General features: G+C 43.7%; 5 protein-coding genes across 6 annotated transcripts; 2 read left to right on the top strand and 3 right to left on the bottom strand.

Annotated features, from left to right (window-relative positions):
* Positions 1-32698: 32698 nt before the first annotated feature.
* On the bottom strand, positions 32699-47372 carry gpat3 (glycerol-3-phosphate acyltransferase 3). Of its 2 annotated transcripts, none has more exons than XM_075455956.1 (13): positions 47276-47372; positions 44357-44528; positions 44187-44253; positions 40865-41153; positions 40451-40525; positions 40277-40366; positions 38790-38883; positions 38604-38719; positions 36707-36762; positions 36523-36608; positions 36277-36405; positions 33820-33899; positions 32699-33157 (listed from the first exon to the last, which is right to left on the bottom strand). In XM_075455956.1, exons 2-13 carry the CDS (start codon positions 44498-44500, stop codon positions 33022-33024), a joined length of 1362 nt encoding a protein of 453 aa, XP_075312071.1. In that variant the 5' UTR covers positions 44501-44528; positions 47276-47372; the 3' UTR covers positions 32699-33021. The 2 variants fall into 2 exon arrangements, with proteins under 2 accessions (XP_075312071.1, XP_075312070.1); XM_075455955.1 differs by having other exon boundaries at positions 47141-47369.
* A 4297-nt stretch (positions 47373-51669) lies between these two features.
* On the top strand, positions 51670-59456 carry abraxas1 (abraxas 1, BRCA1 A complex subunit). Its single transcript, XM_075455456.1, has 9 exons — positions 51670-51794; positions 52360-52450; positions 52645-52681; positions 52761-52827; positions 55918-56114; positions 56195-56314; positions 56392-56476; positions 58791-58899; positions 58978-59456. The coding sequence occupies exons 1-9, from the start codon at positions 51714-51716 to the stop codon at positions 59232-59234; spliced, it is 1044 nt and encodes a 347-aa protein (XP_075311571.1). The 5' UTR covers positions 51670-51713; the 3' UTR covers positions 59235-59456.
* Positions 59457-61881: 2425 nt separating this feature from the next.
* mfhas1 (multifunctional ROCO family signaling regulator 1) lies at positions 61882-94550 on the bottom strand. The gene is made up of 3 exons (XM_075455381.1): positions 91184-94550; positions 64473-64727; positions 61882-63560 (listed from the first exon to the last, which is right to left on the bottom strand). The coding sequence occupies exons 1-2, from the start codon at positions 94131-94133 to the stop codon at positions 64603-64605; spliced, it is 3075 nt and encodes a 1024-aa protein (XP_075311496.1). The 5' UTR covers positions 94134-94550; the 3' UTR covers positions 61882-63560; positions 64473-64602.
* A 3348-nt stretch (positions 94551-97898) lies between these two features.
* LOC142373089 (uncharacterized) lies at positions 97899-106182 on the top strand. The gene is made up of 3 exons (XM_075456156.1): positions 97899-97998; positions 102371-102411; positions 103865-106182. Exons 2-3 carry the CDS (start codon positions 102404-102406, stop codon positions 105435-105437), a joined length of 1581 nt encoding a protein of 526 aa, XP_075312271.1. The 5' UTR covers positions 97899-97998; positions 102371-102403; the 3' UTR covers positions 105438-106182.
* A 909-nt stretch (positions 106183-107091) lies between these two features.
* On the bottom strand, positions 107092-121676 carry lmbrd2b (LMBR1 domain containing 2b). The gene is made up of 18 exons (XM_075455711.1): positions 121493-121676; positions 117121-117327; positions 116891-116985; positions 115781-115879; positions 115538-115705; positions 114850-115060; positions 114696-114770; positions 114499-114612; positions 113317-113500; positions 112998-113179; positions 112659-112792; positions 112443-112548; positions 112265-112362; positions 109880-109983; positions 109754-109800; positions 109493-109598; positions 109280-109406; positions 107092-108371 (listed from the first exon to the last, which is right to left on the bottom strand). The coding sequence occupies exons 2-18, from the start codon at positions 117292-117294 to the stop codon at positions 108308-108310; spliced, it is 2088 nt and encodes a 695-aa protein (XP_075311826.1). The 5' UTR covers positions 117295-117327; positions 121493-121676; the 3' UTR covers positions 107092-108307.
* Positions 121677-121896: the final 220 nt, after the last annotated feature.

Here is a 121896-nt window from a genome sequence, read left to right on the forward strand (position 1 = left end):
GGACACACCAGATCTGTCTCAAATCTCCCGATGAAAGGTTCCCGTGGCCAAAACTCCAAGTGTGGTGAGGACCTGGACGTGTAGTGGAATTGGTTTCTCTTGGGAGTTGTGGCTCTTGCAAGCTGCATATTTGCAGCAGCACAGCCCTCGGCAATCTTAATCACGATGACCGCCATTCGTCTGTCTCCGCAAGGCTATCTACGTGGTCTCGGAGCACACGCTTTCTTCCAAGAGCCTGGCGCGCTAAGGCATCCAAAAGTAGCAAGTCAGTCGCTGGTTACGCCTCCCATTGACCTTGTTATTTACAGAGTCAAATTAACCTTAAATTAGTGAATAATTTAAGTCAAACAAAATAATGTCAGCATCATTATGGGGTATAATATTTAAATTTATTTATGTTTGCTTCAAAGTAATTAAATATACAATCCATTAGTCAAGCAAACTTGATTGAATAACAGCGGACTATTTTACGAAAGTCCTACGACAGGTCTGGATCACTCGTAAATTCTGTTCATACCTGAAAGAAAACGTAAAATACGAAAAAATTGGTGAATGTGCAAATTCTCTTAAATCATTCGTATGCACGACTTAAAGGGATAGTTCGCCTCTTTTGACATGAAGCTGTATGACATCCCATATTAGCAACATCATTTATGAACATTGACTTACCCCCTGCGAGCCGAGTCCCAGCTGAGTTTTGGAGTTGACGAAGGTAGTCCGGCTAGTTGGCTGGGGACACAAAAATAAAGTGTCTTGCTTCTCAAAACAATATGCGTTCAAAAGAGTGATACATTTGCATCATAAAATCGTTGTCCAGGAAAAAATCCGACCTCACATCACTTGGCGCTATTTTTGCCTCCCTTGATATCAATGCATCCAATGTAAACTGTGCAGACCGAAGAGCAGACCGAGCAGTCCCCTGCTTCCGAGCAGTAAACACCGTAACATGTGCGGCTATCGCTAGGTGGCTGGACGCAGTGATATCAAGGGAGGCAAAAATAGCGCCAAGCGATGTGAGGTCAGATTTTTTTGGACAACGATTTTGTGATGCAAATGTATTACTCTTTTGAACGCATATTGTTTTGAGAAGCAAGACGCTTTATTTTTGTGGCCCCAGCCAACTAGCCGGACTACCTTCGTCAACTCCAAAACTCAGCTGGGATGTTGCTAATATGGGATGTCATACAGCTTCATGTCAAAAGAGGCGAACTATCCCTTTAAGAACAAATACGAACTTAAGAGCACATACGAACGGTGGTTGCATGAGGCCCAATGTTCCTCAAAGAAAGATTGGAAGGGATTTGCATATTTCTCCCCCTACAGTGGAAAATATCATGAAAGCATTCAAGGAATCTGGAGGAATTTCAGTGTGTAAAATACAAGGGAGCAAGCTTAACCTGGACACCCATGATCTCTGATCACTCAAACGGTGCTGCATCAAAAACCGTCATTCATTAATAGCTGATAGAACCTCGTAAATTCTGTTCGTACCTGAAAGAAAACTTAAAAAAAAGAAAAAAATGATGAATGCGCAAATTCTCTTATATCATTCGTACGCACCACTTAAAAACGAATCTATTCATACGAACGGTTGTTGCATGAGGCCTATTGTTAGTAAAAGTGTGTTTGTATTAGAGCCGATTTCTCTGAAGTGGTGGGGGGGCGGTCCAACGCACACAAATGATCTATATTTAGCTTCCTGTGAAAACCATCTCCTGCCTTTTTCTGCTCGGACAGAGGAAGGACACATCTGTGGAGACTGACTCACATCTCACACTTTCAAGCTTCCTTCAGGTTATAATGAATAACCACTTACCATAACCACAATAAACCCATTGCTATTGATCATGACATTAGGCTTTAAAGTAATTGAGTAAGTGGCCCTTGGTTGGTAATAATCCACCCAGGCTTCTGTAGCACCGCTGGTACTGGACCAGGATCCATGTGGGAATAACCGACCCATGACAGAAGCCTTCAGGACCAAATGAAGCAAGGGTATAATGTTGCATAGGAACCAGTCACAACCAAATTTGGGAAAGACAAAACTTTACCTACATTGATTTTTGATAATATTCTAATCTAAAAATTTTTTTTTACATAATCCATTAGATATAATATTTTTCACAAACTCATTCGTAGTATTAACACATTGACTCCCAAGTCACGTAAAACTACGTTTTTACTGCCCATGCGTTGGCTCCCACATGGTAAAAATACGTTTTTACGTTTTTTTTTTATGGATTCTGAATCTATACATTCTAATGCACATTCTGTGTGATTTTTGTAATTATGTAATGAACAGAACTGACATAGATGGCAGTCAAAAACTGGTGTCATCATCTGGACATTTTGATCATTACGCCAATGGCTTTGCGTCAACTCAAGAACAATTTTGATAACGCTGCATTGATTGTTGTGCATTTCCGCATTTTGTCCAATCGCACGTGTCGGTTTCCAGAGGGTGACGGTAAAGTAACATAAACAAACAACAAGAAGGAGAAGAAGACACGCGACAAGTCTAAGGAGGCGGTCTTATGAACAGGTTAGCTTTGCAACATGCGACACGACGCAAATCCTCTGACCCGGATATGTAAGTATCTAAAGTGCGACAGGCTGAAAGAGCGCACGTTTCACAAAAGCCCCGATATCTCAGTTTGTTGTTGATTTTGGTGGATACCCGCCTTGGTTTAGCTAAGGATAGCTCGCTAATGGCGGCACCTAGAGACACGCAGTTTTGACCCACAAAGAGTTTAAAGTCTCAGCTTTCAAACGAGCCATAACATGTTTCAGTGACCTTATCACATAACATGCTGTTACTGTACAAAAAACGTCAAAAAAATGGTTTAGAACGCTGGGATTCTACGACATAATTCTGTAAAAACCGCCGGTATTCAATGTGTTAAGCATTTTTAGAGAACTATTTTTCCGACGTATCCTCTCATCGCAATGTTTAGTGTAACCTGCATTGCAACAAGGTTAGATATGCTGCCATTTGATTGGCCGACGGGTCAGCACATGAAGGTATAAAGCCCCTCTCATAACCGCTCCCGATGAGGACACGCACTGTGTCTCCGGGTTAAAACTAGCAGAAGCGTTCTGGATGAGCTGCAGATGTTTAATGCTCTTTTTGGGAAGTCCAGTTCAAAGACCATGAGAGTAATTGAGTCTACTGGAGATGAAGGAGATGAGTTTCTCCTGGTCTTTTTGGGAGAGGAAACCTTTAATTCTGTTGATGTTTCTGAGATGGTAAAAAGCTGCCTTGGTGACAGTTTTGATGTGGCTGCTGAAAGTCAGATCTGAGTCTATCAACACTCCGAGATTACCAACTTGGTCAGTGATTGTAAGGGCCTGAGTCTCAAGATATTTACCAACGCTGACCCTCTTCTCTTTGCTCCCAAACAGAATGATCTCAGTTTTGTCTTTGTCTTTGATTGTAGACAATTTTCTCTCATCCAGGTGTTTACTTCCTCCAGACACTGACACAGTCCGTCTGCTGGGCTGCAGTCGTCTGGTGACAGAGACACATAAAGTTGTGTATCGTCTGCATAACTGTGATAATTGATGTTAAAGTTCTGTAATATCTGACCCAAAGGCAGCATATGCAAGTTAAACAGAAGAGGTACAAGAATTGACCCCTAGGGGACTCCACAAGTCAGGGCCACTCGCTCAGATTCATAGCTGCCAATTGTAAAAAAATAACTCCGGCCTTCTAAGTAGAACCTGAACCAGTTAAGGACCGCTCGAGAAAGTCCAACCCAGTTTTCCAGCCTGTGCAACAGGATTCTGTGATCTACAGTATCAAACGCAGCGCTGAGGTCCAACAGAACCAGGACTGAAACATTACCAGAATCAGTATTCAACCTAATGTCGTTTAACACTTTGACCAGAGCTGTGATGACGTCGGAAGCCTGATTGAAAGTTATCAAGACTTCCACTTTCATTCAGAAAGTCGTTGAGCTGGTTAAATACAACTTTCTCAATAATCTTGGATATAAAAGAGAGATTAGAGACAGGTCTGTAGTTGTTCATCATAGAGGCGTCTAGAGTTCTCTTCTTTAGGAGTGGCTTAATGGCAGCTGTCTTTAGTGACTTGGGAAAAATGCCTGATGCCAGTGAGCTGTTAACTATTTGAAGGAAATCACTTTTTACTGAGGTAAAAACAGTTTTTAAAAAGTCGGATGGTATTAGGTCCAGAGTGCAAGTTGTTGATTTCAGATACCGAACTGTTTCCTCTAAATCAACAATATTAAATTGTGACAAAACGTCAGATTTATTTCTAGGTTTTAGACACAGATTAGTCTTCTTGTTTGTCCGTGTGGCCTGAATGTTTTATCTATCCATCCATCTATTTTCTATACCCGCTGAATCCGTCGGTCGGGTCGCGGGGGGGCTGGAGCCTATCCCAGCGGTCAATGGGCGAGAGGCAGGGTACACCCTGGACAGGCTGCCACTCCATCACAGAGCCACACAGAGACAAACAACTACACACACACAGTCAGGTTTTGTGGGTGGAAGGGTGGATACGGATGCGGACTTCAAAAATAAGGAAGATTTATTAATTCAAAAACAGAAAAGTCAAAACAAAGCGCAGCTGAGCCGGATTACCAAAACTAAACTTTGACAAATCAAAACCTTGACTATGAAAACCAAAAGACTTAGCTTGACATGACATGGAATAAATACTTAGTTTTTCTGGCCTCGTGGAACATGGATGGAACAAACAACAACAAAGATCCGGCAAAACTGACAGGGGAGGCAGGAAACTAAATAGGGAGTGAGAGTGATTGGGGAGTGAGTGCAGCTGAGAGAAAAAACACAGGTGAAGTGAGTGAACTAATAAACAGAGTGCAGGGAAACTAAGGCATGACAAAAAACTAAACATGGGCTGAAACCAAAAGCATAACCTAAACATGAAAACTAAAAACAAGAGTCTCTGGGTGTGACAGAGCCCCCCCCTCAAGGGGTGGATCCCAGACATTCCTTAAAAGGCTGAGGGTAGGAGGGAGGGGCTCGAAGCCGGTCTGGCGGACGACCAGAAACGGGCGTGGTACCGGCTTCGGGCAGCAGGCGGTGGTCTGGCGGGCGCCCAGATCTGAAAGACAGCGCGACAGGCGGTGGTCTGGCGGACGCCTAGACCGTCGGCGTGGCGGCAGGAGACGGTGGTCTGGCGGACGCCCAGACCGCAGACAGCGTGGCAGGCGGTGGTCTGGCGGACGCCCAGACTTCCGTCGGCGTGGCGGCAGGAGACGGTGGTGGTCTGGCGGACGCCCAGACCGCAGACAGCGTGACAGGCGGTGGTCTGGCGGACGCCCAGACTTCCGTCGGCGTGGCGGCAGGAGACGGTGGTGGTCTGGCGGACGCCCAGACCGCAGACAGCGTGACAGGCGGTGGTCTGGCGGACGCCCAGACCGCAGACGGGGTAGCAGGAGCAGGCGATGGTCTGGCGGACGCCCAGACTTCCGTCGATGTGGCGGCAGGAGGTGGCCCGGTGGACGCCCGGACCCCCGATGACGTGGCAGCAGGCGGTGGTCTGGTTGGCGCCCAGACTTCCGTCGGTGTGGCGGGAGGAGGAGCCGGGGACCGTCCCACGGTCGGCCGGAGCTCCGACGGGGGGGGAGCCCCCCCTTCAAGGGATGGATCCCAGACATCCCCAAAGTCTGGGGGTGGGAGGGAGGGGCTCGAACAGATGAGTCCATGGGCTGGGGCCCCATGGGCTCTGAGGCTTTGTCGGGCCCTGCCGCCTCCTGGTCGGGTTCGGGGTCAGGCCCAGCGGCTTCCTGGTCGGGGTCAGGCCCGGAGGCCTCCTGGTCGGGGTCAGGCCCGGAGGCCTCCTGGTCGGGGTCAGGCCCGGAGGCCTCTGGGCCGGGGCCGCCTCTGGGCCGGGGCCAGCTCTGGAACGGCTGGGGCCCTGGACTGGGATGCTGGAGTGGTGAGGGAGGGTGTGTACAGCGCAGCTACCTTCTGTGGCTCCATGCCAAAGATATCCAGCATAGCAGCGCGCTGTACACACCTCACCTCTGCCCAGATGTGCGTCACTCCTGACATGTGCTGGAGGACCTGCTTTTGTACAAAAAAGCCAATTAGGTCATTGGCAGAGTTCAGTTTCTCCCAGGAGGTGCAGCTCGATGAGAGGCAACAGAAGTCCCCAGCCAGCTCCCAGAAGGCTGAGTAGTCCGCCGCGTCCATTTGGTGGCCAAACTCTTTCTGTAAGGTTTTGTGGGTGGAAGGGTGGATACGGATGCGGACTTCAAAAATAAGGAAGATTTATTAATTCAAAAACAGAAAAGTCAAAACAAAGCGCGGCTGAGCCGGATTACTAAAACTAAACTGTGACAAAAAAAAAACTTGACTATGAAAACCAAAACACTTAGCTTGACATGACATGGAATAAATACTTAGTTTTTCTGGCCTCGTGGAACATGGATGGAACAAACAACAACAAAGATCCGGCAAAACTGACAGGGGAGGCAGGAAACTAAATAGGGAGTGAGAGTGATTGGGGAGTGAGTGCAGCTGAGGGAAAAAACACAGGTGAAGTGAGTGAACTAATAAACAGAGTGCAGGGAAACTAAGGCATGACAAAAAACTAAACATGGGCTGAAAACAAAAGCATAACCTAAACATGAAAACTAAAAACAAGAGTCTCTGGGTGTGACACACATGCTCACACTCACTCCCAAGGACAATCTAGAGACACCAATTAACCTAAAATGCATGTTTTTGGACAGTGGGAGGAAGCCGGAGTACCCGGAGAGAACCCACGCATACACGGGGAGAACATGCAAACTCCACACAGAAAGGCCCCAGCTGGGTGTTGAACCTGGAACCTTCTTGCTGTGAGGCGACGGTGCTAACGGTGCTAACGGTGCTAACATGTTTTGTCTAATTATTTATATTTTTTTTGCTAAAAAAGTTGGCAAATGCGTTGCATTTCTCAGTAGAGAGGACGTCTGGGTTTGACAGGATTTGTGAGTTTTTCATCCATAGTGAACAGATTTCGAGAGTTGTTGAAATTCTTATTAATCATTTTAGATAAATGCAGCTGTCTTACCTTGCACAGCTCATTGTTATAACTACGCAGGCTTTCTTTGTACAGCTCAGGGACGTTGCTAGGCATACAGCTGTACTGGGGCACAGGCCCCCAGCCAGAACACCACCACCAACACTGCCTTACCGTATACAGAAAATGAGCCTGTACTGAATGCATGAGAACATTTTTTCAAATTTGCATGAACCTCAACAGGTTTAACAGAGCTATAGGCTATCTAAGCAAATAAAAACAAACTTTGAGTTCAGCCATTTAGTTTTTTAATTCCTCCTTCTCCTCCTCCAACACTCTGCTCCTCATTCTCTGTTACAGCAACATGAAAAAAACTAAACAACAAAAAACACTATTTACTCTCTGCATGCATTCCAGCTTGATTAACCTTTCCAGTCTTTAAAAATATCACAAGGAAGTTTTCCTGTTTCAATTTCCTAATGCCCAAGATAGTTTAGTAAATAGGCAGAATAGGATATTGTCTCGTGTTTTTCACATGCCATGGAACCAGCCACTGTTTAAGCCCAAATGCAAACGTTGTGTATTTGGTGTAAGAAATGACAGTGGCCTATAGGTAGGCGTGGGCGTTGGCGACACAACAGAGAAAACAAATCTCTCACCTCCCTCCACTTCATTCTCAGTTCTCCTTGTTGCTTCTGACTCCTCTGTAAGAATTTCTTTATGTCCATGACCACGACGACGGCAATCCATCAATGTGTAGTGGTTCATATAGCCTACTACGCTTTGATTGGCAAAATGTGTGGGCTATCCGCTGTTAAATATGTGTACTTTGCCTTCCAACTCTGATTTTGCGCGCCACGCGTCACACACGGTCCATTCGCTGAAGATGCACCCAATGCCTGCGAATACAACCTCTTCACTTCACTCTTTGGTAGACCTATGCAGCATTGGCTAAAGTAGGTTACGGGGACTTACCGGTTTTGCTGTAACTGTTTTTTCTTTCAACAAATAGAATTAAGTTAATATAGATAGAAGTTAAATTTAGTCTGAATTGACTGAGTTCACCAAAGATAATTCATGTTACAATTTACTGCTGTTAAAAGAAAAATCCTTTAAATCCTGTACATTTCTAATAAATTCTTTGTTTTATCTGTTTTCTGAGGTTGGACCCCAACAATAGACAAAATATAAGAATCCAGAATTAATCTATATATAAATATTTAGCCACAACTCTTGTTTGGCCAAATAAAGACTCTAGTCACTGTTTTTGCCAGTTTACCATGCAGATGTAAAATGTAAAAAGTGAAATAATTAAAATGACAGCGCGGTGTATATATATACCACAGTGTTGCATCAGTTATGTGAAACAAAGCCTCGCTGTCATTATCACGCTACTGATGTAGCATTATGTGGTGTACAGTAGACAGAGCCTCAGATAATTCAGCCTAATTGAATGAAAGCTCTCAGGCCTGATCTCACTGAGGATATGGAACATTAATTGACATTTGCTGAAGCCGAACAAAGGACAGCAGAGCCGTAACGCTCATTTAAACATATTAATCCCCAGAATAAATTGTCCTCTTCAATCTGTTATTGATTTGAAAACGAGTTAAATCAATCCAGAAAACAGAAAAGCAACTGAGACGAGCGTTCCTCCAGATTTATGTGAATATATTTAAACCGGCAGCATTTGATTAGGGGAGCACATTCATGCCAGAGCAGAATTAAGGGAGCTGCTGTTTTTGCACACACAAACACACACACTTGTGAAAGTGGAGAGGCTCTTTTGTGGCGGTGCCTCTCTGTCCCTCTGTGATAGAAAATAAGAAATCTCTGCAGTCTGCTTTTAGAGGCAGCGTGATGGTGGGGGCTCTGGATGAGGGGTTAAACTGGTGAGAGCATGTTTGCTAAGCTGTTTGAGGAGCATTCTCATATGGCCGGTGGCAGTGATGGGGTGCGGCGAGCGGAGAGGGGGGGGCTGTTTCTTTCCATCTCAGTGCTCCGGAGTGCAATGATGGAATGACCTGGACTTGATCTTTGAGGGCAACATGCCTGATGGCTCCTGCAGATTGATAAATTGATTCAAAACTATTACCATGGTAAAAAAGCAATAAGGTCATAAAAATTGCATCGGTCCGGCCGGCTAAGTAAATCCGAAGCATTTTCAGGAGCGGGGATGGTGGGGCAGGAGGCGCCGAGCATGAGGTGGAATGAGAGAGCAAGAAATGACTTTGAAGAGCTCATCATCTTCAATCTATTTTTCCTGCCGGGGCTCCATGCCGCTGCATAGAGGCACTTCATTACAGGGGAATAACTGTACACAGGCAGAGCCCCGGCCAGCCTTCCCCGATCCCCTCAGGCCCCCGGGGGGCTCCAGCTGGTTAATACCTCATCACCGGCTTCATTGAACGCTTTAATCTGCACTCCTGTGATCAATAGAAGCCCGCTGTAAATTAAAAGGGCCATTTCGTGTAATCAACCCTGTTAATGCTCATTCTGAAAACCATTATTTGTGGAAGGTATTTAGGAGAAAATTGCCACCGTGACAAACCCCCCCCTGCGTCCCCCGCCTCCCTCCTCTGTGTCTGCAGCAGGGCTCTGCAGACCGGCGGTGGTCAGAGGTTTGGACAGGGCAGGAAGATGGATTCATGTGCTTCAGGGCCTCGGAATCAGTGCAACAATGACAAACAGTTAAAGTACTGAATGTAAGACATTAACATCTGGCTGCAGCGCCCCCTGCTGGCTGGATGCAGGAGTTTGTTTACATGTAAACAAGTTGCTGTTTTACCAAAAAAACTGAAGTAAATCACACACACACGGCTCTGAGAAGCGTCCTCTACGTCCTTCAGACATTATACATTCAAACTGTCTTTTTACAACAAGCAACAAAAGGATCAGTTTTCACCGTGATTATGAGACAATGTTTTATTAAATTATAAATTCACTTTTATCCACAGCAAACTGTTTCAACCTGAGTACTGAAGATGCAGCTTTTTTCTAAAAACTAAAACTATTTTAATTATTTTTTCTGGGTTTTTTTTGATAATGTATTTAATGTCCAATATATCTATACAAATTAAGAAAGTAGAGGTAACGACTGCATTTCTTTTGGATTATTAATTTGTAACTGCAGAATTTATTGTTATTCTCATTTGTCTCGTATTTAACGAGACAGATCAGCATGAGACACAACAACAAATGCTTTCACATAACAGTTTAATTTATAAAAGTTCAAATATTGATACAAAATTATTCAGGCGCGCAGTTTGTTCTGCACCTGCGATCAGAATAATTAAACATTTCTGAATCCCTAAACCTCCAGGTGGGTTTTAAATGCAGTCTAAAATAAATCAGCAAAAATGTTTCACAGCCAGAAACAGTAAAACCTGATCAATTAAAAATGATTTTCATCTTTTTAGGTGTAATTTACACATCTGCCTGGAACAAAAAAGGCTCGGTTTCTCAATGCAAATGAGAAGTTTAGTTTCCTTAGAAGTGAAAATGTAACACGGAGCAAAAAATTGCTTCCGGTTTGAGGGGAAAGATTTTTAATTAAAAGAGACCAAACAGATTTAACACATTTAATGGCTGCATCACCGCAGTTTGATGCCAAATCCTGTTAATGTCAGTCTGAATTTTATTTCAGATTCATTTCTATTATGTCACAAAAAGTAGAATACAATACTGAAATCAGATCAACTGAGAAGATTTTTACTTTTAGAAACAGATTTTTATTGCAGCAGAGTAAAAAAAACACCACCTGCCAACGTTGTATTTCACCATTTTCTTTTAATGACTTCTTTCTTTACTGATGCTCCTACTCCTAATTTCATTAGATCCAGCTCAGCTCTCTTTGATGGAGCACAAACGCCACGTCTTCTACAGCCATCACACATTTTGTATTGTTTCTGATCCCCTCCTCATATGAATAATACATGTGGGGAATTTTATTTGTCCTCATTTTAAAGCTCCTGGACACCCGTTAATAACGTAAAGGGGGTTTAGACCCTTTTGATTTGAGTCTTTTAAGAACGGCGAGGGTGATCAGGGTGAGTTTGAGTGGCCTCTGTTTCTCACTGTCGCTCTCGAGTTGGCAGCGCTTCCCTTGTGGTATTAGAGCTTCCCATTACCGCAAATATTCTGTCTGCACACTCAATTACAGCCTCTGTTGGATTGTCTGTCTGATTCGGAGTGAAAACCAGAAGGTCTTACACAGAAAAAGGCAGATTTACACATCAGGCTTTTAGCTGCATCTCAGTTCCCAGTTTTTACACCGCAGCAGATGATCTGTGGATGGTTGAGAGGAAGGACGGTGTGAGATGAAGAGGGACAGTAGAGTCTAAAATGGAGAGAGCATGGAGACTGGGAAATGGAGGAGAGAATAGATCAGTTGGGAAGGAGGAGACACACTCAGACACACACACGCCCGCCGGGAGCGAAAATGAAATTTTCCAGGCCGCTATTTCTGCAGCAAATTCAATTACTGAAGGCACTTGTACAAAGAGCTGTGACTTCCCTGATGGTGAGATTGGAAAAAGCTGATGGCTGCAGACAGTGAATAACAGGACACGGCTGTAGCGGCGGCCGAGGGCAGGTACGAGCACAAAAACAATAAGAGCCATCAGGACAGGTGAGAGCGCTGAGGCCGCAGTGATAAAAGGTTACGAGTTGAGAAAAGTTCTATCGCATTATCTTCCTCTTATATAAAGTGAGAGGAGGGATTATCCTGCGACCCGGCGCTGCGCTGTGATTTACAAATGGCTGTTGTCAGTGCATGTGAGTCATCCTCCATCACACAGTTGGGCACTTAAACACACCTGAGATGAAAAATAGGAGCAGAGACACAGCAGGATATTAACCTGACACAGACACACCTGAGACAAACACAAAGAAAGTAAATTTACTGCTTCACTCTGCGGCTGCACAGATACAGAAATAAAAAGAGTTTTCATCAGAGGTTCTCAACCACCTTTTATTGTTGTCAAAATACAACCTCAATAACATCATATTCACCTGTCAGATACCTGGCTTTTTTCATTTTAAAAGGATGTTGGAATTGAAACATTTTAGACGCGTTATCAGATGATTGATGTTAGTAACCTCATCTGTGAGAGGCTGCAGTGACTTTTAAAGGTGTAGTTTTGTGTTGTAGAAACGTAAAATATAAACCGAATAAACAGAAAAACTTGCAACTGAATCACAGATGCCAATTTAGGAATAAAAGGAATAACCAAAGAATCCCAGCAATTTGAATATTTACTTTGACAGAGAGCATGAACTCAAAATAATTAATCTTTTAACTAATCAACTTAATTTCAGTTGTTAATATGCATCCATTTTTAGAATTGAAGCGGCAACGCATAAAAAAAGTAGGGACAGAAACTATTTAGACCAAATAATGAAATTAAAAAATAGTTATTTCAAACAGGTGATTGATACCATGATTTGGTCCAAAATCAGCGTCCATGACAGGCTGAGTAAAGGAGCAAAGATGTTCTGAGGGTCTCCAGGTTGTCCACAAATGTGTTTAAAAATGATGTTCCTCAAAGAAAGATTGGAAGGTATTTGCATATTTCTGGACACCCGTGATCTCTGATCCTTCAGACGGCGCTGCATCAGCTGATAGGACCACATGGACAAGGGATTACTGTGGGAAACCTTTGTCAAGCACTACAAGACAGAGTTCCATTCACAAACTTTACTGTGCAGAAAAGAAGCCTGATGTTAACCTCGTCCAGAGGCGGCGTCCACTTCTCTGGGCTCTCTGAGGCATCTGGGATGGAACATCACACAGTGTAAACGTGTATTGTGGTCAGACCAATCAGTATTCCAGTTCTTTGTTGGATGAAATGGACGCTCTGTGCTCCGGACCAAAGAGCAAAAGGAGCATCCAGACTGTTATCAGCAACCAGTCCCTGCAGCCAGGCTCTGGGATGGTATGGGGTTGGATCAGTGCCCATGGCAAAGCTCATTTCCACTTCTGTGATGGCAGCATTAATGCAGAAAAGTTGACAAAAACCTAAATGTGCTGGTTGTACTGTATTGTTTCTAATTATAGCGGACATGTTGTGATGTCATATTTTCTCTTTTCAATGTGTGCGAAGGCCTTTAGATCATCACAGACAGGTGGTGGCTCAGGTCCACGAATGATGGAGGTCGATGCTTTTGGGACCGACAGTTTTCTTCACACCTCACCTGTGATCTCATGTTGTGGCTGCTGGAGATGCTCACCTCAACTCTGTGAAACTAATCTGTGCACAAATACATCTTTTACTGCCGGTTCTTCATTTGATTCAAACACATCCTGTTAGTTTCTCCCATCCACACACAGCTGTGACACACTGTTATCATTACTGCGGTGCATCTTTACAGGAAACACGTGAAGTTAAATGTTGAGTTTTTCAGCATTAGCAGATATCAGATTAACTCTTCAGAATGAACTCGATGGTTTCCTGAGGTGAATTTTCAGTGGGTGTATGTTGTCAAATCTACATTTAAAATGTAAATTTACATGAAACATTTCTATTTGACATGAACAGTTGGAGAACAGTTTCATTTCTCACTACATAATATACCAACTTATTTGTTTATCCACATGGATATTTGCACGTCTCCTCATGCTATCTGTCGGAGGGCAAATGTCTTAAAACCACAGCCGTGGTGATGCCCTCAGCCTCGTCTGCCTGGCTGGTCTCTTGGAAAATGTGTCCTGTTGATAATCCTGATCGCCTGCTCCTCATTCTCATTGTGTGCTTTTCCTTTAATTTCTCCTTTCTGTGCCACAAAGCCAGCTGCATTACCTCCGAGGAAGAGGGGATCTAAAGTATTTGATTCCAATTCCAGGCAAACCCTGAGGGGGACTTCATCAGCACGGCAGCTTCTGGCTCCTCACAGCGTGACAGACGGAGAGGGAAGAGAAAAGCTATTAAAGCTGTATCTTAAAAGGTCAATAACATTGGCTGTAATGACTCTGACTGTTTAATCCAAATATATGGATGTGTGGCTGAGCCCTGCTGCTGACATTGATAGACTTGAGTGGCAAGTGAAGGATTCCTTACTGTCAAAAAATCCCAGGCTGAGAGATAATGAGGAATGCCACCTGAGTGTAAACTCTCCCCCAAAAAGCCTGATTTCTTCCTCTAATCATCAGGAACGTGGAGGAGTGGTTTGTACGTGTCTGTGAGAGCAAGACGATCGATACTGGAGCACCTCCAACACCTCTCTGTGCTGGATAGTATCACCACAACAACAGCACAGAGGATATTAACCAGAATATGGATCTAATGTCAACTAAATCTATTCAGGGGGATGAAAATATGGAGTTGTACCAACAGGATTTAACAATATTCACACTGCACGTTTATTTTGAACAACGTCACAAGAACATATCAGAAAATATCAGCATGTCAACAAACAAGCTCCACAGCTTCAGCTAAAATGTTGTTTGAACAACATCCTGTGGAAGCCCCGACAGAAAAAAGAAGAAATTAAATTACTGATCATTTTCTTTCTTTTGTGTGTTTATGACAAAGAACAGATTCTGAAAAAAATGGTTTTGCAGGGATAATCTATCTAAGATCCCGAGTTTCTCTTCTTCTTTTTCATACCGCAAATATTTTCACTTGTTTATTTTAGGTTATCTGTTTCTTTCACGTAATCAGGCTCCAGTACAGCTGACCACACAAAGACATAAGAGTTCATTTAATTAAACATTTAATCCTCATTTTCCTTTTTTTGCTCCTGGCAAAATGGGAAAAAAATAAAAATCCAGCAAGCGAAGAAGAAAATTACTTGGCCATTTTTTCCAACTGGAAAATAAAGGATTCTTAAGAAGATTTAGATAGTTTAGTTTTCAGCCCCGTTTCAAAGGAAAACATGTGGTCGCCACATCTGGTCACATGTCTACAACTGGTTTCACAACTCAGGCTCAGAAATTGTGAGATGGCAACATTTCGAGCGTCCATGTGACAAGACAATAACTGTGATCCATGAATATTTAAACTTATAAGCCCTAACCATGTATATTGTTCTTTTTCTTTTTGCCTTTATTAGATAGGACAGTGTAGAGAGACAGGAAGCAAGGGGCAGAGAGAGGGGGAACAACACACAGCAAAGGGCCAGCCGATGCGGGACTCAAAGCGGGTCCAGCTGCAGCGAGGACTATAGCCTCTTGTACATGGGGCGCCTGCTGTACCCACTACGCCACAGACCGCCCCATGTATGTTTTTCTAATACTTAACAGGTTTTTTAACTTTTTAAACTAGCCTTTAAATGAAAGTTGTGAAACAGGTCAATGGGCAGAAAGAGAAGCCGGGACTCAAGCCTCACACTTCAGCCTCTCTACTCTGTCGTGGACATGGACCCAAATGCAGACAATGAGGGAGATGACTGAGGCTGGCGGATGATCCAGAAGTTTATTAGTATCCAAAAACAAAGAGAGCAAAGTGAGTGGCAGCCACATGGAAAAGCAGGAGTATTTATATACACAGAGGGAATAATGAGGGGATGGAAAACAAGGCACTCAGCATCTGAAGCTCAGGTGTGAACAAGAAAGGACGTACTCAGTGGAAATCACAAGAGCAAAACTCAACAAAATAAAACAGGAAGTGAGCTAACTTAGAAGCAAGAAGTAGTGAAGACCAAAAGGAAAACCGGAAAAATTCAAAATACAAACACATGGGCGCCACTTAACCATGTTTTGAACTCCTCGGCCATCTGTGGAGTCACGTACAAAAGTGAATCAAGTGCTGAAAAAGTTGTGAACCCGGTCTTAATCCCAACTCATCTGATACTGACACTCGTATGCGGAGGAAACCCCCAAAGCATATTTCAAGCATGATGTTTTCTTAACCTGAACAAGTACTTTCAATGTGGAACAAAGTAGTTCAGTGGCAGAGAGACGGAAGTCAAATTGGAGACAAAAACAGGAAGTTAAATAAAGCTGCACAAAGTTTGAATATGAGTCCCCTCCCCCAGACCTCCTTTGACAATGTTTGTTGCTTTATGTGTCCATAAAGCTGGCCGTACACTACGCCACTTTTCAGATGATTTCAAAGTTGTAGACAGCTTTCCAGAGAGAAAAATCTCACGAGAGTTGTGACGAGCTCCCCTGACCTCATTGTTTGGCGTAAGGTGGTGAAGTGAAGTGAAATTTATTTATATAGCACTTTTCAGCAACAAGGCGATCCAAAACTCATAAAACTCATTCCAGTTTTAAGGCAGTCTTTCTCTCATCAAATATTTTCGATGTCATCGTAAGTCTTTAGTCATATTTTATCCAAATTGTGTTGTTCAGTGACGCATTCTGCATTGCAACCAATAGGTGCGCTATTGTTACTTGGCTGTGACTGAGAGTAACCATGGCGATGAGGCAAAATAACGTACGGTTCGGCTGGATGGTCGTGTACACATTCAACGGTCCCGTTTTTTTCAGCACTTCAAAATGCAGCTGTGGCTGAAAGTTGCTTATTGGTCGAACTCATTGTTGTCAAGAATTCCCAACTGTTGCATGATAGGAAATAATCTTAGAAAAATCTAGTTGAGGTGTTACAAATGGTGACCCCGTAAGTTCTGGAGTCTTTGTAAAATATTTAGTCTGTGTAAGAGGGTGCCAGGAGTTGGTCTGTTAAAGATCTTTTTCAAGTTTTTTCAAAGTTTTCTGGTGTATGAGAGGAATAAGGCGGGATTCACACGTGCACATTTCAGGCGTCAACGATCTGGCTTCTCATTCACTTTGACTGTGGTGATGTTTTGTGTTGCAGCTGAATGTCTTCATGTTTCACAAATCAACCACTTGTCCATAAACATGAGGGAAAGGAGAAGGTTATCTCCCAGGACACAAATCAGAAAGTTACCTTTCTGACAGTTTCACAAAGTTTCATGAGACTCGGCTGATGTTCCAGATATCTGGTGATAAAACCCTGGCTGGGGTCTGTTTGTGAGAGGCGACTAAAACAGTTTTAACTCTTCTTCACAGGAATGTGGCGGCTGGGAGTCAGATGTTACACACCTTCTACACCACCCCACCATCCACTTGCTCCTGCTTGGTGGTCTGTTCTGTGTGTCAGCGATGAGGTGGGAGAGGTTGTTTGGGAGATGGGTTGATATGTGGTTGTGTTTGTCCAGAGCAGAAACACAGTCTGATAACATCTGTGCAGCTCCCAACAGCTAATGTGATATTTGCTGTCGGCCTGGCCCCTGAATCCGGTGTCAAGCAGCAGATCTCATCTGCAATGTAAGACAATTTCCGCACATCTGAAAAGACACCTCCAGTCAATAGACTATAAATTGCTCCTGGAAAATGGTATCATCTTAACTAAAGGTGATCCGCTTTCCTCCCAGGGTCCAGAGGGTGACCCCTCCTTTTTTAATAATTTGTGTGTTTAGATGTTTGGTCAATCTGCCTCACACTTGTGAAGTATCATCAATCAGATTCATCCGGGCGTAAATCTCCTGCTACAAGATTACAGGTTATTAAAAGGACGATCACGAGGCAGCTGGCTGTGTCTTCTCATTTTCTCAGAATAATCGAGCGATTCATCCACCAGCCTCCCTCTGCCTCCTCACCAGGTTTACAACAACCTCCCAACACAAGCAGCCACAGGTGTCGCCTCGAGGTGTCCTCCTGGAAATCACATTTCATCTTCATTCATCTCAACTGTCTGCAAAGGTCAGAAGAAAAAGGTAAAATCTTTATCCTGAAGCGTGGAATGAATGAGCTCCAACAACAAATTAGAAAAAGATGTTGAATCACATCACATGAAAAGAGACAATTACAACTACATTCTTTAAATTGAAACTTAAACTTAAAGGATGTCATCTGTTAGGACATATATTTATATTTTTATACCTGGACCCTGATAAATATTGTTTGGTTTTAGGGATAAACATTAGTCTAAATGAATATAAGTCTTTATTCTTTGTAGTCTGAATCCTTTTTCCGATTGATCGTTGCAGTCCGTATCTTAAACTCAACAGTTTAATAAGAGTAAGAAATAGAGTTAGTCTTAAAATGATCAACATTACTTGTAAAAATAGGATAATATTTTTTTGTCCATCCATCTATCATCGGAAACCTCTCGGTCAGCCCAAACTCACAAGAAAATATTTAAATTCGTACATTTGTCCACTTGTCTGATATGTAAAGTGTCACACACACTTGACAAGGTACACTACAATGACCACAACACTACAGAAGCTGCCCCACACCTGCGGTTTTTCTTTATGTCATGAAGACCCTGAAGTACACCTTCTCCAGGTGAGAACCTTAGATGTGGGAAATATTTTAGCAGTGTAGCTGTAAGTTAGCAGCAGATGCTAGCAAACAATGCTTTCTCATCAACAGTAATGGACCAAGCCGGAGATGTACACAGTGTAACTCGTAGTAATACATGTGTACCGTTAATTACTCCGTTTAAATATTTTGTATATATTAACCTCATTAAACAATTGTACTTGGAGACCTACATCTTTATCAGAAACATGCCGATAATGTAATACTGAGAGGTACACAGCGTTCAATGTAGCAGCAAGAGTGAGGAGAGGACCGGTGTTGTGTTGGAAACACACCTTATCCACACAGCTGCAGGGTGTCTGAATTACAGAACGATGTGTGGAACTGATGACTTGTTGCCACTCGGCTCATCTCGGCCAGATGTGACCTCCCGATTTCCATGCTGGATTTGTTCTCCACCGTGGTTACACCTGGAAATCCTTTTCAAACAGGAGTGGAGAGGCGATGCAGATGCTGGGGGTCTGACGGCCACACTAAACAAGTATGACACTGAACAGCTCTCTCTGAGTGTGCAGGGATCTAACTGCAAACAGAAGCAGCACAGACACTGAACGTACTAACAGAATCCCTCAGGAAACCTGGTCTTAAGAGTTCTTCAGAGCCTCAAAACACAGGTAAGATGTGCTCAGATGGAGACTCCTGGGCCTCTGTGATAATCTGTGAGGTCGGGTGGAAGCCACAGGCTGTGTAAACCAAGAAATAACTAACCCAGACATATTAACATTTTTGTTAATACAACTTGTAGATAGGATATCATATTTTGTTTGTATCATACCTTTAAGTATAGAAAGATGCTTCATGTGATGAATTTAATGGATTAGGATCCATGAACGAAATATCATTTATTGAATAAACTCAATTTAACAAGAGCGATTAAAGGAGGTTAAAGTTAAATTCATGCATTTTCTTTATAGGTTGTTTACACAATGCATGAAGCAAGAAATCCTTATAAAAAATATTATTATGTGCATCCTTTTATGTCTCTAATAAAAATCAGAGCGTCAGACGTGAGAAAAATATCATCCGACAAGTCCAACAAAAACAGAAGGTTGTAAACAATTTCTTTTTTAAGAAGCTTTAGGAGCTGAGAGACAAATTGAATTTAAGTCTGACTCCATATAGGCCGCATGCTTCAAAGACACTGACGGTACTCAGTATATCAGTTCTTTATTCAGCTCCATTTTTCTACTCTGACAACACAAGTAAAGACACATAATACGACTGTAATCAAAGGGGATCCACAACCGGAAATTCCCAGAAAGATTTATGACCGATCTAACAAGCTTCTCAGTTAAACTGTAAAATATCGCTTTGATTGCTCAGCATTAAAGAAATTAATGTCTTTATTTAAATTAAAAGAAAGCCTTATCACTGGGGTATTTAAATAAGACAAATGATGACAGGACTTAAATGATGACTCTGTCTTTATGTTGGCCTTACATTAATATTACCTTTTATCTCCATCCAGGATATTAATAATGGAATACTGTGGGAATTAATACTTTTGATCATTAAGAGTTCAGAGCTGTGTGAGTGGGAGAAGTAAGCGCTCAGGTCGTCATTAATAACCATCATAAAACACAGAAGATGGGCCTCTTCGGGGCCTCATTGCCAGTGATTGATCATGAATATTAACGACCCCAAATGGCAAATAAATGGCACCGTTTAAATCCTCCATATATGTCTAGTCATGGAGGTGCTGTGACAAAAGTGGAAACATATTTCATCCAGAAAAGCTGTCAAATAACCGAGAGCATCATTTACAATGAAGAATGGGGCACACGTCCACCCCACTTTACAAAATCCTGCTTTGTCCTGTTGTTGTTAGCAACGGTAAACGGAAACGCCAATTATACGTCATCAAATTGTTGCTGTTTGGACAAATTGTTTGGAGTTGAGTCACACCCCACCTGAAGAACGTGAGGCCAATATTTTCTCACCGAGAGAAATATCTGGGTCTTCAGAGACTCCTGGGTTGAACAGTTCTTCACTTACAACATCATCTTTGCTGGGACAGAGTAGATGCGTGCATCTCTCTCTGAAAGGATGATTTAACATAAATGTAGATGCTGGTCATGTTCAAGCTAACGTTTAGATGGACCACATCAACCAACCAGCTTCAGTTTTCCTGGAATAGGGTTTGGAAAAGAAACCTTTTGTGGTTCTTTCAATGTGAGAAAAAAAAATAGAGAATGGCGAATTTAAATTCCCTCCATCTTCCTGTGCACTTTGGGTGGCGGTCCACCTGATAATAATTAGAGACATCTTTGGCAAACCTCCCTGTAACACTTTAAAAGGCATTGTGTCCAAAGTCCATCCAAAAACAAAAGCTATTTTCAAAGAAGCAGAAAATCTGATGAAGCTATCCCTGTGTCTCCCCATCTCGACTGCTTCATCAGAGAGAACGTTTTCCTCTCTTCGCCACCTGAAGTCATTGTTACGCTCAACAACGACACAGAAAAGACTCACACACCTTGATATTTTGGACAGTCTGGAATTAAAGGCCCTGATGGACCTTCATCAGCACCATTCCATACTGTGTACAAAAGTTGTGCATCTTTAGCAATGAATCGATGCTGCAGATGCATTCGGCCTCTCTGAGTTGTGGTTGTGGTCTTTAATATCATTGTCTCTATCTTGGAGCAGTAGTTGTTTGTGCTAGCTGTATTAGAGTCTACGGTTTCCACAATTGGTTTTCATCATTCCTCTCAGGTACTGCTGTACTTATTTGACTCTCCCAAATTTTCCCGGCTTCAGATATTTTGATTTATGTTTTGTAAATCGCACCAATGTTACTGAACGTGTTTCACTTGTTACCTTATACTCAGGACCTCTCGACTTGTTCCCACTTCCAGCTCGTCACACTCTAACGCTTGTTTAGGAACCCGCTGCATCAGTTTTGAACACACAAGGTACCCTCGAAATGTCACATTTGGACGCGCAGGATTTCCCAAACTTGTAACGTATCAGTTGTGGGACGGAGCGCTATGACAGAGAGGAAAATGTTGGCCAAGTTTTCCAACATAAAATAATTTTTATACCTTTAGCAAGTACTTTTAAGGAATAACCTTTAAGGAATAACCACTTTTGAAAGTGGTCCACAAACAGTTTCCAGGGAGCCTCAGCGAACAGCGGAAATATTAGATAGTCTTTGTTTGATCATTAATTAGAGCACTTTCTTTAATTCATGCGTTGTTCTGTTTAGTCTGGGAAGGTTGGGGTGATTGTCACTTATCTTGGTTCGAGCTCCAGCTGATGTTGTGTTGTTCTACATACCGAAACAATGACAACCAAAGTTACATCTTATAATGTAATGGCACCATCTACCCATCTTCCTTACTCCTTTAGAAGACTTTATGGGTTCTTAAAGGGATAGTTCGCCTCTTTTGACATGAAGCTGTATGACATCCCATATTAGCAATATCATTTATGAACATTGACTTACCCCCTGCTGCGTCCTTGTTTTGGCATTGACGAAGGTAGTCCGTCTAGTTGGCTGGGGCTAAAGAAATTAAGTGTCTTGCTTCTCAAAACAATATGCGTTCAAAAGAGTAATACATTTGCATCACAAAATCGTTCTCCAGGAAAAAGTCAGACCTCACATCGCTTGGCGCTATTTTTGCCTCCCTTGATATACTTTTTCCTGCACAACGATTTTGTGATGCAAATGTATTACTCTTTTGAAGGCGTATTGTTTTGAGAAGCAAGACGCTTTATTTTTTTAGCCCCAGCCAACTAGCCGGACTACCCTCGGCAACGCCAAAACGAGGCTGGAACTCGGCTCACAGGACGCAGCAGGGGGTAAGTCAATGTTCATAAATGATATTGCTAATATGGGATGTCATTCAGCTTCATGTCAAAAGAGGCGAACTATCCCTTTAAAGGAAACACGTGAGAATGATGTTTTCACCGATATGGAAACATATGAGTCATATATCCCCTCTGCTAGTTTTAAGGATGTGATTATGGGTCATATTTAAGTATATTTTATATGCTATTCTGGCAGTGACTTTTCTGCATGAATCTTATTTCTGGATTCAGGTTTATCGCCACCAGAAAACCTCCCTCAGTGTCTCGTTGATTGTAACTTGAAAAAAAAGGGATTTTATTGTGAAAATGTACAGTTGTGCGGGGCCAGACCGTTGGAGGCGGGGCTACAGTCTCAAGCCTGCAGGAGAGTGACGTCATAACATCATGACGACAAACATGTGTGCCTTTACATGCAGCAACTACTTCAATCAAAGACTTTTTCAGGACACAATGAAAGCTAACTTAACCTTCAAATTCACCTTAAATCTGTCATCTGACCCCCCCCCCTCTTCTGCTCTTTAAACGATAAAATAAGCTAAATGCTGAGGTCCAGTGGGACCTCTGTGATCTAACAGCACAGCAGAGCTCTGCAGCCTCCCACAGATTTATTTCAGGGCGGAGCCGCCGGTGTTACGATGACCCCATACATCACGCCTCGTGTGAGCACATATTAAGTGCTTTCCTCATCGCCCCCGCCCATTAAAAGTAAATAACCCGTTAAGGAGCGGTGCTATTCTTCATACGTGGCAGGTATCTGTTTGTACAGAGCGTGGAGGTGTGTGAGGGAGAGGAGCAGGCCTTACGTGAGAGGACTCTTAGTATCCCACCGCCCTGTGTTTGACCCCTGAGTTTAAACAAAAGCGCTTCTCTGGGCAGAAACTGTGTGAAATGAGTGTTAAATGCACCGCAAACCTTCAGCTTATTTTCAAGCTCTCTGAATTAAAAAGCTAAAGAAAAGGGTAGAGGCACAATGTTCAGTTCATTAACACAGATGTGTTAATGAGCGCAGAGGTGAGAGAGAAACTAATTAAGTCACAGTGGAATAAATTAGAAGCTGCAATGCTTTTTTGTTTTTGCATATTTATGACACCGAATTAATTCCACACCCTCCTTATAAATCATGCAAATTCATGAAGTGAAGGTTTTGTTTTATTACAGCATATTATGTCATGTTCAATGTCTGAGCTGTCGCAGGGAGGAGGTAAAGGCCGAGCTGGGTCTGGATTATTTACGGCCACTTCCTGTCAGCCTGTACACAGCTGTGTGTGTGTCTGTGTGTGTGTTGATGTGTCCACTCCCCAGCCACTGAGGGTTCATACTCCTCCACCCCATCAGAAGCACAAACATCCTGCAGGCAGATTTTATATCAAACAGAACATTTTATCTGGTCAGGTGAGGCGAGACATGTGAGCATGTCATGTTCGATCACTTTTACTTATTTCTGATACATTTTTGACAAAACAATAAATGAAAAACAACATGATTCAGCGATTTTAAAAAAGATAAATAAATAAATGGGGGGGAAAAGAAGCGAGACATCAGGTTTAAAACAATATAACTAACAGATATAACCAGGAAACTTCCCGTTTGACTTACATTCAAAGATGAGGCATTTTCTACTAAAACTTTTTGTCCACTTCTGTGAAACAGATCCAAACTTTGGTTAAAGGCAGGTTTTAAATTCCTTGTTTTCTTCTGGCATGCAAAGCACAGGTGTTTACAGAACGCACTTAAAAAGAAATACTGTTTTGAATCGTGTTTTGGATGTTTGGAAATGATCTGTTACTCAGGCTTTAAATGAGATGAGAACAAACTGCTCTCTAAAAACTTTCTGAAAAGGAAATAAGCAGGCGAGAAATGATTTATTTAGACAATAAAGCAGCAGAAGAATCATTTCAAGCTAATTTTTGTAGACTTTCAAATATGAGCTGATTCTGCCCTATGATTTAAAATGTGAAAATGACGTATAATCTACTGGAATCTGAATTTACATAAATGTCAAATGGACAAAATGCAGTGAAATTCCAGGCTTCTGAGAGAAAACCTGTTCTGGGAACAAAATAATCCAAAATAATTTGAAAAAATGACATGAATAACTTATTCACACTGAGCTGATTTAGCTGAGCTTCAAGTTGAATCCAGTGTTGTGTCCAAAGTTTTCAGTTCATGTGTGTTTAATTCAGTTTTTTTTCTTTTACTGGCTGCTGAGTTTGTCTGTTTTAAATGATCTGATACTCTCCAATAATTCACACAGTAGAGATATTTCTTGATTTTTGTGTCATTTTGTCATTAAAACTTACGTCATATTAATGTCAACAGAAAACCTGCTAAGGGGAAAAAAGTCGGTGGCTTCAGTTGTAGAAAAATAACTTTTTAATGTGGCTGAGGAAAAGGTCAAATTTCACCGACATGACCTCAGATCTTTGGTTCTTCAGCTCCTGGTGCTGGTTGGTTCAGAGAGCCAAGGTGTGATCAGATGAGAGCAAAGCAGTTGACGTGCACCTGTCCTCCAGGTGAGACTCTTGTTCTGTGCTTCAAGTCTCTGAAATAAAACCCTTGATTTAACTCTGCTGTCAGTCTCCATCTTCTTGCTGTCATAGAGCTGCATAAAGTTGTGATGTCACAGTAACACAGTCATACCAAAAAACTAATTTTTTTTTTTTTTTCATTTGTGGGTATTTATGAAATATGAGTGAAATATTAATGTAATGTAAAAAGTTTAAAATGACATAAACCTCTCAAATATCCTGCTGTCACATACTGCAATCCAAAATATGTTGATACACTGTTAAATGTTTCTTGTTGTACAGTGAATATGTTTCCTGAAATGTTTCCGTTGTTCCACAGAAGCACGAGAAGACATCAGTGTTTATTAATGAGCAGCTTCATTACAGTGTGTTATAAAGCGTTTACCACGTGTGTACATATTGATTATAGAGTCAGAGCTAAAGAAGGGTTAAATGTCGCTGTTCCATGAAATGAAAGTGATCTCAGACGGGATTTGCTGTGTAGGCGGCTGCAGAGTTTCCTCTGATTCTTTCCATCACTGAGATGATTCACGTGATAAATAATGGAGGATCTATCGGCTGCTGCATCAGACAGAAAGCAGCCTGGCGGAGTTAAATGATCCAGGCGCACAATGAGCAGGGGGGGGGGGGGGGGGGTTAAACGCTCAGCAAATGAAAACCTCTGAGCTTTCATGTCGCCTCCGTCGGTGTCAGGAACTTTGAAGCACCAAATGGGTCTTCAAAAACTCACCTTAAACTAGTGTTCCCGCCGAGCGCCGGCCCCTGACCCGGCCCCGTGCGCCCAACACGATTGCTTTTGTTCTGTGGAGAATATTCAAATGGAGCCTTATAAAAGCGGGGAGTGTGGGTCGTAACACGGCGATTCTTCCACGCAGCTGCAGATGCTGTGCAGCGTGCAGGGTTAACAAAGCCCTGCATGGCCACAATGATCCACACTGCACACTCACTGCAATTTAGCTTGAGTAATAGATGGGGGTCACGCTGGGTCACTTTCAATTTCCACTTCCAGGGGAGAAAAATGAAAACAACTCATTTGCACATATCTGAATAATTCAGTCACTCAAAAAGGGAGAGATGGAAATATGGGCCTGAAGAGAGAAGAAGAAAGAGGAGGGAGACACTGTTGCACGTGCTCAGTAATGACGGCCGGCCTCTTAGTCGTCTTCCATAAAGGCTAATGATGAATCTGACGGAGGATATGAATCCAGATGTAAGAATAAAGCGTCTCCTCACTCGGGAGGCTCCGCTGCCTCTGGTGAGCTTTTAAACTTATCATAAATGTATTAAGATTGCAGCGGGCCATGAAACAGCTGTAGACAATTAATCTTGTGCAAATCTTATCCGAGGAATTGGTTTCTGCAAAGTAACATCTGCTGCGAGAGGCGATTATTCATGGGCAACGCGCAGCCGCCGCGAGCTTTATGCATGGGGCACAATCATTGCCAATGAAGTAAGAATTTATAGTTTTCCCTGTTCAGTAAAAATAACATTCAGCAGCATTAAAACATCATCCATCAACATTGTCCTGGGGCCCGGGGCCATCCCAGGCAGACAAATTAAAAAGTATTCATTTTGCAGAGAAGTTGCAGCGCGTGCTGCTCTGCTGGACGGATTATTTATTATTTTTTTTACTTTTCTGCATCGCTGCTGAGAGGGAAATTGGAGACGCTGTTGCTTTTTTGCTCTGCTTGAACAGGACGGAGGAAGAGGAGAGATGAACCCGGTCCCCTGGAGACGATGATCAGGAGGTGCGGGCCATGATGGATGACAGTCAATGTGGACTTGGCAAATATGAACCTGGAATCAAATCAAGATGCGTAATTTTCTTTGAAAGTTGTTTCCATGATAAAAACAGCTCACAATTTAGGAGGAAAATGTCTGCTTGGTCTATTTATTTTGGTTTGTTTTGGGTTCTTTTACTTGTGACTTTTATTTGTTTAATAGTTTCTGTTTTCAGTTTTTGTTTGCTTTTATTTAAACTGTGTAAATTCGGACAATCTGCTCGCTAAAGTGCAGTAAAGTTATTCACTCTAAATTCGTTTGTAGCCTATAGAAAGATAATTCACTTGTCACCATCGCCCATCATATTACTACAGGAGCCTAGAGTGGACAAACCACTCTTTATGGGTTTTTTTGTAAATTGCAGTTTATGCCACTAGGTGTCACTTCATCTTTCACACTGGACCTTTAACCTGAGAAAAGGCTATTTTCAGATATGGATATCTTCTCTCCTTTTCATGTGAAAACACAACCATTCATGTAACTGCATACAGTTCTTTAAAATTTTTCCTGTAAAATAGCTGCAGTGATTTATTGAAGTCCAAATATAAATATAAATATACATATAAATACAGAATATGAGGCAGAAACAGAGTTTGTGCAATTCTAAGGAGCTTTAAAGTGAAAATGTGCTCTGAGCTCCTTCATTCTCCAACACAGCCTGAACCCTCTCAGACGAGCTTTCTGTCCTTTCTTTAAGAAGTCTTCAGGAATAGTTCTCCAGGCTTCTGGAAGGACATCCCAAAGCTCTTCTTTGGATGTGGGCTGCCTTTTGTTCCGTTCTCTGTCTAGATGATCCCACACTGCAGACCTGTTGCCACTGATTTTCAGCCCACTTCTTGTGTCCTTTGGCACAGCTCAGCCTTTTCTCCCTGTTTCCCTTCCTTAAGAACAGCTTCTTGACAGCCACCCTTCCATGGAGCCCATTTCTGATGAGGCTTGGGCCAACAGCAGATGGATCAGCTGAAGGTCCAGATGCATCTCTCAGCTCCTGTGTCAGGTCTTTGCTGGATTTCTTCCTCTTTCTTAAGGACATTCAAATCCAGGACACCTTCAGATCCTGTTCATCTGCTGCAGATAGTTCTTTAGGCCTGACACTTCTTCTTTTGTCCTCCACTTGTCCAGTTTCCTCAAATGTTCTAAGGACACACTGCACACCGTGCTGAGATATGAGAAAGTTTTGGAATGCCCTTCAAGAAGCCCGGAGAACTATTTCTGAAGACAACTTAATTACAAGAAATGACAAAAAAGCTTGTCTAAGAGGTCTTCACTTGAGTCAACAGTGCTGTAAATATGAACAGGCTAAATGGAGATTGATGGAGATCCTCGTCTTCATTCCCCAACTGTTGTGATATCACAGATGGTAGCATCATTAACAGACTGTCAGCTGGAGCTGGGCCAGACGCCATCTTTATCGGAGTTTGATCATCTGTAACTTTAGCAAAAGTTAAAAATGAAGAAAAACGACTGTAAGTCAGTCGTAACAGCTGATTATTACAAAAAAAAATCATCAAAGTTTTCTGTCATATTGGGATATGTTGGAGAAAGTGAGGCCACATTAGTTCCCCAATACAGTGCTACCATCAGTTTAAATGAGTCAGAAAAGGACCACAAACGGTATATATATATATCCATCCATTTTCTATATCGCTGAATCCGTTGGTCGGGTCTATATCTATATATATCTATAAATATAGATATATATAGATTATATAGATGAAATATAATATAAAACCTAAAAGATACATAAAAAAGTGTTAAAACAACCTTAAATCGCAGCAAACTGGGCACCAAGAGACCTAAAAATGTATAAAACAACCACAGAGTAAAAAAGAAAATAAACATACCGAAAGATTCCTGGAAACTTAAAAAGAAGAAAACATAACCTCAAAGAGAAGCTAAAAAACCACAAGGAGACACAAAAAAGCCATAAAAATATGCAGTAAAACGTAATGGATGCAAAAGAGCAACACACTACCACAAAGACTCAGAATGTGAAGTTTGTCTCACACAAACGGCCTCAATCGCCTGCAGGGACAAAGAGGAGGAGGCCATGTTTAAAGCTCAACATGTATTGTTGGACGTGACACGCTCAATTTATCATTAGTTGTGAGGGGAGAACGGATGAGTACACTTTCAATTTAGTTCCGCTGCTTTCTCCATTCATCAGGCCGCTCATCATCCATCATGTGTGCAGGCTTCATTCTCAGCCAACACACTCTCATCAGTTTAATGCAATTAATCTTAATGCTGAGATAATTCTGTATTAATGAAGCAGGACTTTTCTTTGTTTGTTGCGTTGATGAAGTCGTTTCGGCGGCGGCGGCGACAGAAAGTGAGGGGGTTTCTGTTTCCTTTGTGTCGTCTCTCTGCTCAGTTTTATGTGCGTTTACCTGAGAGCTTTCTGTCTTCATACAACGAGCCCTGAGAAATTGGAAAAGTTGCAGCAATAGATAGGAGGTGACCTGGAAACAAAAGCAATCAAGGCTGGAGGGGGAGGTGTCAGCAGCAGCGGCGACCGCCATCAGGCTGGAATCCAGCCGCGCTGTCAATAAAAGAAGAAATACCTTCTGAGGCTCGGGCCGAGGGCAAAGAGGAGTCTGCAATTTCACACCTTCATGTACCTCGCCGGAGGACATTTTTCATGCGCCTCCACCTTCTCACTCAGTAACCAGCAGTTTGTGCAGATTGAAGATGATTGGTGGAGGTCAGCGGCCCTCCTCCGCCGTCCAATCACGGCATAATTATTTTTTAAACCAAATAAACTGGAATTTAACCACAAATCAATCAGTTCTCCATTTGAAGAACTTCAGACTCAATTGTAGCTCAATCAAAGCAGGGAAAAAAGTCAATTCTGACCAATTACAGCCCGTTTCATTACAGTATGTAAATCAGAGGCGCCCAGACGACGCCCGGTCTCATGTTTCCCCCTTCTGGTCAGAGAGCCGCTGCACACAAACTTATCTGCGGTCAGTTTGACTTTGTCCTGTTTGCTATGCGCTGTGAACAAACACAGCTCTCTGGGGCTGTTTTGTGGTCCTCTGCAGTCATTTTGGGCCTCTGCATTTGTCTTGTAGCTGTTCTGCATCTTTTTTTGTGGTTGTTTCTTTGTCTTTTTTTGTTAATTTTTGCACATATTTGTGGTTGTTTTTAGTGTGTAGTGTAGACTACACACTAAAAACACTTTAGTGTGTAAAAAACTGAACAAGTATGGCTTGTTTGGAAGGGCTGCAGGAGAAAGCCTCTTCTCTCTAAAAAGAACATGGCAGCACAGCTTAGGTTTGCAAAGCTGCATCTGAACAAACCACAAGACTTCTGGAACAATGTCCTTTGGACAGACCAGACCAAAGTGGAGATGTTTGCTCATAATGCACAGCAGCACGTTTGGAGGAAACCAAACACAGCATATCAGCACAAACACCTCATACCAACTGTCAAGCACGGTGGTGGAGGGCTGATGATCTGGGCTGGTTCTGCAGCCACAGGACCTGGGCACCTTGCAGTCATTGAGTCCACAATGAACTCCTCTGGATACCAAAGTATTCTAGAGTCGAATGTGAGGCCGTCTGTCCGACAGCTAAAGCTGGGCTGAAACTGGCTCATCAACAGGACAAAGATCCCAAACACAGCAGCAGATCTACAACAGAATGTGTGAAGAAGAGAAGAATCAAGGAGTTGCAATGGTCCAGTCAGAGTCCAGACCTCAGCCTGACTGAGATGCTGTGCTGGGACCTTCAGAGAGCTGTGCAGAAACCAATGCTGCAAACCTCAATGAACTGAAGCAACATTGGAAAGAAGAGTGGGCCAAGATTCCTCCACAACCATGTGAGAGACTGATAACGTCCCACAGGAAACCATTACTTCAACTTACTGCTGCTGAAGGTGCTTCTACAAGCTGTTGGATCAGGGGGTTCACTTAGTTTTTCACACACTGCTTCTGTATTTTGTTCTATAAATAATGACACAGTGTAATATGTCATGTGTTGTTGTTGTTATTTTCACAGTCGTGCAGAAATATTCTTGTAATTACACATCTTCCAGTGCAGTCACTCAGTTCCTGTGAGCTCGATGTTAAACAGAAACAGCAGCTCAGTGGTTGTGAGGGCAGATCTCTGTATCGATCCCTCCCTCAGAGCTGCATTGTCCCCCCTCAGCATCACATACATTACAGCAGCAGCACAGAATAAATGGCAGAACAATGTATTTAAAGGCATTACACTCCAACTAATGGCAAGTCTCAGAAGGAGCCTCAGTCATTTACCCTGTGAGTGGTCCGGGCGCTCAGTTCCCAGCACAGCAGGATTTAAAATTATGTCCTCTGCAGACTACACTCACTTGGATTCAATTTGGAAATGTATTCATATTTACTTAGTGTACCTGCATTGCATTTGTATAGATCAGTCGAGGGTAAAAGTAAAATCGAGCAAATTCAATCAACATATCGGGACATACGGGGGTGGCTGTGTGGAGTCCACAGTCGGGGTCACTCCAATGCCTTTTATGATGTCCCTCTGAAATCTATCTGAATCACATTAAATTGGATATAAAGATGTGCAGACACATACATCACAGTAAATGGTGTGGCGGAGCATCGCTCGCCAAGAATCCCACCTCAACAATCGGGTTATAGAATCGGCTTTAGATCCTATTAATAATTCACAATCTTGTTAGGGGAGAACAAACATTTCTGTTCAAGCAATTTGAGTTGTGGGATTGTTATTACAGGCGGGTGAGGAAGAGGAGGAGGAGGAGGAGAGGCTGTGAATTGTAAGCCTGGCTGTGTGTGGAAGAATAACTCCATGCTATTTCACACTCTGTGCTTTCTGTATTAAAGCGCCGTCACAGTAAACATGTCGATCTGCAGCTCTCTTCTGTCTCATCCACTGCCTCCTTCACATGAGGACGTTTTTACTCTGAAGGACGGACCTGCTCCCGTTTACGGGATTCATCCAACAATCATCCCTCATTCAGTCACCCAGAAAACACATACGTTTTTTTTTTTTAAATGTTCAGGCTGCTGATTTTAATTCAGGGCCCAAATATTAGTTTTTTTAGGGCTGCAAGTGCAGAACATTAGTTTATGTTGTTTATGTTTTACATCATTAAATGTATTTGCTCTAGAACGTGTAGAGCTTTTTAAATGATGGAACCGGTTAAATATTTCTGGGTGTTGGACCAGCAGGAACATTTTGATACTGATCATATCACATATAACTGAAAATATCACATGGTTTTAAACTCAGTGTGTAAAAATGTTGTTGCTTTTCAGATGAAAAAAAACAAAAAGCCATTTTATTTATCTGTTACTAATACGAATGTTCATCCTGTGACTCATTAAAGTTACAAAGAAGATCCTTTTAATTCAACCAAAAAAAGCTTTTAAAAAAAGTGTTTGACTCAAAATAAGAATCGAAGCCTCAGATTCCATTGTGTCATGTTTGGAAAAATTTAAAATATTCAATTTCTTTTCTCTTTCATTTTTGATATAGCTTTTCTTTTTAAGTTTGCATTGAAAATGTTATTTTTGTTAAGTTCGTATCCTTATCTTGTATTTTCTTGCTTTCCTTTTCCTTTTATTTGGCTTTAATCTACTCGTTTATCATCTTATTTCACTTTCACTGATGATGGATTGAATATCTTCAGAAGAAACAAACCTCCTCCTGGACGTGCAGATATAAAATGATGTAACAGAATGACAACAAATAAACATCTTAACAGGAAAAAGAAACGATGCAGATGAAATATGTTGAATCTTTTTGAAATAGTTCCATTAATCTGATTGGATGTTTTAATGGGCCGACTCACCTGAACGTGGCAGTATTTTTATTTATCCTCTCAGCCTCATCACTCGTTTTAAACTTTTCTTCCACAGCTTCTTCTTCCCCCTTTCACTCTAACCTCTGAACGCATCACTTCCTGTTATGTTTCCTCGTGACCAACCAACCTGCAGCTTTTTAACACCTAAACCGAGACATTCTGACAGCATTTCCAGATGTTTACAGTTCACTCTTTACGTGCTTTAATAAATCAAATATATCTTCTTTAAAATGAGCAAACTTGCTCCACATTCCTCTGGATGTGTTTGAGGTTTGAAATATCTTCTGTTCAAATTGCACAACTGAAGCAACATGTAGTGTAAATCTCCTTTAAAAAAATCCGCTTTAAACCTGGAAAGAAGCAGAGCTGAGTGACCAACCTGGTTGAACTTTTCAGGGTTTTCTTTATATTTCGTGTGCATGCAGGCTGAATAAATCCTATTTTCCTGTAAAAGAAGACTCTTGAACGAGATTTCAACACAGGTTTGGTTTAAAAAAACATTCTCACAGACGCTGAGACGACACACAGAAATGAAGACAGTAACGAGTCGTGTGGTGCACTGTGGACGCAGCCGCTCTGAGGAAGACCGCTCAGTCCTGACTGATGATGAGGAGGAAGAGGGCAGGATGGTTGTGTTGTCACACACTGCCTCCTGCTGGTGAACGCACACACAGCAAACTACAGATTTGATTTGAGTTTGATTCGATGTAAAAAACAGCAGAATAAGAAGCAAACAGGAAACAGGTCACATGTGGCTCAGAGGGCGATGATGTCAGCAGTTGATTGTGTCAGGATTACTGATCCTGTGGGGCGTCACTGCATGTTTCTGGGGGGTCGATGCCATTCTTTCCCACAATGATGCTGCTGTACATCTTCTGCTGCTCCTCCTTATACGAATCCTTCACCTTCCCTCGCTTCAGTCCTCCGTCCCTACAAAAAAAATAACAAGCTCCTGTTTGAGAACGTTTGCATTGTTTGAGGAACACGGTCGACTCTGCAGGTTAGAATCGCTCCACAGTTCCAGGTGTTAACAATCAGATCTTTTAATGCAACAGAAAAATAACCAGAGTTTTGACATCCCAACAACAGAAAACAGCTGCTACACATCAGGCTGCAGTTGGGAAACCCTCAAACTGGGTGAAACTTGTCATAAAGGCTGCAGAAAGTCTTCCTCTGATCAGGAACATGTTCATTATGTCACTCATACTGCACACGCACATTCTGACCCTTTCAGCATCCTATCATGGAGGTATGGAAGTCATATTCTGAGTTTGTTATCTTCACTGTCGGCCAAGCTGAACTAAATGTACTGGGTTTTAATCCACGTTCTTTCACCCTTTGCAGCTGTTAGAGCCGGACGATCGGACGATGACCGACAGATTTATCAGTTTTATCTCATAAGATGAAGAGGACAGAAACTTGCCAGCAACTTCAGGGGGTGTTACCTGATTAACTGCAGGTTGTGACATAATTTCCCATTTACAGTACAGGTACCTGAGCTTCCACCTGAGCACATGCATTTAGATTCCACCTCGGAGGACGACTGAGGTGTTCTGAAGTTATCAGAGCACTGAGGAGAGGGTTGTCCTCACCATGCCAGGTCCAGCAGTCCTCCCTGATCAGCGATGGCAGATTTCACTCTGTTGGCAAACTGAGCCGCGTCCTCGTCGTCCTGCTCACACAGACACACACACAGACACGCACGCGCACACACACACACACACACACACACACACACACACACACACACACACACACACACACAAACTGTTAAAATCACACACAGCAGCTCTAACATAGAACTGACAGGCAAGGATGGCACGAAGCTGCATCGTACAGTGTTCCTGTGTGGACTGATCATGGACAAAACTAAAGACCTTTGGAGGTCTATCCTTTCCTACAGCTGAACATTTTCCAGGAGAGTTTGAGATCTTTTGTCCTCAGAAGCTGCACATTTTTCCAGAAGAATGCAGTTCTGTGCAAACATGTTCAGTCACCCCTCATTTCTTAAAATATTTCCAGGAAAACAGGAAATAGTTGCAATGTGAGCAAACATAAATGTAAATACAGAATATGAGGCAGAAACAGAGTTTGAAAGTGAATTTCAGGTCTGAGCTCCTTTATTCTCCAGCACAGCCTGAACCCTCTCAGACGAGCTTTCTGTCCTTTCTTTAAGGAGTCTTCAGGAATAGTTCTCCAGGCTTCTTGAAGGACATCCCAAAGCTCTTCTTTGGATGTCGGCTGCCTTTTGTCCCGTTCTCTGCCAACATGATCCCACACTGCTTCAGTAATGTTGAGCTCCGGGCTCTGGGGAGGATTCATCCCTCCATCAGACCTGCTGCCACTGATTTTCAGTCCACTTCTTGTGTCCTTTGGCACAGCTCAGCCTTTTCTCCCTGTTTCCCTTCCTTAAGAACGGCTTCTTGACAGCCACCCTTCCATGGAGCCCATTTCTGATGAGGCTTGGGCCAACAGCAGATGGATCAGCTGAAGGTCCAGATGCATCTCTCAGCTCCTGTGTCAGGTCTTTGCTGGATGTTTTCCTCTTTCTTAAGGACATCACTTTCAGATCCTGCTCATCTGCTGGAGATAGTTCTTTACACTTGACACTTCTTTTGTCCTCCACTTGTCCAGTTTCCTCAAATGTTTTAAGGACACACTGCACACCATGCTGAGATATGCCAAGTTTTCAGCTTGCAGCTCTTTGGGAATCACCTTGTTGCTGCAGAAATCCTGTTTTCTGTCTGTCAGACTGTGTTATCTTTGCTGTTTTTCATAGATGCAACTAAAGAAATGGGAACAAATGATGTGTCTTTGTGACAGGCTGCTGGTAACAAAGTGCCTAAAGATCCAATTTAAAATGGCTACTTTGCTAAGTTGTCTGTTCTGTGTGGACACAACACTGGTTCATCCCTGGAGTTAGGAGCCTTTTTTCTGCTTGAATGATTCAAAGGTCACATTCCTCTGAAAATGTTCAGGTACAAGGACTGGACTGAAAATGAGTGAAAAAGCAGAAAATATCCAGAGAAAAACTTTGACTTTTGCTCAACATTTTTGCACAGTACAGTTCTTGTGTGTTTGTGGCTGCACAGGGAACCACAGGTTTATCTGCAGTTTAAAGTTTAAACTGATAATAAAGCTCTCCTGACAGAGTTGGAATGTAAATCAGCCTCATCTGTATATAAACTGACATCTTCCTTCATTTAATGAACTAAACCAGCTGCAGCTCATTCACGTTACTCTTGACAAAAAGCCAAACTGACACACTGCAGTCTGGGTTCAGACATTTAAATAAGGAGTTAGCACTGCCACCATCAGGTCAAACTCAATATTACATTATCCTGTTTTCACTCTGGTGATGTAGAAGATGATTCCACATTATAAAACTTTAAAACAAGTCAAATTAAGAATATCGGGGAGCTGAAGGCTTCTCTCAGTTTGGTTTCAATTATCAATTATAAGTTATGAAATCTGTTAAAAATGATGTATTGTTTAAAAGAGGTAAGACATGGAGGTGTATTATGTTACACTCAATGATATAAACAAATGTAAAAAGATGAAAAAAACGGTTGAACTTGGTCACAATACACAAGTATTAACAATAATCATGATATTAATGACATACCGATGTCATGTTGATCAAACTCGTGATAATAATGTGACTTGATTTCAGCTGATAACGTTTTGTTTTTTTTAAATATAAGCAGGTTTTTATAAAGTTTTAAAGTTCTTGAGCCCCTATTGAGGGAAACTGATGAAAAATAAGAAATCAAAGAACTCCGAAAAGAAAGATGAATTAGTTGTATTTGATCAAGTTTTCAGTTATTACGTGAAAACTGGATATGATCACATGATCACAGCCCCGGTCAGAGGTCTGATCGACCACAGTACAGATGGTCACATAACATCAGCTGATGATACTCTGCGGCTGTGTTTGTGTCATTTCTGGGGAATCGGTGAGGAAAATGAAACCTTTCACGCAAATGCTCCGAGTTTCCGTTTGAGTTGGTGCTGACAGACTCTGCGGTGTTTGGGAGGGGGAGGTGTACCTGTATGGTCATGGGAGGGAGGTACCACACGTTGACGACGATGGCCCAGCTGGTCATCATGCGCAGCAGGTAGCTCACCATGTTGTATTTGCTGCTGTTCCAGAAAGCGTCTCCGAAGCGAGGGTTGTACTGAGACACATGGAGACAAAACTGAAGGTGAGCGTCTGACAACCTGTCACGCTAAACTTCAGCCGTTCGGTCGTTTGTGGCAGCGTGAAGCAGCGAGGAGGAGTGCAGCTTCTCTACCTTGATGGCGACCGGATAAATCGTCCCACCGATTTCGAAGCTTCCCTTCTTGAACATCATCACTGAGGTGTTGTTGATGCAGGTTCCTGTTAGAAACAGAGACAGAGGTCATCCAGCCATCATCATCATCATCATCATCATCATCATCATCAGTCTCACGTGATGAATGACAGCACACACCGACCTTCTGGAAATATGAGGATGGGAAGTTTGGTCTTTGCAGCGATGTGAGCTCTGAGCCTGCAGAGAGGAACGCAGGAGTCATCATGACGAGGGGAAAAACAGCAGCTTATCTTTAACGGTTCCCTTTAATCATAAATCAATCTAAATGATCAGGAGCTCTTATGCTTAACTTGTTTTGCTGTGTCAGGCTCTGTAAACTCAATTCAGGATATCTGAATCCTCGGTGTCACTGAGGAACTCTCCGTTTAAGTGTGAGCTGTTTGCTTCCTGTAATGAGGTCACGAAGCTTCAATGTGACTCACAAACGCTCACGGTCAAGTTTGAGGTGAACTTTGTAAAATTAAAAGAACAGCTCAGAGTGATTCATCAAATCTGGTCACCTCAGTTCCTCAAAATGTGAGAAATTCTGTTGGATCTGAGAGTATCTGAGACATGGCTGTGAATCTGAGCTGAAATTCGTTGAGAAGGAAGCAGAATAACCAACAACAACCTGACGGCAAAGAGTTCAGCAGTTCTTTTGTCCACTTTCATTCAGACAGAAACTAAAAGGCCCATCACTGTTTCTAAATTAGATATGAATATGTTCATATTTAGCTGTACAGCAACAGAAATTGAAAGATTAGACAAACCAGAACCCACTGATGGGTTACAGTTTGTTCATTTCTTTACTTCTGAGCTCAAACTGCCTGAAAGGGAAACAAAACGATAACAAAAAGGACAAAAGAAGATAGCAGAGAGCTGAAAATAACCCAAAGAGACCAAATACAACAACAAAGAGATGCAGAGTGAACAAAAAGCTGCAGAAAAGAGAAAAATCTAACTTCTGTTTTTTTGTCTAATCATTCAGTGACGTCTGTAATCGCTGAGCCAGAAACCTGCTGGGTTACAGGTAAAAGGTCAATTCCAGAGCAGCTAACAGACCTTGTAGATCAAATTTAAGGCTTTGAATAGCTTCTACCTTCCTAATTCAGGGGATAAAATGAAAACTTATAACTCCTTGAATCGTTGGTGGGCCACCAGCTGTTTTCTACATAACTTTGAGATTCTTGTGATTTGATTGGTCCAAAGCTTTTTACCAAAGAGGTATGATCAACAACAATCAAAGTAACAATTACAACACTGAGACAGCTCATATGTCACTTTTTTTTCATTGACAAGAATCCAACTTTTAGCCCAAAAAATCCTTTCAGTATTTTGTTGCTACATCCAAAGAACCAGCAGCCTCATCTTCCACATATTCTCTCCCGTTAGTCAGTTTGCACATAAACATTGATACGGTGATTTCAACCTTCTTATCTTCTTATCTTCTGATTGACAGCTCTCTGAGCCTATAGGAGCCACAACAACCAGCCACAGTATGTGAGCCTGTTGAGGTCTGACGCGTCAAACAGATGATGAAGCTGTGACAACTTAAGGAGGATCAGCCTGTTTAAAGCAACATGGCTGCAGGCAGATTAACATGTGAAAAAGTACATTTGGACTTGGACATACCTGCAGAAAAAGCTGGAAAATATTGAACGACTGTGGTCTGATTGTGTGAATGACTGGAAAACCTTTTTCTCCTCAGTCCCAGTTACCCCGAGAGGGATTCTGACTGTTTGGGAAAAAGTTTCAGGAGTTTTCAAAAGAGACCAGAATCAAAGATTTACTGCAGACGGTTCTGGAACAGCAGTTTACTTCATTATGACACAGAAAAGTGTTCTGGGACAATTTCATCAGAAGAAGACGGGGTTAACGACCCGCAGACATCATGCTCTGGTATTTCACCTCCCATCAGCCAAGTCTGAATATTTCTCTCTCTGTGTTCACGCTGGACTTTTACATATTTTGGTTTGGAATCAGGAAGCTTCCTCCACCTGCTGAACAGTGTGACGTCAACATGACGCTGTTATCCTCACCTGCTGGTCACGGCGTGCCGGTCTTTCATCTCTGACCTCTCGAACCAAACATGGGGGCAGGACCTCACCATGGACCTCTGCATGACCCCCAACAGACCTCCGTGAACCTGCCCCACCTGTGGACGAGGCTGCGTCAGAACACTTCCCGCCACTGCAGCGCTGGTTGCTGCTGTCGATGATACTCACCATCGCGTAGCAGCCGTCGTTGGCCAGTATCACCACATCGATCGGTGTGGTGTGATTCGCGACACATATTCCTCCTTTCTGAGGTCTGTTCTCTCTGCACAAACACGACGGAGAAGTTTAGAACATCTCAGATTTAAGTTAAAACTTCGGTCCAATGTTCTGTAGGCTTGCATTAAAAATCAGGGAAATAAAAAGTGTTTTCAGATACATATGGACACAATAACGGGTTAAAGTATGTGAATAATATAAGCTTCTGTTAACAAAAGTACACTGAGAACTTTTACACTCAGACTCATGTGGTGAATCTGCAAATATTTAAACAAAAATAACAAAAACATTCAAACGTGGGGATATTCGGGTGTCTGACCTCTCCAGAAACACAACCCTGGTATTTTTTAGTTCCGCTTTGTTTGAAAGTTCCTCATATAACGAGCTGTTCTGATTTTTATTTCAAAAGTCCACACAAAGAGGCATCAGTTCCAACTCTCAGAGCCTGAACTTTAGAGCAGGACGTATGGAAGTATCTGAGAAATAATTCCTCATGGTTTATTGATTTATTTTCTCCTTTAGCAACAGCTAACGCTGACAGCTTAGCTAATGAAGATGACGTACAGCAACTTCTAAGGAGTTATTGCTGTTCCTTTCTGAAAGATGAACATTATTGTTCCCACATTACTTTGTTAGCTGAAGCTTTCTAGCTGAACGGTTAGGTTCAGGAACTCATCAACCTGTAGCTGTGTGGGTAAGGTGTGTTTTCAACACAACACCGGTCCTCTCCTCAATCGTTGCTACATTGAACGCCGTGTACCTCTCGGTGTGTTAACATTACATTGTCGGCATGTTTCTGATAAAGATGTAGGTCTCCAAGTACAATTGTTAAATGAGGTTAATATACACAAAATATTTAAACGCAGTAATTAACGGTACACATGCATTACTACGAGTGACACTGTGTACATCTCCAGCATTGTGTAGGTAGCTGCTGAACTCCCCAAAAAGGCGGAGGTGAGCACTTGCACAGTCTCCACCCCAAAAACAGACTGAAAACAGGGCTGAGACAGAGAGCCACTGTGCTTAAACCAACATGTACTTTGACCAAAGCCTGTCTCATACTTCTCAATAAAACCTCAGAAAATAGTGTCTAATTGTTGAAAACGGCAGAGTTTGTCACCTTTAACATTTCCAGCTTCTCAAACTGTTGTACCTTTCGGTTTTCTTCTAACTAAACCTCTTAATTGTGTTTTTAGTCACCTTTGACTAACATCTTTGGCATTTTATTGTTCTGGAAATCTGTAAATTGTTCCGTAAATCTGTCTACAGCTTCAGTTGAGAAGAGTTTGGATCGGAACCACTGTATTTATCTCCCTGTTTGGGCTTTCTTGACAAATTTGCTGAACAAACAACAAGTAAAACAACATTTGCCTCTTAAATAAACTATAGTAGGAGTTATAAAAACAAGAAATGAATGAAAATGCAAGCTGACTGACTTGTTGTGGTAGTGGATAGTAGCTGAGAGTCCTCTGGCACAGATCCTGTAGCAGGTCAGGTGGACCAGCTCACTCAGCCAGTTCTTGGCACTGACACACACAGAAACAGTAAATGTGAGGTTTCATAAAATCTGAACATTTAAGATGAACTTTTTCTTTTTGGAGGTTGTGTACCTGCTCTCAGGCAGAAACCCAACCACAGTCGTTCCGATCACGAGCCACGAGAGGCCGATGATGGCCAGAGTAATCCTGCGGGGACACAAACACGTCCTCTGAGTTGGATGTTAAAGACTAACTTCTACTTCGTGACACTGTTCGTGGTTTTCTTCATTCAGTCACTAACTTTACAAGCCTGTCAGACGAGCTCCAGCCAATTTAATCACCGCAGCAGAAATGTGTTTATCTGATGTGACGTTAAATGAATGCTGGTTTTTATTTAGTTAAACAATGACCGCATCTGTCTCTCTGTGTGGCCGGTCCCAGCTGATAAGCGGCTCTTCTCAGGGCAGAGGAAGCTGAAAACAGGGCTGCTTCTTGCCACATGTCATCTCCCAGAGGAGGTCAGAGGTTCGGCTGTCTCAGACTGACCTGAGAGGAAGGAGGACGCAGTATCGAACAAAGACTCCGAGGCCCCAGATGATGGTGAGCCGGAGGCTGATGTAGCGGAAGTTCTGGTTGGTGCGGGTCAGGAGGTTCCAGGAGTCCAGCTCCTCGGAGGAGAAGCGCTGCGTTACCTCGTCATCCACGATGCTCTCCAAACCCCTCTTGTAGAAATACATGGCGTCGCTCAGAGCGAACTCCCCCACTGCCAGGGGCTCAGAGCGCGGTAGATGCCCCATCTCCTCCTCCATGGAGCCCCCCGCCCGCTCTATGATCCCTGAAAGACAGTCAGCACATATGGAGCCAGAGCTGCTGTGGTTGATCCTGCATATCAGACGATTATCTATTATTTACAACAGGTTCAAATCATATCCCATATGATGAAAATAACAAAACTGCCAGTTTTCTTTTCAAATAAGGTTTATTATCGAAATAGTAGCTGTCAGTGAAATCTTTGGAAACGGTTGATAAAGGTCATGAGCAAAGAGAAAAACACAGATTACAGCACAGTAAAGAGTTCAGTAAGAAACAGGAAGGGTTCAGTAAAAACAAATCAGACACTGTAAAGGTCAGAAAAGACACAGAAATGAAATAAAAAGACAAAGTTCCATCAAGACACAACTGAGTTCAGTCAAAACAACGTAAAGTTCAGTAAGAACACTGTAGAATCAAATAAAAACACTGTTATGTTCAATGAAGACGCAACAAAGTTCAGACAGAAATAAGAAGAGTTCGGGAAAAACACATTGGACACAAAGTATTCACCAAAAAACACACAAAGTTCAGGAAAGAAAAATGATCTGATAAAAACACAAAGTTATCTTCAATGAAGACACAACAAAGTTCAGACAGAAATAAGAAGAGTTCAGGAAAAACACTGTAGCGTTCCGAAGAGACACAAAGCATTCCCTGAAGCAAACAAAAGTCAGAAAAGACACAGAAATGAAATGAAAACACGCAGTTATGTTCAGTCAAAACAAGGTAAAGAACACTATAGGATTTAACCCCTTAAAATTCCTGCAATCTTCGCCTTAAAAAAGGCATCCGCAAAGTAAATTTAAAGCTGTTCTTGAACCATTTGGAGTAGAGGCACGGTCTGCGTCTGTGTGTCTTCATGAGTGTAAGACTTGTTGTGGACTAACTATTTTACTGGAGGACATTAACTGGACCCTAACTATTTTACTGGAGGACATTAACTGGACCCTAACTATTTTACTGGAGGACATTAACTGGACCCTAACTATTTTACTGGAGGACATTAACTGGACCCTTGCAAACGCATCAGGACCATTTTTGTTGGAGTTGTAGCTGTGCGGCTTCACAGGTGAGCTGCATCATTTTTTTGAATTTGCAACTGGTTTGACATAAGTGTTGACTGTGTCTATGATTGTATCCTGAAATGATGATTTTCCATGTTTGTCATCACTTTGCATCTCTTTGTGTATATCAGATTTTTTTAGTATATTTGTGGCTCTTTTGTTTCTCTGGGGTAGTTATCCTGTTGTTTGTGACCACGTTTTCAGACTCCTTGAAGATTTTTTGAACACTTGGATTTTTTTTGGCCTCATCTGAGTGAGATGGGAGTCTCTTTGGTTTAGTTTTCCACATTGTTTGTGGTCATTTAACATCATCAAACACCTAATAGATGTTTTTTTTCAGTACATTTGTGGCTGTTTTCTTGCCTCTTTGGGATTAGTCAACATTATTTGTCTGTGAACACATGAACAAACAGAGTGAGTCTGCTGTTGTATCTTTTTCAGATTTGGTCTTTCTTCATTACCACTGTGGCCACTGTTGAAATTACGTTCCGCCTTTTCCTGTTGGTTCTAGGTCATTTCTAATGTTTTGGACGTGTTTTATTTGTTTTACTGGTTATTTTGACATAAATATTGTAAAAACTGTGGAAAATCCGCAGTGACTTCAGCTGGCTAACAGTTAAACCTGTAGATTTAACACATGGAAGCACACTGTTTCAGACCGTCACTTTAAATTCCATGTGGACTCCAGTCTGCTGTTTTGCAAACGTTATGCAATCTGCTGTTGCATCATCACCCTGAAACGAGCCATGTGTTTTCCTACAGTGAACGCCACCCCGACATCACATGCAGCAGCTGACCAATGAGGAGCCCCGACCCTCGCTTCCACAGCGTCACATGATGCCTATGTGCAGCTGAAACAAATCCCTCATACAGCGGTACACCGTGTACCGACACACTCGCAGGGAACTGCAGACAGCCGCCTCTCAGACAGTCCAACAGCAGCTTCTCCAGGTGTTGCAACAGGATTTTTAAAGTCCAACTTCATCCCGACGCCATTTCACACAGCACAAAAGGATCACAACACTCCAGAAACCGGAGTTTTTAAACTTTACGAACCTTAATTTACTCCCAAACTTACAGTGATTTTTTTTTTTAAATCATATAAAAATGACTCAAAATGTAAAAAGTGTGATCAACTGTCACTAGGGAGAAGATCTGGATATCTCACGTGTCCAAAACAAAACTCTTTATGACTTATTTTAGGTGCCTGAACTCTGATTTGACGACAGGAATCTTTATATGAAATTCAGGTTTAGAGGTTTAGAATCAATGTATGGCCTTAAATAATTCAAATATAAAACATTTTAGCTTGTAATCTTTGATTGATTCATTATTGATTTATCTGTTGAACATTTTCTCTACAAAATGTTACAGTTTAAACAGTTTTAACAGTTTAAAATAAATAAAAATAAATCACCTTCAATGATTTTCAACACTTTCATTTATCAAAGTACAATAAAATATAAAAATATATAATTTATTTTCATTTGTAAATGTTTGATTGTTTCTTCAGCATATTTTCCATAAATATTCGTCATTTTATTCCTAATTGCTGATTTCCATGATACAGATAATAGAAAATGTGTTTTATAATTTATTTTTTTGTTTAAATATTTTTTTCTAGGTATTTTGTTGTGACTTTCATTGACGTTTTATTATTTTATTCATTCATTTTATCATAAAATCTAAATCAAGGGTCTTATATATTTTTCTTATTCTTATACATTTGACATCTTTTTCAAATCTGAAACATTTTTTCTTCTTCTTTTTTAACTTCATGTTTTTGTTTATATTTCATTTTCGCACTTTTCTTAAACCATTTTCCTTCTTTCTCTCCTTTTATTAATTTTTTCTCGCTGTTCTGGTGTAATTTGCTACTTTGCAGAAGGTGTTTTTCACACCTGTCGGGCTTTGTATGAACCTCACAACGATCGCTACTAAAAGACCTCTATCATTACTGATATACTGATATTTTTCCGGAGCAAACCCACCTGTGGGCAGAGGGACGGGTACGCTGGGCTGGTCCTGCCGTCCTCTCTGGATGCGGATCGTCGCCCACTACAAAGACACACACTTTCAACACGCTGCTGCTCACTTCTTGTCTGAACAAACATGAAGTAAAGAGACACAAGTGAGGACAGAAGTGAACTGAGGACGTCACCTCTAGGATTTTGACCAGGATCTGGATGTAGACCCCTGTGACCCCCAAAGAGAGGCCAAACATGGCGGGCAGCATGATGAAGAAGAGCACCACGAACACCCACGCCTGGAAAACAGCCACAGCCACACACAACAGGTCCTCCATGACGGCAGCTCTGAGGTCACCTCATCATCTGTAGACGGTTCAGATACAACCGTTCAGTTTATGATCAAAGCCAGGCAGAACTTCTGACGCTCGTGAACGGCATTAACTGACAATCAACATCTTTATAATCAACTGACAATAATGCAACCTGTCCTCAAATCCACCCCACCCCACAGGGCGGCCGTGGCTCAGCGGTTAGAGTCGGTCGTCTAATAACTGGAAGGTTGGCAGGTTCGATTCGCACTCTCACCACTCAAAAAATTGGTGGAACTGACAAATGGAAGGGTGTCAGTCCACCTCCTTGTCACGGCCGAGGTGCTCTTGAGCAAGGCACCGTACCCCCATGCTCCCCGGGCGCTGTGAATGGCTGCCCACCGCTCCAGGTTGGCATCTGTCTCTGAGTGTGTGACCCTGTGCATGTGTGTGTCAACAGGTGCCGACCTGGATGGGTTAAAAGTGGAGGACAAATTTCGTGTGTATGCATGACCAATAAATCGGATCTTAAAGCTGCAGTCTGCAAGATTTGTTGTTGTCATACGTAAAGTCCTAATTTTTGGCATTTTAAGAGTTTACATGATCTATCAGAACGCTTGAAGTTGAAAACGGTGACCTCCGTAGTCGCAAAATGCAAGAAATGCTTATTTTTTAACCGAAAAATAAAAAGTTATTCAACTTCCTGTCCCGCCCCTTCAAAACACATGAGAACTCGTGCACGTCTACGTGCACGCCAGATGCGCCTACACGACTCCTCATTCATCACCTCACCTGTCATTTGCGATCATGGAAGACACAGTAAGTAGACTAGCCCGTAATGAAGTTCAATAGTCCAGATAAATAAGCGTGGGGACGAGCCTACCTTGTATCGCGCGTGCACAATCGGTGATTGACAGGCAGCAGAGCCCAGCTCGTAAACCTGATTGGTTACCTTTTACCGGTCCGGTCTGCAATTTTGTAAACAAACCTGCTGGCTTTGGAGGGACCTAGCGGGACATATAGGGGACCTAGAGAACTCTTTCTTTTTTTGTATTGGGGTATTTAATGTACTACTTTCAGAATCCCCGGACAGTTCCAGGCATTATGCTTGAAAAAGAGTTGCAGACTGCAGCTTTAATCTATGACTGGTGTGCAGTTGGTGAGAGGCTGGGGAAGCTTGTGGCTGTGGGAAAAAAAAGATGGTTGTTGTGGTTTGAGGAGCAGTGACGGCTGGCAATAGGGGAGTGACTCTGGGACGCCGGTGATCACTATCTAACCTCCTGGAGGTGTCGTGGACCCAACTAGACGACACATGGGTGAAAGGAGGTTCCCACCTGATGACCCCAATGATATGTTGGTCAGCACTGGTCTATATAGGGATTATAGGGTGTTATTCACCGAGTCTGGTCCTTTTTTTTAGCACAAGTGTGTTTACCTTAAATTGGTGGTTTGTTCATATGACCCAAGGATATTGTACATTTCAGAAAAAAAAACAATGGCAACTGCTACTACAACAACAATGTTGTCACTTCCTGGTTGTATTTAGGCAATGATGCATCTTGTTTTATGTTCAAATAACATGTCAAATAGTAATGATTAGAGTACAGTTAGGGGTATCTCACTACGTACCACCAAAATGACCGTACACACTGTGAAATGGTTGGTGTTAAGGTAAAAGTACTTAATTTGAGTAAACTATATTACTAATATTGAGAGTTGGCGTTACTATCAAAGAAAAAATCAGCAGCAAAAGAGTTGAAACATCCCACTTCCACAATACAGTGACTGCAGGCTCCTCACAGATGGAGGTACTTTGTGAAGTGATTTACATTTTCCTTAAAAATCTCAACATCTGTCTGAATATCACATTTTCAGAAATATGGGAAGAAAACAAAATGCCAGGGTTGAGTTTTTGTCTGAATTTTGGAGTTGGTAGTGGTTTCAGACATCCAAATATTTGTTCTCAAGCACGGAAAAGGAGATTTTTCCATAATATTTCCTCTTTCAGGTGCTTGTACTCAGTGTCTATGTTAGTTCAGTGTATTTACATAGAGTATGTATGTGTATACACACTCTATTGATTGATTATTATGTTCTTTCTTTCGTTTTGAACTTGTTTTGTGGCTTTCAGACCGAAATGACTCACTTATATTAATGTATTAGATAAAAATCAAACCATTTTAACATACTGAAAAGCAGAACTGTGGTGTTGATTTATTGACCAGGAGAAAGGAAAAGCAGTAATAGTTTGGACATTTTTTAGGCCAAATGCCAACAATTTAATTAAATTTAAGTGTACATCTAAAATCTTTTTTACTCTATAGTAGAGAAACTGCTCAATCTGTCGATTTCAGACGATTGAAAATATAACACGCTGAAGTCCGACAATTTCTTCCAATAAAGGAAATTGATTAAATTCAAAGTATGCTATATAAATCAATCAAAAGAAATACATTTCCTTTGTTATCGTAGACCACCTTTTTAGAGTACAACAGAACAGCTTATAAAGTGGTTATAAACTCCATCTGTGCCGGTGTAAACATTAATACAGTTCATGGGGGTTTTGCAACAAAGATAAGCACATATTTCATAATTAGATAAACTGAAGTAAAAGTCTGACAGTTCATTCTCAGAGTAACGGAGTAAAATAATCCACAGTAACGTCACCTCAGTAAACCGTGGCGTCAAAGAGCTTCGTGGCTGTTCCGTTAATCCCAGTTGCAGTCGAAACTAAACCGAACCCCGGTACCGTTAAATCCGGGTCCCGGTGACAGACACTTATGCTGGTGATGAAGCGCGTACTTGACAGCGGTGACACGGTCACAAATGTCCAGCTGAGACAGCTGGTCTGAGTCCGCTGCTCCCGAATTAAAACCCCCTTCTGACGGTCATCTGAAGCCACGCCCCATTGATGACGAACCGCGCAACGGAAATGCAGGAAACCGTTATCTACGGTGGCCCTGAGGTCCAGAGGTCTAGAAAAACACAAGTTTGAAAAAGAAGAAAATCTGAAAACACACCCACAAAAATCTGAACTACAACAACAAAACTCAAACTACTATCAGAAACACAATAAAACTAAAACCAAGACAGTGAGGAACGCAACAAAATTCAAACTACAACTAACATAAATACAACAAAATTCAAACTACAACAATAATCATCAACACAACAAACTCGAACTATGACAGTCAAAAAAAACAACAAAAATAAAACTTGTTTCTTTTATTGTTATTTGCATTATTATTATTACTTGTTTATGTGGCCTGTTTTTCATTTTTCAGCAGTTTTCACACATTTCGTTTTCTAGGCAAGTTCCAGAGGGGCTGCATGTGAGAACACATTCAGTCCAGATTAAGGACTTTAATTTCCAGAACAGTCTTTTTACATCACATCCTGCTACTTCTGCAGTCCACGCAGGCTAGGCAAGGCAAGGCATCTTTATTTATATAGCGCATTTCATACCACAGGCAACCACTCTGTGTGAGAACGGATCTCCAAATAAGAGGTATGAATCCAGTTTGGGTTCAGGAAGGAGACACCCTCTCTACCTTAAAGATTAGACTTAAAACTTTCCTTTTTTATAAAGCTTATAGTTAGGAATGTCTCAGGTCTAGACTGCTGGGGGACCTCCCATGATGCACCTCTTCTCTCTCTGCTCTCTTTACTCTCCATGTACATATGAAATTATTGTTGTCATTAACTTGTGTTTCTCTTTCTCTGCAGGTATCCCTGGCCTGATGTTATGGTGCTTGTTGTCCCCTCTTTTCTGTCCTCTCAACCAATGTTCCCTCTAATTTTTCATGTGTCTGGGCACAAGCTCCCTGAGGACCACTGTGAGCAACATCAGATGTGCACGCTGTGGCCACACACCTGTATCACACCTGTTCAAAACCTTGGATCATAGCAAGTTACATGGCTTATTAAAAGAATCAAATCACAGCAGCAATTTTCATTTGTTTACTTTTAATATAAGCAATTTGGCCCACTTAAAATGAAAAAGACAAAAATCTTGTTGTTCATGAGACGTGTAGTATGTTATATGTTATATGTGAGAGTGATGCTTTGGCAATGGGAAGAGTCATCCTTGCAGCCTGCATGTTTTGTAGAGTAGACCTTTCTCAGTCGAAAAAGGAAAAATCCCACCCAGTTTCACCGCTTGTTCTTCTATTTGCACATACTCAGACAGCCATACCATCCTAAAAGAACCGCATTTCTTTTTTACTTTGGCTTGGGGAGTGGATGTGTCGCTGGCGCTGCCCATTTGTTTCGCCATGATAAGGGGTTGCGACTTAGCTCCTAACTCAGCCGCACTGTTCTCAGCTAACTATAGGTTAAGAAATTAACCCCGGTTCTCTGAAACATGAGTTTCAGAGAAACAATTTAGCCCCCTGCAGAGATTGGGCTAAATTGGTCTAATTAATTAGATTAGATTAGGTCTAGTATTAGATATTAATTAATACATTTATGGTGAATTTTATTTTATGCGCCGCATAGATTTTCTTGTGCGCTGAGAATGTGCGAGCAGTGCACGATTGCGCAGGCGCGCAGCCATTGTTTTTAATGGTATGCATTGCACCACTTTGCGCATGCTTTTATATCCACTAGTGTAATTGCAGACACATGGGTGTGTTAATTGTTTATCAGTATTAATTGTTCATGTATCTCAAATGTGCACATCACTGTCTGAGGACTAATTGTTTTCACATTTATTTATTATAAAAGTTTCCCAACGTCACCTTAGGTGTCGCCAAAGAATAAACAGCTGTAGAAAAGTGCGTACGCCAGCCCTGAAGTTGGCGTGAGGCACCGCACATTTCCACGGTCATTTCACTCTTGATACATCTGATCGTTGACGTGAAAAGGTGCGTACGCCACTATTTTGTGCGTACGCACGCTTTGTACATGAGGCCCCTGGCTGTTTGGTGGAATTGGGTTTGATCGGCGTGTTTCTCTGGAGTTGTGGCTCTAGCAAGTTGCATATTTGCAGCAGCACAGTCCTTGGCAGTCTTAATTGCGATGTCAGCCATTCGTCTGTCTCCGCAAGGATATCTACACATTCTCCTCAAGAGCCTGACGCGCTAAGGCATCCAAAAGTAGCAAGTCAGCCGCTGGTTACACTTCCCATTGAAATATTTTAGCAGTGTAGCTGTAAGTTAGCAGCAGATGCTACAATGCTTTCTCATCAACAGGAATGGACTAAGCCGAGTACACAGCGTTCAATGTAGCAACGAGATTAGAGGAGAGAACCGGTGTTGTGTTGAAAACACACCTTATCCACACAGCTGTGCAAGTGCAGGTGGAATTGTATTGAGAATGAGGAGTCACGTGAGCCGGTCGGCCATGTTGGCAGGAGACGCTATTGGTTGCCAGGGGCAACGCAATCAGAACTTAACGGAGGCGCGCCAATATATTCCAGATATCTTTAAATTTCCCACATTTATCATTTCGGCAGGACAGAGACTAATACAATAAAAAAAAGAAAGAAAGCAAAGCAATGCAGAAAGATAAGGCGAAAGAAAAGGGACCTTACAGGGACAAGCTTATTACAAGCGCAAAGCAGCGGTATTTGGAGAAGCTCTCGAGCATCCAAAATATTGATCCTTACGAGCTCCCTGCAGCAGAATGGCACAGAGACCTGGACCAGTTACCTCCGTGCACATATAGCTATGGACATAGTAAATTATCTTGTCTTTGGTGTAAGTTACTACACTATGCAGAAGTTTAAAAGTCACAAATCTTTGGAATCGTACGAGACTTTCTGCTGTGGCTGGGTGCAGGACTTGGCCATCTACAAGCCAATACTTCACTGTGTTATCATCACCACTCAGAAAGTTCTCATTCATCCGATATTCATCAAGTTCCCTCTTCAGCTCTCTGTTTTCTTCCATAAGACTGTTGATAACATCTCGTCTAGATGTGCAAAGTCCACATCCCATGTCCTGGGCTGGTGATGGCGGCTGCTCCAGATGCTGGGTCCTGCGCTGTACTTGCCGCTGATATCGCGCTACATCTGTCTCTTTAACATCATTGTGGCCTAATCGCAGGGATGGTGTCCAGTCAGGGTGGTTCTCCAACATCTCATATGATGGCTTACCTACAACAGAATAAATAGTTTATGAAAAAATCTATGCAATCACTCCAAACCCATCACAGAACACATGCAAAATGAAGATAAAGCCTGAGAGGGTAACGCTGCTCATGGTATGACGGGCTGAGGGGGTACACATTAACACATTAGCCACATTAGGGGGTAGTTAACATTAATTTTCTTAGAGGCAACAGTTTGCTAGATAGTTAGCTAGGCAGCAACGCCAGGTGCACTTCAGGGTTTGCAACAACATAAGGTAACTTCGTAGCTTTAAGAGACAACAACATAAAGAGGTTTTTAGAGAACGTACCCAGTGAAAATGCAGAGAACACACTCTCATCGACAGAGGGGTGCAATCGAAAGTAAGGTCCTTTCTTCTTATTGCAGCCAACCAAGCAATTCGGCGTCTCCTCGTCAGGTCAGACACCTGCTCTCCCTGATGCTGCATCCATTTAGGAAACCGAAAAAAATGTATTTCGTTGTTCCTATGTTTCCCAAACGCATTGTGTGAGGTACTGGAACAGTTCTTCACACAGTAGTGATTTCCAGGCATGTTCTTGCAATTTTCGCACTGTTTAAACTTACTGATTTAACAACACACGCGTACACTGTAAACCAACGGAGAGAATGACGTTTTCACGCTAGCATCCTGCCAACATGGTGGATAGGGGCGGGGCTCTGTACTATGACGACAACTCCTCATTCTCAAATTAAAAGCACTGGAGAAATTAAAGAACGTGACCCCCACAGTACTGCCTGCTTTGTTTTTTTTTCTTTACTTATTTGAAAAAACAAAAAAAACAAGCATTCCTTAAACCCAACCTCAGAGAACACAGCTACATTTCACTGTAGAAAAAACGCCTCCTAAAAGTTGGATTTTCAGAATAGTTGTATTTAAAGTAGTTTTTCTACCTTCCAACACACATTTATTATCAAATTTTGTTTTTTCCCCTGTTGTATTGTTGGCTTCAATTGGATTGTATCTTTGAAATGCCTTGAGATTACGTTTGTTGTGATTTGACGCTTTATAAATTAAACTGAACTGAAACGAAGAGTTCTCTGTTGTTGTTTTTGTGCAGTGTTTGGAACTTCGGGGCCACCGTAGTCGGCGCCTCTTCTGGGCTCTGTATCCTGATATCAACAAGCATCATGTCGGAACCGACTGTACGTGTGTCTGGGATAGTGATGGCTTCCCTCATGTTCCAGCATTTGAACAATAATTCCGACGTGGTGAGGAGCTCCTGCATACCTCTTTAAATTCTGTGTTTTTTTTCAGTGGAATCCGCCGCTCGGTCAGATTACCGAGTGAACAAGAAAGTTAGCAAACGCTGTTAACGAACTTTGAAGTGGACTCATCCGCATATAATAGTTAAATTATCAAATGTTTATCACGTAGTTGGGTGCAGTGCGGCGTGTGTATCTGATAAGTGAAGTTAAAACCCCTACAGTGATGTTACTGCAACTTTTTAACAAAGCTAACGGCTATCGGTTATGACATACCTAACCAGGCTGCATTCAAATATCCTTTAAATTAAAGTGAAACCAACTAGTAAGAAGATATATACACTTTGTAAAACTGAGTAAATACATTCTATGATATATGAAGGTCTGCTGGTAAATTTGGCATATATCGTATCCACTAAACGAATTTTCTATTCGTCACATAGATTGTTTAATAAGTGGCGCCCAGTTACAATTCATTGTCATGTTGAGTGAGTAGTTAAAACTGAGGTCAAGTGTGGGTGCACACTCTCAAGTGATGTCTCCATCCATGTGATGTCTGGTTTCTGTTTAGGAGGGTCTCTTGCTCGGAGAGAGCAGGTTTGATGAGCAGGTCACCATCAGCGACTCTCAGTCTGATCATATCCACATCGAGGAAGTATACAGTAAGTACTGAGGTACACGTAGTTTACTGGACTGAATACATCCCAAAATTGTGGATTTTTCTTACACAAAGGTGAGAAATCTGGTAGTTTTGGGGTGAATACTTTTGTACTCTTCGCTTCTTGGACTTTTGAAGGTGATAGTTTGTGTACTTGTACAAAGCCTTCATTGTGTGTAATGTGCGTTTCTCTGACAGACGTCCAGAAGTACGTCTTCTGCCGCAGGGTGAACACGTGAGTACTGCAAACACGATGAGGTGTTAGAGTGACATGTTTTACATGACTGTTATGTTTGTGTGATGGTGTGTGTCAGTCTGTACAGCAGCTCTGGGGAGGTGAACATGAAGGCGCTGCAGGAGATGCTGGCAGACAACAAACAGGTGAGCAATGAAGGTGTCAGCGTGGTGTTTGGCATAGTCCATAAAGCAAAGGATGTTTGGCCCGAATGTGGGCCATTACTGATCCAAAAGTGGACCAGATTAGACTCAAATGTGTCCACTATCTGGGGCTCAGGTGGGGAAATTTCTCAATTCAAAGATACGTCTTGGTGTGGACGTGAATGATTATGCATCATTGCAGTGATAGAACATAACTGACTAGTTTAAGCCAACACAGATTAAAGTCAAAGTCAGGTTTATTGTCAATTTCTTCATATATACAAGACATACAGAGAGATCGAAATTGCGTTCCTAACTATCCCACGGTGAAGATAGGACAAGACATTTACCAATGTGGGGCACAAATGATCTTTCCTGCTGTGTTCACTTTGCGCTGCAGGGCTTTCCTGTTGTAGTCAGTGCAGCTCCCGCCTCACACAGTGATGCAGCTGGAGAGGATGCTTTCCATGGTGCCTCTGTAGAATGTGCACATGATGGGTGGTGGTGCACTCGCTCGCTTCAGTTTGCGCAGTAAGTAGAGGCGCCGTTGGGCTGTCTTCGCCAGTGCTGCAGTGTTGGTGTTCCAGGAGAGGTCCTCACTGATGTGCACCCCCAGGAATCTGGTGCTGCTCACTCTCTCCACAGCAGCACCATCGATGGTCAGTGGCAGGTGATGGGTGTGGCCTCTCTGGAAGTTGACAACAATCTCCTTGGTCTTGCTGACATTCAGTAGGAGATTGTTGTTTCTGCACCACGTGGTCAGAAGGTCGACCTCCTTCCTGTAGTGAGTCGTCGCCCTTGGTGATGAGACCCACCAGAGTTGTATCGTCCGCAAACTTCACTATGTGATTGGTGCTGAAGGATGTTGAGCAGTCGTGTGTCAGCAGGGTGAAGAGCAGGGGGCTGAGCACACAGCCTTGGGGGGCCCCTGTGTTCAGTGTGATGCTGCTTGAGATGTTGTTGCCGACACGTACTGCTCGCGGCCTCTGAGTGAGGAAGTCCAGCAGCCAGTTGCATAGTGAGGTGCTGAGCCCCAGATTGTCCAGTTTGTGGATGAGGTGTTGTGGGATTATGGTGTTAAATTCTGAACTAAAGTCTATGAACAGCATTCTCACATACAAGTCTTTTTTGTCCAGGTGGGTGAGGGCTGGGTGGAGGGCAGAGCAGATTGCATCCTCTGTAGATCGTTTGGCTCGGTATGTAAACTGGTAGGGGTCCAGGGTGGGGGGGGGGTGGATGTGATGTGTGACATGACTAGCCGTTCGAAGCACTTCATGATGATGGGAATCAGTGCCACAGGACGGTAGTCGTTGAAACAGGATGGAGCAGATTTCTTCGGCACAGGTATGATGGTGGCGGTCTTGAAGCACGACGGAACAACAGCTTGCCTCAGAGAAGTGTTAAAAATGTCTGTGAAGACATCCTTGAGCTCCTTTGCACAGTCCTTCAGCACACGACCGGGGATGTTGTCTGGACCTGTGGCCTTGCGGGAGTTGATAGAGGTGAGTGTCCTTTTTACGCTGGCAGCAGACAGGCGCAGGGTCTGATGGTGAGGAGGGGGGGTGTCTTCTATGGGCAAGTGTTGTTCTGTTCTTCAAAGCGTGCGAAGAAGCTGTTCAGGTTGTTGAGCAGCTCTGTGTTGCTATGGCAGCTCTGTGGCGCAGGCTTGTAGTCCGTGATGGCCTGAATGCCCTGCCATAGGCTCTGTGCGTCTCTGCTGTCCCTGAAGTGGGAGGTTATTTTTTGTGTGTAATCCTTTTTTGCTTTCCTGATGCCGCTGGACAGGTTGGCTGTTGCTGTTCTCAGGCCAGATTCGTCCCCAGCTCTGAAGGCGTTGCCTCAGCAGCCTGTGAACGTCCCCTGTCAGCCATGGCTTCCGGTTAGCTCGGGTGATGATGTTTTTTATGTGGGTCACATCATCGATGCATTTGCTGATGTAGGAGGTCACGGTGTCTGTGTACTCCTCAATGTCTGTATGGTTGTTGTTGTCGGTGGCTTCCTGCTTAAACATTTCCCAACCAACAGGTACTTTGACCAAAGCCTGTCTCAATAATCTCAGGAACTTCCTTAAACTTAACAGCAACAAAACCGAGGCCCTGCTCATCGGCTCCAAATCCATCCTCACCAAATCACATCACAACCCAGTTCCACCCATCATCATCGACAGATTTCCTGTTCCCTTTTCACCCCAAGTCAAGAGCCTCTGCGTTATTCTGGAGAGCAGCCTTTCATTTGCACCCCACATTCAAAATATCACCCGGACCGCATTCTTCCACCTCCGCAACATCTCCAGACTCCGCCCATCACTGAAATCCTGGTTCATTCATTTGTCACATCCCACATTGACTATTGCAATGCCCTGCTCACCGGACTCCCCACCAAACTCATTAACAGACTGCAAATCATTCAGAATTCAGACGCCCGGATCATCACCGGTACCAAATCTTCAGACCACATCACCCCTGTTCTCATTCAACTTCACTGGCTCCCAGTACAATACCGCATTCACTACAAAAATCTTCTCCTCACCTATAAAGATCTCCACAACCTAGCCCCCACCTACCTCAGCGACCTCCTTCACCAACACACTCCCTCCCGCACCCTCCGCTCAACCTCTGCCGGACTACTAACCATCCCCACGTCACGCCTCAGCACCATGGGTGACCGAGCCTTCAGCTGCTCAGCACCCAGGCTCTGGAACTCCCTCCCCCCACTCACAAGACAGTCAGACTCCATCACATCATTCAAATCCCAACTTAAAACTCACCTATTCAAACTGGCATACTCCCTATAACTGGACTCTGTGCACTTCTGTTTTATGTTGTCTCATGTTTTTATGCTTTTATTATTTTCTATGCTCTTAATTCTAATGTAAGGTGACCTTGGGTGACCTGAAAGGCACCTCCAAATAAAATGTTGTATTATTATTATCTCAGTAAGACCTCAGAAAAAAAGAAAACAGATGCATTGAGTTGTTAATCGTGAGGAAAACTCTGTTGACATGTCCTGGGTTTGGTTTTGTTTATCTGGCCTGTTCGTTGTCCTCGGCACTTGGCGTTGACGTGTTTGACGCGACGTGTTCTGTGTGTGCAGGACAGCGTGATCGGCTGGTACCGGCAGCGCAGGAACTCAGAGCAGCACATGACGTTCAGGGAGAAGCTGGTCCACGATAAGCTGAAGAGCGCCCTGTCCAACCCTCACTTGATCTTCATGCTGCTGACGCCCAGCAGAGTGACGCCGACAGGCTCCACCCACAGGACGGAATACTCCGCCTTCATTTCCCGCAGCAGGTGAGCCTGAACCCGTCTGTCATGTGAGCCGCTGACATGCATGTGACATGCAGATAAAGAGCTGTGTTTCTTCTGTGAAGGCGCTTTGTGAACGTACCCGTGCTGGTCAACAACCTGGGTCTGCTGGAGCAGCAGGCGTACTGGAAGGTGTCGGCCCCGTGCTCGGCAGAAGGTTACAGCCTCACCATGAAGAAACACGGGTACCGTCCCCGCACACGCCAGCACCTTCACGCCACGTCCGTGTTCCAGCTCACGTAGCTGTGATTCTCTGTTTCAGGTCCAAGTTCTTCTCCTCCAACGGGCAGCTGAGGGAGGTGAATGAGATGGATAAGATGAACGAGTCGATGCAGGCGGAGCTTCAGGTGAGAGTATTGATATCGACACACAAATGTTTTTAAATCTTCCAGTCAGGGTTCAGAACCTACTTTGTGCCTGTAGGTAATCACACATCTGATCGAACAAACATGGCATGTGGACTAGAAAGAAACAAGTGGGTGATCCAGCATTTCCTTCAGTTAAACAAAAACAAAGCAGAGCTCATTGTCTTTGGAGCCAAAGAAGAAAAGTGAGGAAAAATCTGAGCTCAGCTTCAGTTTGTAATGTTAAAAACCACGAACCAGGCCAGAAATCTGGGTGTCATTATGGACTCAGACCTGAACTCAGCTGAGTTATGATGTCAGCTGACTATCACCTGGAGAATGAAAGATTATCAGACAGCTGATTCAGTCCTCCCTGAGACCAGAGAAGTGGATCGTATCCCTCCATGCTGAGGTCTCTACACTGCATCCTGTTGGTTTTAAACCCTGCTGTTGGTCTTTAAAGCTTTAAATGGTTTCATCTCAGATCCTCTGCTACGTTCTCAACCTTCAGGAACAGGTTTGCTTTGTGTCCTCAGAGTTGGAACCAAACATGGAGAAGCTGCTTTCAGTTTTTATGTACTCTAAGGCCTTGTCCACACGTAGCCGGGTATTTTTAAAACCGAATGTTCCCCCCCCTCCGTTTATAAAAAAATCTGTATCCACATTACCTTGTTTTCGAAAAAAACACCTTCCACACATAACCGAACATCTGCGTTTTCACCTGTCTTGACAACCCAAATGCATTTGCTGTTTTGCGCAATCTGCCCTCGTCAGCTAAATAATAAAGTGTGCACGCCACTTTTTTGAGCACACGGACAGGTGATCGTATGTATGACAGTGGACTGCCCCTCGATATGAGGACGTAATAATTCCGACAGCGACAGGAGTGAGGAGTACGACTTGGGCGTGTAAAATCAAGGCAATAAACAGCGCCTGCACAATAATAACCACCACAGTTCTCAAGGCATCCATGCTTCTTCAGTAAACAAAGGTCGCACTTTAGACTTTTAAGCAGATTTGTTGTTGTTTTGGCGCATATTGTGACGTTCGAAAACGCAAATCTCCGGTTATCTCTGTCTACACGCAGCTGCATAAACGGAGTTTTCAAAAATCTTCACTTTGCCCGGAGTTTTTAAAAACATTCGTTTACGGTGCGTTTTTATGCGTTTTCATGTGGATGACAGGTCCAAACGTAGAAAAATATATTCGTTTTAGCAGATACCCGGCTACGTGTGGATGGGGCCTAAAGGAATTATGTGGGGGATGCTGAGGGAGTATGGGGTCCCTGAATAACAAATGCCTCGTTTCCACTATGCAGTCCGGTACGGGTCGGTTCGCTTATTTCAGTGTTTCCACTACCACCAAAGCGTACCGGTCCCATGGAACCCGTTACCATTTTCGTAACCCTTCTGCTTGGGGTACCTAGCACACAGGACCGGTTCCAGGCTCTGCTCTCCGGTGTTGGTGAGGAGGCTGTGCAGCGGGAGCTCGATGGCGCTGTGCCAAACCAAAAGGTTTTCCAGCTGATTGCTGCAAAAATGGCAGAGAGTGGTTTCAACCGGACCTGAGCCAGTGTGGCATTAAGCTGAAGAAGCTTGGAGGTGGTTCCACATAATGGATGCTATTTGTTATTTGCTGTTATTTGCTATTTACGCTTCGGCACGCAATCCGCCCACCCCTGAGGGTCCCCTTTGTACAGTGGGAATGCAAGCTGACCCCAAAGCGACCCGACCCGTACTGGACTGCATAGTGGAAACAAGGCTAAAGTAAGAGCTGTGTCCCCATCCTTGGTCCAAAGTGGAGCTGCTTTACGTTGTGTTGGACTCCATCAGGGCTGCCTCTGGTCACAGATCCTGTTTGTGGTTCTCATGGACCGGATCTGGAGGTGTCGCCGGGGAGAGGAGGGCGTCTGGTTTGGGAACCTCAGGGTTACATCTCTGCTTTCTGCAGATGATGTGGTTCTGTTGGCTTCTTCAAGCCATGACCTTCAGTTCACAGCTGAGTGTGAAGCAGCCGGGATGCTCTTCCAGATCTGCGGCCATGGTTCTTAACCGAAAAAAGGTGGAATGCCCTCCAGCTCTTCCTTTCCACCTTCCACTCCACCTTTTTCGGGAGAGGTGGAGGTTCTGGGGAGAGGGATGTCTGGGTTTCCCTCCTGGACCTGTTGGTTCTGAGACCCGACCTCAGATAAGAGGATGATAGATGCGCTGTACCGCTTTCTGATTTACTTTGTTTACTGTAACATTCTCTGTGAAACACTTTGAATCCCCTTGTTGAAATGTGTGTTATAAATCAATTTGTCTTTCCTTTGTAACAGAAAGCATGCAGAGACGTGGAGGAGAGCGAACGTCGGGTTGAGGCGCTACAGACGGAGGTTTCGGCTCTCAGGAGGAGACTAACCCAGAGAGCAGCGGTAGAAGATGGCGGTAAGCTGCAGACTGACCTGCCTGCATCATGTTTTCTCATCAGGCTCCTCCTCACTCTGTTTTTTTTTCTTCCAACAGAAACTGACGTCCCACCAGAGCCGAGGAGCAACCTGCTGCTGCTGGAGGCCGTCAGAGCTGTGCTGGGCTGCTCACCGCTGTTCCTCAGGCAGACCTTAACCCTGCAGGCCTTCCCCGTCCCCGACCGAGACGCTTCCACGGTGACGCAGGAAAACTCAGACACGGCGCCGGAGCAGCCGAACGGCACGAACTGTCGCAAGAGGCAGCGAGAGACGCTGCCAGAGAGGGAGGGGAAACGCAGGAGGAGCAGGTGCTAACGAGAAGAGAAATCCAAAACCGTCTTTCAGATGATGTTATAGTAGAAACGTTCATGTATTAATCTGATACCAACTCATCTGTGTATTTATATTTATTTTCAGGATGTATTTTATCACCATCTTCATTTATTTCATGCAGATGTTTTTGTACTATTAATTATTGCTGTGTCCCTTTAACAGAGTCTGACAGTTTGTTAGAGCTTGTTAAAAACTGATTATTGATAAAGATGTTTGTTTACAAGCTGCTGCAGGGATCCTCGTTATTGGTTCGACTTAAAAAACAGAAATCATCCAGAACCTTCCGGGCAGGTTTTGGTGACTCGGGTTTCTGGTTCGTTCAGACTGAAACATTTCAAATGAAGTGAACACAGGTTTGTGGAATCAGAGTTAGAAACCGACTCGCTGTTGGGACGTAAGGCACCCTGAAGCCCTAAAACACACTTCTACTCATGTTATCTGATGTTGTGAAGACATTAACCTCATATCAAGAAAAATTTTCTGAAATGCAACACAAACTTAAATCTGTCCTTTAATCAGTTAAAGGAGTCCAAAGAAATGATTTTCAGAGTCTCCACTGACCAACTTTGTGCGAAACTCCATCAGAAAATCAGTTCAACAAATATTTCTCAGAGTAAGATTGTAAAGAACTTTGGTCTTTCAGCATCTTCCGAGCAGAATATTGTGAAAAGATTCAGGGAGTCTGGGGAAATCTCAGTGTGAAAAACCCAAGGACAGAAACCCCTGTTGGATGAGCTCGGAGCCTTTAGGCAGCACTGCATGAGAAACCTTCATGCCACCATGATCAATACAGCCACATGGGCTGAGGAGGAGCTTGGAAAACCATTTTCACTCAACACAGTCCACGGCCGCATCCAGAAATGTAACCTGAAACTGTATCACACAAGGAGGAAGCCATATATCAGCTCTGTGCAGAAACACGGCCACTCTGCTCTTCTTTACAGTCATGAATAAACTGTGGAGCTCTGATAAGTTCTTGTTCTCCTAAAATACAACTGGGAACCAAACATGAAGAGAATCCATCCATCCATTTTCTATACCGCTGAATCTGTCAGTCAGGTCATGGGGGGGGCTGGAGCCTATCCCAGCGGTCAATGCTCAAGAGGCGGGGTACACCCTGGACAGGCTGCCAGTCCATCACAGGGCCACACAACCACACATGCTCACACTCACTCCTAAGGACAATTTTAGAGTCACCAATTAACCTAACATGCATGTTTTTTTGACAGTGGGAGGAAGCCAGAGTGAACCCACGCATACACAGGGAGAACATGCAAACTCCACACAGAAAGGCCCCAGCTGGGAGTTGAACCTGGAACCCTCTTGCTGTGAGGTGACAGTGCTAACACCACACCACCGTGCAGCCCACATGAAGAGAATGTTTCATTTAAAGATTTAAAAAACATTTCCATTTGCTCCAAATATTTTCCACATTCACTCGTTCCATTACATTGACATTTCTTCAGCTATTTCAGTCCACTCAGCAGTTGTGAGGCTGTCTGTTCAGCCACTTCCTGGTTCCTGTGTTTGTGTTCCCTGCTTGTAAATCTATCCTGCTTGTTCAGAGCATTTCTTTTACAATGTTTGCCCAGTAGGGGGAGGCATTGAGGCAGTGCCAGAAAATAATCACCACCCAGTCTGAAAATATGCCCATACTCAAGAGTTTCTGTGTTGTTTCTGGTTTATTTTTGGTGTCTTAAGGTATTTTTTCACTAACCTGAACTGGAGGTGGCAGAGTATGTCCTGCATATGTTTGACCAGTCATCCTCCGAGTGTGACGTTTGCTTCTTTTTCCCTCGATGTGAAGAATCCCCTTTCAGACTGTAAGCGTGAATAAATCCTGGAGATCAGTTGTTTGATAGCAGTGCCTTTATAGGCTTCACTAAATATTTTCATGAACTCCCTTTTCTCCAACAGTTTTAGTCATTTTATTATCTAAAAGAAAAGCTTTGACACAGCACGAGGTCTCAGGCAGCTGGTGTGAACTCGGACACATTCCACTCACCAGATATTCACAATTTCTTTCAAATTCTGGATCTTTAAGTTATTTGACCAAAAGTTAATGGGAGCTACAGTCCCAGTAGATCATTAACGATCGGAGTGGTGTGTTTATTGGAGTTCTCCTTCCACTTTGCTTCACAGTGGGGTCTATAGCTGTTTGTTGTGTCATTTTGCCGGTTTTGGGTCTCTTTGCTTCACTCTTCTAGTTTTGGCATCTTTGTGGCCCTTTGATCAGCTTTTGTAATCTTTTCTGCACATAAATGTTAAACTTTATTCATTTGAAAATGAAATAAAATATAGATAAATATACTCATAAGACCCTTCTGGCCTGGGAACACCTCGGGATCCCCCTGGAGAAGCTGCAGAGTGTCGCTGGGGAGAGGGTTGTCCGGGTTTCCCTCCGGAATCTGTTGGTTCTGTGACCTGAGCTCGGATAAGTGGATGAAAATGGATGGATATTTATAATAATATAAAGATAAAAAGTAATGCAATAAGATAGCTAGTATCTAATAATTAATATCTACATGAGCCTGAACATCAGATTTAAAGTGTCAAAAAGAAGGAACCTGAGCACATCTGTCTGTAAATAACATCTGTATTAGTGAGAGAAAGACACTGTGGCAGCAGATTTAAAGCCAGTTATTGGTTTATTTGGTTTTCATGTTGAAGTGTGACATGTTGAAACCAGCTACATATAAAACCCTGTGTGCACTCTCATGCACATCATTGCACATTGTAAATAAGTCAAAGCTCGACGGGTGGTGTCCACATAGAAAAATAAACTTATTATTTACAAAAGAGTTCCAGCTTCAGTGAGCTCCTCCTACACAGCACAGTCTTAGTTGTGGAAGGTTCAGTCGGAGGCGGCAGTGGACAGAAACGCGTGTACTCTGAACTCCTTGGCATTAAAGTCTTCCTTTAATGTTCCAACCATCAGCTCGTGTCGTGCTGAACGAACTGTTCATCACAGAATAAAACAACCGGAGGTCTGACAACTTTGGGGTGAATCAGTGCAGACCACGAGGTTCTGGAGACCCGAGCCATCAGAGCATCTTATTGTTTTCATGCTGTAAAAAGTTTCAGCTGCTGGTTTTATTGCTACGTTTGACCTCATTATCACCTCTGTGCTACACTGATGTGAACCACATGATGGAAAAACAAGTCTGAGATTTTAACGAGCTTCAGGAAGTTTTAAGTTCCGAACTGTCGTGTGATGATGAAAGCTGATGATATGAAACCCAGCGGAGGTCTGGGGGGGGGGACCTCACAGTAAAGGACATCATGAGCACCCCGTGTGTCGTTTCCAGGACCCTCCAATGGAGAGAGGATCAGATGGAAACTGCAAAGCAGAGACTGATCATTCTGTTCTATAAAAACTCAGAGTGAGTATGAATCCAAAGACTCACAGAATATCTTTTAATCTCAAAATTCAAGTTTGTATTTAAAGTGTAAATATAAGAAAAAATTTTGTGTGAGAAGAGATTTATTATATCACATAAACTGTGTTTCTGTTAGTATTTAGTGATTTAGCCAAATTAATTCAGTTTTTATTTCCTTAGGATGAACCATTTATATATTTTTGTCCAGTGGATATTTCTACACTAAAGAATAACCATATTACAGGGGTAAAAAGGGTGGAGAAGAAGAGTGGAGGACTAATGAGGAACAGAGAACTTTCAGAGTGACGCTGACAGGTGATTTAGCTGCAGTTTGTCATCTTAATCTTGGCCACCAGGTGGCAGTAGCTGCTACAAAATGTTACTTCGGCAGCTCTCAGCTTAAATCTGGATCCCAAACATGTCAGTAAACTGCCCCATGGTGGTGATATTGGTGCCATTTCCCCTCAGAAACGATCTGAGCCTCGTCTGATGTGAAAACATGCACTCATTCTATGTGAGACGTGTCATGCCGGCCTCGTGGTCTGCACTGAACATCAACACGTGCACATACACACATACTCAACGCCCGTGTGTGTGCACGTGTTAAATAGCTGCATCACAGAGCTTCACGCTTTCCTGCAGGTGTGTCTTTCCGTGACGGAGTTGTTTAGCACCCTCAGCAGAGTCCTCGCTGTGTGTCCTCAATCAGGACTAGCAAGACTGAAGCTCCGCTCCACAAGTTTGTCAAAAAATATCAAATAATCCGTTTCATTTGGTCTAAAAGGACTCAAACATTTGAGCCTGTACTGCGATTCAGATTCAAAGAAGAGATGAGGTGATCGAGGGGTGAGAGGAGAACTTGTGAAGCTGCCGTGGATCCGTTCGGTCAGCTCAGTGTCGACATGATGAGACATCAAACACCAACAAGCTGCAACACAGTAGGACATCCGCGTTAGAGTCTGACAGCTGGAAGAACACGCGTGTCTCTGCGGTGAAAAAAGCGAGAGCTTAATAACACCCAGCCTTCACACAGTTTCTATTTTTTTTAAGGACTTATTTCAAACTCTTTTTGTCTTTTCAACTAATTCAGTTTTCCTGAATTTAATCATTTTTCTATTCTAGTGTCAGTGCTGAGTTTGAGTTCCAATTTTTGGAATCAAGTTTAAATTTAAGACCATATTTTTCTCTGTTTTTGTCTGACTGATCAAAAATCAAATCAAAATCAAATCAAATTTATTTATATAGCACATTTCATGTACAAACAGTTCAAAGTGCTTTAAATGAAATAAAAGCATTGCAGCAGGGAGTGGAAGAAGCATTAAAAATACATATGGAAAATAAAGAGAAACAAATAAAATAATTTAAATGATTTTAAAAACAAGCAACAGTCTAGATAAGTTAAAAGATATCGTGCAGATTTCATGCATAGACACATGAGAACAGAAATGTTTTTAACCTGGATTTAAAAATGTCTCCATTTGGTGAAAGTTTAATCTCCACTGGCAGTTTGTTCCACTTGTTTGCAGCATAACAGCTAAATGCTGCTTCTCCATGTTTAGTCTGGACTCTGGACTGGACCAGCTGACCTGAGTCCTTGGACCTAAGAGCTCTGCTGGCTTTATATTCTCTGAACATATCACAGATGTATTTTGGGCCTAAACCGTTCTGGGATTTGTAAACCATCAGCAGGCTTTTAAAATCTATTCTGTAACTGACTGGAAGCCTGATGAATCCAAGATGCTGCGAGCAGAAAGGGGTTTAAAAAGAAGGCCGAGGTGAAAGTGGAGCTAAAACATGAGGAGATTTTCTGATTAAAGTCATGTGATGTTGATGCTCAGACCTGTGAAACGGCGCTGCAGCCAGCTGCTGTCAGACCGGGTCAGATGATGTAGGAGTGCAGAGGTGGAGGCTCTGATGATAAGGTGAGACGAGCCGGGACAGGTGGTTGGGAGGGGTCGGGGGCGTCGGGCTCACTTGGGGCTGGTGGCGGTGGGAGTCGGAGGGTAAACCAGAGCCACGTTGACCCGCTCCGAGCCGTTCTTTGGACAGATGATCTCAGTCAGACCGTCGGGTCGCGGCTGGCTCAGCAGCTCACCTGCAACATGACAAAAACACGTTAAAAATCTGGTTCTACTCACGATTGATCCCAAAAAACACACCCTCACACAGCCTGCGTCACCAGGTCCGTTAACAGGCATGATGTCATCCAGCAGCAGCCTCCACACATCAGGACGAAAAGTCATCCACCAGATGGCGGCAACATGACCGACTCCTGACAGCCAGGAGGAGAGCTCAGCCCTGTGTGTGTGTGTGTGTGTGTGTGTGTGTGTGTGTGTGTGTGTGTGTGTGTGTGTGTGTGTGTGTGTGTGTGTGTGAAGGATGCAGGTGTTCAGGTAACAGTGCACAGCTGGCGTGAAATCGGGAGTTTTAGGTGTTACACCCTGAGCATCGTCTCCCAGGATGTATACCAGGTTAGATACGGGTTTGTTTACAAAAGGTATTGTTGTGCAAAGAAGTATTTAACGTGCACACAGAAACAGAAAATAAAATGTCTTCTACCGTACTACAAATAATTTCATTACAAAGCAGCAGAGAAACACTAATAACATGATTCCAGGAACAGAAACACAGGAAATGTAAAAAAAAAAAAAAAAAAAAAAAAAAGAGATCATTTTCTGAGTTCAGAGTGAACCATTGTTCTTTCATAAGAAGGTTTGCGATGAAGTCAGCCTGCCAGCCTGAACTCAGGGAACACAGTTCCAACTTCCTGTGTGCAGCTCCGGCCATTGTTCCTGTGTGCGTCTCTACTTTTATGGGTCCTCGGTTGTTTCAAAGATTGAAATAAGAGAAAGTCTGTCGCTCGCACTCGGACGCAGTGCCTGAGTAAACCAGCCATGTCGCACCTCTCGTCTGAGCAGGAGAACAAAAACAAGCTGCTGTCTGAGGATCGGACATCAGCACTCCTGGTCTGAAGCAGCTTAAGGCTGAACAAAAGAATCTTTTAGAACCCTGCAGAGTTTCTATCTGAGCATCAACGTGACATTTAGTCAGTGAGTGACCTCCAAGCGAGGAACAGTATTCATTTTTCACTGCAGTGGAAAACCTATTCAAATCTATCTAAAGGACAGAGGCAAACAGGTGAAGCATGCAGTAAGAGTGAGCTTTGTGTGTCAACATTTTGGTTCGGTCTTACTGGTCCGAACCAAAGCAGAAATTAGTCCTGGTTCACTTTGCCGATCGAACCAGCTGCACCTGATACGAGACACATGGAGCAGAAGTAGATCTTGTTACCTTCCACACAATGCTGTATGTTGGTGCGGTTGATATGATGAGATTCGGACGATTGTCAGTTTATAAGAACGCAGTAAGCTTTAAATCAAGAATCATGGACGCTTTGTATATTTTCAAGAGGAAGGAACTTTTCCAAGATGACTGAAGCAGAAGAACTGAGAACATCTTAGTCCTCAGATATCAGATGTCAGAGCGGGGAAAGTCCAACCCTGAGCTAACATGTCGGACCACCTCTTGGTTTTGTTTCCAAACGGTAAGAAGTGCGGGTGATAACGTCACACACCTTTTAACCCTTTTTAAACACAGTTAGAAGTTGGACAGTACCATCTGAGTGACAGATCTTGCAGCTTTCTCCTCTTTCTACAGGCAGCCCAACTGGAAATCTGACGTTCATAAATGTGACGGCAGCCAACTCCAGACAGTAGTACAGTTACTTCATTTACCACTAATGATCTACTGCTCCTCTAGGAAAAGCTCCTAAAGTTCCACTTTGTAACCTTCAGGATGATATATTGTGAGATTTTCACTGGTGTAAAATCTCATAAAGATAATAATAGTTGTCATGGTTTTGCTATCTGAGAATGATTAGTTTAAATCCAGGAGCTGCAGTTTGCAGCTTGAGCCACTTGATGTCACTACATCCCACACTGGACTTTGAATAAAACGATAACAAAAGCAGGCAGAAAAGTGCCTGTATTTTTCATTTTCTGAAAGATTGGCTCAAGTTTGAAAAGAGACATCCTGATTTTACAGTCGTTAAACCGTCTCTGCTTCTTGGCTTTGTCCTTCTGAAGTTTAAGCCAAAACACATTTCCTGAATCGGACTCTCCCTCCTTCCTGAACATCTAAGAGTTGTGATTTCATGCTTCAAAGCTCAATCAGACAAGAGGGAGACCAGATCCTGACGCGGTTCGGACAGCCTGAAGCAGCTCTGATGGAGGATGCTGGCAGGAGGACCTCCGTCTTCACCAGGACGGAACAGAGTTCCGTGAACAAGTTCAGGAAGAGTATGAGGAGTCGGAAGGCTCAAATGTGTTGGGTTTAATCTCTTCTCTTCACCTGCAGCTCAGATTCTCCTGCTGGATGTCTGCCTCAGAGCTTCAGAAAAATGAAGTTCCTCAGCCAAAAAACACAGAAACTCCATCACTCAGCCTGACGGAGGAGCCATTAACACCACCTCTGTTGTTCCACACAGCAAATATCTGCATCATGTGCTCATTGTGAAAAACTGTGCATTATGCTCCAGCGTCGGGATTACTCAAACGCTAATGCCTGTTTTCAGGGCATCTGCAGCTCAACAATGATCTGATGATCTGTGTTTATCTGTCACACACTGGCCTGCTTCCACCGTCAAAACACAGCCCGGCGACCTGCGGCGAGATAAGACGCAGCCACAGGACTGCGCTTGTGATGCCTCAGCTGGTGACCTGCCACATGTCAGATGAGCAACGCACAACCTCCAGGACTTTCTGAATAATTCTTCACGGTCTGATCCAGTTTATAATCAGGCTTCAACCCCAGAGTGGCCGCAGACTAATCGCCTGCAAACTCAGTGAGACTTCACAGGCAACAGGACTCTAATTTTAGAACAGTCATGATGCTTAAATCTGGACAAATATGGTCAAAACAAAACGATTGGCAGCTACAACAAAAGAAAGATTTATTTAATGGGGATTGGTGCAGTTACGCGGCTTTTATAGCACATTATTTTATGGGGTGCCATTGGTGTCAGTGATGAAGAATGCAAATATTTCTGTGAAATGAAGGCAATAAATCAAATCTATTCAGATTTGTTGATATAATTCAATTAATAAATGGCACTTATCGCTCACCTTTCTTGTTTTATACTGAACTCATTTCAAAGCATATTCATTTCATATTCAGTTAGAGACCATCTCGTACTTGTTGACCTGTTGAATCTCCAGAAAAACCAACCATATCAGCTCAGTTTTCTTGGAACTTGAAGGCCACCTTGAACTTGACCTCGCCTTTTCAGAGCTCAACAGATAAAATGGAAACAAGTCAGAGGTAGAAGGGCTGCTCCCGCTCCAATGGAAGCTCTCTGGCGTCAGCTGTTATCAGCCACAGAGCTCACAAGAGAAATCAATAAGCTCTCATCACCACGCTGATAGAATGTGCTGCATTTCAAACATTTGGTAGGTTGAACAGCAGATAAGGACTTCACAGTTGAAGTGAGATTTAGAAATGACTGACTAGCCGTTTACTTTGTGTTAAACTGAGAAAAGGAAGCAGAAAGAGACCACGGGGCGTTTTTACCTCTGCATCACACACCCACTCTGACTGCCTGTGTTCAGCTGCCCTGAAACCATTAAACCATTAGGCTCATTGATCCATGCTGTTCTCTAAGTGTTGGAGCTGATAGCACTCAAGTTATGGCCACAGAGACGGAGGCGGGGGAGCAAAGAATTCCTGGAACCAGAAAGATAAATCACTAAAAAATACTGGGATCATAGAGGATGAAAAGGACTGAAATAACAGTTGTACACACATGTGTAAAAGAAAATACACCCTAAATTCTAATTTGTATTGTGTCGTGGGAAAAATGTCCAACTTACTGCTTTCACAGGGAATTAAGAGGGTACGTGGCAGCCAGGTGCTGCTGATCAATATCAGCTTATCAGTAATCATCAGTAAGTGTGAGCACCTCTATAAAAGCAGAAGTTCTGTCAGTTTGCTGCTCTGCAGCATTCAGGTGTGTGTTAATACAATGCCAAGGAGGAAAGACATCAGCAATGATCTTAGAGAAGCAGTTGTTGCTGCCCATCAATCTGGGAAGGGTTATAAGGCCATTTCCAAACTATTTGGAGTCCATCATTCTACAGAGAGAAAGATTATTCACAAGTGGAAAACATTCAGGACAGCTGTCAATCTTCCCTGGAGTGGACGTCTCAGCAAGGTCACCCCAAGGTCAAAACCCCAAGAGCTACATCTCAGACTCTACAGGCCTCAGTTAGCATGTTAAAGGTTAAAGTTCATGACAGCACAGTTAGAAAAAGACTGAACAAGTATGGGTTGTTTGGAAGGGCTGCAGGAGAAAGCCTCTTCTCTCTAAAAAGAACATGGCAGCACAGCTTAGGTTTGCAAAGCCGCATCTGAACAAACCACAAGACTTCTGGAACAATGTCCTTTGGACAGAGCAGACCAAAGTGGAGATGTTTGCTATAATGCACAGCAGCATGTTTGGAAAAAACCAAACACAGCATATCAGCACAAACACCTCATACCAACTGTCAAGCACGGTGGTGGAGGGCTGATGATCTGGGCTGGTTCTGCAGCCACAGGACCTGGGCACCTTGCAACCATTGAGTCCACCATGAACTCCTCTGGATACCAAAGTGTTCCAGAGTCAGATGTGAGGCCGTCTGTCCGACAGCTAAAGCTGGGCTGAAACTGGCTCATCAACAGGACAAAGATCCCAAACACAGCAGCAGATCTACAACAGAATGTGTGAAGAAGAGAAGAATCAAGGTGTTGCAATGGTCCAGTCAGAGTCCAGACCTCAGCCTGACTGAGATGCTGTGCTGGGACCTTCAGAGAGCTGTGCAGAAACCAATGCTGCAAACCTCAATGAGCTGAAGCAGCGCTGGAAAGAAGAGTGGGCCAAGATTCCTCCACAACCATGTGAGAAACCATTACTTCAACTTACTGCTGCTGAAGGTGCTTCCACAAGCTGCTGGATCAGAGGTTCACTTAGTTTTCCCCACACTGCCTCTATATTTTGTCTGTTTTTGTTCCATAAATAATGACACGGTGTAACACGTCGTGTTGTTCGTCTGAGGTTGGAGATACTGAGTTTTAACACCTGCCGAGGAACAGATGACCTACTTTTCCACATGACTAAACATGCTAATGTGACGCTATCAGAGCACTTTATGACCGGACAGTGACTCAGAATTTTGCTTTTGGATCGCAGCCCTTCTGTCTCCAGCAGTATTTCCAAACAGCCACTTTCACTTCAGTAAGAGCTGTGAGTCAGATGTGGATTTCATCACTGGAAGCATCCAGCTGCGTATCCTGAATTAGGTCAAGGCCTAATAACTCCCCCTCCTCCTCCTCACTGACAGCAGGGCCACTGTAACCCTGAGACCTGATTTCAAGAAACAGGAATGTGCACATCTCCCCCTCCTCCGTCCTTAAACACCATCAGTAGGTACGGGAATCATCCCCCCTCCCTCTCTGCTCGGCTCGTTTCCCCCGTCACCTCCTTCCTCCTCCTCCTCCTCCTCCTCACAGCCCTTCAGCTGCAGCCATAAAAGGAAACGGCCTTTTCTCCTTAAGCAGCACAAGTTTTCCCGTCTCAAGGAAACTCCCACTGGGATGTCAGTGGAGTCTCACTGAGCTTTCAGGGTCGGCTTCATTCACAAACTGTTCCCCAACAGCTCAGGCTTCCCATTCCACTTCCCCCTCCATTGTGAGTCTGTGAAGTGAGGAAGAGCTGCAGGACTTTGAGGATTTCATGGCCTCACTCAGTCACGCAAGAAGCAGAAAGTAAAACTGAAACCACTGCAGGTTGGATTTTCTCTGGAGCCGAAGCAGAAGTTAATCTGACAAACAGCCAAATGTTCAAGCATCCGGCTTCCAAATGTCTCAGATGTCAATGTTTATAACAAAGTGAAATGTTGTGTTTTAGACAATTAAAGGTAGGCAAGTTAAAAAAAAAAAAAAAACTCTGCCCGTCAATCAAAACATTAACCAGCATCATTCGTTTGTGGCTCAGAAAACGTGATAGTTGCATTTCTGTTTAAAGAGAAGGAGCGAAGCTGATTATCAGGCAGGTGAACCTTAAATAGTTCAGACACCCATGGAGAAATAAGACCCAAACATAAGTCCAGCTCTGTACCCCTCTGTCACACAGGTAAGTGGCTGTTTAACCACTGAGATGGCTGTCAGTGTTGGGTTGGAAGCACAGGAAGATCCTTGCTCCCAAAAAGAAAAGCAGCAGCTCATCCTCAGGCGGACGCAGTGTTTGTGCTGCTCAGCTTACAAACTCTGAGCTGGACATGCAGATACACCCAAAACAGAAAACAGAACAGAGGTTCAGATTTAAAGACGCACACAGCAAACTAAGACAAATTTTTAGTTTTAGAAGATTAAGATCAGATTTATTTACACACACACACACACACCAGTAAACATGGACAGAAGAAAACCTTTACCTCAGCAGGCTAATGTCAACGAGTGGTTATCATCTAAAATGGTTCAGGCACAGAGACGATGCTGCGTTCAGTGTCATTATTAAGATTAAGATCAGATTTACTGTCATGCATACACACGAAATCTGTCCTCCGCTTTTAACCCATCCAGGTTGCCACACACATGCACAGGGTCCAGGCGCGTCACTTCCGCCGGGGACGGTGGGGACGCGTCCCCGGCACTTTGTCTGACAAGCAGATTTGTCCCCACCACTTTAAAAAAGTAGAGAAAGATGTAACAGACTTGTCTGCTTTCCTTAAAACTATAATTTTATATCATGGTATTCTCCTAACCAAAGACTATTTGATCCGCTCTGCTTTCACTTTCCTTGTATGAATGCGCTTGCGATCAGCCCCCATTGCTGAATAGCAACTATGTTGAATCTGCTCCGCTCCCACACACTGCGCTGGCGGTCTGCAGTCTGTTACAGTGTAACGAGCGATGAAAGACGTCGCTGGTGTTGCAGGTGAAGATTCGTCAGTGTTTATGATGCATATCAGGCGAGATAGACAATGAATGAAAACTTATTTCACAGAGGGTTTGCTGCTCGTTCACTCTTGCCCGTCGTTTCATAGCCTGGCAATGTTTGAAAACTTTGTCAGGGCAAGGGCAAGGGCTGTTTGTAGCCAGGCTACGTCTCCTGATGCGCTCTTGCTTGGTCGAGGTTTGTCTGAGATTTGTTGGTGTGTCAAGGGCTGTGCAATAACCGAAATCGTGTCTTGTACTAAAATGCAGATTTTGAAATACGAATAGGGCCTACACTTAAGTTTGTCCCAACCCAGGATGTTTCCGACGGCCTAAACAAGACCGCGCAGATGGCTTTTAACTTTTAATATGGGGACAATATCGCGTCAATACGCATCATCTAATGCAATGCCTATTATTTATCATGAAACCTCAATTCGGAAGTAATGGGCCTAGCTTGTACCCAGCACTTTTCAAACCTTACTCAGGTTTATGGTAATCGTCCCCAGCACTTCTGAAATCAAACTGATGCCCATGACAGGGTCACACACTCATCAATCAATCTTTATTTATATAGCGCATTTCATACCACAGGCAACTCAATGTGTCTCATAGAGACAAATGCCAACCTGAAGCGGTGGGCAGCCGTTCACAGCCCTTGCTCAAGGGCACCTCGGCCGTGACAAGGAGGTGGACTGACTCCAGCTGTCAGTTCCACCAATCTTTTTTGAGTGGCGAGAGTGGGAATCGAACCGCCAACTTTCCGGTTATTGGACGACGACTTTAAACCACTGAAACAAATTAACTGTTTCCTCACCTGAACGACACGCGCCCCTGAGACGTTTCAGACCGACCTGTGGGTCGGTAAAGTCTCCGGGTCAGACTGGCTACCGGACTCAGAAGTGAGCTGAAAGCAGTTTACCACCGTCACAGCTGAGGGTTCAGAGGAGAATCCTCCTGCTCAGTGGACCTGCTGATCAGCTGATGCTGTGACAGTGAGTTTCAGTCAGCAACAACCACGACCTGCCAGGTAAGAAGCTTGTAACCATGACAACGTGACTGATTTATTATCTCTGACTGCACCAATCACAGAGCACTGAGCTTCCTGACAGACAGTCAAATAAATCAGTGTTTTTGTCCCCAAGTTGTTGCGGTCAGTTTCAGAACCTCCATGTGAGACGTTGTGGTCGGTAAACAAATCTCCGCGGCAAAAAGCTGAGCTACGTTCACTCTGTCAGCCCCGAGCTGCGGCATCCTCAGTAAAATATGATTTCATTTGTTAAACTGGGTGTTTTGTTCCCATCGATGCTGATAAAAACTGCACGAAGCCAGATGTTAGCAGATGTTAGCAGGATTTTGACCTTGTGCAGACATGTTGTATAAATTCCTCCTCTCTCAGGGCAGCTGGAGGAGCTCTGCAGCTGCATTTACTCCAACAGACAATAAAAGTTCAGGGAATCATTTCCAGTTCACTTTGGCTGAAAACTGACAGCATATTTTTTCCCAGTTTCACTTGGTTGTGAAGTTCAGGACAACAGTGTTGTTTGACCTACAGGTTTCAGCCTGTGGCCTCCCATTGGGGTCGTCACAAAACATCCAACAAGCGGCATCTAAAAACGGCAAGCGTGAAACAGGATAAGATGCATCCACATGGGTCTGTTAAAGGGGCGGGTTGGCAGGTTTGACATATCGTGGAATAAGTCGGGTCCTTTGAATTCAGCGTGGACATAAAAAGTCTAAAATTACAGAAATACAGAATATAAACAACTGTAAAACAACAGAATGAAGTGATTCAGAAAACACTTTGGAAACTCGCTGATATCCTCACTAATGTCTTCAGGAAAGAAAAAACTTTTAGTATAAAAAGTAGGGCTGGGCAACGATTAAAATTTTTAATGTAATTAATCACATGATTTCCCTGATTAATCGCGATTAATCGCATTTGTACGCAAAATCCAAAAATGAATCCAAAAGTAGTGTATAGCTTTTAGCATTTAGTTTTATTTTAAATGTGCTGCCATATGAATGAAAGAGCCATAACATTTGTTGTGCAAACACACTTTTAACATCAGCATCTTTCTGTAGTTTTTATGTAGAAGCCTCGCTCCACTGTCTGTTTCCTTGAATGACTTGCTGCTATCAGTTGTGTGCTTTGCCTTTAAGGGATATTTTAGACTGGAACTACTAAGGTGAGAAGACAATTCAACTTGGCAGTGTTTACAGATGACTTTGGTTCTGTCGACTCCGCCGTCTGGAAGAACTTCAAAATAAAAATGGCCGAGTAAAAGTTCCGTACCCTTCTCCATGTTTGGTGGATCCACCGATTACTTTCTTTTCCTGTTCCACAGCAGACAGCAACAGACTTTTACAAAATAAAAGCCTGTGAGCAAAGGACTTTTACAATAATAAAATAAATAATAAAACAGGGGTGGTTTGTGGTGTAGTGGGTTGAGCAGGCGCCCCATGTACAACAGGCTATAGTCCTCGCTGCAGCTGGCCCCGGTTCAAGTCTCGCATCGGACGGCCCTGTGCTGCGTGTTTTTCCCCCTCTCTCTTCCCCCCTGCTTCCTGTCTTTACTATCCATTAAAGGCACAAAAGCCCCAAAAAATTATATAAAAAGAAAACCTGCGTTAAAATATTATCGGCGTTAAATAACTAACGCGATAATAACGAGTTAACTCGCCCAGCCCTAATAAAAAGTTTGCCCGTTTAAACTTACAGCTTCATGTATAGATCAGTGCTTTTTGTTCAAACCTGACAGAATCATTGGTTTAAATCCATCTAAGCATGAATCCAACCCTCTCGGAGCGCATTAAGACATCTTGTTGGAAGTATCTGATTGGTTGGTTTGTATTTTTCCTTTTAAAATGCTGGTTGAAGACATGTTGGACCATGAAGAAACGGCTTTGCAGTGTTTTCACCTCTCTGAGGTCAGCTGACCCTCTAACAGACTGATGCCGCCATCTCCATGCAGACTTGTACTCGTCGCCCGTTTTGTGCATTCGTTCTGTTTTTCTGAAACGTGGTGCAGCTGTGGTTTTAAAGACATTTGTTGTTAGAATCATGATGCTCTGCAGCAGGGACAGGTGGTTCCTCCTGAGCTGAAGCTAGACCGCAGACGGAGACGCTCACAGACCGCTCGTCCGTGAACAGAACCCGACCGCAAGGAATGACGAGGACAGCGGCGAACGACAGAGAGAATGAAGCAGGGACGGCTGCGGGCATGAAGAGGATGAAACTACGGCTCTGAGGGGAACACGATGATGAAGAATAAGCAGCTTGCCACAGAATCTGCGGACCAAGAACGGATCAGTACCAACAGAAACGACTCCAGCTTCATACCTGACCTCCTGAATCATGCTGTTATTCAGTGAGTGTGAAGGAAACGAGCAGATCTCCCTGTGACATCAACCAAACCATGAAATAGATTCCTGATCACAAATCATTTAAAAATGTTCCCTTTAAGGGATTTTCTGCAAAAGAAACAACAAAAACTAAACCTCGATGATGCTGGTAATTCGGGATACTACTTTGGTGGAAACCATCCAGCATCTTTAACTGAGTGAGTGTGTGACTGGGTACCAGGAGCCGATCATCGGAACCAGACTCTGTTCAGGGTCTTCACACCTCCAACAGATGTGACCTTTAAAACAGAAACCAGAGCACCGCCACCTCCGGGCTGGTCTGTAAATAGCGTCAGCTCAGGTTGCAGGTGCGCACGGGCCGACGTGGACCCGAGGAAGCGCTCGGACTTGTAACAAGGTGGACGTGTGCAGAGAGACAGAGAGATGAATGAGTGAGCAGCAGCTTGGAGTCAGACAGAGGCCGGCGGCTCAGACTGAGGATTAACACCACAGAGCGTTAAAACAGAGAGGATCAGCCACACACACACACACACACACACACACACATATTCATTTATTCATCCAACATGGAACAAGTTCAGAAAGTGACTGCAGGGAATCATCTCTGACATGTCTGAAATGAGGACAAACCTCTACGTTTGAATTCTAAGGCATTAAATGTCAGAAAAGCTGCAACCTTTGAGAGGAAGCGACTCGTTTCATCACGACAGGCTGTTTCTGCTGCAGCCTGAACAGTTTCAGCTTTTAACAGCCGCGCAGAGGACGAGTGAGAGCTGCACTGGATGAAACTGGATGAGTGAAATGGAGCAGAAAGAGGCGACAGGATGAGGCCCACAGAACCGGCTCAGACTGTCGCTGTGACACCAGCAGACCCAGATAGCATGCAGCTAATCTCCTGCCATCAGCAGCTGCAGACTCAGACACTCAGAGACTCAGAGACTCAGAGGCCGATCCGCAGGAATGTGGCCTACTTCCACCGCACAGAAACCCAGAGTGGCTGGCTGCTGGTCCAAGACCAGGTCTGAGCAGGTCTGCTGGTCCCAGAGCAGGTCTGAGCAGGTCTGCTGGTCCCAGAGCAGGTCTGAGCAGGTCTGCTTGTCCCAGAGTGGGTCTGAGCAGGTCTGAGCGGGTCTGCTGGTCCCAGAGCAGGTCTGAGCAGGGCTGCTGGTCCCAGAGCAGGTCTGCTGGTCCCAGAGCAGGTCTGAGCAGGTCTGCTTGTCCCAGAGTGGGTCTGAGCAGGTCTGAGCGGGTCTGCTGGTCCCAGAGCAGGTCTGAGCAGGGCTGCTGGTCCCAGAGCAGGTCTGAGCAGGTCTGCTGGTCCCAGAGCAGGTCTGAGCAGGTCTGCTTGTCCCAGAGTGGGTCTGAGCAGGTCTGAGCGGGTCTGCTGGTCCCAGAGCAGGTCTGAGCAGGGCTGCTGGTCCCAGAGCAGGTCTGCTGGTCCCAGAGCAGGTCTGAGCAGGTCTGCTTGTCCCAGAGTGGGTCTGAGCAGGTCTGAGCGGGTCTGCTGGTCCCAGAGCAGGTCTGAGCAGGGCTGCTGGTCCCAGAGCAGGTCTGAGCGGGTCTGCTAGTCCCAGAGCAGGTCTGAGCAGGGCTGCTGGTCCCAGAGCAGGTCTGAGCGGGTCTGCTGGTCCCAGAGCAGGTCTGAGCAGGGCTGAGCAGGGCTGCTGGTCCCAGAGCAGGTCTGAGCGGGTCTGCTGGTCCCAGAGCAGGTCTGAGCAGGTCTGCTGGTCCCAGAGCAGGTCTGAGCAGGGCTGCTGGTCCAAGACCAGGTCTGCTGGTCCCAGAGCAGGTCTGAGCAGGGCTGCTGGTCCCAGAGCAGGTCTGAGCGGGTCTGCTGGTCCCAGAGCAGGTCTGAGCGGGTCTGCTGGTCCCAGAGCAGGTCTGAGCAGGGCTGCTGGTCCCAGAGTGGGTCTGAGCAGGTCTGAGCGGGTCTGCTGGTCCCAGAACAGGTCTGAGCAGGACTGCTGGTTCCAGAGCAGGTCTGAGCAGGGCTGCTGGTCCCAGAGCAGGTCTGAGCAGGGTTGCTGGTCCCAGAGGAGGTCTGAGCAGGGTTGCTGGTCCCAGAGCAGGTCTGAGCAGGTCTGCTGGTCCCAGAGTGGGTCTGAGCAGGTCTGAGCGGGTCTGCTGGTCCAAGACCAGGTCTGCTGATCCCAGAGCAGGTCTGAGCAGGTCTGCTGATCCCATAAACACAAACACATTGAAGTCATATGACCAAAAAAAAAAAAAGCCTGATTTTCAGCAGTTTGGGATATTTACTGCATCTGATTTGATCCAAACAGTTTTAGTCTTCATGAACTGATGAGGTCCACAGCTCAGGAGAGGCCTGGTTCTGGACTGAACCTGGACTTGTTCATGGAGTTGATCAGCTGTCTGTAATAAAATGTGAACTCGCACTCAGACCGGATCAGCTCTGTAGCTAATGCTGGAAACTTCTGCTCATTATCTGAGTTACGTAACAGCAGTTCCTGTGAAGAGGCCCGGCGGGCCGACGACCTGCTGCTGTTTACAGAAACAGTCAGGTCCGTCTGAACCCAGGCGTAAGGCTTACACAGTCAGGTCCGTCTGAACCCAGGCGTAAGGCTTACACAGTCAGGTCCGTCTGAACCCAGGCGTAAGGCTTAAAGGTCCAATGTAAACTGTGCAGACCGAAGAGCAGACCGAGCAGTCCCCTGCTTCCGAGCAGCAAACACTGTAACAGGTGCGGCTGACGCTAGGTGGCTGGACGCATTGATATGAAGGGAGGCAAAAATAGCGCCAAGCGATGTGAGGGCTGACTTTTTCCTGGAGAACGATTTTGTGATGCTAATGTATTACTCTTTTGAACGCATATTGTTTTGAGAAGCAAGACGCTTTATTTCTTTAGCCCCAGCCAACTAGCTGGACTACCTCCGTGGACGCCAAAACTCGGCTGGAACTCGGCTCACAGGACGCAGCGGGGGTTAAGTCAATGTTCATAAATGATATTGCTAATATGGGATGTCATACAGCTTCATGTCAAAAGAGGTGAACTATCCCTTTAAGCAGTCAGGAGATGCAAAGTCCCAAGTGAAAAGGCCGAATCTGAAGGATAGTTTATTTACGCCTGCCACATCTCTGATTTATCTGCCAGGTGTGTCTGCGTCGGAGATCATCTTCACTCACTCACACACACACACACACACACACACACACACACACACACACACACACACACACACACACAGGAATCTAAACTGGAAGTTTTTATGAGTGTGAATGCACAGCTGCAGCAGAACACAACAGTTGTTAACAGCTTGCCGCACACACACACACATGCACACACGCACACATATGCACACACACACACACGCACGCATATGCACGCACACACATGAACACATGCACACACACACACACGTATGCATGTGCACACACACACACACAGTGGAGGATTATTAGCATCCATTTTCAGGAGAATCCCAGAAGTCTAAAGGTTTGCTTGAAATGTTTTCAGTTCCTCTGTGCTCGGAGCCATCTGACGTCTCATCATCATTCTTCACTGGAACCGAAAACAGCCTCAAAAGAAGGAATTCGAAGCCATACAACGGATTTCAGAGTGAAATATTTCAGCTGGCTGTGTTTCTGGTGACAGTTTGAGTTTCAGCAGATTTCAGGGTTGTTTTTTTGTTGTCTGGAACGTTGCAGTTTCAGCCTTCAACAGTTTAACTCCTCCTCTTCATCATCCTTGTGAGAACATTTCTTGCGACACTTTGTCAGAAAGAAGCAGATGCTCTCTATAAAATCCAAACAGACGAACAGAGACATGCAGCTAACAGCAGACGGGGAAATGAAACGGGAACAGGACGAATTTCTCATGACCAAAGACGGCAGATAACTGTTAACACAGTTCACGTCATCGGTCCGAATCATCAGCGCGGGACGTTAGAATTCCTTAATCAAATAATTCCTGATTTTGTGTCTCTGGAAACACTCCAGTTGTCGTTTGTGTTTGCTGTTTTCTGAGTGATTTTTAACATTAACACTTTGAAACATCCGACAGATGGTTAGCTTGTCCCTATCGTCTCCAACAAACAACGTCCAAGTTGTCGTCCACACAGAGATCAGCCCTGTTGGATAACTCAACCACGGCATCGCTTCTGAAAGACAAAAAGATTCTAAAGATGTTTCAGGTTTTTGCTTTTCCAGGCCTTTCATTCACTTTCACTGTCCCGGAATGGATATTTTGGGATTAAAGTCACAGGTGACCAGCAGCAGGATGTGTTGGGAACACGGGTGTCCTGGGTTTGAGAAGATAAAAAAAAAAGTCTTGACTTAGCTCACCTTCAGAACTCCTCCCAGATTCTCCAAACAGACTCTGACTTTTCACACAACCCCCTATAAAACAGACCAAACCGTCCCTTTAGGCAGCAGCAAGTTGAGCTCTCTGCCACCAATTCTTTTAGGGCATATCCACAATAATGGGGATGAGTTTGAATCTTTTTTTCATAAAACTACCTGCACAGTTGAGTTGAGCTAGTTACAGCAGAACTGGACCATTTAACTGGGCCAGCGCCGTCCCAGTGTACCTGCACAGCAGCAGAATCCAGTTACTGAAACCATCCAGAGATCCTGCTGCTTCTAACTTCCTCTGTGGGAGATCACGGTGCACGTGAGTTCAGCTGAATTCGCTGCACAGACGCTGTCTTTGAGTTAATTTTATGGGGACTCTGTCAGATGAGGCTGTGGTTCTAAAATCAGGATTTTATTAGAGCGGAGCGACAGTCTGGAAATACTTTAAGTTGACACGTTGTCTTAATGGGCTGATTTTCAGTCCCAGTTTCTAACAAAAGAAACAGAAAAACATGTGAATGAGAGCAGCTTTGTTGGGATTCAGCTGGATTAAAATACACTTAGACTGTTTTTACTAAAAAGGTGCAGAAAGATGGAACTTTGTAGTATGAACAGAGCTCACATGCAGGAGGGATTCAGACCCAGCTGGATTATCTGGGTGTGTTGGTCCGGTTCGGGAAGCTGGATTTCAATACCATGTTTAAATGTATGTTTGAACCAATAATTAGTTTTTTACTCATGCCATGTTAACCTGCTCGGTGATTTGAGGTAAAACTTCCGTTCAGAGACCACCTTAAACTTTCTCTTCGATTGCTGATTCCAACACATTTTAACAAGAAGACGGAAACAGTGCAAATGTGTTAATGTTTGCAGTTTTATCTAAACGAAGGACTTCCTGCTGCTCCCACTGAGCTCTTTCTAAGGTTCACATTTGGCTTTCTTTTACAATCTGCTCTCAGATTCCACTAAAACTGCCTGCTGTGATCAGTGAAATCGCTTCACTTTCCAACCAGAACCAGAACTGTGCGATGGAGGAGTCCAAAGAAGTGCAGCTCTGCTCAGAGCATGCAGAGGGCAGATAATGACAGTGTGAGGGATTCTGGTTTTCTGCTCTGTGTGCTGACAAATTGCTGGCTGCCTGTGGTGAGCAGACAGCAGCCCACACCTCGCTGTGGTCTCTGCTGCTATTTAGCTGTCAGGACGGAGAGCCCCGAAAACCGCCCGATTTCAAATTAAAACTCTGCTTTTCGGGCAAAATGCAACAAACGGTTTACCATCAGACAGGAAAAGTTGTCACTGAGGTGGAGAACAAGCAGGGAGCTGTCGGTATTTCTTCATCCGTGCCTGCGATGACACATCGCCGTGCTCAGGTTCGCACACATCACATCCGCTGGCGTTCAGGATCCACCGCAGACCTGCTGAGAAAATCCTGCCCCTGAGTCACATGTCTGAGATAACAGCAGGATTACTGCAGGGTGATGTAACAGGGCCGTCTTCCTGCCCCTCATTACTCACCAACACAACTGAAACAGCACAAAGGACGCCAACAAAGCAACAGGATTATCTCCTCATGGGATCAATGAGGAGCTCGTATCTGGTCCCGAAGCTTCAAACTGAGACCGACATGTTTCAACAAGCTGCTGAGGGAGACGGAGGAAACACACTTTTGTTCTGCACAACCACAAGTGAAACCTCAGCTTTTTTAAACCCACAAGAACTCTTTAAGATTCCCAAAAACCAGCAGAGAGTGAAGGTCATGTGAAAAGAGCGAAAGCTTCAGAACAAGTAGAAGGAAAGGCACCAGCGACTCTCGGTCTGCCCATCAGCTCCTCTTCCAGTGGCTCAGAGAGCAAACTGATTTGTTCCGACACGTCACACAGGAACGACTAGAACTTCAAGCCTCCAACAAAAACAAGCTTATCCTGGACTAAAGAGTCAAAGGTTCAGTCATCAATCCAATAAAGAGTCTGAGGAGGAACTTTGAGAATAAAACCCTCCCTGCCGACAGTTTGAGGGGCTGCCTTATTGATTTATTACAATCCTGCATGATCACTAAAACTAAATATGATGGAAAAAAAACAAACACGCAACAACTTGAAGGTGAAGGTGGCATCCTTCAGTGTGTTTTATCCAAACACACATTTATCACATTAATAAACCTCTGAAGAGGATTTAAAGGGTTCTTTCTGCTCTGCGACCTGCTGCTGAACTACAGGAAAGGACTTTATGAGAAGATTTATTGTTCATTTGACTATTTTACAGCTGTGGTTTACTTCAAAATACAGTATTTAAGTACAATGTACGATGTCAGTGCTCCTCTGAGTAATTGAACACATTTTGAACACAGTAATTGTGCCCTCTAAACTCAAAGCAGCTCCTGTCACAGTTTCACTACTGCACTGCGTTATAAAGCTCTGTGTCTCAGGTGCAAACTGATGAAAATCTGTCCATTTTTACACATTTCAGCTGGAATCTTTGCTGATCTTTTCTGTAATAAAACATGTGTTTTTAATCCTGCTGTGGCTTTTTTGGTTCAGAGGGTTTTGTGAACTATCCGTCTCGTTTTTCTTCTTCTTTTTTTTTTTTTTTTTTTTAGAAACTGCTCTTAAAAAAATAAACATTTCGGCGGAGCCTCCTAAAGTGAGCCTGGTGCAGCTCAGCCACAGAGACGCTCCGCTGTGGCGGCGACATAAAGGAGCTTCTGTTTCACAACGGAAAAGCTTCATCTGCCAGACAATCTGTGAATCTGCTGCCAGCCCCTCAACAATGAAGCTGTTCAGAGAGAACATCAGCTGATGATCACATACATACGGTATCTGCCACGGTGATGCAGCCGAGACCTCTGATGGTGCCGTGAACTCATCAACGCGTCGACAGCATCATGAGTAACTGAGTCTGAGGTGCGCAGCAGAGAAATATCCTCAGAGAAAAGAACCGAGACCTTCACTTCACTAACCCTGCAGATCTCAGGTCAGGTTGTGGGAAAGTGGTTCTGCTCTGTGGCTTAAGCCAGGGGTTCCCAAACTTTTCCATGCCAAGGCCCCCCAAACAGTATTAGCTTCTGGCCCCCTTTGCAAACCACAGACAATGCTACAAAATATGTTAAAAAACATCAACTTTTAGAACGTATTTTCTTTCTTTTGTTCACGGACAGTAGCTTGCCGTGTGAATGCAGCCTGACTAAATGCTCTTCTTTACGTCTGAAGAAGTTGACCGTTTTTTCGGACTCTGCCGGATGTTTTTGTATCAAGTAACGCTGAAGTTTCGAAGGTTTTAAACACTCATTTTGAGAGGGTCTCCAGACAGAGGACGCCATTTTTCTGTAAGGCTGTAAAGCCAAACTTAATGTATGCTGCATCATACTTTCTGATTTTAGTTGGCCAGTTCTTTCGGTCTCTTCCTAGTCAAAAACCGTCCATTTTGGCTAAGCTACCTACACGCTAGCTTGAGGAGCAGAGCAGCTTGAGAACAGGCGCAAACCGCCAGGTCTACGATGTTTTGACTGGCAGCCAATCAGAAAGACAAGCATGGCAAATAACATTTCGATATGATATATTATTATAAATTGTATTTTACAATACTGATTAAAAAAATGTGAACATTTTTTATAATGATGTTTAAAAAAAATTGAATTCTATTTTTTTATTTTTGCATTTTTTTCTTATCTTCACTCCAATTTTCTGAGGCCCCCCCCCTAGTGCCCCCTGGCGGCCCCCCCTTTGAAAACCACTGGCTTAAGCAATGACGGCTGAGTGAGAGGGAAAAAACACAGCGAGTAGCTTCCAGTTCCTGTGAACGTGGACGACACGTACTCACTTTAACACCGAGGAGGCCTCAAAGGCACGCTCAGGACGGGAGATTGGACCGAAAAAGAAAAAGTTTTCAGTGCAATCTGTTGGTTTCCTTAGCTAGGAAATTGTTTTTGAATTGGCTCTATATGAACGAATTGGATTATTTTATGAATAATTATGATTACAATTAATTGAATTCCAATTGGCTTGAATTGGACTTTATTATCTAAATGCCTTGAGATGACATTTGTTGTATTTGGTGCTACATAAATAAAAATTAATTGAATTGAATTGAAAGCATTTTAGAGGAGAAACTGATGGATCCACAAACATGAAGCTGCAGAGCGTCCACACTGTTCCAACCTGAATCTAGATCAGTCTCACAGTCAGGAACAAGAAATCTATTGATTCATGTCAGCACAAATGATTTTTCAATTCAATTCAATTCAAAATGTATTTATATAGCACATTAAAACAACCTCAGCTGACCAAAGTGCTTCACAATAGCAACTGCATCACATATTAAGAGAGTCATCAATAAAACAGCAATATTTTCACTGGATTCTCCTGACAAATCATGTCAGCATAATACGACATGTCAGAAAACGTTAGGTTACTATTGGATTAGTAATTCAAAAGGAAAGAAGCTGCTCCTCCCACTCACTCTGGAAATAATCCAACGACACTTTGAATGCAGCAGCAACACGGTGGAACCAGAGCTATAGAGTAATACTTTTTACACCACTCTGGGTGGAACACATTCATCTCCTGTCCTTCCTAAAGGAGACACCAGAGGAAGCACTGAAGCTCCTTCCTCCCGCTCCAACACTTCCTGTACGACTACCTCACCAGACCCGTTGCACTTCCTGGATTACCGGCTGCTGACCCCGCCCCCTCAGGTAAACACAAAGCAGTGGGACACGCCCGTCAGAGGTCTTACAGAAAGACATTCCTTTCAAAGTTGGAGTTAATCTTCATCAGGATGTTTTTAACAGAAACCTCAGAGTCTCTCCTCAGATGTGCTGAAAGACGCGGGGAAACATGACCCCGCAGGTCTGTTGGGTGAAATTACTCTGACACACAACACATCCAGGTTTCTAACCTCCTCACGCTGGGCACAGCAGGTGTTGGGACTGTTGTCGAGTCCGTTCTGTTCTTCCAGGTTTTCCTTGCTTGGTCTGAGTCTCCTTGCTTGATGCGGCACAGAAAAAGAGACCTCATTCTGACCCTGAAGTAACAGCTGAGTAAAACAGAAACAGTAAACTGTGGCTGTGCTCTGATGAGGCTGAAAACAAAAGTAAAGATGTTCTCTCTGAGTGTGAGAAGAAACGTGAACAGTTGAGTGTGTTTGTTTGACTCTGAATCCACTGGAAACAAACTCATCTGTGAGTTTAAACACTGCGACGCAGCTGGAATGCTAACAGCAGCTTCCTGACTTTTCGTTTGCAGAGTTTATTGACTGAAAGCTGCACAAACAACTCCAAATGACTGTCTGCATAATAAAAAACTGATTCAATAAAACATTAGGCGCCATGCTCCCTGTATCCTCTGCTGGTAAGAGCAGTTAGGAAAACCATGAAGCTTAACCTGTTGGAGGGAAATGTGTTCCCAGGGGGCTTTTGGCAGCTCAGCAGAGATCCCTCAGTTTGCACCGATAACATCCTCCATACAAATGATTTAATATGTGACTCATGTCGCTTTAGTCAGTTAAACTGAAGCTGGAGGCAGAAGCATGTTCAAACTGCTACCTGGCTCAGGTTCATCAGAAACATACATGAGATACAAATGAGGCTGGAGCCTGGAGCTGAAACAAAGCGGTGGCCGTGTGAATGCGGCGCGTGGGAGAAGGCTGCTCTCCGGTCTGATGTGCACCGCTGATACAGAGGGACTTAAATAAACTCCACAGCGTCCGACCGCCTCACTGCTCAGCTGCTGAATGTGCAGCTTTAATCCCAGCAGATCCTTTAACTGGATTAAGACTCAGACTGAGATCCACAGCAAGAGTGAAAGTGCTGCGAGCCGAGCAGCTGCAGCTACAGCTACAGCTACACATGTCCTCCAGGACAGAAACTGCACTTTGAACAAAAACAATTGATTTAGCAGATCAACAGGAAAATACTCTGAAGCCATTTACAGGGGAAAGATTAACTTTTCATCTTTTCTAATATGAACAATAATCTCTGTTCTCTTCTTGACGTCACAGTAAACTCAGCCCCTTTGGGTTTTTGAGTCTGAATCAGATAAAACATCATGTCTGAACACGTTACCATGGCGTCATATCTGCCCATGGGTATTAATCATTGTACTGTGATATTTCACATACCAAGACAAAAAACTGGCAGCTTCCTGCAGCTGCTTTCTGAACCTGTAACGGGGAGGATTCATCCCTCCATCAGACCTGCTGCCACTGATTTTCAGTCCACTTCTTGTGTCCTTTGGCACAGCTCAGCCTTTTCTCCCTGTTTCCCTTCCTTAAGAACGGCTTCTTGACAGCCACCCTTCCATGGAGCCCATTTCTGATGAGGCTTGGGCCAACAGCAGATGGATCAGCTGAAGGTCCAGATGCATCTCTCAGCTCCTGTGTCAGGTCTTTGCTGGATTTTTTCCTCTTTCTTAAGGACATCACTTTCAGATCTTGTTCATCTGCTGTAGATAGTTCTTTAGGCCTGACACTTCTTCTTTTGTCCTCCACTTGTCCAGTTTCCTCAAATGTTTTAAGGACACACTGCACACCATGCTGAGATATGCCAAGTTTTCAGCTAACAGCTCTCTGGGAATCACCTTGTTGCTGCAGAAATCCTGTTTTCTGTCTGTCAAACTGTGTTATCTTTGCTGTTTTTCATAGATGAAACTAAAGAAATGGGAACAAATGATGTGTCTTTGTGACAGGCTGCTGGTAACAAAGTGCCTAAAGATCCAATTTAAAATGGCTTCTTTGCTAAGTTGTCTGTTATGTGTGGACACAACACTGGTTCATCCCTTGAGTTTGTGGCTTTGAAAGACCTTCAGAAAGCCTGGAGAACTATTGCTCAAATCTTGAAAAGATTACAAGTAAGTCATAAAGAAATGAGGACTGAATCAGGACTTTTACACGGGACTGTATGAAGCGCCTGAAAACCTCCAGAGAACAGATGCAAACCAACTATTTTAACCCACTTTGACTCATCATGCAGTCAGGCCTTCTTCTTATGAAACAGTTCTTCACCTTCTGTGTTTTCCTCAAAGTCACATGTGTTTTAACAGAGAACAACTGGTCCTCTTTAACCCCGAGGAGCCTGCAGAGCTTTAAATAAACTGTAAGTCCTGAGTGTGCTGTATCGCTGCTCATACAGACATTAATCCCTCACCGACAGGAGCTGGAGCACTGATGAGTCTGAGCCGTGAAGTCAGGATCAGCTCTGCTTCATCTATTTTCGTGTCTGTCTAATTTTGTACCAACTTGACTTCCTGTGAAGCTGAAGGAAGGTATTCGCCATGGACTGTCCCACGTTAGGGATGAATTACAAACCAGGCAAACATCCACGGGCAGAAAGGTTTAATCAGTATCATTTCAGGGGATAAACAGGATTCTAAATTTAGTGATTGGAAATAGAGAAAAGGTTAACTGAGAGAGCAGCATAGAGGCTCACCTGACTTAAAGGGTTCAGAGTCTGCTATGCAAGGAGTTTTTGTGTAACATTGATAAGAAACTATCAAAGTAGGCGGGATGATCAAGCACCTCCAGCTCAGCTTTCTTGAGAACTTTAGAGACTCAACAAAAGATCCATTAAATAAAAACCATTCAGCAGATTCATTTAAGGTGTTAAAACTTTCCAACCTGAAGCTGACTGCATGTTCACAGCAACAAAGTCACGCATGTGGGTCACAGTAAACAAGACCATCTCAGAAAACACTCTGGGTCGTGTCTCCACGATCTGAGAACCAAGTGTGTTTAGTCTTTGTGGGTCCAAACGGCATCAACACGCTGCAGCCAGGAACACCATGACCATAAAAGGCCCCACCAAGCAGGAGACCTCCTCACAGATGTGTGTGTGTGTGTGCAGCCCAGCTTCTCAAAAACACACGACTTTCAGCTCTTTTAAATACATTTAGTCCGTTGTTCAGCAGCTCCCCAGCTTCATAAATCTGCCTCTCATCTCCTTTGACCTGATTAAAGTCATCCAAGTAAAAACTCGCTCACTAACTGCTCACTCGTCGCTCTCTGAGCAAAACCTCTGCACCTGCATCCACGTCATCAATCTGTCAGCCCGTTTCCTGTGAGCACGGCTGAACTTTGCCTGAAAACTAATCCAGGACCTTTTTCTGACCATAACGAGCAGGAGGAAATAACTCCACGGCTGCCTGAACACAATGTGCGATAAAAGGCTGAGCGCTTTCATTTTTTCTGCCCCGGAGACAAACTGCAAGTGTTTCCTGAACCCAACAAGTCCCGAGGGAGGATTTTCTGCCTCTTATCAGGACGACTGCAGATATGAAACAACTCGTTAAACATCATCACCGTGACGCCAACACAACATAATCTGTTTGTATGCCTGTTGCGAGTCATTTAGAATTCTTTAAAACTACAGAACAAACATCATGAGAAGGATTCAAAAGCGAAAAAATACAATCCAAAACTCAAAAATGTTATATTCTTCTCCCCATTTAGTGACACTTTTTGAGAGCTTCGTCACCAGTTATGTACGTAACTGAACTTTATAGATGTCAACATGACAGGATAGCTGATAGCTTTAGTTTTACTTGATGTAGTGAAGTTTTATTGTAAAGTTAAAGATAAAATGTATTCAATTAGTAATTCCTCTTACAGAAAACAGTGTGTGGTGTTTAAAATAAATAACAATCACCTGCTATTCATCTTTGGAAAAATGAATTATCGGGATAAATAGAAACTGCGACAATGAACCAAACTGATTTTAACTGATCAGTGCCAAATCTTTGCTGGTCTAAACCTAAGAGCCTTACATCAGGGTCTGGAGTGAGACTGAAACGACCCTTAATTTTGTGCAGCCATGTTTAAAAAGCAGAGACAGAAAACAAATTCTTATTCCCATTGTTGAATCACATTCAGAAGATGTGAATAAGAAGAGGTAATGGTAAAATTATCTAAAATAAAAAATGTCATCCTCTTTTCTGGTCTGAGACAAACAATAAACTCAGTGACTGACCAGATACCACATAAACACCCCAGATATTCCCAGATACCATATAACACCCCAGATATGATATAACACCCCAGATATTCCCAGAGATTAAAGTAATTCTTGAAGCTCTCTCCATTTTCCTCTTGTGGATGTCCACCTCCTTTGTTGTTTTTTCCTCCTCCAGGTTTGCTTCCTGTTAGGACACCTACTTCTTCTACTGAATTACAACCACTAACAACGCAGCCTGCATCGTTTTTCCGTGGCTTTTCAAAAGGACGTTTCACATTTGCTTTGTTATTGGAAGGCAACCGGACAACTGTAGCATGTCGTCCATCTAATCCACGAGAGAATGATTAAAAACCGAGCTTCAATGTGGACGTAAAGTTGAAGTCACCAAGCTTAGAGCTTCCTCTACAGAAATCCCAAATACATTAAAGAGAAGAATAAACCAAGCAAACTGTCTCTCATAAGATTTAAAAGTTAAACCTGCACCAGCACCTGGTTCATAAAACCAACTTTCACTCCATATTTGCTTCAACCGTAGAACAAAAAAAAATTCACATAAGTTACAATGAATCAATTCTTTGTCTACTTTTAGCTCTGATATATTTGTCTGTTTCAAGTTGGCTAAATTTTAAATTCATCCAGGATGTTTGTCTGTTCACACAAACTCTTCGATTCCTCATAATTACTTGGAGTAAAAAGTAGGGCTGGGCGAGTTAACTCATTATTATCGTGTTAACTCGTTAATTTTTTAACGCCGCTAAATATTTTATCGCATTTTTTTTTTTTTTTTCTAAAATTTATTTTATTATTGTAAAAGTCCTTTGCTCACAGGCTTTTATTTTGTAAAAGTCTGTTGCTGTCTGCTGCGGAATCGGAAAGCAAAGTAATCGGCGGATCCACCAAACATGGAGAAGGGTACGGAACTTTTACTCTGCCATTTTCATTTTCATTTACAAGTTCTTCCAGACGGCGGAGTCGACAGAACCAAAGTCATCTGTAAACACTGCCAAGTTGAATTGTCTTCTCAGCGTAGTAGTTCCAGTCTAAAATATCACTTAAAGGCAAAACACACAACTGATAGCAGCAAGTCATTCAAGGAAACAGACAGTGGAGCGAGGCTTCTACATAAAAACTACAGAAAGATGCTGATGTTAAAAGTGTGTTTGCACAACAAATGTTATGGCACTTTCATTCATATGGCAGCACATTTAAAATAAAGCTAAATGCTAAAGGCTATACACTACTTTTGAATTAATTTTTGGATTTTGCGTACAAATGCGATTAATTGTGATTACTCAGGGAAATCGTGTGATTAATTAGATTAAAAAATTTTAATCGTTGCCCAGCCCTAGTAAAAAGTAAAAACAAGACTGTGGAGCTTTACCAAACCTAAATGATGGTGCTGAAAAGCATCAACAATCTCATTACCTCACCTCTGGTACAATCTCCCAACTCTCCAATAGGTTTCATGAAGCTGAGCTCGATGTTTTAGGTGTTCCCTTGTTAACAAACAAATGGTGACACCATCTTGGCTTTGGTTTAATGAGTCACACAATGTTCCTTCTGATCAGCATCAGCACAAAGTATGAAGATCTGAAGTCATGTTTAAGAACAAAGTTTCAGAGTTTTTTCCACCAAAAGTGCATAGTTAAAATTAGTTCAACTCAGTTGACATATATGTCATATATAGTTATGACATAAACTCAAAGTTTAAACTGAATTAAAACTCAAAACCTTCCCTAAAAATCCCAGAGTTTCTCTTTTAGTCTTAGCACCAGTCTGTGTGCACCAACACCCAACAGAACCCAACAGAACCTGAAACCTGAGGGCAGATCCACAGAGCCTGAGAGGAAGGCCAAAGAGGAAGTGGGACAAAATGAATCGGCAGGAAAGAGATCCTGACTTGAGAAAGTGTGAACTTTGCCTTTAAGTTGTGTGTAAGAACATAAAGCTGAGCTGAAACTTATGCCTTACAGGAGTGGCTGATAATCTAATAAGTATAAATCCAATAAAAAAAGAGTGCCGAGAGCTTCACAGTAGATCACATCACACCATATCACATGACACCCCAGCGGTCCACAGCAGCTGACTGCTACCGAGCGTCTAATCCACTGTTACTACACTCAGAGCTCAGCAGTGAAAGCAGGTCAGGCTGCAGCCACAGCCAGCACCGAGGATTATGTGCGTCCCTGGGGGGGGGGGGGGGGCTACCTCTGTGCAGCCCCCACCTCTGTGTCTAACCTGATGTCAGAAGCAGCAGCTTTGTTCCACCACCATCCCCCCGCTGCCTGAGTCTGCGTCTTCCTCTGAATCAGGGTGTGGCTGAATGTGATTACTGCAGAGGTAACAGGGCGGACTCTCCTCCTCCGCCGCCTCATTCACACACTTTCAGCCGTCTGTGCTCCACCGGCAGGCCTGAATTATCTGTCCACCACAACAACTCTACAGGATGAATTTGGGACTAAAACACTTTATACTGAATTAGGCTGAGTTTCAAATCTATCCATTTTTCTGGGGAATCAAACAGTAAAAGATGGAAACCTTTCACAAACTCAGAAATAGTCATCGAACCGTTAAATCACAATTTTCTTCTTTGTATCATTAAATTATCATCAAACAAACGAACTGAGGGAAATATTGATAGAAATGACTTATCAGAGCTGACGGGATTCGTTTCTGTCCTTCAGCTAATGAACTAAGCAAATAAACACATCTGTTCTCCAACTAATTATTTAACCGACATGTTAAAACCTCAGGATTCTTTCTCTTATTCTACAACTATTTGAATCACACTATTTCATTTCAAAGTCAAATATTTTCAGAGATATTTTGTATCCAAGTATCTCCTACTGCACAGCTGGTGATCTGTGGGTCACGTGACTGATCTGCAAAAATAAACCTGGATGAAGGGCAGGCAGCTGGGTGACGACAGGAGACTTCGTTCTGCTGCAGGATCAAAGAGGACTTACCCGGGAAGGCGTGCGGGTTGGACGACCCTCTCTTCAGGCACTTGGAACAGAGAATATGTACAGAGTAGTGCAGGCCAGGCCACTCCTGCAGCAGCATGTTCAGCTCCTCCACCAGCGGAGTGACGGCCTGCCAGGCGGTCCAGATGTTGGGCAGCGAAGCGTGGCTGGCGATGGACAGAGTCTCCGCCTGCAGCCTTCCCTTAGAGGGCTGGTGGCTGATCACCACGGGGACTTTACCCCGATAGGCGAAGATCTGATGTCTGCCATCCGACCGCTGGACCACGTGGCTGTTGATCTGCACGCTGAAACGGGCAAACAGTCCGGGAGGAAACAGGAAATGGAAGCTGTACTGGATGTGCAGCTGCTCCACAGAGAACAGGGGGCTCACGGGCAGAGAACTCCCACCTGTCGAGGCCTCCGCCTGGGCCTCCTCATTGCTGACGTAGCTGGGGAACTTGTACCAGGCGGTGGCTCCGTTCAGGGGCTTGCTGCGGGGTTTGTTGATGCAGTAGCAGATGCCCATCTTCTCCAGAAGCTCCATGATGAGGTGGAGGTCCTGCTGGGTCTGGATGAGCGGCCTGAGGAGCAGGCGGATGACGTTGGAGGGCAGCAGGCCGTGTTGGATGAAGCCCTCCACGTGGTGCTGCAGGTGGGTGACCCTGAGGTTCTCTCCCTTCTCGTCCTCTATGACCAGACTCACCCTCCCCTTGTCCCCCCTCTCCCCCTCAGAGAGCAGCCGGTCCAGCAGCGTGGACTCGTCCCTCTGGAAGAAGACGTTGAGGATTGCAATGAAACGTGGAAGATTGTGGAACACGTACTCCCTCAGAGTGAGGCTGTCCTCAAAGTAGAGCAGCTTCCCGCTCTCGTGCAGGTAGGATAAGGCGCTCTGCAGTCGGTCCTCGGTGAGCCCCGCCTGGAGGCCCAGACGGGCCGAGTTCCACCACGACAGCCACAGGTCTTTGGACTTAAAGTGCAACTCCTCCAGCATCTGCCAGGACTTTGGCAGCACGCGGTGGAGGTTGGGGAAGATCTCCCGATGGTCTGCGACGGACATGAGCTTCTCCTGCAGCCTCTGGATGTTCCTCTGCGTCTCCGTGCAGCTGACGCTCAGGACCGGGGACAGGATCTGCAGCCTGTGGTTCAGCATGTACTGCAGCTGGGCTTTCCGGCGCCTCAGGTTCCTGTCGGTGACGCCGTAGAAGAGGACATGAGGGCTAGAGGTGCGGACGTTGTAGCCCTGCTCCAGAGCATGGTCCACCTGCTGAGCCAAGCTCCTCAGACCCTGGATGTCGCTCTTCTCCTGCAGCCCGATCTGTCTGTGGATGTCCAGAGTCTTCTCCTCCAGCTCCACCTCTCCACACAGGTCCGCATGAGTGCCAACCAAACAAGCCACGGCGTGGGGGACTTTGGCACAGAGCAGGTGGAGGAAATACCCGACGTGAGCGTAAAAGTTTTTCGGTGAGTAGGTTTTGAGATTGACAACAAGAACATAGAGAGCCCCAGGGGAGAGAAAAAAGGGCTTGATGAGGTCATAGTTCTGATTCCCTGACAAATCGTACACTAAAAATGTGAGATGGCGGTCAGCATCTGCCACCCAGTTAGTAAGTTCAATTCCTTTGTTTCCTGGGGTTCCTCTGGTGTCCTGCTTTGTGTTCACCAAACTCTGCCTCAGCCGGGTTTTCCCAGCACTCTTCATCCCCATCAGAACCAGTTTGAGCCGGGGTTTCACAGCATGCTGCGACTGAGCGAGCTCCTTCTGATAGACTGCGATGTAAGGGATGCCCTTCATACACACCTCGTACGGAGGCTGGATGAGAGGGTTATCTTTTACCTTCCAAATGTTCACTTTTGACAGTTTCCCAAAATGATCTGGAAGAATGGCTATTTGGTTACCCTGTAAAACAAGTTCCTCCAACTTCTCCAGCTCCACGATGGAGTCAGGCAGGTGCGTGATGTTGTTGTTGTCCAGCCAGAGGTTTACCAGCTTCACCAGCTGACCGATTTCCTCTGGAATATGAGTCAATTTATTCCTGCTCAGGTAAAGTTCCTCTAATCCTGCAATGCTTAAAATCACCTCAGGGAAGTTCTCAAAGTCGTTGGAGGACAGATTGATCATTTTGAGTCTTTGCAGGTGGCCGAAGGAGGGAGGCAGCGCTGTCAGGTTGTTCCCGTCCAGCATCAGGCTCTCCAGGTTGTGCAGGCGACAGAAGCTGTCAGGCAAGGAGGACATGTGGAGACTGCTGAGCCACAGGATTTTGGCGGATGTCAGCCTCATCATGTCAGAGGGCAATGTCTCAAACTTGTTCCCGGAGAGGTCGAGCTCCTCCAGCTCGCAGAGGCCCAGGATCTCAGGGGGGAACTGGTTGAGCTTGTTGTGGTCTGCATCCAGAGTGCGCAGCTTGGAGAGGCCAGAGAAGGATCTGGAGAAGTCGCGCAGGTCGTTGAAACTGATGTCCAGCTCCTCCAGAGACTGAAGCGAGCCGATCTGAGCCGGCAGGCTCTGGATTTTGTTGTGACTGACGCAGAGCTTCTTCAGCCCCCTCAGCTGGCCCACCCCTTCAGACAGGCTTCTCAGGCAGTTGTGGCTCATGTCGAGCTCCACCAGCAGCCCCAGCTCAAACACCACCCGGGGGACGGTGGTGAACTTGTTCCTCCGGAGGACGAGGATGCGCAGGTTGTTGAGGGTGGATCCCAGCTCGTGTGGCAGTTCCTGGAGAGAGTTGTTGCCCAGGTTGAGCACCTCTATGTCGGATATATCCTCCGGCAGGACGATCTGGTTGTTTTTGGAGCAGAGGGTGAGCTGGCGCAGGTTGCTCCGCAGCTTCCGGGAGCGGAGGGCGGCATCCCTCCACAACCTGGCCGTTTTCAGATCGTTCTCCTTGTCCTCCATGGCGTTGCAGCCCGACCCCTCCTCCTCCTGCTCCTCCTTGTTTTCATTGAGAGTTCTCATGGATCCTGAACAGGCAGCATGCTGGACAGAGTCCCTCAGAAATCAGCGCGCTCCTGAACAACAAACCCTCCCTCGGAGAGGGCAGAAGAGTCACTTTGTGTCGGGAAATAATCAAGTGTTTCGAGTGGAACCAGAGCAGTGTCCGCGGCCGCGGAGGCATCCTCCTCTCCTGCGCCACTCAGCACACAATCAACGCCGACCTCCGCGTTACAGCTCCGGCTCTAAGCCCGAGCCTGAGGCCCGGAGCCGCGACTGTCCTCCCATCACCACAGCCGTCATCATCGCCTCCACAAGCCGTCGATCTCTGTCCGGGTTTTTTGTGGGATTTCCAAGCAGCCGTGCGTCTTCCTGGCCGCAGAGAGTGGAAGTGAGGCGGCGGCAGCTCACACTGCGTCAGATCTCCCAGCGCTCCTCCTCCCTTTCTCCTCCTCCCTTTCTCCTCCTCCCTTTCTCCTCCTCCCTTTCTCCTCCTCCCTGCTGTGTGGAAGGGAGAGGCAGAGGGAGAAGCATCCTCCTCACTTGGTTAAACCTGTTTCAAATCAGCAAAGAATTCCAAATGTAAAAATACAGTTATGATGCTGATGGAGATATTCCAAAAGGAAAAAATACAAATACTAGAAAACAAAAAGCTATAAAGGGGGAAAAAAATGACCAAAAGGATTGAAAATTAAAGAAAAGACTAAAATAACATGATCTCAGCCTTTTTTTTGTCGGGAAAGACTGGAAACTGCTGGCATCATCATTATGATCATCATCATCATCATTCGCTGTTTTATGGGTTTTTTTCAGCTTAATTTCCTCTGAGTTAGGCCTAATAGTTATCTCTTGTTTATTAGTGTACATAATGTTTGCAAATTCACCTGGTTTCGTTGATTCTTAACAAAAATGAACATGATCATTTTAAATCAGAAAAAAAACATTTTATTTTCTTATTTGGACTGATAAAAACCAGATGCAGAACTCTACCTCCATCTAGTGGACATGCTGTGTAAGTACAACAAACAGCTCTGTCTGTATCTTACAGGATGTCAGAGTGGGGCCCCAATGAGTCAAGGGCCCTCAAAAAGTTGACGTTATACGGGAAAAGATACAGATCCCTCGGGGGATGGGGACGCGTCCCCCACCCAATTTCTGAAAAACATTAATTGTCCCCCCAATAAAAAATACCCTAAATTATTCAAAACGGTTATGGTATTTGGCAATAAATCAGCTCAGCTTCTTCCATCCCCATTTTAAACTAAGGTGGTTGTTTTGTTTGTTGTTTTTGTTTGTTGTTGGTTGGTATTTGTTTCGTCTCATTGGTTTGAAATAAACTATTTGAATTTAAATGAATGATTTTCATGATTTTGTTGAGTCTATTGGTCAGAAATATGATTAAAAAAAGAACAACATAAGTAAATTATGTTATAAAAACCTTTTTTTACTATATAACATGACAATATAAATAAATTAATATGAATTAATTATTTATCCTTTATTGTATCCAGGAGTTGTCCAGATACAGATAATAAGAGTTATACAGATGAGAAGAGTTGTACAGATACATGACCTCTTCTCCAGGGAGTCCTAGAAAATGACAGATGAAAACAAAAAAGGAATGTTTTTATTTCGGTATTTCGGTCTCTCATTTCGGTCCCACATCAAGAGCATCACTAAATCTGCCTTTTTTCACCTCAGAAACATCTCAAGACTCCGGCCCTCATTATCTGACTCAGTAACAGAGACCCTCATCCACTCATTTATCTCCTCCCGTCTGGACTACTGCAATGGTGTCCTGTCTGGGCTACCCAGTAAGGCCCTTGACAGGTTGCAGTATGTCCAAAACTCAGCTGCCAGGGTGCTAACTCACACCGAGCCCTGGCAGCACATCACCCCCATCCTAAAGCAACTTCACTGGCTCCCAGTCAAAGCATGCGTCACCTATAAAATCCTTCTCTTGACCTACAAATCTCTCCACTCACTCGCACCTAAGTACATCTCTGATCTCCTCCACCCCTACTCACAGTCACGGCTTCTGCGCTCCTCAGACAAGGACCTACTTTCTGTTCCTCGTACCAGACTAAAAACATATGGAGATAGGGCCTTCTGTTCAACTGCCCCCACCCTATGGAACAATCTGCCACTTCACATCCGTTCTGCCCTCTCTCTACTACAGTTCAAAAAGAATCTAAAAACACATCTCGTCTCCATGTCCTACTCTTCTTAAACCCACCCCTCCGGCCCTACCCTTCCCCCCTTCTTTTCTTTTGTTAAGCGACCTTGGGTACCTTGAAAGGCGCTATATAAGTCCAAGTTATTATTATTATTATTATTATTATTTTAATATATGTGTTTATATAATTTCATATCTGCTTAAAACTCTTTGGAGTTATCTTTGACCGCGATATAGAAAATATTTTAAGAAGAGAATTCAAATTTGATTATGAATTGGCCACAAATATATTAAAAGAGGTCACAAGTGATGCTGATAAAGTGCACGTCAGCTTCTTCTGATTCCCTGAATAAATCACAAGGCTTATAAAAATAATTATTTCAAATCTCATGTATTGTCTATGACAATATGTCCTGAAAAGTAAAAGACTAAATAAAAGAACCTAAGCAATTTAAACTCGTGAAGAATTGGATGACTGTCTGACTGATGACTGACTTGGTGTGTGTGTAAACCGGTTTGTTCGTGTAAATTTGTGCTGCTGTTATTGTGTGGATCTGAAAAAGGTCTTGAATGTGAAAATCAAGGTTCCGACTCTTTTTACTGCTTCTTGTATGACTAAAGCACACATATAGATTTAGTACTTACAGCCTAAATAAACATACACACGCACACAGTTTCCGTCAGGATTCAGAGTGCATCATAGCACAGTGAAAGTCCCCAATAATCTCTTCTTAGTCTCTGATGGTGGACTTGTGTCTGTGCTTGTCCTGTTGGAGCTCAGTGCTGCCTTTGATACGATCGATCACAGGATTCTGTTACAGAGACTTGAACATTTTATTTTGATGAAAGGAACTGTATTAGGCTGGTTTAAGTCATTTTTATCTGACATATTTCAGTTTGTTCTTGTTTTCTCTTAATGACCAAGCTCCATTATATCTTAAAGATCTCATGGTTGGAAATTTCCCCAACAGAGCACTTTAATCTCAGACTGCAGGTTTACGTGCAGTTTCGTTCTGATGTGGCAGACAGGGTGGAGAGGATTTATTCTCCATCAGAGGAGAAAGCGGCTCTGTGGTCACCCACCCACCACCACCACCTGCAAAGAGCAACAGACTTCAGCAGACATTTTTCAGATGAAAGTAGAAACTAATGGATTTACTGAAGTGTACATAAGTAATAACAACTACACAGAGTTCAGTTAATAATCTTTTCATTCTCAAACATCTGATCAAATAGTTATTATTAAAATGTATTATTATTTATTATTAAAAAGGGTTTATCATAGCTGTTTAACTGTACTCAAACATCTAGTTTCCTGTTGTTTCCTGTTGTGAGTTCTTCTTTCTTTGTTCCTTCCTGAAGGCAACGCCTCAGTTTGCAGCCCTTCAAGTGTCTGCAGCAGGAGACTCAAACACCTGGTAATGACTGGAAGGACAGAGATGAACATCTGTAATTAATAAAGAAGCCAAAGAGTGCTGAAATCACAACGATTCAAATTCATTGTTAAAAAATGAAGAACTATTTTGTTTTAAATCAGCAGAGGCAGCGGTTATAGTCCGTTACAGGTGTGGTCATGTGACTTCAGAGAAACCGTGCAGTTTATAACCATCGTTGGAGGGAAGTGAAAGGTCGTGTAAAGTTCACAGAGCTGAGCTATAAAAGAGAGACTGAGAAACCAGCAGAGTCCACAGTCTGCTCACTGCAACTACACAGGTAAGAAAAGCTTCAGATCTGCATCACAACTAGTAGTTTGTTCTACTACAAAAACTGCCAAAATCCGGAATTTTGTTTAACCACAGTTACATTTTCTTCTGCAGTTTTATTTGATATTGTTCTATTATTTTGATGCTAACGCTTCCATATTCATATATCCTATTTGAATGCATGCATCATATTTAGCTCTCATGCACATGCCTGTATTTATTGTTGAAATTACTATATGTGCAGGAGGAAAATAAATGCCAGAGGAAGATATGTGTGATAAAGCATAGTGCAGCAGGAAGGCAGGTCATTTAGTGGCTGAGCAGCATCCTGATCAAGGCAAGGCAAGGCAAGGCATCTTTATTTATTCAGCACATTTCATACCACAGGCAACTCAATATGCTTTACATAAAGACAAGGCATTTAAGAGAACAGCATAAAGCAGCAATTTAAAGAGAAAAAAAATAGAATAAAAATTTAAAAAACAGTTAAAAGCAATCAAAGAAGAGGGGAAAAAGAAAAACATAAACTCAACCATATGCACACTGATGCTTATGGTTGATCAGTGTGAGATCTGTAACTGTCACATCCTCATTCATATACGCAGCTTCTTCATGCTGTAACGATTATAAAAAACTGAGCACAGCAACACAGTATTCTTTGTCAGGTTCATCAGTTCTGTTAAATTTTCCAAAGTCTGAAGTTTCAGGATTATTAGACTGAGAAATTCCATTATTGATACACTCCCTGTGATATTCCTGAAGAAAAACTCATGTTGTTGATCAGTGGAATCATCAATACTAGACTGATAAAGCATGCTGAATGACCTGGTTGATTTTAAGCATCTGAATAAAAAAGGCATTTCCATATTACTCTTATTTCCGTCATATTCTTCCACGTTTATTAAATACTCTTCACTACAGATTGGCTCAACACACTCTGACACACCCTGTAAGATGACCTTTGCTTTGGCAATGGCAGTAAATCTGATCTTATATTTTCAGTGTAAAAACTGGGAGCAGTGTTGGTTTTAACTGGAGGATGATCCTAAGTGCTTAAATAAAATACATCTGGACTTCTTTTCCCTGCAACATGAAATGGCTCCTGACTGCTGCAGTGTAGCTGAACTGTCAGAAGTTTATCGTGTCATGGAAGAGCCTCTGGAGAAAAGCCTCCAAATTTACATGTTGGATAAAACATGTGCAAAAATGTACAGCGACGTTGTTCTGGAGGGAAAATGCAGAAGTAAACAAACTTAATTTAAAAAATAGATATATACATATGCATGTGCATATAAAATACTTTATTACATTTCAAATATATTCTCAATTTCAACAAAAAATCATCTGTTTAACTGTCTAATCACAATTTAAAATAACTGCACTGTTATTTACTTTATTTCAATATATTAAAGGAAAATATCATTTAAATTAAAGCTAAGTTAAAGTGTACTTATTTAATCTTTTTGTTTAATATATTTTTGTATTTTTCATAGTTGTTTTCTGAACTATATATATTTTAATATATGAATTATATTTCAATCCCCTAAAGTTTTAGTATATTTTCAATCACATCTGTGTGATTTTAAATGTACTTTTCACACGTGTAATTCAACCCATAAAGTAATAACAGCATATTTTAGTAAGTAGTTACTGACTGTTATTAATACAAATGTGATGATTGAGCACACTAATAATACAATATTAGTTTAATATGCTTTAATATTAGTGGCACGTTTGTAATAAATTGTTCATATTCTTATAAAAACAAAGTAAGTGAACTTTATTTTTCTGATCAAACATGTGAATTAGTTCATACACAGCCTGAGTGTACTGAGGTGTACTATTAGAATACTTTAAGTTGTTCCACTTTAGCACAAAAAGTACAATTTATACACTTCAAATTTTGCTTTTCTACAATTCAATGACAACTATAACACGCTGAACTCAAAACTGATTGATGATTCCCACACTTTAAGTTTAGTGAAGATCAGTCTGACTGCAGGTGCACTCAGGGAGGGCAAAGTTTCATATACTTCGTGCATTTATTTTTCTCCGTGGCACTTACTGAACTTTACCCACTGTCAGTCAGTTCCACCTGGGTTTATGAAGACTGTGTTTAATTTATTTCATGCACTTAAGACACCCAAAAGACACACATCACTGAGTAAAAGAACATGATTTGTTTGTTCATTTCAGCAGAAAGTCCCTCTGAGGTGAGGTGAACATGTCTTATGAAAGAGTGACCTCGTAGCTATTGATCTCTAGTTTACAAAGTGAACCACAGACTCGTTGGTTGGATCAGCGGGTGGCTTCAGGTATACAGCCTCTGCCCAGTGCCAATGATTTGATCCCTTTTATTGCACCATACTTTATTCTGTTGGGTTCAAACGTTTGTCTCTGGAAGTAAAGTTACTGTAGCGACTATCAAATTCCATCCTATTTTTAGTCGCTTCTGGGTGCGGGGAATCCAGGTCCTAACGTGCTCAAAAGGTAATGTCCAGACTGGGAGATAAGTTTGGGCAACTCAGTCTCACAGAGAAACGTGTAATAACTACGTTGGTCCACAAGGGAAAACGTGGTATTGTCACAATTTGGCCCCCAAAATTGTGACAATACGTTTTATTTGGCCTATTCATTTACATTACTTCGCAACCAGGTCACGTGACTATCAAGTTTTCCTCAGCTAAAAAAGGAAAATGGCCGACTGTCAACCTTTTTTCTATGAAAAACATAATATTTTAAGAAAGCATCTGCATTTGTATGCATTTCGATGGAATTTCTAGCAAGAACTAGGCATCATATTTTAAGAATCTTCGTTCAGAGAATGTAGACAATCTTTCGTTTATTAGTTTTGCCAAAGACTTTGGTATCTCCTTGAAAAAACGTAAGAATATCACGTTTTCTACCGTTGTTAAGGTGGTTGCTATGGACGCTGCTATCGCTACAACACCACGTTTTCCCTTGTGGACCAACGTAGCTATTACACGTTTTTCTGTGAGACTGGGTTGGTTTGGGAATGCTCCCATTTATTAAAGGTGATAGAGAATGGTTGAATGGGGCATTAATCCTTGTTCTGTGATGTGATATGTTGCCCAAAAAAAATTGGTTGGGTCTGTAATGGCTCAGAACCTCCCTAAAAGGCTGTGTGAAACAGCTATGTTACTATGCTGGGTTTAGAATGCGTCGTTTGCCCTTATTGGCGTCGTTTCAGAGCTTATCTGGCAACCTCATTATGAAATGCAGGTAGGTGTTGGCGCTATTCGGTTGCCGTTACTTGATTGGCTGCCCTTGTTCTTACTGAAAACAGAGCTATAGAGTAATACACTGACTGAAAAGAAAGCTCATCGGAATCAGAATTCGTTTTATTGCCATTGTTAGTGAACAGTGTTCACTAACTAGGAATTTGCTGCGGCGTAAGGTGCAAACATGTAACATAGGATATACTAAAGAATAAAAATATATGAATATAAAATGTACAAGGTGTGTACAACAATACACAGTATCCAATATACAGAGCAACAACAGTGCAGCTTCAGGGGGCGATTGCTGAAAAAGTGACGTCACTTTTTCACAAAAACGGATTGACACTTTTTCTGGGGGATATTCAAAAAAGGGGAGTACTTGAAACAGAGGTTCTGACACTTGCTGGCACTTTGTGTGTACTCCCCACAGCGGGGAGACTCAGAACTAACACCAAAAACGTGAAAAAGACGATTTTGATTCTCTATCCCCTTTAAATACAAGCCGAGATGAGAATGAATGAGATCCTAAATCCAGGCTGACGGTCTATGGCAGCATGCAAAAAGATGGAAATTATGGTCAATATTTGGATATGATGAAGCCAAACCAGCATACAACAGAGAGGAGTAGAAAAGCATATGACCTCCCCACACCCCAAAACGCTGCCCTTTCACCTTCACACCTATATAGATTTCCCCCACACCACCACCAGTGGTAAAGCAAAATATAGGTCAGAGTGTCAATTCACATAGAAACCCAATTATTAATTATAAACCTGAACCTAATAAAACATAATTATCAAAACAAAATAAGACAGACCCAAACTATGCCCAAACACCAGAAAATTACAAATGGCTCCTACAGTTACCTCGTGGAAGTTTTCCATGGTGTCCTTCCTCGGCACACAAGAAGTGAGTTTTGGATGTTTGAGATTCAAGGTGTCAAGCAGAATGACTGAAATGTGTTCACATCGGGACATTTCTGTGTTTGATTCCCAGAGGACTGTCGCTGCCAGATGTGAAAGGAAAGGAAATATCTGTAAGGTTGTGGAAATGAATTAGTGGAAAAGCAAATGTGACAGGAAACATGTGAAGAACAACAACTGAAGCTTCGATTGACATTTTCTTCTTTTTGTTTGACAGATTATATCCCAACTTTCAGGAACAGTCATCACCATGGCAACGTGAGTCAACATCACTGAACTTTGAGCCTTTAAAATCCACTTTTCAGAGATTTTTAGGGTGTTCCTCACTGTGAGAGCTCTGCATTGAAGCCGTGAGATGATCAGATTGAAACAAGCGAAGCAGGTTTGGACTCAGCTGCAGACTGTGGCTGTGATAACAAGAAACTTGTGTTTTTATCAGCTGTTGACAGGGCACCACATGGTGTTTATTTGTCACAAACACCAAGTAGACATAAAACAACGTGGTCATGTGAGCAGGCGGCAGCATATGCCTGAGCTTTCGGCCTGTGTGGACGTTTAAATGCTTAATTAGATTAAATTAAATTAATATTAAATCAAATCCTTCTTCAAACATGTGCAAATCGTTCCAGAAACACTCAGTGTTTCCAAATGTTTGGGGTAAAATGCTAAGTTATCAAAAGATGGTTTTGGAGCTTCTCTCGGTTTACTTTGAGTACGCCATAGATTGATGTAAATTTTCTCAGAATGGTAAGGGTTAACTGTACTGGTGGTTTAAATGTTTTTTATGATTTAATACATTTAATGTCCTCATTTGTCTTAGTGGTTTTAATAGTTCCCAGCACGTGGCTTAAAGGATGAATCTGTTCATTCATTTGTCATCAGTTATTACATTACATTACATTACATTACGGTCATTTTGCAGACGCTTTTATCCAAAGCGACTTACAATAAGTGTGTTTCATATCGGTAGGCAAAAGAACTTCAGGTCACAAGAAATCATAAGTGCATTTCCTTCCAAAACCAAGCAGCTAAGAGCATAACTAGTGCAAGAGTAAGTGCGGTAAGTTAGGTACCTAGACAAATGGGAAGACAATTTAGAAAACAAAGACAATTTAGAAAACAAACAGGTGAATATCCTAAGAGGGCGGATCTGGGTAGTGTTTCCTGAAGAGATGGGTTTGCAGCCTGCGGCCAAAGATGGGCAGCGATCAGTCGGGAGATCATTCCACCATCGGGATGCCAGAACAGAGAAAAGCTGTGACCGTGTCGATCGTGCGCAGGGACCACTGAGTGACGGGGCAGCCAGGCGCCTGGAGGCCGCAGAGGGAAGTGGTCGGGCCGGGGTGTAGGGCTTGACCATAGCCTGGAGGTATGAAGGAGCTGTTCCTTCCACTGCCCTGTAGGCCAGCACCAGAGTCTTAAACTGGATGCGAGCAGCTACAGGGAGCCAGTGTAGAGAGTGGAGAAGGGGAGTGGTGTGGGAGAACTTGGGGAGGTTGAACACCAGACGAGCAGCAGCTTTCTGAACACATCAACCACAGAGATGCCCCTCTCTGACCATTAGATAGAATGCAGGTTGAAACATTTCCATATCATCCTCGTCTTTCACCACGTCTACTTATGTTCAGTCTACAGTTACCATCAAGCAGCACTGAAACCTTAAACTTTATGACACCAAACTAACACTGTTTGTATCTTTTTTCTTGTGCAGAAACTCAAAGAGGGCCAAAATCTCATCCGAATATGACCACTTTATGTCTGAACTGATCCGTTCAGGACCTCCTGCTGTCTACCAGCTGAAACCAAATAAACAAGAAACTGGAACTCTAAAAATTATGACCATTGGTGAAAAAAGCCCCGGGAAGACAAATAAAACCATCTTACTTGTTGGTGAAACAGGAACAGGAAAATCTACTCTGATCAATGCTCTGGTCAACTACACCATGGGAGTGAAGTATGAGGATGAAGTCTGGTTTAAGATTGTAGAGGAAGAGGAGAAAAGTCAGGCAGAAAGTCAGACATCAGATGTGATTGTGTACCAGATCTTTGGTTTTGAAGGTAAAACTCTGCCCTACTCTCTGACCATCATTGATACTCCTGGATATGGAGACACCAGAGGGATCGAGCTGGATACCATCATCAGTCAAAGACTGTTTGACTTGTTTCGATCAGAGGGCGGTGTTCATGAAATTAATGCTGTGGGTCTGGTGCTGAAAGCATCTGAGAATAGAGTCAGTGACCGCATGAGGTACATCTTTGACTCAGTGATGTCTCTGTTTGGAAAAGACCTGGAGAAGAACATCGTAGCTCTCATCACACACTCAGATGGAATGCCACCTAAAAATGCTCTCCAGGCTCTTCTAGGTGCAAAGATTAAATGTTCCAGAAATGAGAAGAATCAGCCTGTTCACTTCTTGTTTAATAACTGTCAAGCAGAACTGAGAGACGAAGACACTGAGGTACCTTTGGAAAATGCATGGCGACAAACAATGAGGGGAATGCAAAAGTTTTCAGAGTTCCTGGGAAGAACTGGACCTCAGAAGCTGAAAACAACTGTGGAGGTTCTGAGATCTCAAATCCGACTGACAGCCTCCATCCACAACCTGCAAGAGAGGATCAAGTCGGCTGAGAAGATGCAGGAGGAGATAAAGGTGACGAAGGTGCAGCTAAGGATGCATGAGAAAGACATGGAAAATGACAAGAACTTTACCATCGAGGTGGAAGAACAGTACAAAATACTGGAGACCTATGGAGGCGGATGGTCATTTTTGACATTTGATGGAGTCACTCGCTGCAAAGCCTGTGAGGAGAACTGTCATTACCCAGGATGCACTATAGCCTGGAATGCTTCACTCTGTGAGATCATGAGTGATGACCGCTGCACTGTCTGTGCAGGGAGGTGCCCAACTGGGAGGCATGTGAAAGATACACAGAGGTATGTGACCAAGACCAGGAAAGTTCAAAAGACCCTGCAAGAAGTCAAGGACAGGTTCCAAACCGATGTGAATAACACATCCAGTCTGCTGAATGTTCTGGAAGTGAAGAACAAGAAGCTGGAAGATGAGGTGAAACAATACCTGAATGAGGCCTTTAGACATGTGCTGAAGCTGCGAGATATTGCTCTGACCGTGAAGACCACGTCCACGCAGGCCTTCCTGGGTATCCTGATCAGGAAGATGAAGGAGGGAGGAGACAGCGAGAAAGTCCAGATACTGGAAGAGATGGCAGGTCAGGTGGACGAGGGAAACAGAACCCTGCTGACAAATACGTTTGGTCAACCCTGAAACCCAGAAGTAGTACGATGTGATCCTGACTGTCTTTAACAACCAGACGCTCTCATGGGACGACTCCATCGGGTCTGAAATGATGAAAGTACATGAATGTCAGTCAGTGTGTCGCTTCCTCAGCCAGCATCACCTGGCAGCACATCCCTCATTCAGTCATTCTTCAGAGAAACTCCTGCACACCTTATTAATCATTCTTACATGTTTGTAACACACGCTGATGTTGATCAGAACACTCTTTGTATCTTATGTGTTTCTTGAATATTTGTGAATTTTTCCAGTCGTCATTTGCTTACAGCTGAGAGTCAGAAACCCGACGAGACGCACTCTTCTGTTGGAATGATTTTTCAACGTGAAATCTGTGGTCAACAGCTGCTCCTCTCTGCATCAAACCAACATAACAAGCAACACTGTGTCCATGGTAACATAGAAGGTGTGCTTTGGGGAAGCATTAAAGTCGTGTGGGATCACACATAATTGTAGACAAATAGCTTTGTGTTATATTTGGGCCTGTTGCTGCTTCACTGCTTGAGCTACGTGTGTTTGTTTCACCTTAAGCTTGATTGTGAACAGAAAATTAAAAAAAAAAAAAAAAATCTGTGTAATTAACATATTCACGATCTGTAGAATGAATAAAGAGTCTTCTTTTATTTCATATGTTTGACTTTGCATTATTCAGTTGATCTGTGCCGTAGATTACGTCATTTTAATGCTTGGATATTGTAAAAGAGTTTTCCACTTATTTAAAGTCGATGGCTGTTCCTAGTTTGAACCAGTGTGACTGTTACACACCTCGTATATAAGGTCACTCAGTTTTGACTTGTACCTACAGTACCTGTTACAATGATCAGGAAAGAAAATAAATTAATTCTCTGTCTCAACCAGCGTCATCATCCTCCATTGTTCATTTGAATGGTTGCTGATGAGGCTGTTGGATGAGGCTCTGCTGCAGGTGGAAACATCCCCTGTGGACACCACAGTCCCTCAGTAATCCCTCAATAAGTTGAAGAACTTCTCAGTGCTTTTTACTGGCTTAAAAGATAACACGATAAAAAGTCCTAAACTACATCACAGCATGGACTGTAACATGGTGACAAAGTAAATAAATAAACTGTTTGCATTAAGGATCTGGGGTATCAGCTGTGTTTTCCACCAGCATGAGTCACTCATTCACACTTTGAAAAGATTTAACATCTAAATTTTCAAACTTTATCATTTGGTAATAAAAAGCTTTGGTATTTGGTATCATCACACCCACAGTGTTGGTTGGCGGTCATTAGATTTTTGCCATCCAATTAATTGGATTATTCAGAGGGGCAATTAACTAGCTTTCAACACACCACTGCTTCCATCTGTTCACATCAGTGTAAACTGGAATACTCACAAGTCTGCAGAGACTACGCCTCAAAAGCTTAATCTCACACCTGAAGGTGCAACTTAAAGACCTTGTGGACAGGGGCCTCCACCAGACGGGGAGTGAGAATGAGTCAAATGTAAAATGTGCTCATCTTCAACTGTAACAAGAGATCCAGTCGCGCTCATATCAGAGCAGCCGCAGGTCACCGGATGAAAGAGGAATGATCCAGAAGCAGTTTGAAACATGTTCACATAATTTACTGATACAGAACGAGCCAATGAGCAGGAACACAGTCTGTAACACTTTGATGAAGTTTATTTTCAAACAGCAGAGGAACAAACACGTTTTCACCACACTGAGAGCTCAGAGAACGTGCTGCGTTCACGACTGACTAGAAACATTCAGAACCACGAACACTGCTGCTGCTTCTACAGGGAGGAGGTCAACTTAAATACAAACCGTACGCGATTCTCTACATCATTTATCAGCCCATAAAATATAAAAGACATATCATACATATATACAGAGGAGGTGAACACGTTCCTCCTCCTCCTCACCACCTGTTCTGACTGTGTGGACTTTATTTCGGGACCTGAAGCAGAACCTCCTGTGTTCTCACAGCTCCGACCTTCATTGGTTTCAGACAGCTCCTGGTTTCCATGGCAGGTTTCTGACATCACTACACCTACAGAGACGGTTGGTTCTGCAGCACCTCAGGATGTAATCACAGCTGCACGATGCAGCGTTCCTCAGGGATCTGCTCTCAGACACCTTTAACTCCAGGTTACTCACAAACTGAAAGCAGTAAAAATCTTAACACTGCTCAGTTAAAACTGCATTAACTGACTCCTGAAGAGGTTTCAGGGTTTATTTGACTTCAAATTCAACCTGAACAAATGTCTGGAAGGCGGTAAGATTCATTCTGAGCTGTGAACTCAGACGAGGTTCTTCAAACTGGTCTGTGGGAAAACTTCCTTCTTTAACATGATAAATACACGTCAGCCTGCCGTGCACAGCGCTGAGGCTGTTCAGACTCCACGCAGCCAGCTTCAGGTCACATGGTTTCATTCAGGTGGAAATCTGAGCTGCTCTCATGACCGAAGCTTAAGTAGTCAAGACATTTCAGATCAAGTGCACAAGTTATCAGTGATGGGTCATGTGATCATACAGTTAAATCTACAACACAAAGACAACATAAAAATATAAATATACTAACAAGGACCTTCGTTAAACCTCGTTAACGTGCAGCTTTCTGCAGGCTCACACTGAGCATGCTCAGAGTGTGTTCAGGAGGGAAAATCTTCATTCATACCAGAGGGTTTAAATAAGTGACAGCAGTCATGTTCCTTCACTGACCAGCGGCCGTGCTGGCTGGGATAACTGTGAGATCTCTCCAGGTGACACACCTGAGCTGTTGGGTGTTAGCGTGGGAGGAAACAGCTGAGAGGTGGAGCTCATGCGTGGCGTCAGAGGATGTGAAGGCGGTGACGCTCCGTCAGATTTCTCCTCCACGTTAGACGTCGTCAAATATTCGGTTCCGAGAGGACGACATGGACAGATACCGTCCTCCTGCAGGCCTGAAGACACCAAAAACACAGGTGAGGAAACGGCAGCACACAGGTGTGGGCATCCATCAAACACCAGCCTGGCGTAGAACTGAAGGACTCTCAGGTACGAGAGAACAGGTAAGAACAAAGCTGAATTAATGTTGATTTTAATGTTGATTGTTGTTGATTGTTGTTGATGTTGCTCATGTTGGGGGTGGTGGGGGGTAGTATGTGTGCAGTGTGGTTGTCGGTGTGATGTTGTGTGTGAGTTTATGAATTGAATTGATTTTATTACTGATTTTATTATGTAAAGCACTTTGTGTTGCTTTTTTCTTTAGTATGAAAGGTGCTATATAAATAAAGTTTTGATTTGATTTGATTTGATTTGATTTGAAGCCCAGACTGACTGCTGGGATAGGCTCCAGCCCACCCGCGACCCGATCGACGGATTCAGCGGTATAGATAATGGATGGATGGATGAAGCCCAGACTCTGACAGCCCTGGTTCAGTTCCACTCAGAACTGCACCACCGGTCGCTTTAAGAGCCACAGGACCTGCAGCTTCGTCTCAGCCCAAACTAAATGCCTGACAGAACAGCTGAGAGGCTCCACCTTCAGCCTGCATCAGTGCAGTGCTCCAACAGAGGCGGGGAGGGGAGAGCCATGCGTTCAGCTGTTCCTGGGTGAGAATCATTCAAAAGTGTAAAAAATCTGTTTTAAAACAAAATAAATAAATAAAATAATCTCTTAAATTCAACTAATAACTGACTCATTATTCATTGTTATTTTTTGATTTCCACACAAACTAAAGATTTAGATAAAGCGAACATTTACCAACCACTTCAACAGGTGTGTGTGTGTGTGTGTGTGTGTGTGTGTGTGTGTGTGTGTGTGCGTGCGCGTGTGTGTGTGTGAGAGAGAGATGGACTTCCTGTTTACCTGCCAGAGTCCGCGTCCAGAGGGTCGTCTGTCAGAGTCTCGGCGTTGAAATCTAAAGGTTCGGCGTCCTGCAGCAGCTCCATGCAGTCCCTCTCTGCTCGGCTCCCGGAGCGAGAATACTTGGCCTCTGTTCAGACAGTCATGTGATCAGAAGCGTGACTCAGACACACGTTACCTGGGCTGCAAAAGAAGAAAAAAACCGACTGCACTGACGTCTGCTGCTGCTGGAGTCTGAGTAAGTGGTCTCCTTCATCTCGTGGCTGCTCCGGTTCCTCGCAGCGTAGTCCTCTCTCTGGTTCCCGTAACGCTCCTTCCACTCCTGGAACAAGTCAATATCCCTTTGTTAGTTACGGAGAAGAACAACTCAGTTCCTGACTGTTAAAATAGTCCAAACAGACCCATCCACTGTGTATTCTGTCTGTATGGCACGTCAGCTTAATAAAAGCAGGTAGAAGAAGAAACAAAGCCACTCACTCTCCGTCTGTTCTCTCCGTCTTCCACCCTCTGCCGCTTCCTTCTCTCTGAGGAAAACACAAGATTACAGAGTGAATATTTGCCGCCGGCTTCGGGCTCTCAGCCTGTTCTGTATCGCAGTCTCACCGCGTCGGATCAGCTCCTTCCCCTCGTCGATCAGGTCAGACGTCATCTCACAGTCGCCCATAAACTGCTGGAAGCCCAGAAGGTTCAGGCAGCGCGTCCCCAGACTGAGGACAGAGTTGGGAACATCAGAAAATCAGCTCAGAGGCTCGTGTCCTTTCACTGAATAGCCTTCACATTATTTCACCTGCTCGTCATAAAGACCACTTTACAGCCCTTCCTCACATGTAATGTTCCTCAGCCTTTATTCACACATTTCTGAGAAGCAGCTGGGAAATAAATCTCAAAAATCATCAAAACATCCTCAAACACATGAGAAGTTTGCTGATGTCACACTTTCAACTATTTTTCACAGTTATTGGAATTTATTGAAAGAAAATGTACTTCAAGTCAAACTTTTCTGCAGTTACTAAAGTGTATTTATTTCAGTTTCTGTTAAGCTTGTTTTTGTACATTTCAAAGTTGTTTTCTCAGAATTATTATGGCAACAGTGGACTGAAATTAATATTTTATCATCCAAAATGTTAGTATATCTAAAATGATTTCTAAATTTAAGAGACCTCTTTTCACACCTTTTAATTCAACCCGTAAAGTAAAAACAACATATTTTAGTAAGCAGCTATTAGGTACTGACTGTTATTAATAGAAATGTGATGATTGAGCACACTAATTATAAAATAAGAACATATTAATGTCATATTGCTTTAAGATTAGTGGCACTTTGGCAATAAATTGTTCGTATTCTTATAAAACAAAGTAAGTGAACTTTATTTAACTGATCAAACATGTGAATTAGTTCATCCACACTACTACTAAGTACTACTGAGTACTAAGTATACTCTAAGTTGTTCCACTTTAGCACTAAAAGTACAATGATTACACTTCAAATTTTGCTTTTCTACAATTTAATTACAACTCAAATAAACTGAGCTCAAAACTAGTTGATGATTCCCACACTTTAAGTTTTCTGAGGATCAGTCTGACTGCAGGTGCACTCAGGGAGTATAAAGTTTCATACACATTTGTGTGAGAAGTTTGAAGACTGAAGGATATCCCCTGAAATGGGCTTCAGTCCCCTCACAGGGACAAACACAGATGCTGTTTAACCACTTCAGTCACATTCAAGTTGTATTTTTCAGGCTGGTTTGAAACATTTACTGGCTTCAGAGTTTAATATCTGGGTTCACTGTTTGGGTCCAACTGAAGCTTAATTATATTCACTAAATAAACCCTGATAAGTTAAACACAGTAGGATGTTGTGTTAACTCACTGGCTGGTTTTATCATCAATGAAAAAGAATAATAAGTCTAATAATTATGACTCTGTCATCTGTGTACAGACTTAGAGGAGAGAGGTCAGGGGGATCTGACAGCAGAGTATTATTTAGAACGGGCAAAGCACCAAATCAACCAGACTCTGAAAAAAGTCCAGGGCTGTGTTCGAAACAGCATACTACATATGGCATACTTCCATACTGCATACATCAGACAGTATGCAGAGCGTTTACCCACAATGCATTTCGCTCCTGCTCGAGCCGAAATCAGCCGGCCTGAAGCTGATTTCGCTTAAAGCTGCAGTCTGCAGGATTTGTTGTTGTCATACGTAAAGTCCTACTTTTTGGCATTTTAAGAGTTTACATGATCTATCAGAACGCTTGAAGTTGAAAACGGTGACCTCCGTAGTCGCAAAATGCAAGAAATGCTTATTTTTTAACCGAAAAATAAAAAGTTATTCAACTTCCTGTCCCGCCCCATCAAAACACATGAGAACTCGTGCATGTAGACGTGCACGCCAGATGCACCACTCCTCATTCATCAACTCACCTGTCATTTGCGATCATGGAAGACACAGTAAGTAGACAAGCACGTAATGAAGTTCAATAGTCTAGATAAATAAGCGTGGGGACGAGCCTAGCTTGTATCGCGCGTGCACAATCGGTGATTGACAGGCAGCAGAGCCCAGCTCGTAACCTGATTGGTTACCTTTTACGGGTCCGGTTTGCAATTTTGTAAACAAACCTGCTGGCTTTGGAGGGACCTAGCGGGACATATAGGGGACCTAGAGAACTCATTTTTTTTGTATTGGGGTATTCAATGTACTACTTTCAGAATCCCCGGACAGTTCCAGGCATTATGCTTGAAAAAGAGTTGCAGACTGCAGCTTTAAGCTCTAAACTCTGTAAACTTTAGCAACATTTGAAACATTTTCAGGCCAGAAAGTAGTCGTTTAGATCCCCAATGTGTTGAAATGTGTCCTCAACTTAAAGATTTCCCTTTAAAAGTAGCACATATACAAACCTGAGTATCATCTCAGAAACCACATTGTTTGTGTTCTGACTAATCAGTTAGAAGGCGGCCTGGGAGGAAACACTTCCTGTGATGAACTCACCTGAAGTAGGTGGCGATGCAGAGGATGACTATCAGCATGGGGTAGTAGATGTAGAAGCCGTTGGCGATGAACGAGAGGACGCGCATTGATCCCATGATCTGAAACACAAACAACAGGTCAGGCAGGGAGCCGCAGCCGGGCATCGTGCAGCAGGTCACATGACTTCAGGGGTATTTACAGAGGTGTAAGCCGTCTGCAGCTTCTGCCGGTGGGAGATGGCCGAGTCCATGTGGATCAGACCCAGGAAGTTGAGGCAGAGAGGCGGAGTCAGGCGACAGAAGAGCCTGCGGAGGAGAGACCATCGAGTTCAGAGGTGACGTGAGGAGATCAGAAACATTCAGCTGCTTCTGTCCAACATAGACTGAGCCAAGTCTAAGGACTTCCTGTCACTCACATGCCGCTGAACTGGAGGCTGTAGGCGTCGGTCTGGTGGTGGGAGGCCAGGTAGTAGTAGTTGAAGACTCGAATCCGGAACACGGTGGAGTAAACGCACGTGCACAGGAAGAAGATTGTGATAAAGCACGCCATCTGGTGGACAGGGGAGAGGTTACTTAGCAAAGAGCAGCTACGAAGGCTGAAGCATCAGGGTTTCTGCAAGGTTTGAGCACTTCCAAGTGCTTTTTTTTTTTTTGTCTTCTCAGAACATTCGTTTAGATCCAAATGAGGACACAAGGTCCAGAAATAAGACGAGTGTGAAGCAGCGAGTCTCAGGTGTTTTCTGTGCGTGTCTCACCTCGATGTACAGGTAGTTGTAGTCCTGCTCAGCCAGCTGAATGAACACCGCGAACAGAGACAGGACGGGCCGGGTGCTGAAGAAGGTGCATTCGGACCAGACCACAGCCACACTGAACAGCGTCAGAACCACTGACAGCAGGCGGTAGAACCAGCCTTTCAGGAGGCACTCCCAGTACCACTCTGCACCACACACACACACACACACACACACACACACACACACACACACACACACACAGTTTAGTCTTCATCCTGCATGCTGCTGCAGCTCTTCAGTGGACCAGAGGAACCACATCCAGCTCGGTTCTGAAACCCACCTACAGTCGGGGTGTAAATGTATCTGCTGAACCAGCCGGCCGGCTCAGTAGACGGGAAGCTGTGCACAAACTGGTGGCTGGAACTGGTCTCGTTCTTGGCGACGTCCTCCAGGTGGATGGCCTGCTGCAGGAGGATCTGCCACTGTACCCGGGTCCGGTTGTGTCTCTGAACTGCGTAGATCACCTGAACACACAAACACCAGCTTCATAAAACGCTCAGAGACGAACTGCGGCGAGCTGAGCTGCTTCAGGTGCTTTCCTCTGATTTTACTGTTCTATATGAACATCTGAGATGGAAACTTCAGCAAAAACCCACGGCTGTGATTCTCTGCTGTACAACTAACATGTGGCATGTAAAAATAATTAAACATTTAAACAGGGACTGGGCAACGATTAAAATGTTTAATCTAATTAATCGCATGATTTCCCTGATTAATCACGATTAATCGCATTTGTACGCAAAATCCAAAAATGAATTCAAAAGTAGTGTATAGCTTTTAGCATTTAGTTTTATTTTAAATGTGCTGCCATATGAATGAAAGTGCCATAACATTTGTTGTGCAACACACTTTTAACATCAGCATCTTTCTGTAGTTTTTATGTAGAAGCCTCGCTCCACTGTCTGTTTCCTTGAATGACTTGCTGCTATCAGTTGTGTGTTTTGCCTTTGAGTGATATTTTAGACTGGAACTACTAAGGTGAGAAGACAATTCAACTTGGCTGTAAATGCAGGAGTTTTTTTTTTTTAATTTATGTTGAAATACGTGCTTTTATGTTGAAACAAGTAAAACAGGAAGTAGCGCCGGTTAGCTCCGTGAGCTTCACACAGAGACTGAGGAGCACCTGTAACGGTGATGTTACCTGCTAGTTTATTTTTATTTTATCACTCCTTGCTTCGTTGTGTTTGCAGTAACTGTGTGAATGTTATGCATTCAACTTACTTTTACAATAATGAAACCTGCGTTAATGCGCGATAAAATATTTATCGTTAAATAATTAACAAGTTAACGCGATAATAACGAGTTAACTCGCCCAGCCCTAATTTAAACGTTTTATTGGTTTCTGCAGGACAACCAAACTGAGATTTATCTACTGTTTGAAGCTTCAACCACTCAGCCACTTAAATGAAACTTTGCATCGGACAGCTTCAGAGGAAAGGCCCGCGTTGGAGCCGGGTTTCACCTGTTTGTGCAGCTTCACCAGGCTCTTCTCAGTGGGGTACGTATTCTGTTTCTCATCAAAGTCCTCGTAGTCGTCCATGTTCCGGCCCATCTTCTCCTGGTAGTCCAGCGGGCACTGCGGGGACAGTCGGCACAGCATCACAACCTCCACCCGTCACACCACCATCAGAAGATGAAGTCCAGTTTAGAAAAACTTACTTTTCTGAGAATGGTGTCAATGTACTTCCTCAGCGGGTGGTTGTACTTGATGGACTCGCTGACTTTCCTCACCTCCTGCAGCAGAACACAGTTTCAGTCAAACCGACACCAACCAGATGTTTGCACACGACAGTAACCTCCACCTCCTGCCCACCTCCATCACATCCTCCAGGTTTTCCTCGGCGTCGGCCTTCTCCGTCATCAGCTTGGACGCCTTGAAGTAGGTCTTGATGAGGAGGTGTCCGTGTCTGGAGGCGTTCCAGTAGGAGCGTGGGATCTCCACCAGGCCGTAGCCGAGCAGCAGCACCAGCAGGAACAGACCCCAGGTGTTGGCCGCCGTGATGCCGATGGTCTGCAGCTCGTACCTGTGTACACACGGGAGGAAGAAAACAAACAGTCCTCACTCGCACAGATCTCATTAGAACAGCTCAGATGGGACTCCTTCAGTGTTCTGACATCTGTGAATATGTAGATAAGCCCCGCCTCTCAGTGACGAGCAGGTCATGTGATGCGTTTTTATCCTCAGATCGGCTATCTCCTGTATGAATAAAACATACAGTCTGCTTCTGATTTCATGTTCCTTCTGTCTCTCTGAAGTTTTGAACATTTGATTATTATTACTTTTATGATAATTTGAGGTTTTTCTTTCCACTCTCCTGAGTTTTTGTGCCGCTCTTTTATACACAAACATTAGCTCAGGAACTTACTTATTCTCACTACTTTTCTTTAAACACAGCAGCCATGTTATGATGTTATTAAAAGGTCGGTTAGCAGGTAATCAGCAGCTTCATGTTACTTTCTACCTGCAGACACATGACACATTTTTCTCTCATTTTACTCACCAGGACAGATGCCACTCGGGATGAACAGCCACGTAGATGAGCAGCGAGCCAAAGATCAGCAGGTAGGTTCCGTAGTAGATGGCGTTCTCTATCAGCGCCGTTTTGATTTTCCCGGTGATGGAGAAGCCTCCAGAGCGAGCGTACGACTGCATGAAGGGTAGCAGCAGCCTGGGGACACACAGCAGGCATTTAACAAACCACAGCGGAAGCACAGGTCTGTGCATGGATCAGACTCTGACTGACCAGGTGAGGCACTGAGACGTCCAGTACACCACCCTCCAGAAGACGGGCATGATGCCATCAGGGATGTAGCTCCAAGGCTTGTAGCACGGCTTAGAGATGCTGTAACAGAGAGGCTGTGAGCAGCGTTTGAATCTGGAACCATTTTATCTTTCATCTGTTTGGTTACATTAGAGACGCAGAGGTATCAGACAAAGATTCATTTCTGAGGTTTACAAGTACTATTTTATCTACTTTATACTTCCTCTAAATTCCAACTACTTTCAGCTCTGATTAAACTAAAACTTCCTGAATCTCATCAGAAACAATAAACTGCATAAAACGTGCACTTTAACAAGGTTTTACCATCACACTTAAAGTAAAACAGACAAAGAAGAAGGTTTAATGGTGGTCTAACTTGTGTCCGACAGCCCCGCGGTGAACAGTCTGAACATTTCAAACAGAACTGTGAAATCTGTTTCTGCTCCACCCAAACACACAGCCACCATGTGAGCCTCTGTCATCTTCACCATCTCTCCAAACGGAGAGGCCCTGCGCTGATTAGCGTGACGCCGGTGCCTCCACCTCAGCTACATCGTCCCACAGCGCCCGAACATCATCACACGCGTTCAGAAAAACCAGAACGTGGAACATTAAACCCGAGGCTTTGATAAACCAAGAGGTGAGACTGTGGCAGCATATCCATCTGTCGTATCCAGTTTTTATCTGTTCATTTACAAACATTTAAAAACATCCAGATGTGAAAAATACTTAAAATGCATTCTCTACTTTTACAGACAGCAGAGTTATCCAACGCTTCGGTAATAAATGGAAACCAGACTTGATGGATCTGGTCGTTTCCATCACAAATAAAGGTGGAGAAAAGTGTATTAAACACTGTAATGTCACATCTGACTCAGTTAATCTCACAATCGTTCATTTATTCTGTTAAATGTTGGAGAAAATGCAGTCGAGATGTTTAGTGTTATTGTCTGATGTTTAAAGCCCAAAAAGAGTCAGATTGCAGTGAGATGAGCCTCTCTGCGACCGACTTTCTTCCAGATAGTCTCTGTTTTCTGATCTCAAAGCCAAGATCCAGCCATCATTTCATCAACATGACCCACACACACACACCTTTTGGTGGGCGTGACAGACGCGTTTGGTGTGGTGTGGTTGAACGGCGCCGGGTTGACGTCCTCATGCTCCAACTTGCACTGCCTGTAGATGGTCTGTAAGGAGCAGAGGGACAAACACACGTCAGGCCTTTCAGAGAACTCTGGACTCGGTTCCGTTTCGGGGTTCTGCTGCTTCACTGAATTCTTAACCTTTAACTGACCGTCTGAACACTGCTGCGTTTTACTGACCGTGCTGACGTCCAGAGGCAAGATGAAAACGATGAGGAAGCACAGGTACCAGGCCAGCAGCGTGCCGAATAGCACCATGCGCTGCTGCTTCTTGAAGTCTCCATACCGGTGCAGCAGGAAGAGCGCCAAGAAAAACACCAGGACGATCTCGATGCCGAGCGCAGCCCCGCTCATGGCGCCGCAGCGACCTCAGCAGCCGGCAGGAACCTGCACGAGACCCAAACACAGAGACGCTGACGCGCAAATACGAAGAAGAAACCCAACAGATTGGACAGTCTCTTCACAGCAAATTAATCAGGAGATCGAGCAATAGTTTGTCAGTTTCAGCCATAAAATAAGAAGAGCGGAAGCAGAGTTAGAGTCAGTTCCCCGAGATGAAAGAAAACGCAGTCGACATGGCCCTGATCATGTGACATTTAGGACCAAACGTTTAACAGAGTCTTTATCATTTAACGTTTATTTTCAGGAGAGGAAGAAACAGAGCTGTACGGACTCCATCGCTCAGTTTCAGAGCCACAGACTGAAGTTAGTCCTGAAATCAAACGGTGTAAAACACCCAGAGCGTGTGTTTTAATCTCTGAAACACACTCAGAGGATGCCCGCCTGCATCCAAATCAGGCTGACGAACAGCAGAGGCTCAGAGACGATGATGAAGCGCACACACCAGGGTCTGCCGAGGCTTCTTAAAACCATCTGTCATATGTAATTCAGTTTAAAGGTCACGTCGGCTCCTCCTGTCTGAGCTATGAGGGACGGACGGATCATCAACAACATGGACACCGACCCGTACCACAGATGGGTCACGGTGCAATACTGGATCAATACTGCAGACATAAGTCATTATGATGTTTAAACCCAAATCCCTATCAGCCGATTCAAACATGAAATCATTTCATTTGTGTCTCCTGATGACTGGGACTGTGTTACGATGGGGGCTCAGTGGTTAGAGTCGGTCGTCCAATAACCGGAAGGTTGGCGGTTCGACTCTCGCCACTCAAAAAGATTGGCGAAACTGACAGCTGGAGGGGTATCCGTCCACCTCCTTGTCATGGCCGAGATGCCTTTGAGCAAGGCCCCATGCTCCCCGGGCGCTGTGAATGGCTGCCCACCGCTCCAGGTTGGAATCTGTCTCTATGAGTGTGTCAACAGGTGCCGACCTGGATGGGTTAAAGGCGGAGGACAGATGTCGTGTGTATGCATGACCAATAAATCTGATCTTAATAATGACACTGAACGCAGCATCGTCTCTGGGACTGAACCATTTTAGATGATGATGATGATGAGCTGAGCTGCTCCACACAAAAAGAAGCTTCATCACAATGAAACTCACCAGACATGCAACACTGAACAGAAACCCAGCGACCTGCAAACCCTGAAAGGTTCTTCGTGTTGTTTCTGAGTGGTAGGAGGAGGGGCGGGTCTGAACACAAACAACCAATCAGGCTGCAAGGACAGAGACGTTCATTAAAACTAAAGGATCTGAGGATACAGAACATTCCTCACTGATCCATTACACCACACACGTCTAACTTCAACAGAAGAGTGTATTACAAATCAAGTTCAATGATGAAAAGGAGCGTTTTATGCATCATTTAATGCTTCCTTTAAAGGCCTACAGAAAGGTGATTTTTTGCACAAAACTGAAATAGCAGATTGATTCCTTATATACCATGGAATTGTTTTATGATTTTAAAATAATTTTAGGCCCCTGGATAGTCCTGATTAGGCCCAATAAACTATCACCACATTTGACTCGAATTTGGCAAACTGGAACGACAGGTGCGTGACGTCACGAGTGCCAGATGCTGGAACAACCCCCAGTAGTTCTAGCAGCAGTTTGCCAGACCTGGACAGCTTCTCACGGCAAATTTCTATGTGTGATGCGGGACGTCGCTTGGAAATATAAAACGTTGGGTTCAGTGCAGTTTTTATTGCGTGTGTTGCCCTGAGCAGCAGCAGCTCACACCACCGGGGACAGAGGAAGCAGAGAGACCTGCGGTCTTGTGTCTGTGTCTCCCTGTCCGCCTGCCTCCTCTCTGGGGAAATCAGCTGGAGCCATCCCGCCGTGTTCAGCTCCCTGCGGTGCGGACACTCAGGTGGAGAGTGGAAATCAGCCGGCAGAGCGATCATGTCCACGTCGGGGCTCTTGATGATCGCTCCGACCGCAGTGAGCAACGCACTTACGGTTATTTTGACAAAATAAAATAAAAATGAAATATAATATATATAATATAATAAATAAAATGCTTCTACTGCAAAGAATCCACCAATCAGACTTGTGAAGAAGATAAAACCCATCCAGATAGGAGAGGACTGCAGTCAAAAAGCTGTTAGAAGTGTGTTAGTATCTGCACAAAGCTCTGAAACTTTAGCTTCATCCCCAGCAGCTCCGACTCAGAGCAGATCAGACAGAACTTCATGATATACATCCGTCTTAGATTAGAGCTGACAGATCAAGACGGAACAGAAAAACATGTTTAACCTGTTCTGATTCAGCCGAGGACGTGGTTAACATACAGGTCAGCTGGTTGCATAAAGAACTCTGAGTTCTGGTCCAAATGGGTGATTTTTAGTTCAGGTTACCGCTAGTTCACAAATTCAATTATGAAAGATGTCACCTTTCATCGTCATCATCTGGTAACCTGCTCAGTGGGAAATCCTAATGGTTTCTGAGCTGTTAACTGGAACACACCTTTAGCCTTGAAAGAACCCGACTCATGTGACCCGTCTGGATGACTACTTCTCCCAGGAAGCCGCCTTTAATCCCTCCGTCATCGGAAAAAGCTTTCGGTTGCCTTTTGACAGGAAACTGCACCAAAAGCAGCAAAATGTGGCACTGAAATCCAACTTACTCAGAATGCACTGCACATGACGGAAATTTTAAGGGGTCTTTCTTGATAACTTAAAATGTTTCCTGTATTTCTAACAATGGGTTTTAGTAGAAGATGGTCTTTAGAGAAAATGAAAGCCTAAAAGTTTAATTAGTCGACGTTCCTTCATGTTGCGGTGATCAGATGTACATCCAGCAGCCCACACACAGCTAATCGTGTCAGAGTTAAGGAAGGACTCTCAAGAGCCATGTTTCCAGGATGCCACAGCATCAAGGGTCTGGTCAAATAGTGGAAAAATGACCCTCCGTCATCTTTTCCTTGACCTTTGCTGGAAAACATCATGGGGTAAAGATGGTTGGAGGACTCCCGAAGGACTCTCCACACTGACACTACAGATGTTCAATAAATATTCTACAGAAATTGCTTTAGATACTTTGTCTGATGCAGTCTCATCACATTGTTACACAAAGGTCGCCTCATACATCAGAGATAATATTGAATATTACTTTATCATCAAGGTGCAACAAAAGAATTAAGAAAAGGTAAATATAGTGCTGTCACAGGCCGCTCACACTCATCCTCCTGTCCTCATATTTATGAATCACAGTTAAAAATAATGGAGCCTCGCTATAAAATCTGTAGCTGCAAGGAATTGTGGGACAGAATGAGCTCCTTTCTCTAATAAAGGGTGATCCAGTGTTTCCTAAAGAAGATCATTAAGGAAGCATTGGAGCTCCTTTCCTTCGTATCAGGAGGATTCAGACAGATCTGATCATGGCTGCTGCTCACATACTTCCAGCTCATTTCACTCAGTCTGGAAGGTTCTGGAGACACTGTTGGACCGTAGCCCAGATCTGGCTGAAGAACAGTTGTGATGACGAGGATTCTTTGAAGGAAATAATTTGGTAAAATGTGAAGGATGCCTCTAAGTACCCACAATCCTCTGCGGACGTCACAGACAGAAAGGCTGGATGAAGGAAAAATGTCCATTCGCGTGTTTGATTTACTCCATCAAAGAACCCAAGAAGCATCCAGAGACACCTCAACTCTGCGACAGGTGACTCATTCGGAGGAGCCCGATCCAGAAGTAGAACCAGAACCAGGACTGACACCAACTGAAGGGGTTTAATCTTAACTTCCAAGCCGCGGCAGCTCTAAGGGTTATGCTTCGGGAAGGATGTCTGATAGCAGACAGGGAAGTCCTGGCTCACTTCCGTGTTACTCGACTGATACCAAATCAAACTAATCTACGTCTCTCTGTGATCTGACAGCTGATGGAGTCCCGCAGAACCGACCCCACCCGAACGTAATTTCATTAGTCATCATCATGAGTCGTGATGTGATTAAACGGGACAGAATGAAGACAGCTTGCAGGGGAATAAACCCGACAGAAAAACGTAGCAGCAGTTGGTCAACAAAAGCTGCCACATTCACCTAAACGTCACCTGACCGGGCTGCATTCCCCTCACAGAAGCCGCTGACAGCTGGCTAACGTCGGCTAGCAAACAACAACACGGCGCCGCTGACGTGTCGGCTCTTACTGTGGTCTAGGTGTCAGTGCGTCCGCCTTCAGAGGTCCGTCGGGCGGTCAGAGTTCTCCCTGAGCGCCGCTGTGATGAAGTCCCAGCGTATTCACTGTGAAATTCACCAGCTTCCCGGTTCGGCGTCGGACGAGCATCGGTCACGTCCCGAATTCCTGCCAGGAGAAGACGATGACGTCAGAGCATGAACAAGGCACCTCTGCGCATGCGCAGACATTTGTCGATACCTACTTGTCCAGCCGAGACCGTGGTACATCCATGGCCAAGACATGATGGGCGTCTTATTGCCCTCTGCTGGACAACATCGGAATAACACCCCCACTTCGAAATAATTGCCAGAAGTTCGTTGTTTTTTTTTTTAAACCTGGACCTTATTTCTGGCATAAAATACGTTCATATAACAG

This window comes from Odontesthes bonariensis, chromosome 22 (assembly GCF_027942865.1).
Source record: "Odontesthes bonariensis isolate fOdoBon6 chromosome 22, fOdoBon6.hap1, whole genome shotgun sequence".
In the NCBI taxonomy this organism is placed as follows: Eukaryota; Metazoa; Chordata; class Actinopteri; order Atheriniformes; family Atherinopsidae; genus Odontesthes; species Odontesthes bonariensis.

Coding starts and splice junctions, on each gene's coding strand:
- gpat3 (XM_075455956.1), bottom strand. CDS start 44,500: ATGGAGGACCTGTTGTGTGTGGCTGTGGCTGTTTTCCAGGCGTGGGTG. Junction 36,763..38,603: donor CGGCACGCCGTGACCAGCAG/GTGAGGATAACA, acceptor TCCTCTCTGCAG/GCTCAGAGCTCACATCGCTG. Junction 36,609..36,706: donor CATCCTCATATTTCCAGAAG/GTCGGTGTGTGC, acceptor TGTTTCTAACAG/GAACCTGCATCAACAACACC.
- abraxas1 (XM_075455456.1), top strand. CDS start 51,714: ATGTCGGAACCGACTGTACGTGTGTCTGGGATAGTGATGGCTTCCCTC. Junction 52,682..52,760: donor TTCTGCCGCAGGGTGAACAC/GTGAGTACTGCA, acceptor GGTGTGTGTCAG/TCTGTACAGCAGCTCTGGGG. Junction 52,828..55,917: donor TGCTGGCAGACAACAAACAG/GTGAGCAATGAA, acceptor CTGTGTGTGCAG/GACAGCGTGATCGGCTGGTA.
- mfhas1 (XM_075455381.1), bottom strand. CDS start 94,133: ATGAGAACTCTCAATGAAAACAAGGAGGAGCAGGAGGAGGAGGGGTCG. Junction 64,728..91,183: donor CAACCCGCACGCCTTCCCGG/GTAAGTCCTCTT, acceptor GTCATGTTGCAG/GTGAGCTGCTGAGCCAGCCG.
- lmbrd2b (XM_075455711.1), bottom strand. CDS start 117,294: ATGAGCGGGGCTGCGCTCGGCATCGAGATCGTCCTGGTGTTTTTCTTG. Junction 116,986..117,120: donor TGCCTCTGGACGTCAGCACG/GTCAGTAAAACG, acceptor TGCTCCTTACAG/ACCATCTACAGGCAGTGCAA. Junction 114,613..114,695: donor TTGACACCATTCTCAGAAAA/GTAAGTTTTTCT, acceptor CTGTCCCCGCAG/TGCCCGCTGGACTACCAGGA.